Genomic DNA, 121,896 nt, shown 5'->3' with positions numbered 1-121,896 from the left:
TCAGCTCAGCTTGGCTCAGCTCGGCTCGGCTCGGCTCGGCTCAGCTCGGCTCAGCTCAGCTCGGCTCAGCTCAGTTCAGCTCGGCTCAGCTCAGCTCGGCTCAGTTCGGCTCAGCTCAGCTCGGCTCAGCTCGGCTCAGCTCAGCTCGGCTCAGCTCAGCTCAGCTCGGCTCAGCTCAGTTCAGCTCGGCTCAGCTCAGCTCGGCTCAGTTCGGCTCAGCTCAGCTCGGCTCCACTCAGCTCGGCTCAGCTCGGCTCAGCTCAGCTCAGCTCGGCTCAGCTTGGCTCGGCTCGGCTCGGCTCAGCGTGGCTGCAGGACCACAGCCCACCTGAACTGTTACGCTGCCTAAGAACACGAAAATCAGCAAAGCAATTTGTCAAACAGAGCAATGCTAAGGGATTGCAATAAGGTAAAACACCAGCGATAAATCCCAGACAGAAAGAGTTTCAAAGCGTGAGTCTAGAGGCATTATTTAGCTGAACTGCCCAGGGGCCTTGTACAGCTGTTAGAGCATGCAGGAGAAAAGAGGAGAGCTGAATACACACACCCTGTGCAAACTGGCAGGCTCAGATTATATCACCGTGGAATTACAAGGATTAGCTGATAAATTTACTGAACAACTGGCAATTATTTTTACGGTGAGAAGTTTAGAGAGGGGCAAAAAAAGCTGTGGAGCAGTCGTATTCGGAAGAGCTGAAGGGAAAGATCCCCCTTTGGCAATCACGAACCTGCCAGCCCTGGGAGGGAAGGTGAATTCATCTGTGCCAGGGAGGAATGCCTTCCCCTGGAGAAAAGAGAGACAGACCTATGCCGACGCCACCACTACAAAATCAAACCATTTGGGAAGCATCCAGGGGAAAAAAATGTAAGACTGTGCTATAATCCCCTCCTGCCTAAGTAACGAGGGAAACAAAGGCTTTCTGAGAAGGTGCTACGAACAGATGGGCTGCGGCAGAGAAGAAGAACAGACCTTGCTCCTGAAAGGGGAGCGGTAAGAGACGGAGCAATCGGGGATGGAGCAGGTAGCTCCGCTGCTTTTGGGGAGCAAAGGAATTCCCTGCTGGCCAGCAAGACCGGACAGCACTGACATCCCAGACGCTGCCGGCACAGCAGCAGCAGCCACACAACTGCGACGGACTCGCGCTGCAGCAGGGACAGGGCACCCCGCGGCCGACGACTGGTTTAATTGCGATTACAGTCGCAGGTGGCACGGGACCGTTCTCCTCACGGTCGGGACCCAAGCTGAGTGCCTCTGCCCACCGAGGCAAGCTGCGCTCGCCTCCGGAGTCAGCTTCTGCTGCCCAGTGGTCCTGCAGCTACCAAGGCGTTATCCTGGGCGTGCCCGAGCAGGACACGGAGCGGTGGGAATGCCACTGGCAGGCAGAGCTCCCGAGTGACGGTGCATCCCCGGGACTGACTGCGCACATGAAACTGAGGGAAGTGTCTCTGGAATTGGCTAAAGTCACAGGAGCAAACAGCAAGCCACGACCGCCCCATGCAGCTGATCCCCACGAAAGCTCGCAGGTCCCATACGGTCGTGGCTGAAGCCGGTCGGCACAGGGAGGGCTTTTGGCTGTGAAGAGCCTTGCAGAGTCCCGGGAAGGGCAGAGCTGGTAGAGCACGAGTGACAACACACTAAAAGTGGAGAAAAAAGGAGTCCTGGTCCTCTGTGGAGGGAGGCAGTAACAGCGTGGCCGTTCAGTCCCCACCTGTGGCTTACCCAGCCTGGAGTTAACTTCTAACGCAAGGGCACAATAACAGCTGGAAAGAAGAGAGGCCGGGGATGACATGCTCGGAGACAGGCCCTCGGCACTCCCGGGCAGTCCGAGAGCCGTGCGGCGGAGAGGGGGAGGCGATGGGCAAAGGCCAAATTTGAAGAAAGAATAGATAACCTGCTCTTTGGGAGGGGAGGGCGGTCCTGTGCAATTAGACTTTTGAATGACTGAATACGATTAGTCCAGGGTGCAGCACGGAGCAGTGCCTAGCAGTGGGACTTGGGGAAATAACCGCACTGAGACAGGTCGACAGAACGCGAGTGCAAGGTTTATTGGAGTCCGGTTGGAGCCATAAACTCCTCCTGTGGACCCCAGCATGTGAAAAGCCGTGAGAGCGCGCCGCAGAGGCGCTGCCAGGGAAGGTGGGACTGCACCTGCTTATCTTACAGTTTTGAAATACAGCTTGGGTTACAGGGTACGTGGAAAGGGGCAGAGAAGCAAAAAGAAGAGGTGCGGGCGGGTGAACGGAAAGACGTCAGAAGCCAGAGCGCAGGAGGATGTTCAGGACATTGCACATACCCATCACGGACACGTTGACCTGGGATACAGATTCATGCGAAGGCAATAAAAGCTGTCACATTAAGCAGAGCTGCTGAGCAACCACCCGTCCAGCCCGCCGAGTGATGCAACTCCCATGCCGTTGGCAAACCTTAAGACAAACGTTTATTCTGGGAGGTGTACGAGGGGAAAACGTGAAAAAACAAAATTCCAGCTGCTCCCACCCCAGCTGCGCCAGTGAAAGGTCTTGCGGCCGCAGCAGGCAGTGGCTGCAGCACGCGGCAGAGGACCCTCCGGCACGCGCGACACTGATTGCGCTGGCCAGGGGATGCCATGAAGTAGCACGGTAACCGTGCCGTGTCTCAGACTGCCGGTGGATAGCAGTGGGGAGGACTGACCAACGGGATTTTTTTTTTACTTATGTTTTTACTTCTGGTGGACGTGCGCTTTCCCTGAATGGCAGGGGAATTCCTGAGGCTGTCTGGAGAAGACCAGCACCAAAGAGTTGCTGGTGGTGATAGGTCTGGTGCGTATCGCCCAGGGAAAGGAAAGCTGCTACCGCTTCCCAGGACAGAAAATTTTCACACGGACAGGATGAACCTGATGAAGCAAGACAAGAGAGAGGTTTACCTTTACCAATGAATCTCAGTCAGGACCTTAGCCCCCAACCTCCCTTGACTTGCCCAAGATCTGGGTGAGGTTTAAGCCACAAGAGCAACTGCGATGTTTAATCAAATCTTTCTCCTGGGTGTTCTCACCACCCCCGGGCCACACACTTCACCTCACGCTGTGTTGCTGTGCTGCGTGGACAGCAAATGAAACCCAGCTTGTCTTCCCTGTCCGGGATAATTAGGGGACAGCGCAGGAAGGATTGACAGCAGCTACTCGTGAGGGTGGCTGCAGATCTCCCGGTGTCTGCACAGCCCAGCCGTGTGGTACCAAACCCCAAAAGTCAGCGTGGGGCTGAGTCCTGCGGCCCCACGCTTGGTGCTGGGCGCTAGGTCTTGATCGCGAATAAAACTGGCAGCTGGAGAGGCTTACACGCCAAAGGAGGTTGCAGATGAATGAGCACTGAGCTTGTTGTGAGTTTTTCTTTACTTTTATCATTTTTGAACATTTTGTGCCTTTTGCTTTGGATAAACATCCACTTTCAACGCAGGTCTGGGCAGGTTTGCTGGGGGATTCTTTACACGAGCTCTGCGGATCCTTTTCAAATGTCCGTTTCCCTGATGGGCAAAACCTTTAACGTCCCGAGAGGGCGAAATCCAACCGGTGCCTGTGGTGGAAACAGCGAGCAGGATCCGAACTGTGGCAAACAGTGGAAGTTGAAATAACACGGTAAAGGAAATCTGCGTCCCGTTTGGGAGCAGGCGGGACCGCGGCTGGGGCTGGTACGCAGCTATCGTGGGGTTTTCCAGCAGCAGAGATTTGAAAGATGGGCTCCGCTTGGGATTCTGCCTTTGGAGTCCGGGGTCGGGGAACTGCCGATCCCCAAAGCCTGGGACAGGCTCCCGGGGCAGGATCCCCAACCGCGGCTGCTCTTTTTCACGCGTTTTTTCCCTGGAGCGTGTGCTGGTGGCCACGGCTGGGCAGGCGGAGGGGGAACCTCGACCGGCTCCGGTCGGGGATCTGAATGAACCGAGAAGCAGCATCGTGCGGCCGGGGACACGGCCGAGACGGCACCTCAATGAGTCTGATCTCGCTCACACGTCTGTGAAATGGGGCGACACGTTCTGCACACGTCTTGATTTGGCAATTATGATATATGGAATAAATGTAACTAAAATACACAAAAGTCCTAACCAATTAACTGCCAGACACTGAAACAGGAGACTTCCCATTAAAAGTTATGTGTTCTGTGTAATTAAGGTATTTTCTCTTTTTATAATGAAGTTCTTCTCCCTGCATAAGCAGTTGGATAGCAGCATGTGTGAGGGGGAAGGAGTCTAAACCAGGATCATGGGGATAAATTAGCAGGTGCATGCGTAATATTGCTAACCCCATTTGCAATTTCAAGGCCTATGTAGGTGTTTTATTTTCTAACTGTGTTAGAAAGACTGTCAGAAAATAATTAGGCTCTGTCAACAGTTCCCCTATTCCCAGATTACTGCTTCCTGACTCATTAGAGCTGCTGAGGTTGGCAGGAAACTTGTTTTATAGTAATTTCTGTTAGCGGTGTCCCTGGAGAAGAGACAACACCGGGCATGTGACACCGGCGTTGACTTCATCCTCGTGACGGAGGCACGGGGCGGCTGGGAGCCGTCAGGATCGCCGCACGCCGTTACTGCTGGCATGAGGCATCAGCACCTCTATATCCCCGTGCTGGAGCCGGGAACGGGATGACTGGGGATCCCAGGCGGCGTGGCTGGCGGCCGGGCAAGGTTCGATTTTAAGGACCAGGAGCTGGTCTGCGCAATTGGCGGGTTTCCTGAACATCTGGCTGGTTCGTAAGGGTTTTAAAAAGATAAAAAAGGGCCGTTTAAAATCCATTAAAGAAATGGGTCTTCCCATTCCATCCCAGCCACAGCAGCATCCCCATCCTTGCCTCCGAGAGCGGCAGCTGTGGTGTATAAATGCAAGCTGGCTGCGTCAGGAGGCACCCAGTCTTCTGTGTGCCGTTGGCATCAGGGCAAGCCTCCGGCCCGGGCTCCACTCGGGCTTCGCTCCTGTCTGAGCACGTCCCAGGGCAGGAGTTTGTTCTGTATGGCTCGCTGTCCCTTATTTTCCCCATCCCATAAGTACTGAGATCATTAGGCAAAACCCAGTATTGACATCGTAATAATGCTAAGGCAGTTGTGTCGTCGATGCTATTAGAAACTATTTTTAAAGCTGCAGTGTTTACCCTTTTGTGTTTAATTGCAGAAAATACCTGTATTGATTTCCACAGGATAACTCAATAACTTTTTTCCTCTTTAAATATGTAACTATTTTATATTTAGGCCAGTCTAACACCGCTTAAGGGGTATTTTTACCATTAGAAGAACACTCAATATATTGGGCTTTTTCCTTGTGTTTCATGAAATATTTCTGAAAGGACTTTTCAGAGGCCGTGGTCAGTAGGACAACAGAAGAGGATGCCACAAAAGGTAGGCTAGTGCTAATGAACAGCAACACAAAACGTTGCCTGTACGGGACAGGATCGGAATGCCGTTCACAGGTAACTGTGTGATCCCAAGGACCGGTGCGTTGGAAGGGACATGCAACTCCATAGCAGAAGGTCACGAGATTAAAAACTGGTGAGATTTTCTATGATAAATTATTGCCCTATTAGTTGGAAACAGCAAAGGAGGAAACACAACTGTCACTCATGAGCCGGCTTTAGCTGCCAGCGCGGGGTCTTCGTTAGACAGCCTGGGTGGGATGTGGCGGGCAATGTAACTCCCACGCCGACGGAGAATTAGGTATTTCAGGGTCTAAGGCTCTGGGAAACCTTCATCTGGGGTGTTTTGTGCATGGTTATGGTCACAAGGGATTAATTCTTGCTGGAGCAGCTGCAGGAGGTGACTACAAGGGAAATCAGAGCCTAGTTCGTAAGTGGAAGACAAATACCTTTTTTTTCCTGTAATTTATTACAGTGAATGCTGAGGTTACTCTCCGCGAACACCTGGGAGGAAGAGAACGGGTATAAATGAAAGGATGATAATGGCACAGGACCTGTACGTATGAACTGGTCCCAGGTACGCTGGGGCTGGGGATTAGGAGAGTTTTGAATCATCGTAGGACAGACGGTGGGACCCCGTCTGGTGGGAGCACAGGAGGGCGAACCGAAAGGCACAGCGATGGATTTAATACCGGAGTTAACGATGGGTTAGTTGTTAGTTGACCCTAATGACCTCCAAGGTCTTCTGCGGCGCTGCGCTCCCACGCCCCGACTCTGCCCCTCTGCAGTCAGGGAAGGCAGAGCCCGGGCGCAGACCCGGGCCAGGGCTGGCACCGGCCGTGGGCTCGGAGCTCCTGTGCGGAGAGGGCAGCGAGCCCCGGGGCTGCCGGAACGGATGGGTCCTGCGGAGCACCAGACAGCACAGATTTGATGTGCCTTTTGAAAATCTTAGCACAATGCTTCAGGTCATCTTCATTAATCAAGCAAAAGAAAGTGTTGCTTGGTCTAAATATTAGCAGAACACGTCCTCTGCCTGTAACAGACAGCGCGTGTTGGTGGGTGCTAAGGAGGTGAGAGCGATTTCACTTGGTCCAGTAAAAACAAGTTTATTTTGTTTCAGTTGAAAGCTTTAATAATTGAATCCATCTATTAAGGATATTTCCCAATCTCCAAGGAGCTTTTGATCTTTATCATAAAGATTTGTTTCTACCTCCTCCTCTCCTGCAGGCTGTAAGGAATAAGCTCAGTTTGCACAGTGCTATCACCTGTAACACAGCGGCACAGAAACATCGCCTGGGTTATTGGGACTCCCCGTCCTCCCAGCTATAACTACACAGAGCTCATCGTGGAGGGAACAAAGCTGGGACAAACGTGCGTGACTTCTAGCCACCAATTTACTAATTAGTAACATCCCAACATAAGTTTCTAATGGTTTTCCACTTACCGCAGCATCATGCTCTGACGTTCGGCTTCCCTGGGCTGCGCTAGCGGGGACGCAGAGGTTAGCGAGTGACTTACCGCCTGCAACAACAGCAGATGCGTGGGTCCCGCTTGCAATAAAGGTAACTGTGCTCCGGGATGGGGAGGACTGTGACGTCGCTCCAAGGACCTTTCCGGCCCTCCGGAAGGGCCACCCCGTTCCCTCCGCACAGCCCAGTCGTGCCGCAGGGAGCCGGGTCCCCGCCTGCCCGCGCTACAGTTCACCCAGAGCACTTCACACAGAGACATTTCTCTGGGGTTTCGGAGACTCCCTGTTTGTCCCCTGGCAGAACGGCGGGTCCTTGCCACCACCCTCTTCTCCAATCTCGGCGGGTGTCTGTGATCCCACTGGGTCGCAGCCCCCGCGGAGGATGCGGGAGATTTCTGCTGCGCTCGGCTGCACGAACCGGATTGGCGACTCCTCAGCACAGCTTCTCCAGGTTAAACAATTTGGCCCTTCTGTCTGTTGTCCTCACCAAAAATTAACTCCCTACAGAATGGTATCATTGCCAAGAAAACCTTCGTGTCACCAGCCGGCGGCTGGAGAAGAGCCCAGTAGCGCTGCAAAAGCGGCAGCGCTGGAATCCCGCCGCTCCCGGGCGAGCGAGGCCGGGTACCGGGGGCCGGCTGTGCTCCAAGGTGAGCAACAGCACCGTCCTTCCCGGGGACAGGAGCTGCAGGTTTTCCTCCTTCCCCAAAGGCAGCAGCCCCGTTTCAGCCCTTGCTGTGGCCTCCCCCGTGGGGGGGACCATCAGGAATTGCACGGCTTTTCTCGGGCGTTGCTGGTTCTGCGGCGGCTGAGCATCCCCACAAAGCTGGACTTCAGCCCGGCCGCTGCGGGGCCCGGCCGGGGCACGTCCCGCCGGCTCCTGTGCTGCTGCACCCACGCGGGGAATTTGGCCCCGAGATAACAATCCTGTTCCTGCAAGAAGCCGTGCAGGTGCTGCGGACCCGGCGGCCAGGACCCGTCGGGAGGCGCGGAGACCAGCAGCCTCCTCCCCGTACCAGCATCTTCTGCACCCAGAGCTGTTTCCCCTCTGCAGCAGCGGTGCTTGGCTGGCGATGCTGTGCAGGGTGGCACATCCCAGCAGGAATGCTCCCAAGTCAGGCATGTTTTCCAAACTGCTTTACCGAGAGTACCACGGCTCAACAGATCAGCTAGCAGGAGGGCTGCTCGCATTCCCAAGCGCCTATCTCCCTGCAGCCGGCACGAAACGTTCCTGGAAAAGAAGCAGTCTTTTGGGCAGCAACAGTGGTTCTGTCCCCCTCCAAGAACACAAATTGCGCTCATGTTTTCTCTCCCCTTTCTCCCTTCCCCGATGCCCTGTTTCAGCTGGAAACAAAGCCAGCACCTGCGGACCGGTTTCCTCTCCAGAGCTCTGGGTATGGCTTGGAAACCAGCGCAGGATGGTATTTGTGCTAAGTATGCTTCAAATCAAGAGAGAAGGGAAGTCAGATACTGCCCATGAATATGAAGAGATACGGGTGAACAGCCCACGTCAAGCCGGCCCGGTGTAACGGCAGCGGTGGCTCTGGCCCGGACACATCCGCTGGGGACGGGGTCGGGAGGACAGAGATGGACCAAACACAGCCTTTGGGGGGTCTTAAAGCACTTGCTTCTCCAGCTGATGCTTCTTTCAAGAAAGTATCAAAAAATACTCTTTAATGCAAAAATAGTCTTTGAGGGGAAAAAGAAATGCATCGCTAATTGGAGATTTACTGATTGGGAGCAATTAAAGTGTAAACAATAGCTGGCTTCATTAGGAGGACGTCAAGACGGGACGGTGCAGACAGACCAACACACCGATCGTCGTGTCACCTCCTCCTTCGGCACAGGCACTGGGGTGACTTTTCTCCCTCTCCCTGAACTATCTCAGCGTTCCCTGCACCAGCGAAGGGCGGTGTCCAACCGCGTACAGAGCCGAGGCTGGGATGTGGGACTAACGAGAGGTGCCGGAGCATTTGGACTCCCCTCATTTCTATCATCTCTGTCTTCTTGCCCATCCTGCAAATTCTCCTCGATGCTTGGAGAAGCCAGACTGTGCTCACCATTGACCCCGCAGTACTTGGAAACAGATTTGCAAGTAGTTCAGAAGTCTTCTCTTTATTTCTGTGGATTTTGGATCCAATTCCTCTTGATTGAAGATAAATAAAGTTTACAGCTAAATAGTGCTTGCCAAGAAAATAATTCACAACCTTCCTTCGTATTGTGAATCAGTTTTTCCTTTCCTACAAGCACACCGAGGATGTCCTGTCCTGCGACCGCAGCATCTGCTTCCCAGACCACAGAACGGCTTTAATACCCAGGACCCTCGCGAGGGATGCTCAGTGGGTTTCGTGCATTACCCAGCACTGGTTACAAAGCGCTCCCCGCCTCTGAAACCTCCACTTCCAACTCGGTTAATGGCCTTTTTTCCCTACATGATTTCAGCTAAAATCCAGGACGAAAGCAGACAGTCCCCACTGACTTCTTGCCCTTTCATCAAGTCAGCAGTTGCTGGCTACCTGCCTTGCTGCTCTCCTGCTCCCTCCTGGGATGATCTGACCAGGTACCGCTTCCCTGTGGCTGCTGCAACTACCATGAGAGCCACAATTAGGCAAATTTTTAAGAGCCAGATTCTGCTGACAGGTGTGGGAGTCGGCTGTTATACTCTTTTATAAGTATACCTGTAAATAAGAGATGTATTTCGTGGTCTCCATTTCATCTTTCCATTGAAAACAACCCTCCTACACGCTTTTCTTGCGGTGAGGAGTCTGTGCTCCTGCGCGCTGCCGGCGCGTAGCTGAGCTGCTGGCAGCACAAGGCGAAGCTCTGCTGCCAACGCTCGCACAGACAGCAAGAGAGGGCACTGCTGCCACCGCCACACGCTTTACGGCTTCTTATCTGACTAAACTTGCTTCCATAGCTTCTTTGCCACTTGCTCACCACTCTTCCTAAGAGGTGAATGGAATTTATTGGGATTACGTTGGGAGTCCTCACAGCTCCCCTGCTGCAATTATTAAAAGTCCCGGTATAGTTACAGTGGGAAAGATTGTACAGAATCAGCAGCCGCTGAAGCGAGAGCAGACGTTCTCAAAACTGGAAAAGCAAGCCAGCACTTAGCAATGTAAATACTTCAGCTGGTCGCAGAGATCTTCGTTACAAATAAGCAGTCGTAGAACAGAAGGAGAATGGTTGCATAATGCTTAATAACGATCCACGTTTAGATCACTATGGACTGAATTCCGTAGAAAAGCTCATTCACCCCCCAAAACCGAGTTGCACAGCTTGCACAGTGCTTATCCACAAACTGCTGCTTCCCCGACACGTTGCACGAACAGTTGTACTGCTTGGTTACAACACTCCGCAGAGCCACTTTGGCGCGGGCTCAGCTTTAACTGATGCCATCTAAAAGATTTTTCCTCTACTGACAGGAAGACAAATCCTGCATCTGCCATAGCTCACCATTTTCTTAGCTTTAACTAACCATTAGTTTTAAACAGAACAATTGCCATGACCAAAATTTTCCTGCTCCGACTGCACTACATCTACACAGAGCAATTTTCAACAACTCAAGTTACCGCTTCAGTTACCTTACACCAACGCAGCACTGTTAATACCGGTTTTTTCTCCAGAGACGTTAGCGGAGTGGGAGGATTCTTCTGGGAAACAGCAAGCAGCTGCTGAATACTGCACCCACCCCAAATCCTTTTGTCTGATTATAATTCCCACTGAGGTGCAGTGGAGGTCCTGTGCCTCAAAGATGGGCGATGGGAGCTTGTCAGGTTCGTAAAACAGAACAGACGCTGGACAGTCAAGCCCCACAGAACAGGCGGCCACCCAGGCTGGCAGTGGAGCAGCGTCTTTACACACAGACAGGTTAACTAAACATTTTGCGCCCGTTGGAAGACGGAATCGTGCACTTGCTCGTTGTACACCTTTACCGAGCGCAGCAAATCCACAACCCAGCACGTCTCACTGGGCAGACGGTCTCCAGGTACAAGGAACAGCATTTCACGGGTACTGCTGTCTCAGAACAGAGCGCTGCCCAACCACCCCCAGCCCACGTCCTCCCCGCGGCAGCAGCCAAGGCTCCCGTGTCCGACCTTGGCGGCACAGAGAGCTCTGCATCTCGTTCTCTCGCTCTTCCTTCCCTTTATCAGCTAACTTCAGCAAAACCCGGAACATATTCAGACCTCCTACCCGTCCTCCACAAAACATCAACCCAATTAACAGTTACATCCCGCTTTGTCAAGGAATTTGGGTTCGTGGAGAGGCAGAAGAGACCAGCACAGTTCTGCTGGCGTTCCTGAGGCAGCCGTAAGACAGTTACATTAACCATGGAAGCTGCCTCCCTGCTCCTGTTTACAGTTCTTCACTCAACTCCTCTTCCAAAGCACCTGAAGGAAGCAAAGCACACACCCCCAGCTTTCATTTCACCGAGAGCTTTCTTGCAGGGTGAAAGCTGAGACGGCGCCTGCATTGTGTGGGGGACCTGGCAACAAACATTTGCTGTGCGAGAAGTTCAGCATAAGGACAAAGATTTTGAATTGTCTTTTATAATCCTCAAATAAAACGGGTAAACAAGCTTTGGTAATGCCTCCTTTGTTGACTGAGCAGTTTCGCACCTGTGGGACCCATCACTCAGCGAGCCAGAAGAAGAAAAGAAGGAAGGAATGAGAAGAGGGGGGCTGGCCCCCACACCTCACCGGGGGAAGCCCCAGGCAGGAGAGCTCAGCGCCAGGAGAGCACCGGGCTCACGCCAGACTGCCTCCATCACGGACATGTCGTCCTTCAAACCAGCCGCGGGTCGGGTGGACAGAGAGCTGCGGGAAGGATCTGCAGGACGACAGACCAGTAAAACTGATACCTGATACTGGCAGACGCTGTTCTAAGCTTGTAAGTAATAGAGAAGTGGGAAGACTTCGATGTGGCTTCTGTAAATGCATCTCAAGCACCTCGAGATCTTTGAGGGAGCCAGCACGTGCACAGAAGAGGAACAGCTGTTTGGCAGAGGCTGCTTGGGTGTCCACAAGGCATTGGACAAGGCTCTTAACAGCTCTCGGAAGCCCTGGAACAAGACTGAAGGTCTCCCCAGGGCAGTTAATCGGTTAAAAGGAAACAGCAGCAACAGAAAGGCTCCGTAACAAATGGGAATTGACAAGACAGTTTTCCAACGGGAAAGAGCAACCGGACAAGATCTGATGATGGCAAAAAGTTATCTAGAGTTACCAAAATGCAACTGAATGTAGAGAGTGTCAGGAAAACAGTATTTAAAAAAAAAAAAGTATGTATGCCAAAATCCAGGTAAAAGCGATGCCTACAGAGAAAACAGACACGTGCCCACCATCCCACCAGGCATCGACACGCCGGCCCCTTTCCTCGGGCTAACCCGAGGCTCCTGGAATCAAACCAGCTGACTTCTGCAGAGGGCCCTGAACTAATCCCTGTTTAGCAAACACGTGCCTTTCAGCTTTAAAACTTTCTGTTGATAGAGAATCCACTATAAGCCTCACTAAACTGTTTTCTTGATTCATGACTTAGTGATAAATGTGAAGTACCACCAATTTCCAGTTTGAACTGCTCTAGCGTTGACCAGCAGCCTTTTTTAGGGTGAATTTGAAACACAGTCACCAAATGACTATTGCCCTTCCACTGTTAAATCAAATCTTTCTGGTTTCAATTTGCCCTCGTGGATTTTTGTATTAGTCTTGTTGAAGCAGGCAATAGACCCTGCAGTATCAAGTCAAATACCTTCCAGAAGCCTAAGCAGCACATCAGTGTTTCAAGTAATCTGGAATATAAAAACATCATGTCAGACCGATAAGATCTATTTTCCATAAACTTATATTGACTGACCCACTGCTGACTTTAAGACCTACGTTAATGTATGACTATGTGGCCTGTCACCTTTATCCTTTAAGATGTAGCTAAATAGAATTTCCCAGGTCTCTCCCACCGGATTCTCCTTGGCTCAGATTTACACTCTTCTGCTAGACTCTTGTTCTGTTAGGACAGAATAAACAGAAACTAGACCACCAAAGCAGCCAGGGCAGAACGAGGGACAAACGTAGCTTGCAAAAGGATATCCAAGAGCCACTTCGGCAATGGTGAACCCCAGGTTTCCCTGGCCAGATAATTCACCGCAAGAGACAAAACAATCGATGGCAGTGAAAGAAATCCTGTAGGAAGACAGACCTCTATGGGGACTTCCGTTGCGCCTCTGCTAAAACAGCACGTGCCGAAATGCGAGATGCTGCTGCTGGCAGCAACGGGCCCGTGCCTGCTGGAGGAGTGGGGAGTAATGCAGCCCCAGCAGCGCTCTGCGTTCCCAGTGACCGTGCAGTTCCTTGGCCTTTGTTTTTAAAAAATAAGAGTGTAATTCCACATCCAAAAAAATTCTTCTACACAACCTTCTGAGCAACACAGTAGTTTCACAGAAGAGAGAAGAAAAACCCCAACTTACAAGAGGTTTTCACAAACAGGAGCCCAGTGTAACGCTTTCCTTTTTTGCTGCAATGCCAAAAGATGATCAGCTTTGCTGTAACATTTGAAGTTACCAGCGTCAGAGCAGCGTTGTACAGCACCGCTGAAGGATATCGGACACCAGAACACGAGTTCCCTTTATTTAGCAGATCCCAAAGCCACAGACCCAACATGCTGGAAGAGCTGGAAAGATGCATGCCTCAGAGCATGAAGCATACCTTACATTGTGTCTGCAGTGTTGGAGGCCAACTACACGATACACAAAAACCAGAAGAAGAGAGAAATATCCTCCTCTATTCCAAGACAAAAACAGCATTATGCACAGATCCCAAAGGGATTTGTCTTCCCTTTTCATTTAGGGAGAAGAGAGTGGATTTATTTGTTTTTTTCCCCCCATCTGGTGCACACTCACAGTAAGTGAGTTTTGTTTCCAATACACGTGTTGGATCAAGACCTCAGGGAGAAAGAAAAATCCACATTTTGAGAAGCCACATGTCAGTTCCCATTTCTGGCATTGCCGCACACAGCACAAAAGCACCCAAACCAACCAGGATTCATGGTATAAATTGTTTCACAGAATATACATTTTAAAGAGACAAGTACAAGTATTGCAGAATGAACAGAATCGCTTTTAAAATACTTATATTTGTTTAACCGTTAAAAACAGACACGTACAGAAAGAGGTAGCAAAGCTAACAATTTCCTGCTGCTCCAATTAGTGTTGCCTGCATGCACTGGGAAAGTTACCACGGAACCCAATCTCCAGCCATCTTTTCTGGAAAGGACTGTAGACAACTTGCAGTTTATTTCTGACAATGCTGTGTGAAGGACTGAGGCAAATCCACAGGCTCACTAGCAGCTGCTTCACGTTGTCTGGCTTAACAAAAAGGCATTGAAAGAAAAAGGTTGTCTCTGGTTTACTTCAGAGAGCAAGAGAGAGCGAGAGAGCGAGCGCACGACCACACACACATGAGGGAGACCACACAGAAACCTAAGAGAATACCAGGAAGTTGCACTTGCCCTGCCACCACAAGAGGAAAATACGACAGGTCCGTGGGTCCCAGAGTTAGGATAGAGAGAGTTTGGTATTAGCTTGGTCCCATGGATATCAACATCACTTGACAGAGTCAAAGCTAAAAGCAAGGCAGAAAAAAACTAAGGGAAGCAGAACTCCACGTGTTGCATGCATGCACTCTCTCTCACACCCTCTCTTTCAGGCTTTCCGAAGTCCCAGCAAGGTCAGTTCAAGAGGTTCTCCCATCCAACATGTAATAGCGATACATTAAACCTATGACCAGTGCTCCGAAGATGGGGATTAGCCATGTTGACCAGAAACTACAGGGAGAAAAAACAAAACAAAGCACGCACAACATAAACCAGACGAAAATATCCAGTTAATAATTCATTCAAGATGTTCATCACTCATTACATGTCTGCTTACATCTAGGGGACTCTCGGGACCTGTCTCCATCAGCTCACAGACCAGCCAGATGGGCCTTGGCTCACAGGGCTGGGCAGCTCTAGCTGTCCCCGTGCTCAGGGCTCTGCCCAGCCCCTGCGAGAGGCCCCTACGCCTGCAAGGGTAGCTTGGTGGCTTATAAAATAGCAGCTGAATTGCTGAAGTTTCCAGCCTGGCACATACAGAAACCAATTTGGGTTTTTTGTTGTTGGTTGTTGGGTGGTTTTTTTTTCCTTAAATAAGTCAGACTGTTATTTGCGCTATACAAACAGCTGAGTTGACTCAAGGATAGAAATTGCTACAGCTATCCCACAATAAATCTTCCTCACTCATAAACCAGAGGCCACAGGCTCACCTTCAGCAGCCTCCTTAGCAAAAAAGTTCTGCATCAGCTACAAAAGACTAGGGCCCTGTTCTGGTTGTAAGCACTCCTGGATTTTCAACTAAACGAGGCTGGTCATGGTAAAGATCCTCCAAAAAAAAAAAATGCACATCACCGTGTTACATCGCCACTTGGCCTGCAGCGATCACCCAAATAATCACTGCAGTGCAAAGGGACTGCAGCCATAGCTGTGTAACAGGAAGATGTGGGCCAGAGGATTCAAGCTGCAGAACACCGGGATGCCTGTTCTGCCCAGCGTGGAGCAGGGGACTTCACACCACTGGCTGTGTCTCCACATCCAACAAGGCAGGTGCCCGCCTCGGCAGCTACCTCGCTGCGCTGCAATTTGGCAGCTTATTTTGGACTATCTGCTTGCTGGAAGGTTTTTTTCCCTGCCCGTTGGAGTTAATATGCAGTTCTACAAACGGAGGGTCCTAACCCCTCAATTTCTTACTCTTATTTTAAGAGGTTACTATACCTTGCTTGGCCTGAGGATGTCATATTTGGATCCTGAAGGAGGAAAGAGAGAGTTAGCAGGGGAAAGAAACATTAAATGTGCTAATAAGGTTACAAGACTGAACATGTGATTACAAATACAGAGGGAAAATTACCCTCCCCTCCTCTCCCAAACACCCCCTGTCACAAGTGCGGATCTTTCTGGGGATGTTTGCCCTCGTCCTCACCTCCACATTCTTTCCATCAATCCAATCCCTCCCACCCAGTCCTCAACTTCACACCGGAACTTGCGCCCCTCTCAAAAAAGGCTCTTGCTCATTACCTCGCAAAGCAGTCTGTTCATCTCACACGCTATGGACGATAACTGCCACTCTGATAGGGATAGTCCTTTCACTACGATCTCCTCTCCAAAACCCTGCCCGCGTCCCTGTTTGCTGTCCAGCCGCCTGACCACCGAAGCATACAACCACAATGTTCTCTTCAACTCTTCCCTTGCACGCCACCCATTTCCAAACTTTTATACTTCTCCTTTCGTAAAACTCCAAGAATTTAAATATTTTTTCCAGTCAGCTGAAATTCTCATTTAGACTTTCATCAACTCTACAGCCTCCTCCTTGATGGCTGTTGCTGCTCTCCAGTTTAATCAATACCTACCAGGCCAAAGCCACCTTTTCTGCCCATGCTACACAGAATTCTCTCCATTTCTTGAGAGCCTTAGTGCTTGCTTTTCTGCCGTAATACATTCAGTGGATACTAAACATTGACGCTTATCTGTGGGGAGCTACCTCTGAGCTGCGTCACAAGAGTATAAATGTACCACTTTTTTTTTTTGTGGTTCCCCCCCATTTATTTTTACATTGCTGACTTCTATCTCTTGCTGCTATTTTTAACTTATACTTGGGCCTGCTTTTAAAACAGACGTTGTGCACTGGAGAAAGACCTTGGCTGTCCATAACTCACTGGACTTTCTCCTCAGAAGAGAAAAATATTTGAAAAAAACTCTTTAACTCACATCCAAGGGAGCTACTCAGATTCCTACTTATTTCTATGCACATTTTAGGCATGTGATTCTGTTTATGAAACAGAGTGGAACCAAACAATAAATTTTAAGGTGAATATATGCATAATCATGCAGTCCCGTGTCATAACTAGGCGTAGGCTTTACCCAGCCCGAGTTATTCTTTCTACGGCCGACTACCGCAAGCAAACACTCCCCAGGGCTTCAGTCACCACCCTCTCTGTTGACAGTTTCCTTCTTGATTCCTGCTGCTCTACAAGTGGCCCTGCTTTGAAGAACATCTAATGAAAGCGTTGTTGAAGGCAGAGCTGCGCCTGGTCCAAGCCTTCAAGCCAAGCGAGAAGAGACGCCAGCTGCAAGGCACATGTTTACTTCTCGGATGGGATTCTATTTATTACCATTTCCCTCTCCCCATCCATTTCAAAGGCATTTTTGCAAGACTGTGCCCTGTTCTAATCCAGGAGTACCCGAGTTTTAAGCAACACCAATGATTACTAGGGCAGTTAACAGAGAATTCTTGTTTTACAGCCAACCCCACGGTGGCTGTGCCTGTCTCCCGGCTTGAATGCAACAACACTAACAGTTCAGTGGTCAGGACATAGCGAGTAATGTAAAAAAATGGTCTGTGGCTCAAGGTGTGGAAATAACATTGCTGATGTCAGGGGAGAGAGGGCACAAAAAACCACCTCCAATTTCACACTGAGGTGACTGCTGAGCTTCAGAACAAAAACAAAGGTATAATTTGCTTGGAAGATTTATTCATTACTGTAGTTTGTGTAAACATAAAGCCACAAGCTCCACAGGGGGAAAAAAAAAGACAGAAAAAGTCATGTGACAATGTCTTTGTTCATTTTGTGAGCATAATATCGTTTCCACAGCATTAAATTAAAACAGAAAAGTAAAAAACTAATAGCTTACCTTAGAACCTTCTTTTTTACGATCATGCTGTCAAGGGGAAAAAAAAAAAAGAAGAAAAGATAAGCATTGACTTCAAGAGAAACCTGCAGTCTTTATGAGGGAATTGTTCTGTACACAGTCCTCATCACAGGAGTAATTGCCTGGACTCGGTTTTCAAAGGAGTCGTTCCTTCAGCACCCAAAGGTGCTGTAGCAGGCAGGTCTTTGTAGCAGGCAGGAAGCCAGTGCTTGTGCCGTGTCCCCTGTGATCTCTAACCCTCCTGAACTCTAAATTACAAGGCAAGGGGAAGTTATGGTAACACCAGCTATGGAGGGAACCGATTAGATTAGCGTCTTTAAGTGCCGCTGATGTAATCGTAGTAAGAAATCTGTTCTGAATGGTGGAAAGAGAATACTAAATTAGTTTTGTTTCCTCAACAGAGATCCTCTTTCCTCAACAGAAATCCTGAACAACAGAGAGACTGCTTAAAACGCTTAACTACTTACTTATTTCACAAGACAGACCTTGGTGTATGTGTTTAGTGGGTTACATAAAAGAGAGTGACACTTTTACACAGTCCCATCCTGTGTTTGAAAGAGGCTGTCACAGCCAGCTGGTCCTTACCGGGTGGATCTCCCCTATGTAGTATTGCTTGAGCATTTCCCTGGCATCTGTGGAATGCCCAACATCTTCGAAGCTCTCTGTGGCATCTCTGCCAGCTTGTTCAAGCAAAACCTCTTCTCCACCTGGATGCTGGAAGAGAAGACTTCAGGTGAGCAAAGGCTAGATGCAGAAAAGGTACCAAGAGTGTCAGCAGCCTTCCTTCCAACCTCTTCCATTCATCACAGATGCCTCAAACCAACATCATCAATAAAATCTTCCAAAGATTCAATTGTCCAACCTCACCTTCAGGAATTCAGAGAACGATGTGTGCTGCACAGCCTGGAAAATACCTTGCATAATAAAAATCCTTGCGAAGAGGTGAATCCCCAACATACACAGGGAAGCACAGCTTTGTCCCCCACAGCCAAGCTATCCCTTTTGTGATTCTGTAACGGATTTAGGCAAGAAAATAATACAAAAGAAAGGATATCCTCACATAGCTTTTCATGGGCTTCACTGCATAAATCAGACTCCTTGCTTGAAGAGGAGCCTCTCCTGCATGATTTTAAGAGCTTTCCTGAGGCAACTCAACTGCTAGTGAAGCACAAGACAACACTGTCTTTACAGACACCAGTGGAGAAAAGGATATTCTACTTCTTCAGATACTACAAAAAATAATAGTATTTGGCTGACAGCCTCTCTCTGCACATAGCTGTGCAATGGGGAGTGGAGAAATCCATCATGTTTTCTAGTGACATAAGAAGTTACGACTCTATTGTAGCCTCAACAACACTAAACTTGATCCAGGGTACAACCACTCAACGACCAGGGGAGAGAAAAAAAAAAAGTGTCATGAAAAATTGTACTGTTTGACATCATACACCGATTTCAGAGATTCAGAATTCACAACAAAAGTACCAAATCCATGGGGCGCTCCACAACAACACTGGTATTTCTGTCAGTGGCAGACAGTCACAGATAACTGTCAGACCAAGCGGTATGAACTGACAAAAAACCTCGTGCAATCCTGTTTTCCTTGATAGGTTGGGCTCTTCTCTAGCACTAATACCATAATTCCAGGAACAGATTGGCAGTAGAAAGCGCTAACCACAAAGCCAGCAAAGTACAATCTCTTTATAGTGTGAGTGTGAACAAATAGTTCAGTTTAAACTATCAGCTAATCCAGTTAAACCAATAAAGTGGTTGGGCTTCTGAGTGCACACGCAGGGACTAACCCAGTTTTCTAGAACATCAGGCAACAAGCACTAAATGTGCTAGTTGAAAAGATGAGACTTGTTCACTGCTGCCTGAAATGCCTCTAACAGCTACAAGCCTGGAACTGGAGAAGAGATGTTAGACTAAGTTTCAGATCAAAGGACTAACACACCTGTTTTTCTCCGTATTATCCTTTTCCTTCCCACAGACACAGAACAGTTGTCATTGCCCCTCTTCCTCCAGCTTGTCCGTTTTTGCTGCCAAAAGTCTAAATATTCCCACTTGGCTATCACACCTCATAGCGAACATACTCAGTGCGGACGCAAAAACAGTCCAGTTGTTTACTCCAGTGAGTTGCTGCAGCCAATTCTGCAATCCTCGTATCAGAGCTCTTTATTCTGAATAAATCCCTTTATTGTCCAGGTATGTAACAAAATCAACGTGGAGCTTTCTCAGCAGCCATGAAGGGCAAAGTCTGCAGTCCTAGGACACAGTTTGGTTAGCAGTCAGCTATTAGATTGCCTTAGCTGTAAAACCAAGTGAGGCTCCACTCTGCTTATTCCCTCCGTGCACGGCTACAGGTCTTGCTGCCATTTCTCCCACACCAACCCTCAGGTCCACTTGATCTCAGAGGGAGTCAGATCAGGGACTACCCTAACAGAAAACCCACCCTACAAAAAAAGAAGAGGAAGCAGTTATCTGCTGGGGTAGCTGTGAATAAGCTCACTACAGAGTTGGATGCATGTCTCTGTTTACGCAAGGGAGTTAGTGGGAAGACAGACTGCAGCAAGACCACCCTTTACATCATTTCTGCGCCCCGTAGATCACACTGTCGGACTTGGCTGCAGTGGTAGGATGCTGTATATTGTCTACGCACATTACTCAGAACAACTGTCCCATTTTCAGCTATTTTATAAGCATGCTTGCAAAGATCCACAGAAACTAAGGGATGAAAAGGTGGCCATTTACTTTAAGCCTTCTAGAAGAACTCTAGGGATGTCTCACCAGAAATCTCATTTCCGACGGAAAAAAATCAGAACTGAATTTTAAGAAGACAACCTTACTTTCCTAATCATCCACCCTAAAAGGGCAGACAAATGCCTGTAGTAACAGGGAACATGCAGTGGATATTGGCTTTCCGTGGCATCCAGTCTTTGCATATACAAAGGACAAGAAGAACGGTAAAGTTGACTCCTTTTTACATCTTTGGGTCTGAAGCCTTCCTATGCACTTGCTAAATCCACAAGTAAGAAAAAGAATTATTTATTCATGCACATCTGTCCTTCACTGTAATCACCAAGCCAAAAGAAAAAACTTCAAAATATTTTGGCATATAATATTTCTGAAAGGACTCCCTAGTCTAGACAACCACAACTGCAGCCAGACAATTCTTACCTTGTCATACCCGCGCAAACGTAAAACCAGACTATTTATACAGGAAGTCATTTACTCTGCCACAAAACTTCTCAAAGCTACAGCTCCTGCAGGAAAACATGAAAACTGAAAGTGTTGCAAACTGTGAAAAAGAAATGTACTTCCAGAGGAAACAATGGCTGAAAAATGTGTTTCTGACAAGAAACAGACAAAAGCAAACAAGAACAAGAGAGGTGGGCCCAAGTGCCAGTCCTCGGGAGTTTTCCTCAACAACAGTAACAGAACTGGAACCTCCTCGTCGCTGGAGCCTTCGGCATACACAATAAATAAAGTACACGATGACAGCAACGTTAACAGTCTTGAAACACCAGTTCTGGAAGGATATGAGCTACACCAATGAGCAAAGAAAACAGTTTTATAGGGAGAACTCTGTCATTTGGAAGTGAAAGCACAACAGTATAAGGCACCCTGCAGAGTCCCTGGCCCAGGCGGGGCAGAAGGGAGGCCAGCCGGCTCCTGCCACAATCAGGAGATCTGGCGGGGAGAAAACCCAAGACTTCCTCACACTCTGCAATACCCACAGCTACAGCAGGTGCTCTCAAAAGCATCACTACAGTGTGATCTTTGAATCAAGTTCTCCAAATCGCAAACTGGGTCCAGAGAACAGGAGAAGCAGGGAGCTGTACAACCCCATGTTCACTTCAAACTCGCTGTAAATACGCCACTGATGCTCTGAGGTGGCAAGCAAAGAAAGTTTGCCCTTAATGACTCTCTCCCTAATTAGCAGCTCATGTAGTCCATCTTCTGTGTTCAGCCAGCAAGGTTGTCTTTATTTATGAGGCCTCAGAAGATGCTCTATCTGTGTAGCCTTTAGAAGGGATGGGGAGCGAGCAAGAAGCAGCAGCAGGTCAGAACCGCAGGCACGCAGCCAAGGCCTTGAGAGTGCGACACAGGAACTCACTGCGGAAGGCGAGAGCCTGGAGTCGCCTTTTCACAAACTCCAAGTGCCTGACGGCATACGTCTGGCTGGCAACTGCTGTTACAGACCCACTGTAAACCACAAATGAGCTCAGAAGCAACACTAAGCTCTACAACTAATGAGATTGCTGGATCAGGCAAGACACAAGATCATCAGGTTGAGCAGGGATGCAAAAGCTTTCATTCCTAGCCCCCAGTATTACAGAAATAAGCCAGGAAAGGGAAAAGTATTACTGTGCAATAATAACGTGCCAGTACCACACAAGCCAGAAAACAAGGACAAGCAGCCACCTAGACAAATGGTGTTCGTCAGCCACAGATCCTTCAAAGCTTGTTTTAAGAGACACGGAACAGGTTTCCCTGAAAACAGCCCTGCAAAGCTGGAGCAAGTCAGCATGAGCAAAACCAGATCTCCGACACTCCTCCTTCTTCCTCATAGAGTTCCGGTTTCAGATACACCAGAGTACGTGGGAATTAAATGCAGAAAGACAAGGAAGGGTATTCATTATTGGTTTCTTACTGCTGACGCAGTAAGGAGGTAAGAATCTAAAAACTTGCTGCCTCTTTGGTGTAAGCAACCATCTGATAACTTCCCTCCTCTTTACTTCCATCTCAATAATAATGCTCTTAACTACCAGCTCTTCCGAGCACAGACCCTACCTTAACTATATACTTGCCTGGAAAGAGCGTAACTTCTGTTAGAACCATATAATTTTAAAGAGAATTTGTCAGTAGTAGAATATTTCCTTCTTTTTAAACATAGTTTGAAGAACATTATACTTGAAACCAACTGACCAGATTGGGTTAGAGTTGTCACAACTCAGGCTCATTCCACTTGGAAACCGGTTTAAGTAGATTTCTAGTCACACTTACTGCGGGTGTCAGAAGCAGCAGAGCATGCCAAGACACAAAGCTGTGGTGGCTGCTGTGTCTTGTGGATTCAGATAACAGACAAAGGGGTATAGTGAAGAAACATGTATCTCCAAACTCTTCCAGTCATGTGTAAAAAAGGAGATAAACCATGTCCCTCTATCATAAGAATGCTTGTGAAAACAAGTCTATCACAGACTGTGCCCAAGTTAAAAGCCACAGATTTTAATACCAGTGTGGTGAGGGCATAAGTGTGAGCAGTACCAGACCTCAGAGAGCCTGTCAGGGAGGTACATCTGCCTTCCTCCGCTTCCTCACTCATCGCTCACACCTACCTGAGCAGCCAGCCCTTTTTGCTCTAGCCATAGTCTACACTTGTTTTTCTAGACTACTGCAATCAGGAGTAATAACATGTATTCCGGTGGTCCAGTTATCTAGATTTGGGAGAAAATTATGCTATCGTCATAAGGCTATCTCAGATTTGAAATATTCACACTTCATTTCAGGCACTTACAGGCTTTCTGAAGCACAAGAGATTACAGTCTCTCAGAAACATCTATGAAATTTCAGTTGTCGTCTTTGCACATCTCCTGCGTTTTGTTCACGTTCTTATAATTCAGTAGAATTTTGCTATGTGATAAATGTCTTAATTGTTACTCCTATTACACAGTAAATAACAAAATAAATTGGAAGTTTCAACTGGTCTATGCTTCAAACAACATACAGATTTTGAGTTGGCTAGCTAATGGCTGACCTTCTATACCTAGTTTGCAGGAATCATGGAGCAAAATTCGACAATCTTTTAGCAGTGAGGCTTCTTCAAGATTGCACAATGAATCCAAGGTAACGGTCCAGTGGAATTCAGCAGTCCTGTTCAAATAATCTGTGACCAAAGGCCAGAAAAGGCAACAATTAGACACCGCTTCAGTGACTGCACAGGATCAAGGGGAAATATTACCCACTGAAACCCTGATAGCTGCAGTTACAGCAACTCAGAGCTCTAAAGCAGAACAGTTTATCAGACAACTGTAACTTTTAAACAAGACGAACACTCCTGGTTCCGATCAGCTACACATTGTTCCCCTGTCACTCGACTGATTACAGTGGGGTAACAGATATAAAGTGTATTTTTTGCCAATAAATTAGGTTTTGGTCTACGTTTACAAGTTTCACTATGTCAGCGAGGGGTGTACATAGCAGAGTGTTGTGTCAGCCATGCTGGCACAGTTAAAACAGTGGCCTTATTCGTCTTCCTTTCCTAGTGCAAGCAGATCTTTTTCACGTCAGAAAAACACAAACAGGATAAAGGGCTCGGAAAGGGCAATGTGAAACATCATCTCAAGGTAACGTTCAGGGCACTGCTAAACCTGGCTTGCCGGGGGAGGGCGAAGCGTTTTTCTCGTCTCATTTATAATACTGAAGGTGTCCCAGGGAGCACATCCCAGATGCTATCTCACACGGAGAATGCTGAGATGAAGACAGTGACTACCACGCAGTGTCCATGCTCTGAAACACTGCCTCATTCACACTGGGGTAAATATCTTGGAAACATTTTTCTAACTCTTAAGTCTGAAAAGCAATAAGCAGTAACCATAATTGGAACACAGAGGCAAGTATAAGATAAGTCATGCAGTTTCTGCAAGCACTGTCCCAACCTCCAGCTGTTTTTGGCTCTGCCTAAACCCACAGAGTTTTGTTATTTAGAAACCAGCAGTGCATTGCTTTTCCACATTTTTGCCTGGTCTTCACCTGAATCTACTTAACCTTCTTGCATCCACAACAACCTTTGACAAGGAGTTCCACCAGTCTGCTCCCTGTTGCGTGAAGAAACACCATTTGTTTTGAACCTGGCTCCAGCCAGCTTCTTTGATGTCCCCTGGTTCTTGTACTAGACTTTTAGATGCGGGCAAACATGAAAGATTTCAGAAACCAGTGGAGTAACAAACGTTCTTCAAAATACACCCGCCACCCTGCCAGTTTCATTTGATCAGCAGAGGTAGCTGGGCCCACAGCTTTGTATTCCACTGCACTCTCTCAGGAATTTGAGAGATGCCAGATGACAGGTTTGGCCTAGTGCCGGGGAACCCAAACCCTGGAGGGGGCGTGCATGTCGAAGGAGGCAGTCAGCTGCTCCAAAAATCCTCACGTACCAGCTGGAAAACTCCTGGTCTTGTGAACTGGCCCTGGAACAAGAATTTGAGCACCTTAATTCTGCTCGTAGCTCCACCATTTAACAGCTTCCTGAGTTAGAGTCACACTCAATAGGGTTGTCTATCCCTTCCCACCCCAACGATAAGCTCTTTACAGTACAGTTTGCAGCTTGTTGTAGATGCATGCGACTAAATGTGCAACCGGTCCCTCACCTGAGCCGGACCTGCAGGCTCTCCTGTAAAACAAACAGCTGAGCATCAGCTGATAAATCTTCATGCAGCTGCTGCTCTGCAGCACCAAACCGCTGTGCTTCCACCAGGCACTGTCCAACGTACTTTTCTTTCCAGTGTACTGGGTGCCTAGAGTCTCTCTCAAGTATCAAGGACCCAAGAACAGCAGCTGCTCAGCAGGCTGCCTTCCAGATCCTGCACCTGACACACAGGCACCTGTAAACAGTGCTGGAGTACCAACAGTAGACACTGGTGAGCAAAGGAGCGAGCAGCCAGGATCCATTTATGGTCCTACAAAAGCAAGATTTTTCATTATAAAAGCTATAAACAGTGCAGAACTGGCTATAGCAAAGGCCAGCTCAAACCACTGTAGTAAAAGACGCTCCCTAATTTGTTCACTGAAACACCTTAGAGGCTCTCTTAAACAGCGGGGGCAAGACTCAAAGTACAAGTCAGATTCTGAATGAAGTGTTAGGATGCTGGATCCAATGAACAAAATACATCATGTCCAACTTTATAAATAAATACCGAAAGCTACACAGAAAGCCACTACCACCAGCTGTCAGGCCACTGTAATAAAACCTGCCAGGTTATCATTCTCTCCTCCTATCTGATAAGCCTCTACACCTTACCGAGGTAGCTTTGTCATTATATGTTATGACTACATAGCAGATGTGCTTTAATTGTATATGCCTGGAGGAAAATCAGAGTTTAATTTAGACAAGCAAAACCAACAAGCAGCAACATGCGCATTTTCAATGAAGTGCTCTTCTTTTACAGCTGATTGAGACTAACTTTCGTACATTACCCTGTAGATGCTACAAAGGGTGTGGTGTTATTTTAAGCTGGGATAAAAGCCCTTTGAAATTTTGTTACCATTCCTTCCCACTCTGTTTTCAGCTCCGAACAGTAATGGTACCATGCTCAACCTTCTCAAAAACAGAAGTCAAAAGCATTGAGTCTAGAAGCAATTTTTGTCCCCACATCCAAGAGAATTGGACATTACACAGCAAACTGCACCCCTTCTGAATCATTCCTGCATGGCCACCTCTGGGAAGGCAGTAGTGTGGCAGATGCTCACCTACTGAATCACCATTACTTTCCCCTTTAAGTTCTGGGATGTCCCTGGAGACGTCACATTAAAACTACTGATCTAGCTCCATACTTTTTACCCTACAAGACACCAGAAGTGAAGTAACGTGGCTTAAGGAGAGCTGCACCTCCCGGGTAGGGCATGCCTGAACAGACTTCCTAAGAAAACAGAAGCTGACTCAAACGAGTAGAAGCACAACCGCTGCACTCGGACAGCCTTTGCCAACACGACCTGCCGTCACTCTCCCGCTTCTTGCGGCAGTCTTGGAGCAGGGGCAGGAACTGTCCTTAGCGTACAAACCACACCGGCGGCCAACAGACCAGCGGGTCTCCTGGGGCCCCTCCTCGGGCCTTGTGGACCCCTCCTTCGGGCAGTGCTGGACCGCTGAGGCCTCACAGCCTGGGGCCAGAGAGGTGCCCCAAGGACATCGGACCCCCCACCCCGGGGCCTACCCGCCCCCCCTCCCCTTGCAGCCCCGCCCCGGGATCTCTGCCCCCATGGCACCCCTCCACTCCTGCCCCCAGTCCCCCTCCCGCCCCCCCGGGCCCTCCCCTTCCCTCTCAGCCCCCGGGCCCTCTCCTCCCTCCCTCCCTCAGCCCCCCCAGGCCCTGTCCTTCCCCCGCCGGCCCCTGTGGGGACGGGCCGAGACCCCGCCCCGCCCGGCCTCACCTCCTCCAGGAAGCGGGTGACATCGTAGACGCGCCCGTGGATAACCAGCCAGGCCTCGCCGCTGGAGTTCCGCTTCCCCACCTCCTCCAGCGTGAAGACGGGCCCGGTCTCCGCCGCCGCCGCGCAGCCCCCGGCCTCCGTGCGCTCCCCGGGCTCCATGCTGGCCGCCGGCAGCTTCGCGGAACGTCGAGCTTGGCCCACAGCAGCCGCCGTAGCGATGGCGGACGCCCCCGCCCGCCCCCTATAGCTAACGGCCCGCAGCGGCTCCCGGCCGAGTCCGCTGGCCAATGAGGAGCAAGCGGCCCGGCGGTGGGGCGACTGCTGGCGCTGGCTGCAGCCAATGGGATGGGCGCGGTGCCGGGCGTTGGCCAATAGGGAGCGGCCATAGCGACAGGGCGGGAAGGCGCTGGGCCTCGCTTCTCCTCGCCTCGCCTCGCTTCAGACGGCGCGCTGCGGCCTGGCCCTGCCGGCCCCGGCCCCGGCCCCACCGGCCCCGGTTCCCCCTGGGGCGCGATTGGCGGGCAGCCAGGGCATCGGCCGCTCTGCTGCCCCACCCCGCCTCGGCCACCGGAGAGCGAGGTGCCTGTCAGCGGCCTGCCCTGGGCAGTGCCCGGTGTCCGTCCCTGGCCTCTGGTAACGCTCCCCGTCCGGCCTGTTGGGCGGGTGAAGGGGAATACTTCTGGGGCAACCGGGATCTCCTGGGAAGCGCCTGTTCCTGTCAGGGACCATCTGAGCTCGCCTGACTGCCTGCGCTCAGAGCTGTAGCACCCGTCCCAGAGCCGAACCGCAGACATCTGCGACAGGCCGCCTCGGGGTTGTCTCTGGTAGCAAACGCCGTCGGAAGGACGGTGCAGCACTGCCGAGTGAGCAGTGCCAGCCATCCGCAGTGGGTGCGCGGACAGGGAGTTGCAGGTAGCAGCTGTTTCATCAGGAAAGCGTATGGGATGTGCTGGCAAGAATCATTTGTCAGGGTCCCCAGGCTGAGCTGTAGCACTCCTTTGGCAGGCTTTCGAGTCCAGTGCCAGTAGGAACAGCTTTTTTGCTGCTGCTTTTGTTTTGATTCTTTCTGCGTGTATATAAAATAGATGGCCGTCTCACACATCTTTAAATTGAGCCACTGGAGGTGCAGCACACCTCCAAGTGCTGTGTTTTTATCAGTTTCTAAAGGAAAGTGTTCATGTGCAGATCTGATGTGAGTCACTTGGTAAGTTCTCTCTTCCCTGCCAGCCACATCGAACAGGTTTAGGGACTGAGAGAGACTGGAAGCTCAGAAACCTGAGTAATTTGTAAACCTCATGGTTTTCATTCATGACCTCGCATTCATGGCTGTGGAATTTATTTTCTTATACTTGCAGTGCAGGTATAACGCTGAACGGTGGACTTTGTGTTAACGTAACTGCTGAGGAGGCAGAAATGCCCTATGTCGTAAGAAGTGCTAACACTATTACCAACACTGGCTAAAGATTAAAGGTATATGCAAAGAGAATTTGAGCAGGCTAACGTCTGTGCAGTTTGCTACAGTTGGGATTTTAAAAGGAGCCCAAGTGAAGTAGGTACCTGTACCTGGCTGGCCACTAAGCTGGGATCTCTGTGGGAATGAGACATAGCTAATGGTACAGTCTGGGAGATTTATCAGCTCAAAGATGTTATGCTAACTAACCGTGCTGTCTGTCCACATCCACTTCAGTACAAAGACAGGTTAGCTCCTTGAAGATCGCAGGTTATATGTCAAACAGAAGGTTATCTTTTATTACTGGAGAGAAAGAAATTGCTCCAGTGGTGCCTGCCAACCATAGTCTCTAATCCAATTACTGTTGTAATGCACAGCCTTTGCAAATGGCTGAAATTCTGGGCTGAGACCTGGCATGGCAGCTGTTTTTCATACACTGCTTATTCTGGCCTTGTTCTGCTGGTTTTGTACAAGGAAATGGGGATCGGGGTGCAATCAAAGAAGTAGTAAGGAAATAAAGCTACTGTACTAGGTAAAGAATAAAGTGTGGGGAGAGAAGGCATTTGAGTCGGATCAGTCTAATTTGTGTAGGACTCAGATCCACCTCCTGCTGTCAGTGTGTTCTCTTAGAAAGTAAGCTATAAATCTGGTTATACCACAGCAATAGTTGAATTTTACTGAATGTTTCCTGTCCTTTGGTACCTGGTGAGGTGGTGACTTTTCCTCACGCAGGCTGTTGTTCCCTGGTACCTTAAGAGTGTCGGTTCTCATAGCTGTAGCAAAGAGTGTTTGTCTTTGTAAATGCATCGCTGCTTTTTCTTCATAAGAGCACTTACTGCCTTGTGCTTCCCAGCGAGCTTGTAGTCTTTCATCAGAATTCTTACTCATACTCTGCTGGCACAGCAAACTGGGGCTTCTGCTTCTCCAAAAGCCTGGTAGGTAGCGCAGCACATGGTTGCACACGCTGCCTTTACTATGTTGCTGTACTGGACCGTAGGCTTTTGTGTGGCCACCCTCTAAATTAAACTGTATGTTACTTTATTGAGACAGCCATAAAGCTAGAATATTTTTCTGTCTCTTGGTGCCTTTGTCTATGCTAGCTTTTTTCTTTTTTTACTGAGGCAATGCATGCACACTCAAAGTCCTCCTTTAAATCTACACTCATTCCCCACCGTTGCCCAATAAAGTCTGCAGTGACTTCTTCCAAGCTGAGCATCAGAGCCAGCGCTCAGTGTGTGCTTGGCCTAGGCAAAGCAGCTGCTGAAGTCACGCTGCTCTTGAAATCCTTGGCCTCCTTTCCCTCTCCAGCTTTGTTACAGGCTGTAGGGCACAGACCTCACAGCTTCCTCTCCAGCTATTTCAGAGCAATACAGATACTCCATCTGTAAATGCAAATGCAGGTATCTTCTCTATTTGGGCAAGTCCATACATTTACTTAACCAGATATTTGTACATTGTTAAAGTCTTTACCTGTTGTTCTGAAACTTCTTCACAGTTACCAATCAATAGCTCAGTCTCAACATAGCTGAAATTTTGAGTTTATTCATCTTCTTTTGATCCTTTCTGTATATCTTTTTCCAGTCATTAGGGGTGGTTCCCTGATTCTGTGTGTAACCCGAGTATCCTCTCTGACATGGAAGCATTTCTAGCTCCTTGCACTGATGTGACATACAACCTGGCAGTTCCATTACTGTGTAGCATTGCTAAGAGGGAAGCTCCCCCCAGCCAGGCTACGTACTGCAAACTAACGTGGGATTTCATCATTGTGCACCCCCGCTGCCACAATATCCTTCTGCCCGGCCTCAACAAGTCCAGTCATGTATCGTTTCACACAAAGAGCTGCTGTAAAGATCGCTCTACTTTCTGGCTTTGACCAGGCTACCCATCTCTTGGCACGTTTGTGCTGGCCCCGTCCCTTGGTTGTGTCAAAAGCTACATCTCTTTTTCCAGATCCTTCCCAGCACATTCCTGCCTGTCTCGATTTCAGTATGAAGTACTCACCTTTGCCTTGAATTGGTTCACAGCATCAGTTTCTATAACTGTCTTGATAATTCTTTTTAAAAATGCCTTTGTGCTTTCTTCTCTGCAGTTTCTCTGTATCTTTTGCAAAGCTATCTCATTATCCTCCTCAACATTTCCCTTTTCCACTGTTTTGTTGCTGCCTGCTTTTCTGTACCTGTCCACTGCCTTTCAAAGACTACCTGGCACAGTGTCTCTTTTGCACTTGCGTGTAACACGGTGGCATCCTGGTCCATGACTGGGCTTTCTAGGCACATTAGCAACACAAATAATAAGCATGGTTACAAACGAGCTCTGTATTTATTTATTGAGCAACTGAATTCAATCGCTGCTCTTCCTTACCATTATCAAGCCCAAACAGAAGTCAGAAATGTGTCGTGCGTCTGTCTGGAGAGCAAGCCCTTTAGGGCAGGTGCTGTTGCCTTCTGTTTGGTGCCGCACTGCGCACGCCGCCAGTGCTCTCCAATAGAGAAGAGAAAGGAGTGCATGGTGACCAGGTGCCCCTGGTCATTTTCCTGTTTTCTTTTCCACTGTAACTCATACAGAAAGACAGGCACGAGACTGCAGCAACGTGCAGATCTTGTTCCCTGGAATGTTTTCTTTCATCTGTAATCACTTCATCAAAATCCATAAATCAACTAGTTAAGACTAAAAAGCACAAACGCGATTGTAATTTGTGCCTTCCTGCCCAGTGTTTCTTTTGGCACGTGGAACACCAAACCTTTTCCTGAAAAAAACCGATCATGACACCAGGCAAGGATGCGGTGAAACTGAACAGCGAGGCCACTTGCATTCCAGGTCTGCTGCCTGCTTCCACAATCCCTGCTTCCTTTTCCTTCATCATGGAAGATTCAGAGAGTAAAACAACACTTTGTGTTTCTGTATTCACTCTGGAAATCACAATTTCAGGCTCGTTTCCCAGTGCTGGGGGCTGTTAACACATGATTGGCCCAGGCAGGCCATGAAACCGCGTGGGAAGGAAGCCTTGATTGAGATGCCACGGCTGCAGCCCCTGTCACATGCCCTCTCCTGGCTCCAGCAGCGTGTGGGGAGATTAGCACCTTCTCAGCTGCCCCGCGGCTCTGCTGTGGTGATTACCGCTCTCTTGACATCTGTCAGCGTCGCCGCACTACGGCTCCTTCAGCTGCAGCTGTCCAAACTGTCGGAGGAACTGCAAAAACCTCATCGGTCTTGTCTAACCTGGAGCAGTTCCATCTAACAGGGTGGGAAGTCATCCACTGAGCAGCCCTCCTGGGAGATCTGAAGGGATGACACCTTTCCTGGGGAGATGCTGGTGGGCACAAGGAGGAGGCGAAGGCAGCCCTGGAGGGGCAAGGACAGGAGGCAGGGGCAGGAGGTTGAGGGGGTAGAACTGCTGAGCAACAACTCTGCCGCTTTTCCTGAGGGAAGCCTGACTTGGAGAAGGCAGGTGATCCCTGAAAGGCTTTGTCTAGGCGTCTCGGAGAGAAAGCTTGCATTGTCCCCCTTGGGAGAGGACTCAAGGGTCGGTCGTTTCTGATCTTTGAGCAGAAATACATGAAATGGCTCAAAATCCTAAAACCTGTCCAGGCTGATGGGATCTGCCAAAGTGGCTGACGCATCTAGTTGGAGCGGTGTGTATCTTAGAAAGGTGCAGAAGGTACCGAGCTCTTCAGAAAACACGGAGTTTTCCAGTTTGGAGAGCAAAGGCAGTGTTTGGAAGGCCGTAAGGACCGATCTTACGCTATTGCTGTGGCTGATCGGCCTCTCCTGGAATCCAGGGGAGAATGGTGAAATTCAGGAATCCTGGCCCTGTCACCTGTACTTGCATCTCGTGACAGTAAAAGAGCGAAACCGTTTTGCTCATGAATATTTCATATGGAAAAGTACTTTAATCAAAGCACATCGCTCTGTCATCTCCTCTCGGCCCAGGAAACAGCCATCGGTATCTCTCTCTGCATCCTTCCTAACATTTCATGGTGGTGACTCGCTGGTCGTGTGACACGGTTGTACCGTCTCCCGCTCGCACAGCTCCCCTTCTGCGCTCGCGCTCCCCAGGGCAGCCACCCTGCTTTCTCACACAGATTATTTTTATCTCCCTTTGTTTGCCAATAAAAAAATCCCTCCCAGTTTTACTGTTTTCCATTTGACACACGGGTTTTTCTCATGTGTGTTTCCTCCTCCTCTGGCCAGGACTGGAGGGAAGGGAGTATCCCGGGTAACCTAATGCAAGAGGAATTTTCACGTGCTTTTCCACCTCAGGTGAGGTCGTCTCCAGCACGGTGTCAGTGATGTTCCCTGGGCCGAAGCGCCACCACTCCAAGTGAGAGAGATCCTGGAGCTGCGGCAAACCACACCATAATCCATAGGATCTGCCTGCCAGCATCCTGCTTGGCCTTGGCCGAAACCGGCCTCCCCGGGGCAGCGGTTCTCCTTGGCCCTCGCTCACCGGGATCGCTGGGAAGGCAGGGCTTCTCACTCGATACGCAAAGCCTGAGTGACGGGGGGAAAATCTCTGCCCTGAGACGCTCAAACAGGGACCTCGCTTTGTTACGGGTTAGGGGACTGGGATTTGCAGATGGCTGGAGTACGAGGAATGGGTGTGAACAGCGTATGAAAATGTCCTGGCTGTTCCAAAAACCAGAATAAAGAGCATAAAGTAAAAAAAGAAACCAAATAAAGTCCAAAACAGCAACCCCTATCTAACACTTGAAGTGTACAATCACGTCTGCAAATGCAGGTGGTGCTTAAGCCCTAACGTCCTGCCCCGAGTTGGTGTCGGTTCTCCCTCTCCCCTGCTCTCACGCGGCAGCCGGTGAGGCCGTGCAGGTGCACGTCGCGGCGTCCGTTGCCGTGTCTGTCGCACACCCACAGCAGCCCGGCTCCGCGGGGACGGCTCACGCCTCGGAACGCAGCCCGGCTGCTCCACCCGTCAGCTCTGAGCGTCTGTCCGTGCTGGCGGAGATGGCACCGGCTCTGTTTTAGGTACCAGAACAAGTTTAACAGCCGTCTGTGGACCTGGGTGCCCGAGGTAACGCACTCGGCTCAGGGCATCTCTCAGGATTTAGAGACGGTCGTTTCCCTCCTGCTTCCTCTTCCCAGCTGGAATAAGGTAACCGGTGCTCCGGAAATTACTGTTTCTGCTGGGAGAACGAAACCTGCAGTTGGAAGAGCGCGAGGAAGGCGTCCTGCTTCTGGCCCTTGCTCCGCGTTTACCTTTTGGCAGGCGGAGAACGACCTCAGAACTCGTATACATGAGCGTATACGCCGCTCGGCTCCGGTCGGAGCCGCTGTACCTTTCCTGAGCCGCAGCCTCGGAGCTGTAACGCCGTGGCGGGGAGGGCTGCCAGGGCAGCCGTGGGCCCGGAGGCCCGGGGGGGCTGGCGGCGGGCCCTGCCCCGCCGCTCCCCACGCCTGCTGGGCGACACCTGCGCCGGAGGGGCTCAGGCCGGCGGGGCCTCTCCCCTACGGGGGCCTCCATGCCCACGGGCCGCGGGTGGGTCCCCAGCCCCGAGGGACGCGGCCGGCTGTGCCCCCGCCGGCTTCCCCGCCTGCAGTGGGCCTGCCCGCCCGCCAGAGGGCACCAGCCCGGCCCGGCGGCGCCGCGGTGCACGCCGGGAGTTGTAGGCGCGGCGGGGCTGGCGCGGTGCATGCCGGTCGCCGCAGGCGCCTTGCTGCGTAATACGGCTATCGCGCCGGAGGGCGGGGCGACGGCTTGGCGCGATCGTCACTTCCGCCGGGGCCTCGCGTCAGTTCCTGGCGGGATGGCGGGGAAGCGGGCGCGGGGGGCCCGGCGGGAGGGGATGGCGGCGCGGGACGGCGTCCCCGAGGAGACGGTGAACGGCTGGGTCCTGCAGTTCTACTTCCACCAGGCCATGGCGGCCTACCGCTCCGGGCGGAACCGCGACTTCCGCCAGCTCCGCGACGTCATGCAGGGTGGGCCGCGCGGGCCGGGCCCGGGGGGTCGGGCGGAGAGGAGGAGCCGGGCTGGCCGCGGGGGGAAGCGGGGACAGTCCCTGGGGGATAGCCTGGGGGGCGGGAGGGCGAGCAGGGCGGCGGTCGGGAAGGGGCAGGGACAGGCCCGGGCTGGGGCCGAGGGGAGCCGGGGCTGGGGCCGGGCTGCGAGGGGGGGAGCGGCGCTGGGCCGTGCCGTACCGGTGTAACCTGCCCCTTGTCCCACAGCGCTGCTTGTGCGGCCCCTGGAGAAGGAGCCCATGGTGGCCCAGATGCTGCGCATAATGCAACTCCTGTCACGGATTGAGGAAGGCGAGAACCTCGGTGGGTCCCCAACCCTCCCAGCAAGGCCCTGGGGAAACCCCAGTGCTGGCTCGCAGCCCACTCCCCCAGCCAGGGCATGCTGTGTTCTGTGGTGGTGTCCCTGCAGCTCCCAGGAGCTGTGTTTCTGCACAGAGCAGAGTCCTGGGCCGAAGCTATTAAGCTGTAGGAGCTTTCCCCGAGGGTGAGCGGCCAGAGAGCGTGGCTGTTAGTATCTGTGTCGCACTGCCGTAGCAAGTGAAAGGCTGTCGCCCTTAGCCAAGAGCAGTGTACTTGGACACAGGCTCCAGGGCCATCCTGCTATCCAAAAGTACCAGCCTTGTGGCTTCTGCTCAGCCTCGCAGCTTCTGAAATGCTCCCCCTGGATCAGTTGCTTGTAGTCAGGTGGTGCTTCTGTAGCTTTCCCTGCCTGTGGGGGGATCTTGCAGCTTAGACACTTGCCAGTCAGCCTGCCCTTCCCTCTCATCTTTCTCCTCAGTAGCTCTAGAATTTGCAGTCAAACTGAGCAAATAAGTAACTAGCTCTCTGTAAAGCGTTTCTGTGAATGCCTCATAAACCAACGGCTGTGAATTCTTGTAGATTGCACCTTCGATAAAGAGTCGGAGCTCACCCCTCTTGAATCGGCGATCGGTGTCCTGGAGCTCATTCAGAGAGAATTCTCTGTGGCTGAGAAGACGATGGAAACTGTTCAGAAGATGGTGAAGGAAGCTGTAAGTCCTTTTTCTTTTTCAATAAATACTCTGCTCGTCTTTTGTCTTAGAAAGGTCTTGCGTAAATGACAGTGGGAATTGCCTCGCGTGTAGAATACCATCGTTAGTACTGACTTGGCCGCAGATGCCTGTCTTCAGTGTATGTGCCTCTTCATCAGTTAATGCGGGAGTTGTGTCTCTGTGTAAGTTGGTACTAAGCTGTTACCTGTGTGCCGTGCTTGCTTATGATACGTGCTTTTCCAAAGCTGATCTAGAGAGTATGGTCAATTCAGTGTCAGCAGAGAAACTGGTGTTTGTTTTCTTCTGCAGGCTGTTATCATCTGCATCAAAAACAGAGAGTTTGATAAAGCTTCAAAAATTGTCAAGAGGCATATGGGGAAGGAGCCCAAAAGCCAGGTGAGTCTGTGCAGGAATGAAAGATGGTGGCTTGAGGACTGTCCGGTATGTCTTATGGGGTATTGGGCAGAGGGGATATTTGGGGATGATACTCCTATGGGTATTGGCACGGGGGGCACTTGTGACCCTTGTCGCAGGCATAAAAGGTTTCCCTGGGAAGCGTGCCTCTTAGGGAAACCTGAACAAGAAGAAAGGGTAAGGGTGGTGAAATAGAAAGAGTCCTTCTTGAAAGGTGGACTCTTGGTGTTAACGTGTTTCTAAAGCATGTCGATCGTCACTCTGGAGCTCCCTCCGTTACTCACGTTCCCCTGTGTATCTTCATGGGTCTCCTAGGCGCCAACATTCACCCTTTGCCTCGAGGCAGACTTAAGCTCGCATGTGGAGTGCGAGTTCGTTAGAAGGGCTGTTCTGAAAGCAGGAAGAGTCCCCGTTCCTATTTCTGTATGGGGTGTAGCATCTTGGGCACTGGAAGCAAAAAGTCGGAGTTGCTGAAACAAGATGGCTCTCCCGTTCCTCCGGCCTTTTCCCAGCCTTATGTCAATGTAGATTAGTTGGGCCTGGAGAACGTCAAATGGGAAAGGCCCAGTCCTCACTCAGAGCCTAGCTCTTGTGGTTGTCATTTATGCCCGTGCACCTATTCAGAGCATTCTTGCCTCTCATCTAGAAAAAGAGGAATGAGTTGCTGACTGTCATCCGGGAGAAGAATTTCACTCATCCAATGGTCAAAAACTTCTCTTACAAGAACTTCCAGCAGAGCGTGTTTCAGTTCCTGAAGACCTATGTGGACGATTCGGAGCCGCTGCTGCTAACAGTACGTGTCTGCCCTGCTTACCTGGCTTCCCATCCTGCGCTTGCTTCTGCCCCAGCGAGGGGCAGCAGGAAAACGGCATGAGGTGCAGATTTGGGGAGAACTGACACTTACTTTGCCACGAGGCAACGAAATACAGTAATTTGGCTTCTATGTGCCTTCAGTGCCAGTAATGAGTTGGGGTTTAGGCACCTAACTTAACAGTGGGTTAAATCCAAAATACTTTAAATTCAGTCCATTCCTAAAAGGTTTATACAGTTGAACACATTTTTCAATCTGTGTGACAAGTTTTAATTGAGAGACATGAACTCTGTCTGTGGTGCCAACTGAACTGCAAGCAGCAGCTTAAAATGCCTTTGGGAGGGCATGAAATCGGATGTTAGTACGGGGAATCATCTTTATAATGGTTACATGCTTTTTTTCTGTCCAAGATCATGAAAAAGACTTTGAATTCAGAACAAGCCGAAGAACCAAAATACTCATCCATGACTTCTGAGTCTAAAAATGGGCCGAAGGAGCAGGCAGAGGCTCCGGAGCCCTCGGGAAGGGCAAAGGGCCCAGCAGGAGCTCCAGAGCCCACAGAAACAGCGAAAGACCTAGAGGGAGCTCCCAACCCTGCAGAAAGGGCAGACGACCCCACAGCAGCTTCCGAGCCTATGGAAGGAGCTAGTGACTCTGCGGCAGCTCCTGAGCCTATGGAAGGAGCTACTGACCCAGGAGCAACTCCTGAGCATATAATAGCAGCAGTTAATATCTTGGAAGATGCTTCAGAGCCTATGGAGATAGCTAAAGAACCAGCAGCAGCAACTCCAGAACTTCCAGGCGTGTCCTTCAGGGACTCGGAAAGGTGGGCAGAGGAATCTGGCCCTGCATAATGGATGAAGTGTGGCAGCAGTTCTCTTCTGAGGGGTAGTTTGCTCTGTCCAGGCAGCTCTTAACTTCCCCGAATGCTGGCCCAAACGAGCCTGCCCAAGCAAGCCCCAAAGGCTATCGGTGTAAGACTGTAAAGCAAAAATGTTAAGGTGGTTTGGGGTTTTTTTCTGAAGATACGTAGTACTTCAGTAAACTAGGGAGGGAGGGCAGTGGCTGCCAGAAGGTTTGCTCTCAGGGAGCAGCGTTTGGTATCCGCACGGTTCAGCCCTTAGTCAAGAACAGCAGGGCATCCAGCAGTGTGCGGAGCATGGGCCTGTTCTCTCCAGACCTGCTTCCCCAGTATACTGCCCCATTTAGGAGGAGGGCGGACCAAAGGGTTGGGAATGCCCTCTTCAGTAGATTTTATTTGCACCCTAGGGTCAATTGTTGAGGGTCACACTGTAGGGGAGAACCCTGATTTCAGTGAAGCGGAGCCAGCTTGGTGATATCTTTACAACCTGCTCAGTTCTGTTTGTTTTGTAGGCAGCCCTCTGGAACTGTAACCGCGTATGGGATTTCTGTTCTGAGAGAAGCTTTCAAGATCCTGTCGGACTCCCAGGATTCTGATGCGCTCTTCACCAAACTGGACGAAACAGACTTTTCTTTCCCCAAGCAACTGTCTCCTTCTGTATCCCACAGAACCAAGAGACGGAAAGAAGAGGAGAATCAAGATTCTGAGATCTCAGACCCTCCTGAAATATCCCATAAGGGCAAACGCTTGTTGACCATAAGCAAACTGGTCATGGAGCAAGACAGCCAGTACAGCGAGTCGAGTGAGAGCCCAGACTCTTCCCAGGAGCCAGTTGTATCTTCTGCTTCCAGACCTGTTCAGAAATTGCATGACCAGCCTGTATCTACTAAGAGTGCCAAGTATGAAGCCCATCTCTCGTGGTATATTCTAACCTGCATCCAATCTTTTGACTTGCAGCTGACTTCGGTAGCATGAACAACAAAAAACTTTATCTTTAATTCAAGATGAGTATAGTGACCGTCGTTGTCCGCTAGCATATGTGGAACCGGGCAAAGTAAACGCTCTGTTGTCCATACACTTTACGTTTTGGTTAATGGAGATGAGAAAATGATCCGGCTTCCACTGGTAGTGAGTCAGAGGTACTGCAGTTAGTAGTGGTAGGTGATTCCAGCGTGTGTATCACAGGTAACGCGTGTTTCTCTGCACTTTGGTTAGTGGTGCTGAAGCTGGAGAGAGTTTGTAGGTGCATCTTGTGGCACAGATTAAACTCTGCTTTCCACCTCTTGAAATACAACACTGACCTTGCTTCAGCTCTTTTTTTCCTGAAGCCTGTGTTGGTGAGGTAGCGGTATGGTAGGGTTTTTTCCTTTTTATAAGGATTTCCCCCAGAAAACAGCAAAGTAGGCTTACTGGCAGAAGTCCAAAATCAACACTGATATGAGACTCTTAAGCTAAGAGTCACTCGTGAGTATCTCCTGTAGGCCGTAACAAGGGTGTAACAAAGCTTCCTGCTTAAATGTCTGAGCTGCTTTTCTTTTGCGTAGTGAAGTTGCATAGCAGCCAGCAGTAATGATGTTTTGGATCCCCAGGAGTGAAACTGGGAGGAATGAGAAGAGTTTGATGCCTTTGAAAAGATAATTGGAACACAATTTCCCTTAGTTCTTGGCTTAAGAGTGTCAAGAACACAAAGGTCTGGTTTTGAAGGGTGGGCAGTAAAGATCCCGGTGCTCTGTGTATCTTGGCTGCTCTGGAGAAGGCTTTCTCTGAAGCACAGGAGAGTGGCTGCAGTGCAGCTGGCATCGATGCGAACGGTGGTGAAATCTCTCAGACCCCTTGCTGGTCTGTCTTGCTCAGGGTTAAACTAATTGTCAGAGATGACACCGAGAAGGGATTTCCACCCCCCTCATGTTATCTGCTTCCTAGAGTCATCTGGGAATTCTGCTTAATAAATTTCCTACTTTTTTAAGGACTTGTGAGTGGTGACACTTGATCCCTTTTGTTTTTATCTGGAAGTACGTTGCAGCTGACGTTGCTGTCCCTAGGATATGTCTGGAGTTTATTTTGAGGGTGCTGGGGACCGTTGTGGGGATAGGATGATGTTTTGTGAACTGCAGAGCAGAGCGCTGTGTCTGAGTGCCCTGGGAAGGGGCCGGAGGCAGTGACTCGGGTGCGATGCCTTCCTGTCCTGTGCCGGGTGCCTAAAGCGAGGCGTGGTGCTGGGTCAGGAAGGAGCCCAGAGTGGGGTGGCTGCCGCTGACTTGAGCAGTTCTTGAGTTTCAGCCCTGCTGCTGTGCAAGCTGGTTTCCATTTCACCTGGGAAGTGATTTATTGTCTGTGCTGCTCGTGTAGATGTCTTGTCTCGAAGCCTTTAAGTGTCAGGACTCATGGTAGCAGTGGTGCTAATGACATCTGTCTGGAAATCTAATCATGTGCATCTCTGCCGGTAGCTGTTTCTCGAATGTTTATGTGCAAGAAAGAGGTGCTCAACAGTGCAACTTCAAGTCAGAATACAGAACAGGTATTTTCCTGTAATCATAAATGGCTTCAGTTATATTGGATGTGACAGCCAGGGTGAACATTTTGAAGTTTATTTTTTTAACAGACTTAATTTCATCTCACAAATTTGTGTTTGAGGATTAGAAGCGGGTGACAACATTGAGGCACTTGATCTCACGGAGAGGCCTCTGTAGCTCTGTTGACCTCACTAGTGCCAGTAGTGAAACAGTAAGAATTAAATGCTTCTTGGGAAGGCTTAAGGCTTCTCCCCTGAGCTGTTGGCAAGTCTGTGCCGTACATGAAGGCCTGGAAAGTCCAGCTGCGTGTGTCTGTTTGCTCTAAGTGCTTAATTGTGTAGTTAATACCCAGTCACTTGTTTTTGCAAACACTGGCTACAAAACACAACACTCCATGTGTATTTCAGTATATATTGCGCACCATACCTTCAGACAGGGGCTCCTAAGGATTCATCCCCCCTCTCAGAGGGGAGTGGAGGGGGTGGCGTATTTATATATTGCTTTATGGGTGCGTTTCTCCGCACTGCGCGCTCACCACAGGCCTGCCTGCTGTGCTCCAGGTGGCCCTGTGCCTTCTCCCCCTAGAGCATTCGCCCTAGCCAGTAGCCAAAGTAAATGCTTGCCTGCTTTCAGGTCCTTCCAAGGAAGGTGGAACAGCTCATATGGAGAACAAGAAAAAGACAGTTGGAGTGAGGAGGATGAGCTCTTCTCAGATGCGGGTAAGAACAGAGCCCCTGTTGTAGGTGTTAATTGATGATAATCCTGGCTTTGGGGCTCATTCATGGGTGTCTTGCTACCTTCTGTGTGACTGAATTTTGCAACCAGAAATCCTAAAAGCCTAAGAAAATAGGTAGCTGTCCAATTCTGAGATACTTGTTCTTTGTCCCTCTGACCTGAAATGCATGCCAAAAACTCCTGTTTGAGTGTCAGACTAATCACGCTTAGCTTACAGGATGTAAATAGTGGAAATACAGCTCTTTCCCTGTTCCCACTTTAGTGCCATGAAATAAAGGTTAAGTTTACCGTTTCAGCCGGATCAATTTTCCAGTCCAGTTCCCTTTGCAGCTAGATACGCAGCTTAGCTGGTGAAAAGGAGCAGACAATGGATGTCTAATTCCAGCCTCAACATACCGCGTAGCCACATCCTGGATGGATGCCCCTGTTCTTGACGTATTGGCTAGTTTGAAACAAAACAGATCTTATTGGAAAGCTTTCACATAAAGCAATTGGGGCTTGAAACGGAAAGGCTGGGCATGCTATAGCTGCAGAAAAGGCAGGGATAAAGGAATCTGGTTTGTCACGGGATGCTCTCATTGTAGGCTGACTGCATAGTTCAGCAGTTAAGCCCAAGGCAGTCTCTCGAGGAGGTCTGTACCTCCAGAGTTAGGTGAAATGTAATCCTCTTGCCTTGTTTTTCAGCATCATTTGGGACAAACAGCCACAACGCTACAGTCTTCGGTTCCAAGAAACAGGTAATGTAGAGCCCTTGAGTCCCTTCAGTAAGGCCTAAAATCAGGACGTGTCCATATAGAAGAGCAAACTATTGGACAATTTGAGATATGTTGGTGAGGATACTCTGCTGCTCGGACCACTTCCTTAGCAGCCTGCAGTTCACTGCAGCAGGGTGAGCTGCCGCTGTGCTTTGAGTGAAGCACCGGAGCCCGGGTTGGAAAGCGATGCTTCCTGAGGCTGGTGCTTCTGATATCCAGGCTTGATCTGAGTTGTGCAGGTCTTCACATTCACAGAGCTGGCTGGAGTTCCCCTGTTAAAACAGCCCAGTTTGGTAGTTGGCTAAAGTTCTGCGCCTCCCACACGCCAGGCACTGGGTATCTGCGTGACGTCCCTTTTCCGCGACACGCGTGGTTCAGAGCTAGGTTTGCTGAGTTCCCTGTGCGCTGGAGAGGTTCAGCATCTTGTTTGGGTGAGGGACGTGCATATGGCAGCTGTTACCTGGGAGAAGGTCCCCAGTTTGGTGCCACTAGGAACTCTCTCACCCTTGTAGGAAGATCTGTACTGTACACCACGTAGCACTTTGTTCCCAGTAACTGCTTTCTTCAATTATTTCACATTTTGCCTCCAATACAAAAATTCAGGGAACCGGCAGACCTGAACGTGCAGATTATCTTTCACGCTCTACTTGTATGCTGTTAGGCAGGGCATAGGCAGCAAGTGCTTTGTATCTGTGATGCTTGCTGTTGCATCAAAAAGTAATTCCTCTTTTACATGATCAGTACTGGGAGTAGTTCCGCTTCCCAAAGCACGAGCTTATGCTGGAGCTGAGCACTTCTCTTGCTTGTAACAGTTACGAGAGCACATTACAGTGAAGGGATTACTGAGCATTGTGTGTCCTGTTGGCAGGATGTCTCTGCCTTTCCTCCATATTACTAGCACAGGTGATAAAGGGAAGCTAACATGCTAGGAAGGAGTTACAGTGTGGCTCTCTGCCAAATGCAACTCCTCCCTGAAACTGCACTCACAGACCACTGCTTACCCGCTCTTTTGTAGAAATGGACAATACAGGAGAGCGAGTGGATCAAAGAGGGTGTGAAGAAGTTTGGAGAAGGGAGGTGGAAGGCCATTTGCCAGAAATACCCCTTCCAGAACCGCACGGCAGTGATGATCAAGGATCGCTGGCGGACCATGAAGAAGCTGGGTATCCTCTAAAGTTGGGAGCCACGGGACCTTTGGTGCAAAAACCTTCTGATTTTTCTTTTGAAAGATGGACCGGAGCAGTGGTAGGGGAGGCTGCTGCATTCGTCCCTGATGTGTGTTGGGGCGGCGTGGTGAGCCTCTCCGGCTCGTGGTACTTGAGACTGCTGCAGCAGACAGAAACCACATCTGACAAGAACTGAGGAACCTTGCGTCTCGACTTGCAGCTGCAAGGTTGGGGTCTTTTGCAGTTGGCAGAAGCTGCGCAGCCCGATTGCAATCGCTCGGAAATGGCCTGGTTTGGGACTTCCTTTTCCACCTGACAACTGCAGCCTTTGTAGAATGAATCCCAACCTGCTGGCTGCTGAAATAACAGTTTTCTCTGCTCAGATGCTGTCAAATGGCAGGATAATCCCGTCAGTGGCTATTTTTTATGTGTTTTAATTGTCTAAACTGTGAATCGCTTGTTTCATCCATTTGCACTCAGTCCCTTGTGGGAGAGGCAGCACTTAGTCCCAGAGCTTCTGGGGAGAAGAAGAGATTTAGGCAAGGTGATCTGCTTTGATTTTATTTTTTTCCACATTGCTTTCTGCTTTGTACATGACTAGTCTGTGAGTGGGAATTTCTCCCTCCCAGCTTTGAGGCTTTCAAAACATCATTTTGTTGTTTCAGTACTTAAATGTCAGTTGTTCCCATGTTAAAAGTTCCAGTGCTTACTGATTTTGGTCATGCCTTACTGGCACTTCTCCTTCCTGGTAACGTCCTCCTCCTGCATACCATCCCCGCAAGCGTGTGAGCTCCGAGGGTACTGCGTGTTTCCTGCCTTCAGGTGCCAAAGCTGGACTCCACATCCAAGTGGTCTTCTGTAAAATAAAGTTCCTTTCTTGTTGGATATCAAGAGTTGTAATAAGTGTGAACTTGTACCTCGCGGGTGGAAATGCAGCAGTTTGGGGCGCTGCCTGCTTGCTGCCCTGCCCCTGGGGACGTGGAGGCTCCCCGTCCGCTCCCCAAGCCGACTGGGGCTTGGGGCGTTGTGTCAGCAGCTGTTTGGGGTGCAACAGTGCTGCCCCAAAGGTACGAGGTGCTGCTGCATGCATGTAGACATGAAGCTGAAGTTTCTGGACTGATTTCTGTTGACTTCAAAGGGCAGGGGAGCTGAGGTAGGGGGTCATTTTCTAAAAGCAGCCTCTCCTGGCTGCGTTCGCACAGAGCCAGGGCTGGGGAGAAGTCTGTTTGGAAACACCTGCTTCCCCTCTGTCCTTCAGCAGCAGCTGCTGGAAGGAGCTGCCCCTGTCACCTGGCTGTGGCTGCGCATTTCCCTCCCCTGACGCTTGGAAAACCCTTTCCCTGGGCTGGGAGCAGCCCTGGGTAGACAGGAGCGCCCTGCGCCCGCAGAGGCCCATTCCGGGGTAGAGAGGCTTGATGTGAGCCGCAAGCTAGACCAGTAATTGCCAGTGTGAGGTGGTGCCTGGTTGTCATGCCCAGTTGGAAGGAGAGGAGACGTGTTGGCGCTGCGTGGGGTCGAGCTTGTTCTTCCCTTTTCTGTGCCAGGCTCTTGCCCTTGGCTGCGCAGGGAGGGTGTTGGAGCCCAAGGCAAACTGTGTGCCAGAGAGCAGCCGTGGGGGAACAATGTGGGCCCTGCTCGGTCAGCCTGCTTAGGGCTGTGCATGTTTCTCGGAGTAAAACACTTTTCCTGCTTAATTTCCTTGTTCAGAAGATGCGGACTGGCAGAGTGTTGGCCAGCGAGGGCAGTGGGGCTGGCTGGGGACCAGCTCTGAGCGGCCGGGCGGTGCTGCTGGTGCCCGTGGTGCTTCTTCGCCACAGCCTCAGCCTCTGCAGGAGGGTTCAGCTGGGTGAGCTCCAACGTGGACGAGCCGGACCAGCTCCTGCTCTGCACTGAGATCACCTTGAGGACCGGAGCCCGTGCCACACTCCTCCTGACGCCGGCACTGCCGAGTGCCGCTGCCGAGCAGTTAATGATTACCCCTGCCACCTCGGGTCCCTGCTCCTACCTTGCCCCAGCAGGAGAGAGCGCTGGAGACTGGGAAGCAGGATGCTGCTCCTGGCGCTGCTGGCACTGCTGGGCTCTGCCGGCTGCCCCAAGACTGAGCCCCTGAGTGGGTCCGGCCAGGAGCCCCTCTTCCGCGGGGCGGATCGCTATGACTTTGCCGTTGTCATCCCCGCCGGCGCCGTGGAGTGCTTTTGGCAGTTCGCACACCAGAGCGGCAACTTCTTCTTCAGCTACGAGGTGAGTGTTGCGAGGCAAGTCCTGGGAAGCTGTCGGCGCGGTGCAGCTGCTGATGTGGTTGGGGAATGGCTGCGCTGGATCAGTCCCGCGCTGCGGCCGGTGCCGGCTGCCTCCTCCGAGGTGCGGCAGGTCCTGCAGTGGGCAGTCCTCCGTCACCTTGGTCCTGCAGCCAGGCTTGTGGGTGGAAGGAGACCCTGTGGGATGAAGACCACGTGCTGGCTGAAGTCCAGACCCGCTGCCCCTGGGGTGGAGGCAGTTTGCCTTGCGAGGGAAAGGCCCTTGTTTGAGACAGGGAATGGTTGCAGTCACTTGGATGCTTCATCTGAGGGACCGGGCTTTTTTAGGCAATTTCTGTCATCATCCCCATTTATTTTTTTAAATACCTGTTTTAAAAACATAAAGCAGTGCTGAGAGCTCCAGACGTGGTGCCCGAGCACCCGGAGCTTGCTCACAGAGAGCTGCAGAGTATCCCAGCACTGTGGGGAGCTCTGCCCTTCACTGGGCCGGCTGGAGGCTGTTGCAAAGCTCTTGGCTCTTTGAGCTGCAGCTGGAAGGCACCAAAGGTCTCAGGCCCAGCCCTATCCGCCTGTCCCTCTGCTCCGTCCCCTTCCCAGAGGGGAAACTGCAGCCCTTGTATCTCCCGTTTACACTAAGCTGGTTGAAGGAGAGCCCAGGCACGGCCATGCCTGGTGCTGGCGGCTTCCCCCTGGCTCTGCGCTCAGCAGAGCAGCCCTGCGGGAACATGGCACGGCCCTGGGCCTTGGCACAGCTCCATCTCCCAACACTCCAGTGGCTGGCAGCAATGGCTGCGGCAGTGCCGGCAGCGCCCGATCCAGGCGGCAGGGAGCTGGGGGGGCCTGTGGGGTCGGAGATGTGGGGCCTGTGAGCACCTGCAGCATGATAAGCGGGTGTTGGGAACTGCAGGTGTCATCACACGGGGCTGCGGGTTGGTGAGTTTTTTTCTTTTATGTGTAGTCAGCAGCTCGCTGGAGGCTCTTCTGGCCTCAGGGCACAGTAACGAAGGGGGCAGCTCCCCACAGACCCCAAACCTACCCCAGTAGAGGCAGGGCCCTGCTGGGTCCCTGCCCTGTGCACGAGGACTCGCATCCATCTCCTGGGTGCAGAGTCAGCCCCACGAACGCCCCTCAGGTGTTTCCTTCCTCCAGGTTCAGCGGGCAACAGGGATCGCCAACAACAGGAACATCCTGGCCACAGCGAGCGACCCCAATGGCTTCCAGCTCGGCGTTTCCCAGCACGTGCGAGGACAGATCAACTTCCTCACCAAGGAAACAGGTCCCTGCTGCCCTGGTCCCTGCCCGGCCCACCTGCAGGCAGGAGCAGCAGCTCTGAGCCTGCCCAGACGGCCAGCGCTTCCCAGAGCGTTGATCCATCTGATCACGCCTCCCTCCCTAACAGGGAGCATGAGGGTCTCGAGCGCTGGGGATGGGTCTGTCTGGCTGCAGCTCTTCTGCTCAGAGAACAATAATCCCCATTTCTCTCTGCAGGTTTCTACCAGCTGTGCCTGGACAACCAGCAAAATCACTTTGGCTTCATGCAGGTGTATCTTAACTTCGGTGTCTACTACGAAGGCTTCAACGTGGAAAACAAGCAGCCGGAAGAGAAGAAAGAGCTGAACGACACCCTGGAGGCAATCGGGGTGAGTGTCAAGGCGACCTCAGGGTGCTCTAACACAGCAGGGACAGGTGTGTCCTCCCAAGGGAACTGAGAAGGGCGTTTGCCATTGGCTGAGCCGCAGCTTAATTTAATGCCGAGCCCAGCGGGCAGCTCTTGGAGCCGCTCTGTCAGCCTCAGGCTCTGCCACCGCCCCGCTGCTGCCGAGTACCCGCCTCTCCTGCAGGTCAGCATCCGGAAGCTGCAGGTCCACATATTCCACATGTGGCGGTTCTACAACTTCGCCCGGATGCGGAAAGGGGCCGACTCCTTCCTCCTGGAGTCCAACTACAACTACGTCAACTGGTGGTCGATGGCTCAGAGCTGCGTCATTGTCATCTCCGGGGTCCTGCAGCTCTACTTTTTGAAGCGCCTCTTCAACGTGCAAACCTCCAGCAGGCAGAAGTGCTAGCAGCACGCAGAACCACGGGCAGGACTGCTGCCTGCAGCACTCGGTAACCGAGCTGCCGCTCTGCCCCTTCACAGAGCAGGAGGGAAGGCCGGATCCTGCCTGGTGGAGGAGGAAGGAGAGTCCCCCCCGCTCCTGCCTCCGGCTCTAGCCCTGCCTCAGCTGAAATCACCCCGACAGAAGAAAAGCGCCATGCGATCGCCTGAGCTTTGTGTGCTGGGTCGGTTTGTTACAGCTCTGCCTGTCTTTAGTGTCCCAATGTGCCTTTTCTACCAGAAACCCAATAAAGGAACCCCTGGCACACGCTCTGTGGAGCAATCGCAGCCTGCTGCCTGCCATCCATCCTCTACAAGCCTGGACGAAGCAAGTCCTGCCTTGCAGGCAGCTGCCTGCCCCCTCCCTCCCTCCCTGAAGCTCAGCCGCGAGCCTCTTCCCAGTCTCGTCTGCCAAACCCAACATGGTGCTTCTCCCCTCTGGAGTCGCACCCTGGTGCGTCGCGCTGCCCCAGGCAGACAGAGACCCGCAGCGGGGGCGAGGGCTGAACCCCCCCGAGGCTCCGCACTAGACAAACAGGCACTCTGGGAGAAGGAACAGGCTTTATGTGACAGCAGGGGCAGGTCTGGTGTGGGGGCAGCTCCTCCTCGGCTTGGCAGCAGCCCCTCCGGGGATGTGGGGCCACATGCAGGCAGCTATCAGCCCCTCCACCCCACTCGGGGTGGGCTCCCCGCGCCGCCGCTGCACCAACAGTGCAGGACAAGGTCCGTTCTGTCCAGGAACACTCTTGTCTTCGGAACACTGGAGTTGCCTTAGGTCAGTGTGTCCTCACTCCGCACGTACTCCCCGACGTCGGCCTGGTGGAACACCACGATGGCCATGGGATCCACCTTCCGGCACTCCTGGGTGGACTTGGCAGCCACCCCAAAGCCCTGGGGGGATGAAGGGGAGGTGTGAGAGTTTCCCCCCCACCTTGTACCCGCATCCCAGCCCTGGAAAGCACAGGGGCCGCACCAGCCACTCACCAGCGGGACGTCGGCCATGGAGTACACCACCACGCCCTGGTACTGGGCTGTGTTCTCCGTGATGCGGCCCAGGCCCGACTTCAGGACGTGGTTGCCGTAGAGGAAGGACTGCTCGGAGCCGGGCTTCACCCACACCTTGTACTGCAAGAGAGGCCCAGAGCAGTGAGGGGCTGGGGGGGCCCGGCACGGGGCAGGGGGGCTGGCTGGGGGGGCCCGGCACGGGGCAGGGGGGCTGGCTGGGGGGAGGGCTGCGTCCCACCTTGGCGTAGGGCGCGAGGAAGTCCAGGGCCGTGACGCTGAGCCGGAACTTTTGCGTCTTGGTGAACTTCCCGAAGCAGGTGCCTGGTGACACCAGGTTGTCCCGGGGGACGCTCGCAGCCACCTTCAGCAGCTTCTCGCTGGGGGGAGCGGGGGGGGCAGAGCTGGAGCGGCTCCCAGGCCAGCGGCCCCGCGCAGGCTGCCACCACAGCCCCCCGTACGCCCTGCCCGGGCCCCCCGCCGCTGGGCCCGCCCGGCCCCGCTCACCTCAGGTAGTAGACACGGTCGCGGTGCAGGCGGAAGCAGTAAGTGCCATCGGGCCGGTCCACCAGCAGCTGGATGTTCTCACCGATGCTGCGGGGGGAGACCCCGTGAGCCCGGCCCCGGCCCCGGCCCCGGCCCCATCTCCCGGCCCCGGCCCCTCCGGTCCCCGGCCCCAGCCCTCCCGGGCCCCATCCCCTCCCCAGCCCCGTGCCCGGTCCCCCGGTCCCCGGCCCCTCACTATCTCCCCAGCTTCTCGAAGACCGCCCGCGTCTCCGCCTCCGTCAGCGGCCGCATCGCATCGCCCCGCGCCGCACACGCGGGGCCGCGCCGGAACCGGAAGCTGCGGAACCGGAAGCTGCTGACCGGAAGTGGCGCGGCGGCCCGTAGAGACGGGACAGCCAGAGCGGCGCGATGGCGGCGGCGGCGGAGGAGGCCCGGCTGCTGGCCTGGCTGCGCGGCCCGGCGGCGGCGGGGCCCGGCGGCCCCGAGCTCTCCGCCTACGTGGCCGAGCTGGCGGCGCTGGGGCTGGCGGAGCTGGGCCGGGAGCCGGCGCGGCTGGCGGCGGAGCGGGCGCGGGTGGGGGCGGAGACGCGCCGCCTGGCCTTCGAGCACTACCGGGCCTTCATCCGCTCCGCCGAGTGCACCGGCCGCGCCGGCCGCGGCTTCGGCGGCATCGAGAGCCGCCTCGGTAGCCTGCTAGGCCGCCTGCCCGCCCTCCAGGACGCCTGCCGGTGCGAGGATGGGGAGCGGGGCGGCGGGGGTCGGGGCGGGGAAGGCACGGGTGGAAATGGGGGCGCTGAGGGGGAGCAGAAAGGACTGGGGATGGAGTGAGGCTGGGACAGGGTCTGAGAGTGCAGGAGCAGCCCTGCGAGCAGGGGACACCGGTGAGGGCTGGGCTGGGGAGGGCAAGGGGGGTCCTGGTGCTGGGCCCAGTAAGGATCGGGACTGGTTGGGACTGGGGGTAGAGGCAAAGCTGGGAAGGGGCCCTGAATGATGCTGGGGAGAAGCCAGTGTGGGTGGGAGGGTCCTGGGGTCCACCTGCTGCGTGCTGATCCCGTCCCGGTCCCGCAGGAACTTCATGCGCGATGCCGAGGAGATCGCCTGCAGCCGGCGCATGAACAGCCTGACGCTGAACCGGCATACGGAGATCCTGGAGATCCTGGAGATCCCGCAGCTCATGGACACCTGTGTCCGCAACGGCTACTACGAGGAGGCGCTGGAGCTCGCTGCCTACGTGCGCCGGCTGGAGAAGAAGCACAGCAGCATCCCCGTGATCCAGGTAGGCCCCGCTCTGCCCCTGCCCCGCAGCCGCCCCATGGCCCCGACCGCTAAGGCCTCTCTCCCACCCCAGGGCATCGTGGACGAGGTGCGCCAGTCCACCCAGCTGATGCTGAACCAGCTCATCCAGCAGCTCCGCACCAACATCCAGCTGCCAGCCTGCCTGCGGGTCATCGGCTACCTGCGGCGCATGGACGTCTTCACGGAGGCCGAGCTGCGCATCAAGTTCCTGCAGGCGCGGGATGCCTGGCTGCGCTCCATCCAGGCCTCCATCCCCGAGGACGACCCCTACTTCCACATCACCAAGACCATCGAGGCCTGCCGCGTCCACCTCTTCGACATCGTCACCCAGTATCGCGCCATCTTTTCCGACGAGGAGCCGCTCCTGCCCCCCGAGGGGCAGACCCTCAATGAGGGGGCCATCTTCCACAGCTGGGTGCTGCAGAAGGTCTCTGAGTTCCTGCGGACGCTGGAGCACGATCTCCGGCGCGGGGTGGGCGGCCGCCTGGACTCGCTGCTGGGACAGTGCATGTACTTTGGCCTCTCCTTCAGCAGGGTGGGGGCCGATTTTCGCGGGCAGCTGGCCCCCCTCTTCCAGCGCGTGGCCGCTGCCACTTTCAGGAAGGCAGTGGAGGAGGCGGTGGAGAAGTTTCGGGAGGAGATGAATTCCTACACACTCATCTCCGCCCCGGCCGTCCTGGGGAGCAGCGCAGGGGTGCCGGTGCCCGCAGCCCAGCCGGGGACGCTGCAGCCACCCATGGTGCTGCTGGACTTCCCGCCTCTCGCCTGCTTCCTCAACGGCCTCCTCGTCGCCTTCAATGACCTGCGGCTCTGCTGTCCTGTCGCCCTGGCCCAGGATGTCACCGCCTGCCTGGAGGACGCGCTCGGCGAGGTGAGGTGCCGGGGGACGGAGCTGTGCCTTGTCCCGGGAGAACACAGGGACGGGCTCGCCCTGCCCCAAGTATTCATAGGATAGAATCACAGAATCATGGAGGTTGGAGAAGACCTTTAAGATCAACGAGTCCAACTGTTAACATAGCACTGCCCAGTCCACCACTAAACCATGTCCCTGAGCACCACATCCACATGTCTTTTAAATACCTCCAGGGATGGTGACTCAACCACCTCCCTGGGCAGCCCATTCCAGTGTCTGACAACCCTTTCAGTGAAAAAGCTTTTCCTAATATCCAGCCTAAACACCCCTGGTGCAACTTGAGGCCATTTCCTCTTGTCCTGTCACTTGGGAGAAGAGACCAACACCCACCTCCCCACAACCCCCTTTCAGGCAGTTGTAGAGAGCGATGAGGTCTCCCTCAGCCTCCTCTTCTCCAGACGGAACAACCCCAGCTCCCTCAGCCGTTTCTCATCAGACTTGTGCTCCAGACCCCTCACCAGCTTCGTCGCCCTTCTCTGGACACGCTCCAGCACCTCAATGTCCTTCTTGGAGTGAGGGGCCCAAAACTGAACACAGCATTCGAGGTGCGGCCTTACCAGCGCCGAGTACAGGGGCACGATCACCTCCCTGCTCCTGCTGCCCACACTATTTCTGACACAGGCCAGGATGCTGTTGGCCTCCTTGGCCACCTGGGCACACTGCCGGCTTGTACTCAGCTGATCCTTTTCTGCCGGGCAGCCTTCCAGCCGCTCTTCTCCACGCCTGTAGCATTGCGTGGGGTTGTGACCCAAGCGCAGGACCCAACCCTTGGCCTTGCTCAATCTCGCAAACTGGCCTGGGCCCATCGATTCCTCTTGTCCCTGTGGTTGGGGGCTTGTCTGCGGGGAGACTTAACGACTCTCCGGGGAATTAACGACTCTGCTTTTTTGCTCCAGGTGACCAAAACCATCCTGGCCTTCCACCGTGCGGAGGAGGCGGCTTTCAGCGGGCGGGAGCAGGAGCTCTTTGCCCAGTTCTGCATGGCCTTCCTGGAGGACCTGCTGCCTTACCTCAACCGCTGCCTCCAGGTCCTCTTTCCCCCGGCACAGATCGCGCAGGCGCTGGGTGAGACCCCGGGGGGGGTTTGTCTGGGGGGGGGGAGCTGCCGGTGGGGGCTATCGCGGCTCTGCCCCCACCGGCAGCTCCCCCCCCCCCCAAGACATACTGGGCCCTGTCCCACTGTTGCCACCTCTCTGGGGGTTCCCCATGGGCCCCCCCCGAGTCCCCTCTCCCTGTCTGGCAGGTGTCCCCCCCACCCAGCTGCAGCGTTTCGGCCGCCTGGGCCGCATCGAGGTGGTCGCCCTCAGGGAGCCGCTGGCTTTCCTCCTGCCGGCGCCGGGCGAGGAGGAACCGGCCCAGGAGATCACCCCACGTCCGGAGGGGGAAGAGGAGGTCCTGCCCGGGGACCCCCTGCCTGCGCAGGGGCAGGAGAGCCCCCCCGGGGGGGCTCTGCTGCCGGACGTTCTGGCGGCCACGGGGTAGCGGGGCTGGGCCGGGCTGTGTCACCCCGAGACCCCCACCCCTTGGCAGTGAAGTGGCCCCCGGCCCCTGCCCGCCTTCCCGCTGCCTGCCCCCCCGCCCGTAGGACCCCCCCGCCTGCACCGGGCAGCCCCCCCCACCCCCGCCTGCCCCGGGCACCGCGCCCTCCCCCACGCCGCCAGGGGTCGCTCTCTCTCCCGCCCCGCGGCGCTCCGGGCGGGCGCCCCGCGGCCACCGTAGCTGCGCGCGCAGAGCCGGCCATCATGGCGGCGCTGGCGGCGGGGCGGCGACTGGCGGGGCGGGCCCGGCCGGGCCCCCCGGGCCGCGGGTGCGGGGACGCGGCGGGCTGGGGCGAGCGGGAGCGCTCGTACTGGCGGGCGCTGCGGCGGCGGGTGCTGGGCCCGCCCGCTCCGCCCTTCGCCGAGCCCTGCCAGGTGGGCGCCCCGGTGCTGCGCGCCGCCGCCGCCGCCGTGGCCCCGGAGCGGCTGGGCGGCCCCGAGCTGCGGGAGCTGGCGGCGGCGCTGGCGGCCGGGCTGCGGCGGAGGCCGTGCCTGGGGCTGAGCGCCCCGCAGCTGGGCGTACCGCTGCGCGTCTTCGCCGCCGAGCTGTCCCCTGCCCGCTGCAGCCGGTACCCGCCGGCGCTGCGCCGCGCCCACCGCATCGAGCCCTTCCCGCTCCGCCTGCTCGTCAACCCCGCGCTCCGCGTCCTCGACGCCCGCTTCGTCACCGCGCCCGAGGGCTGCGCCAGCCTCAAGGGCTTCTCCGCCTACGTCCCGCGCCACTGGGCCGTCCACGTCTCCGGTACGGACCCCACCGGCTCTACCGGCCCCCTCCCCCGGGGGCCCTGCCCTTCCCAGCCCCGGGGCGGGGGAGACACCGCACCTGCCCCCCACCTTCACGCGGGTCCCCCCCTTTCCCCCGCCGTTACCACCCAGGCCCCCTCCCCTGGTCCCAGCCCCGCCGACCGCCGCTCTCCCGGGCAGCAGGCGTGGACGAGCGCGGGGAGCCGGTGAGCTGGGAGGCGACGGGCTGGGCCGCCCGCGTCATCCAGCACGAGATGGACCACCTGGACGGGATCCTCTACATCGACCGGATGGACGCCCGCACCTTCACCAACGTCGCCTGGAGGGAGCTCCTGGACTGACGCCCACCGCCCCGGCAGGCCGGTGCCCAGCCACTGCCTGCCCCGGTGCCTCGTCTCGCCGGAGCAGAGCCGTGGCGGAGCCCCGGAGTGCGTACCCAGGCCTCCTCCAGCGCGGCGCTGGGCACCCGTCCTTACCCTGGCAAAGGAAGCAGCGCGGAGCCACGGCCCCGGGGGGCTCCCACTCAGCTTTATTGCAGCCAATACACACTGTGAGGACTCGGTGCGGCTCCTGGCCCTTCCTGCGCCCCAGGCAGGCAGCGGGGTGGGGTGGCCCCGAGGACCCTGGCCCCCGCTGCCCCTTGCACCTGGAATTATTTTATGGGTCTAGGAAAGAGCGCTGCTGCCAGGGGTGTGTTGGGGCCGGGTGAGGCGGGGGGATCCCCTCCTCTGGGGCTTGTTTGGGGCCCAGGGTCACGGTGTGGGCAGCAGCACAGGGCGGGTGGAGACGATGGAGGGTGGCAGCCGCGGCCCAGGACTGGGCACAGCTGGGGGGGCAGCAGGGCTGAGACTGGGACAGTGCAGGGGGAAACCGGGTGCTGGCTGTGGGGCAGGCACTGGGTGGCAGGAGCCCTGAGGCTCCAAGACCCGAGGGCTCGCATGAGGAGCTCCCCACGATGCTGTAGGGCGTGGGGCAAAGCCCTGAGCAGCCCCACGCCTCCCTGCTGCAGGCACAAAGCCTTGTCCGAAGATGGCTGGGGCGCGGGGAGGCCCTGCACCCTGCCTGGGGACAAGTGGCAGCAGCAGCACAAGCAGAGCCAGAGGCCTCAGCCCTGGGGCAGTGTGGTACTGGGGGCCGGAGCGGGGCGGGGGGGCGGGATGGGTCCCCCAGTGCGGTCAGAGCCTCAGGCAGGGGCCGGGCACTGGCCGAAGCATTTGGATTGTTTTTATTTTCATATAAACAAGACAGAACCCAAAGCAGCATTAATTTAAAAAATAAAAAAGAGCAGGAAGAAGAATGGGGTGCGGCCGGGGGGAGCACCTGGCCGCCCAGGCCATGCTCAGGCCCCCCCGGTAGTGTCACCCCCCTGGGCCGTGCTCCCCGGGCCCCACCGAGTGCTGCAGTGCGATGGGGTGAGTAGTGAGCGGAAGATGAACCTGTTTGGCACAGCCGGAGCAGCGGGGAGGGCACGGCAGGGCCCTGCCGGCGCGGCCACCCCAGCCCCACGCCTGCCCCCCAGCCCCTTAACCTTCCTGTCCAAAGTCCTCCGTGAATTTCTTCACCTTCAGGAGATCATCGGCGTTCACGGTGGGGCGGGTGGTGGCCAGCGACCGCAGCATGTCCGACTGCAACACGGAGCCAGTGGGCAGCCGGGACCAGGCATGGGGTGGGTTGCACGGGTGGGTGGGAGCTGCCTGCAGGAGCCCGGGCCCTTCCCCAACACCCAGCCCTGCCCTGGGGGCTCGGCACCCTCGGGGAGCCACCCCCAGGAGCCCCAGCCCTGCCCAGCTCCTGCCCTGGAAACGGGCGGCTGCGCTGGAGGAGGGCCAGGGAACCGGCAGGGCCGGGGCTGCAGCATCCCGGCAGGATGGGTGCCCGGCCCCACGCCAGCGCAGCGGCAGCCACACTCACCATGCAGACGATGGGCTCCATCAGCTTGTCGCTGGGCACCTCCATCCAGGTCATCTCGGTGGCGCCCGGGTCACCGGGCGAGCACGGCGTCAGGAGGTCGTCCACGAAGGCGCCAGGCGTGGAGCGGGAGGGACCGCGGACCTGCGGCGGAGCCAGGCGGCACGGTGCTCGCGGGCGGGACGGGGGCCGCGGCAGCGAAGGCAGCCATGGGCACCCCCCCAGCTCCCAGGGTCAGACACCCACCCCAGCCAGGAGCAGCCCCCCCTCACCTTCTTGAAGTGGGTGGCCGACTGCACCTTGCGTACAGGCTGCATCAGGGCGTCCCGCACGATGATGCTGATGTCGGCTCCCGAGTAGCCGTCCGTCTTCCGGGCCAGCTCCTGGATGTTGGCCTCCGTCAGGCAGTGCGGGGTGTTGCCCAGATGCAGCTTGAACATCTGGGCCCGGGCCGCCTCCTCGGGCAGTGGGATGTAGATCCGCTTCTCGAACCTGAGGGCAGCGCAGGCAGGCGGGGGGGTGAGCCCCACGCTGCCAGACCCTGCCAAGGCACGCCCCCACGAGTCCGGGAGCAGGGGGGGGCATTGTGTCCTGCTCACCTTCTCCTGATGGCCGAGTCCAGCACCCAGGGGATGTTGGTAGCACCCAGCACCAGGATCCCATCGCTGCTGTTCCCCACACCTGCCCAAGGAAACCAGGCAGACAGCTCAGCGCAGTCCGCAGGGAAACGCGGGACAAAGGCGTCCGGCAGCTCCCACACTTGCCCACCCATCCGGCTCCCCTGCCTTCCCGGGCCCCCACTCCCTCCCTGTGCCAGCTCGTCCCGCCGGGGAAGCCCCACACACCCTGCATCTGCACCAGGAACTCTGTCTTGATGCGTCGCGCCGCCTCGCTCTCATTCTCATTGCGGGAGCCACACAGTGAGTCCACCTCGTCGATGAAGATGATGGAGGGCTTGTGCTGCCTCGCCAGCTCAAAGAGATTCTTCACCAGCCTGCGAACAAAGCAGGGGATGGCGTCCCCGCTCAGAGACCCTCCACAGCACCGACACCACCCAGAGCCCACAACAGCCCCGGGGCGAGGAACGCCAGGCACCGCCGGCTCCTCCTGCCCCTGCCCACCCTGGCAACGCTGCAGTGGCACGGAGGAGGTGAGCACTGTGCCGGGAGAAGGACCGTCCCCAGGCTGTGGAGCCTCAGGAGGGCCCGTGCTCTCCCCTGGGACCTGTTATCTGCGTTAATGGGGTTCACCAACACTGGTGGCTCTTCTGCCCCAGTCAGCGCTCCGGCACTGCCACCCCAGCCAGCGGGGAGGCCGGGAACCAGCCTGCAGCAGCCGCGCACCTCTGCTGCCAGCTTACTTCTCGCTCTCTCCCAGCCACTTCGACATCAGGTCCGAGGAGGACACGGAGAAGAAGGTGGAGTTGTTGGCCTCTGTGGCCACGGCCTTGGCCAAGTAGGACTTGCCAGTGCCGGGGGGCCCAAAGAGCAGGATCCCTCGCCAGGGCGTGCGCTTCCCTGCAACAGAGGCCAGCGTCACAGATTCCCCTTCCCTGAGCAGGCCAGATCCATGTGGGCCCGCAGAGACACGTGTCCCTGCTGCTCGGGGTCACCTCCCTGCATGCCATCACCCCAGCTGCCGCCCCACGGCACCTTCTCTGCGGGCGAGCGGCAGCCGTGGTGCTGCCGTGACCCTCACCTGTGAACAAGTGCGGGAACTTGATGGGCAGGATCACGGCTTCCTTCAGGGCTTCCTTCGCTCCCTCCAGGCCGGCCACGTCACTCCACCGCACGTTGGGCTTCTCCATCATGATGGCACCTGCGAGGGGGCAACTCTGCTCATGTGGCCCCATGGAGACAGGCACTGCACTCCTGACGTCTGCTGGAGAGCTAGAGCCTGCGTCCTTCCCCACACCTCCGCCCCACCAACACCAACCCCACTGCCCCTCAGCACGGAGCACGGTTTGGGGGCTCCCCTGGGCCCCAGTCCCACAGCCTGTCCCCCTCCCTGCAGCCACCCCTCGCAACGGCCGTTTGGGAATCCCTCCGCTGACCCCGCAGCCAGCCAACGCAACCGTGCCCACTGCGGCCACCGCAGCCTCTCACCCATCAGCTGCTCCTGCAGCTTCTTCTTCTCTGGGTTCTCGCCCTCACTGTCACTGTCGCTCCTGGGGAAAGGGGACACAGGTCAGGAGCGGGACCAGCCCTGGTGTGGCAGCAGGGTCCTGCCAGCTCCGCCGTCGGGCCGGAGGGGCCCTCGCACCCCCCACGCACCCCTTGTTGTCATTCTGGGACTCTTTAACCGGCTTCTTGCCCTGCTTGTCCTTGCTGCGCAGGTACTCCTTCAGCTTCTCCGCCCGGTCCAGGTACTGCATGCACTTGGCTCGGATGCTCTTCTTCGCCTTGTCGCTGTGAGCCTCATCTGCAGAGACCCCCCGAGCATCACCCGTGGCCCCGTGCCACAGCCAACAACCCCGCGGCCCCCTCCAGAGCCCCCCCGAGCCCCCCGGGCTGGAGCCGTGGGGACACCGGCCCCATCTCACATTTGATGGCGTGCAGGAAGTACTCCACGGAGTGCTGGTACAGCCGCAGCGCCTCCTCGTAGTTCTTGGCCTTGTCCTCCTCGGTGGCTTTGGTGACCAGGTCGATGGCTTTCTGGCGGGGGAGGGCGCAGCGCCGTGAGCCGGGGAGCGGCACCGGGGCCAGAGCGGGACGAGGCCCTTCCCCACCCCCGAGGGGGCCGGGCCGGGCCTGCTCGCACCGGGGCGGCCGGCGGGGCCCCTTCCGCAGTGCCCGGCAGGACGCGGCCCTCCTTCCTCCCCACCGCCCCGGCAGGGCACGGGGCAGGATGAGGCCGCCCCAGCGGGGCCTGGAACCGCGGCAGAGCGAGGCCTCCCCCCGGCCGGCACCGGGTGAGGCCGTTCCCCGGCCGGCACCGCACCGGGGCAGGGTGAGGCCGTTCCCCGGCCGGCACCGCACCGGGACCGGGTGAGGCCTCCCCCGGCGCGGCCTCACAGCGGGACGGGAGGAGGCCCCGCCAGGGCCCGGGGAGGCGCAGGCCGAGGCCCGGCTCCGGCAGCCCCCCCGGCCCGCCCCGCCCCGCCCGCCGTACCTGCAGGGTGGACGTTGTCATCTCATCGCCCGGTGTCGCCGCTCCTGACGCGGCCCGGCCCGGCGGCGGCGGCGGCGGCGGCGGCGGGGCCCGCGGGACCGCCCGCGACTGCGGCTGTGCGCGCCGGCGCCCCCTGCCGGCACCCTCCGGCACTCGCATCGCGGGGCGGGGCCTCGCCGGGACACGCCCCCCCACGGGAGGGGCGCCCCGCCCCCGAGAGCGCACCCACATACAGACCCGGGCGGGAGACACAGGGGCACGTGTGGGCACCCACACCCCCCCACACCCCCCTGTACGTGTGGGCACCTACAGACACCCCCACACGTGTGGGCACCCACACCCCCCCACACCCCCCTGTACGTGTGGGCACCTACAGACACCCCCACACGTGTGGGCACCCACACCCCCCCACAAGCACCCGTATATGCATGTGCACACACCCCCCCCAACACCTGTACACACGTGTAGGGGTGCACACCCCCACAAACACCCACACGCGTGTGCGCACACACACATACCCCCATACGTGTGGGCGCACACACATACCACAGGCACCCGTACATGCGTGTGCACACACACCCCCTTTACACACATGTGCACAGACACCCTCTACATGTGTGGGTACACACACACTACAAGCACCCGTACATGTGTGTGCACACATACCCTCTACATGTGTGGGCATGCACGCACTACACGCATGCATACATGCGTGCGTGCACACACACCCTCTACACATGTGGGCACACACACACACCACAAGCACCCATGCACATGTGTGTGCACACACACACACCATCTACATGTGTGGGTGCACACACACACACTACAAGCACCCATGCACACGTGTACACACACACACACCATCTACATGTGTGGGCATGCACACATACACACTACAAGCACCCGTACATGCATGTGCACACATACACACCCTCTACATGTGTGTGCACACACGCACTACACGCATGCATACACACGTGCACGCGCACACACACACCCTCTACACATATGGGCGCACACACACACTACAAGCACACATGTGCGCACACACACACACCGTCTACATGTGTGGGTGCACACACACACACACTACAAGCACCCGTAGACGCGTGTGCATACACACACTACAAGCACCCATGCACACGTGTACACACACACACACAGACACCCTCTACATGTGTGGGCATGCACACACACACACTACAAGCACCCGTACATGCGTGTGCACACATACACACCCTCTACATGTGTGTGCACACATGCACTACACACATGCATACATGCGTGCGTGCACACACCCTCTACACATGTGGGCGCACACACACACTACAAGCACCCATGCACACGTGTGCGCACACACACACCCCCCGTCTACATGTGTGGGTGCACACACACACACACTACAAGCACCCGTACACGTGTGTGCATACACACACTACAAGCACCCATGCACACGTGTACACACACACACACAGACACCCTCTACATGTGTGGGCATGCACACATACACACTACAAGCACCCGTACACGTGTGTGCACACACACACTGCAAGCACCCATACATGCGTGTGCACACACACACACCCCCCTCTACACATGTGTGCACACTCACACACACACCCCCCAACACCTGTACACACGTGTAGGGGTGCACACCCGCACAAACACCCGCACGCGTGTGCGCACACCCCACACACCCGCCCGTGTGCGCACAGGCAGAGAGGCACCACACAGCCACACCCGCGTACCCCCACCCGTACCGCTGCACCCCCCGTGCGCGCACAGCCTACACGTGTGTACATGCACACACGTGTGCACACACGCAGGCCGCGCGCACGGAGTGCGTGTACACCCCCCCGGCCCCCTGCTCCAGCCGCTCCCACCACCAGAGCCACCCCAGTCCCCCCAGCACCCCCATGCCGGGCTCCGTCCAGTACATCCCAGTCTCTCTTGTACTGGGCAGCCCAGCACTGCCCAACCCCTCCACCTGCTGTACTGGGAATTAAATGCCCCCCCCGGCAGACCGACACACTGCGACACACAGACACCCCCCCGTGACGCCCGCAGCCCCCCCAGAGTGAGACTCAGAGCCCCCAGAAAAGGCAGTCTGATATAAATAGCGATTTACAAAGAATACAAAAATAGAAGGGGCGTGCGGCGGGGGGGGGGGGGGGGGGGGGGACCTGTAGTGCTTGTGTGCAAGCTGCAACCCCGGGCCGGGGGATGGCCCCCCCCGGCACCGCACGGGACCCCCCCGGACCCCCCGGCCAGCGCAGAAAAATGTGCAGAGGAGTTTGGCTGAGGGGGCACCGGGGCCTCAGCCCCGAGGGGAGGCCCCGGGGGGGTCCCCGCTCCCGCTGTCCCTGGGGGTCCCCCCCAGCACCCCGAGGTGCGGGCGCTGCCCCCCCCCACCCAGGGAGGGGGAAAGTACAAAAAGCAAAAGTGCATCAATCTACACGTCCTGCCCCAAACCCGCAGGGGCACAGCAGCTCCCGGGCGGGGGGCACAGGCTGCAGCATCTGGGGGGGCCGTGGGGCTGCGCAGCTCGGGGGGGTCCCCAGGCAGCCCCAGCCCCCCTGCCCGGGGCAGCAGAGACACAACATGTTTCCTGGCTTTGGGGGTTCGGGGGCTCGCTGCCGCACCCTGCCCCAGCCCTGCGGGCAGCAGCGGGGGGGGCCGAGCCCCTGCCTGCACCCCAGGGTGTGCCGCAGGGACGAGCACCCCGGGGCTGGGGGAGCCCCTTTTGCACCCATGGGCGACCCAAGTGAGACGAGCGCGGGGCCCCAACCCTGAGCGGGGCGAGGGGACCCTGTGCTGCAGCAATGGGGGCCCCATCCCGTGCAGGGACAGCGTGACCCCCTTTGGGGGGAGCCCCCAGGCAGGGAGGGCGCTGGCTCCCCCGGGCATGGGGGGGGCACTGGGGGTCCCCCAGGCGTTGGGGTGGGGCTCGCCCCGCTCCAAGGCACAGGCGGTGAGATCAGCGATGGCTTCAGGCCCAGGGGGGTTAAAGCTGGTGTCTGTGTCCCAGCCCCCCCCAGCTCCGGGGGGGCCAGGGCCGCTGGTGGGGAGCAGGAGAGGCTCACCCCCTCCCGGGGCAGCCGTCCCGCCATATCCCCGGCAGCTCTCGGGGCGGCGAGTCCCGGGCTCGGCAAGGCACTGGTGGGGCAGGAGGGGCGGGGGGGGTCCCTCCACTTTCCCCGGCTGGTTTGTGATGGGGGGAGGCGGGCGGGGGCCGGGGCCGCCTATGCCAGCAGCCCCATGCGGGTGACTTTGGCCGAGAGGAAGGTGTGCAGGACGAAGACGATGGGCTTGGGGCAGGAGTGCAGGTCCAGCGCCTGGGGGGGAGACGGAGAGCAGCGTCAGTCCCCCCCACCCGCACGCCAAACCCCGCGGGGGGCACCGGGGCTCTGGCAGCTGGGGCTGGGGGCTCCCAACCAGGGGGTCCAGGCAGCCGTGACGCTGCAGGGCTGGGGGGGAGCAGGAGCCACCCCTGGAGGGAGACCCCCCACAAATCAGGGGACGAGCCCGGCTGCCCCCTCCTCACCAGCTCCCCCTCGGGGCCCCCGAAATCCAGGTAGAGGGTCCTGATGCCGTCATCCGCCGACATCTTCAGCCTCTCGTAGGGGTAGCGGAAGAGGACGCTGCCGCCCGGCTCCTCGCGGCAGATGGTGAAGCCGCCCTCGTAGTGGATGGAGAGCTGCACCTCCTGCCCCCCCAGCGTGCAGCCTGCGGGCACGGGCAGGGCTCAGCCCCCCTGCCCGCTCCGCCGCCTGCGAGACCCCCCGGAGCGGAGGTCCCCCCCAGGCCACCCAGGTCCCGCTGCGCCCTCGCCCTGCCAGCACCCCCGAGCGCTGGGAGGGAAGGGGGGAGCCCCTGGGGTCCCCCCTGCAGCACTCACCCACAGACACCTCCTTGATCAGCTCGGCGGCGGCGTGGCAGCCCTGGACGAGGACGCGCGTCCAGGAGGAGAGGTCCCGGTGGGTCTCCACGCGGAAGACGTGCATCTCCACGCCCTGGCGAGAGCCCGTGCGGGTGGCGAAGGTGAGCTCCGAGCCCAGGGCGGGCGAGCGGTGGCCCGAGCCCGAGTGGACCAGCCTGGGGAGGGGAACGGACAGAGCAGGGGGTCAGGGGCGCGACGGCAGCACCAGCACCGCGCCGCCCCACGCACGTCGGCGTTTTGGGGTCTCCCCCCCTGCTCCGGTGAGAGGCAGAGGCAAGGCACAAGCAGAGGAGCTGGACGCGGGCGAGGGGAGCCGGTCCCCGGAGGAGGCAAGCGGACGGATCCAGCCCCCCCAGCCCACCTGGTAGCCACCAGCGGGTAGCTGTGGCAGGGGGAGGCCCAGGCGTCCCTGGTCCAGGGCATGCCGTCGTACAGCAGCAGGTCCTTCTCCGTCACCGCCATGAGGACCGGCCGCCACTGCTGCCGCCCTCCGTCCAGGCGCGTCTGGAAGAGACGGTGAGGGGCACCGGGGGTGGCAGGCACCCACCACAGCCCAGGCGGCCCGCTCCCTGCACCCATGGCTGGGCTGACCCCACGCCAGCGGCTCCGCGTTGCCAGGCTCTCGGCAGCGTCCATGTAAAGCTGCGCAAGGTGCTGCCATGGGCAGCCGTCCTGGAAAGCTGAGCTGGGAGCACCCCCCCGGGGATCCCACTGCTGGGGCCGAGCTCACCGCGGTGCCGGGGCAGGCTCGGCTCTCAAGCAGTGAATTTGCGGAAGAACGAGGGGGTGATGAGCATCTCCAGCTGGGAAATCCCAGTGGGAGAGGAGGCTGAGGGCACAGGAAGCGCTGCTTTCGCCGGGGCGCAGCCGGCTGGGGGACAGGAGAGCGGCCAAGCCCAGGCCGGTGGCACGGCTCTCCGGCAGCCGCGCGGCTGCAACCACAGCCCCGTCGGCACTGCCGTCCCCGGGGATGGTGCCGGGCAGTGCCTGTTCCCAGAGCAGCATCTTCGGCACAGCCCCGGCAGCACGTACCTGCTCGGCCAGCCAGGCGATGTGCTTCACCTCCCTGCCGCCGGCCGCGGCGCTGCCGGTGCCCAGCATGGCGTTGAGCTCGGCCAGGACCTGGGGGAGCAGGGCAGCGATGTTGGCGTGCAGGGCCGTGAACCAGGAGTGGGCCGTCGCCGTGTCCTTGCAGCGCAGGATCAGGGTGTTCCTGCTGTCCGGCGAGTGCAGCTCGATCAGCCTGCGAGGGGACGCGGTGCTGGGTGGGACGGGAGCAGCGGCACCCGGCTGAGCGTGCCCCTGTCCTCGCCCAGTCTGGCAAACTGGCAGCACTGGTCCAGGGCTCTGGCCGTGCCGGGGAGCTGCCAGCGCAGCCTGGCACCAGCCCTCCCGGCAGGCAAAGCTGGGGGGGGATTTGCCCCCCTTTCCGTGGGTGCGGGGAGGCTGCCAGCCGCCCTGGGGGGCCGGGCGGGGGCCACGGCACTGCGCTGGCCCTGGCCAAATCCCCCGGACTCCCCTTTCACAGCTCAGCGGGGGAAGCGGGAGGTGACGGCCACAGCGAGGGGCAGCCCCCAGCCCCGTCCCGGTGGGTCGGTGGGGAGCGGGGTCCCCCATGCCAGCAACCACCGGGCTTTGGGGGGGGGCGCGGGCAGCCCCCGCCCTCACCTGTTCTCCAGGTCGGGCATGCTGAGGTTCCTGGCGGCGAAGCACATCTTCAGGGGGATCACCTTGCGGTCGCGGGGGCCCTGGTGCTGCGGGGAGCCCGAGTCCTCGCTGCCGCTCAGGCTGGGTGACTGCGGGGCGGCCCCCTCCCAGGGCAGGTCTGACACCAGCGAGGGCTTCTTGATGTAGGGGGTCACCTCCCGCATGAACTTCACTGCGGGGGAGCAGGGGGGATGCGTTAGGGGGGGCCTGCAAGGGGTCCTGCACCCCTACACCCCGGGGGTGCTCTGGGGACCAGGGCATGGCCCGGAGGGTCCCACCCTGCCCCGAGACAGAGATGTCCCAAGTAAAGGACAGGCGCTGGCGGCTCATCCCCGTTACCGGCAGCCGGCGCGGGCGTAGGAAAGGGAAGGCGTCCGCAGCACAATGGGGCCAGGCAGGAGGTCAGGCTGCAGCCCATCCTGACCCGCCCCGGCCGCCGCGCTGCGAGGACAGCCCCGGCCAAGTTTCCAGCGCTGTGGGCGCTGACGGCGAGCTGACCCCGCACTGCCGCTCGTGCCTGCCAGCAGCCTGCCTCCGCTCCCGGCAGGACGAGGAGGAGGAGGAGGGTAGGCAGCCAGGACATCCCGGCTCCATGCTCCTCTCCAGGCCGGGCAGGAAGGAAGGAGGCACCGGTTTCTATTCCCCCTGGACCATCCCTCCACGAGCACCACCCAGCCCAGCCAAGGCAGAGCCCCGGCGAGGCGCCAGCACCCCGGAGCCCATCCCAACTCTGGATGGGGTGAGCAGGAGCCGGGGAGTCCGGTGAGCCCAGCCCGCGGTGCCGCCGTGGGCTCACCAGCGTCAGCGCCAGCCGCCGCGCTCAGGGAAAGCCAACGCCTTCAAGATGTCAGGGAGCGTCAGCGAAGCCGCCTGCCAGAGCGGGGATGAGGCCGCGCGGGACGCCGCGCTCGGCCAGGCAGGAAAGCTGCGAGCAAGCGCCGACGGCGGGCTGGGACACGGCGCCTGCAGCTGGCGCTGGACTCCTGCCCGCCGCGCCCCCCAGGACACGGCTCCCCGCCGGCATGCATGCCGTGAGAGAGCGGCCTGCCCGTGCCGAGCCCCGGCAGCCTGTCCCCAAAGGAGGAACGTGAACAGCACCGTCCAGGGCAGCAGGGAGTTAAACCCAAACAAAATAAAGCAAATAATCTGTAATCCGCCACGAAGCGAAGCTCCCCGCTGCTCGGGGAAAGCGAACACCCTACCACAGCCACACCACCCAGCCCACCAGCGCTTCGCCGGAGCGGGAACGACGATGGCGGCGGGGCCCAGGTCCCGCTCTCGGCTGGTCGTGCCGCTGCCGGACCCTGCGGTCCCATGGGCTGGCGCCTGCTGCAACCCAGGGCTCCCCCGCTGCAAACCCCCCCACCGCGGGGCAGCCGCCTGCCTGCAGCGTGGGCAGGGAGATGCCGGCAGGGATGGGGAGCAGGCAGGTCGGCCCCCCACCCTCCCGCCGGATTTGCTGAGCCGAGCAGTGCGGCGGGCTGGGGACGTGCTGCCACGAGGCGCTTGTCCTTGCTGTGGGCAGCAAGCGAGTTAATATTAGCCTCCCGCCGCGCTGATCCCGGGATTACTGCCGTCCCCGTGCACCCCTAATCCCGCTGCCGGGCCGGGCAGGGCGGCGCCGCGGGGCAGCGGCAGCAGCTCCCACTGCGGGGCCGCTCAGCAGCTGTTTGCCAGATGTGGGCAGCTGCCTCCAGCGCTGGCCAGGAGCCCGGCACCCTCCAACCAGCCCCCGGCCGGGCTCCAGCCCCCCGTGCCAGTGCCGACCTCTGCCAGGTCACGGCCACCCCCTCTCCAACGGCCGGGCTTGCCGAGAGCCCCCCGAGCCGGGAGAGCGAGAGGCCAGGCAGCCAGCGGTGTGGGAGCCCGCGCACCGTGCCGGGGCGCTGCTGGAGGAGTGTGGGCATGGCGGGGCCGCAGCCACGCTGATGGCTCTCGGTGGCGGCTGGGACAAGCAGGCTGCTGCTGCTGCCCGGCTGTGCCAGCTTGGCCACGGTGGGAAGCGTGGCCCCGGCACCGAGCAGATGCACGGGACCGTGTCTGCCGGCGGTGACGGCAGCAGAGCCTGCTCCCTGCTTTTGGGGGGAGGCAGCTATGGCACATGCAGGAGCATGAAGCCCCCCCATGCTGACAGGCACAAAACTGACGCCGGGGCGGTGGCACCTGCAACCACCGCTTCTGTTTCTGGCGAGCCGACGGCCGGCGCACAGCCACCCCGGCACAGCCGCTGCTGCCCCACCTACACGCTCACCGCAACGGAAACCCAGCTGCCACCTGCACCCCTCGCCTGACCTGCTGCAGGAAGGCTGCTGCTCTGGAGCACGGCAATGCTGGGTTAGCACCGGCCTCACCGGGGCCAATTCCCCCGTGTGCCGCCCGGACGGCTTTGGTCCATCCTCAGGGCCAGAGCCCCCTTCTGCCACCGGCACCCGGAGAGGAAACACCGAAGAGGTTTCCCCACCTTTGCTCGTGGGTCGGCTCTTGCAACCGGCCTTCCCCTTTGCCGGCCGCCAGCTCTGCCCACAGCTCCCCCGCAGAGGCGGAAGGGCTCCCTTCCCCCAGCGTGCCGGAGCGCGCCGTGTGCCTGCGGGCACCCCGGGAGGAAGGTGCCCGGCGCAGGTCCCTGTGGCCAAACCCAGTGCCCAGGGTGGGGCTGCCAGCCCGACTGGGGTGCCGGCACAGGGCTGGTGCTTCCACGCTCCACCACCGGCCCGGGGTCCAGGCGAAGCTCCGGCACCTGCCCGGGAGCCAGGGTGGTCTCTCCTCCAGGGGCTGGCGAGGAGGGACGGGGCGGGATGGCACGGCCGAGGTCTTCCCCAGCTCCTCTCCAGGGCCCGCAGATGCCAGCCGGCCGCTGGAGGGTCCAGCCGTGCTGTGGGGCACCCGCAGCCGTCGGATGAGCAGCACCGTGGCCCCGATGGGAAGGGAAGGGGTGGCTGCCGCGGCGCCTATGCCCGTGGCGGAAGTGAGGGACAAACATGCCACGGGGCCGGAGCTCCCGTGGGAGAGGATCAAACGGCCGAGACGGGAGCAGAGGGAAGGACATGGTGAGGAGATGGTGAATCCGGCACGGAGTCCTACGGGGACTCTCACTGCCTCTGATGGTGGCCCTGACCCGTCAAGTGTTTAAACACCACGCCCAACGCCGCGGCTCCACCTCGGCCCCCACAGCACCCCAGCTGTGGCTGAGCCGTGCAGAGCCACCCCGTGCCGGGTGCGGCCGTGCCAGGGAGCCCATCCGCCCGCCCTCGCACCAGTGCAGTGTGCCGGGAGCAGGCAGGTGAGCGGGAGCACCCATCACCCGGGTCAGCCCAGCCCAGGTGGGCACGGGTGACCAAGCCCAGCACCCACCCAGCACCACATCCACGGAGCAGCCCCACGCACCAGCGGACAGACAGCCTTGCCAGGACACCAGGATGGTGTGCGTGGCACCACAGACTTGCATGGGCCACCCTGACCCACGGCACAGGGAGCTCGTGTCCTCCCGGCTGCCCGGGGCGCGGCGCCCCACGGCACGAGCCCCGTGCCGCGTGCCGCCGGGCCAGGCGGGTCCTGCCCGAGCTTGTCGGGCTGCCGGGAACAGGTCGGGTGAGAGCCGGTGGCTCTGCCAGGCCAGCCCCGAGCTGGCTGCGCCGTGGGCACAGAGCCCACGGGACATGGGCACGGAGCCCACGAGACATGGGCAGACCCCAAACCCGCCCCCCGGGGCCACAGCCCTCCCTGGGGACTCGGGGGGCACAAGCACCCACCTCAGGGGCTCCATCCCCGGAGCTGCCACGGGGGACACCCTGTCCTGGGGGGGGGGACACCGCAGCCGGGGGACCCCAGCTCTGTCCTGGGGGGACCGTCAGCAGAAGTGGCCTGTCCTTGTCCCCAGCTGGGAGGGGTCCCCGACCCACCGCAAGCCCGGCCGGGGAGGGGACACCCCTGTCCCTGTCCCCATGCCGGGTGGGGACACGCCGGGACCCAGCACCGGGGTTGGGGGCTCGGGGGGGACACACGTACCGTGGCTGGGGTGGGGGGAAAGGGGTCCCGCAGCCAAAAAAGGGGCCCAAGGGGGAGTCCGGGAGCCTGGTGACAGCGGCAGGGGGGTGTCGTGGGACCCGGTAACGGGGCGGGGGGGGGGGCACCCGGGAGGGGAGGGAGCACCGGGGGTCCGGTAGGAGGGACGGGGGTTAGCCGGTACCTTCGAGGATGACCTCCCTCCCGGCTCGCTTCAGCGCCTGGACGGCTTGATCGTGGGTGGCATCCCGGAGATCGACGCCGTTAACGGCGAGGATGGCGTCGCCCAGACGGAGCGCCCCGCTCCGTTCCGCCGCCAGCCCCGGGAAGATACGTGAGATGAGCACCGGCATACGATTCTCCCGACCTCCCTTGATGCTGATACCGAGCCCTCCCGCCTCCGCCTTCACCACCCGCACCCTCCGCACGCAACCGGGCGCCGCCTCCGCGTTGCCGTTAACCACGCCGTTAAGCACCGCCGCTTCGCCGCCTCCCGGTTCCGCCGTCAGGCTCAGCGCTTCCCCGCTCAGCTCCGCCGCTACCCGCACCCAACGTTCCCGTAGCAGCAGCTCCAGCAGCCCCGCTTTGCAAGCGCGGGTCCACACGGCCATGCCGCTGCCGCCGCCGCGCACCGGGAGAAGGGGCGGGGTCTGGAGGAGGGGGGCGTGGCGCGCTGGTCACGCCCCCGCCCGCATGGCGCGCTGCGGTAGGCTCTGCGCTGCGGGGGAGGCGGGGCTGGGACGCCCCTCCCCTCCCTCCGGTGCGACCAATCGCAGCAGCGGCGGCGAACAGCCGCCGCTGCTGCGATTGGTCGCACCGGAGGGAGGGGCGGTAAAGCCCCGCCCCGCGCTCCATTTCCCGCCCCGCGCTTTATTTCCCGCCCCGCGCTCCATTTCCCGGGCTCTGCCTACAGTCCCGCTTAGCAAAGCTGCGCTCCCCACTTCCTCGCCTACCTTATTTCCAGGGGGGCCAGCCGGCAGCCCTTCCCAGAGCCCGAATTTCCCCCTCCTCGGGGATGGGGAGATGTCCTTTGGGGGTTCAAGGAGGGGGTACGGGGAAAGGAAAGCACGGGGAGCCCCCAAATCCCGCTCCCTCCGGCACTGCCTGCTCGGTCCTGCTGGGGATGGTACAAGCGCAAACTGGAAACGGGGTCCTGGTGTTACTGGAAAGGCTGGAGGAGAAGGGGTCCGGCTTTCCAGCTATCAGCCGCCGCAGAGCTGCATGTGCTGACAGCGGCGGTTTGGAAGATGACCCCACTACACCCCAATCCCACCAGCACGCAGCCGCGAGCTCCAGCTCGGTGAACCGGCACCGTTCCCAAGGCACGGAGCAGCAGCACAGGCTGGGGACGCTGTATATGGGTGCTGAGCACCGGCAGTCGCTGTCTGTCTTTCAGGAGCCCAGCTCACAAAGGGAGCGACCCAGAACTCACCAACCCACCTGGGTGCTGGCCGGCACGGCGAGAGAGAAGCCGGCACCGCGACCTGACGCTGCCCAGCAGAGCAGCCAGCGAGCAGGCAGGAGATCCGGGATGCCGCCTTGTCCCCGCAGCCCCAGGAGGAGGACCGGCACGGGCAGGGGAGCCCTACGAAGCAGCAGCGGCCCCGTGCTCAGGCCAGCACCAGCCTGACCCGCTGCTCCAACACCAGGGAGCCCCGCAGGGCAAGGATGAGGCCGGAGCCCGCAGCCGTAGAGAACAGCGGGGTTTATTCCTACAGCACTCTAGGAAAGCAACACGCACAGTTTCTGCGGCTGGAGCAGCTTGTTCTGCTCTCAGGTGCCAAATTTCTTCTTTTGGATGGGCAGGGGCAGCTGGGTCTTGATGTCCATGATGGGCCGCTCCACCATCACGAGGCAGTTCTCGTCCAGCAGATCCGCGAAGAGCAGAGGCTGCGGGACAGGAGACGAGAGTGTGGTGCCAGCCTCCCTCTGCCTCAGCTTGCCAGGCTCGGCTCCGGCTTAGCCGTAACCAGGGCCATCGCTTGGGGGATGTGCTGCAGGAGCTGCTGGGCAATCAGAGCCCACGAGATCGCAGCAAGCAGCTGCACCGTGATGGGGACAAAGACCGAGCATTCTGCTCTGCTGCTTGGGCACCCAGCACTGGTACGGCACCGGGAGCGACTGGGCACAAGAGCAGGTGGGGCCATGAGGACCACGGGTGTAGGGTACTCCCCCAGAACCCCCTCCTCGACACAGCACACGCCCAGCGACGCTGTCACCCACCTGGAATTTCTTGCAGATCTTGAAGGCGTGGAGCTGCCGCTGCCTGGCCGTTTCCGGGAGCTGCTTCAGGGTGCTCTGATTCATCAGGAGGGCACTGTTGTCCGGCAAGGGCTGCGAGGAGAGCGCACAGCATGCGTCAGCGCTGCCCAGACCACCACCGCCTCAGCGCCGCGCACCCCTCCTTCCACTCCCAGCAGGGATGGGACCAGCTGGGCCAGGCAGGGGAGATGCCCTGGGCCCAAACCCAGCCCTCCCGACCGGGCACGCGGACTCACCAGGGACTTGTCGAGGACGCAGAACATGTAGACGTCGTGGAGCAGGATGTGCGAGGGGTTCTTGGGGTTGAAGGTGATGTGGGTGATGGGCGAGTCCCTCTCCAGCCAGACCTTGTGCAGCCCGCAGTTCTGCACCATGCGGCTCCAGGCCGTGTACTGCTTCTCGGGAATGCTGAACTCGAACAGCTGGAGAGGCAGGAGCGGGGAGAAAGCGTGGCTGATGAGGTCCGGTCCTCCCCAGCACCACCCCTACGCCGGCACAGGGGCAGCTCCTGCCCCAGCCAGGCAGTGAGCTGCAGCTCTCCTGCCGAGCGGTGCAGCCAGAAAGCTCCGAGGCCAGGGAGATTGCTGCAGGGAAGGGGCCAGGGCCACGAGGGCTGCGACGGGGAGAGCTCCTACCTGCTGGTCCGAGTAGGCGATAACCAGGTTGTTGGAGACGGGGTGGATGGCGAGAGCCGTCACCGCACAGCTGTATGTGGGCACTGTGCAGTGATGCTGCAAGGCAGGAGGGCAGTACGCTGACGGGAGCAACCAGGGCCCCCGCTGATCTGCCCCCCTTCCCTCACACCCACCCCCAGCCCTGCTTTGGGACGCAGCAATCGCTTCTGGGGAGGAGTCCCACACACTGAGCCCACCCTCACCCAGCCCCCCAAGGCAGGAGAGCAGCAGGGTCATTCCTGCAGCACTCTCCAGCACCTGCCCCTACCTTGAAGCATTTCAGGTTGTAGATGTGGATTGCCCAGTCCCCGCCAACTGCAGCCAGCCAGTGCCCATCTGCGCTCACTGCCAGCAGGTAAACGGCCTCGGGGGACCCTGCGGAACCCCCCCCACCAGCTGTAATGGGTGCTGGGGCCTGCAAGGAGCCCCAGACCCACACCCAAGGGACATCCAGACCCACGTCCCCCCTGCTCATATGGGTGCCCGGGCTCCCCTGCCCATGTCAGGCTACAAAGGTAGCACAAACACAGGGCAGAGGCTGCCGCGGGGGGAAGGACCCACACACCCCAGGGAAGGAAAGGGGGAACATGCTTGGCCCTGCACACCCCTCTGTGCCCGCAGCGGGGACGGGACTCTGGGCCCAGGGACCCCCCAGCAACCCCACCAGCCCGAACCTGAGGGCGGCCGAAACGTGTGCAGGTGTTTGCAGCCCCCTGGCTCCAGCAGCTGGAGGACGTGGACGGAGCCTCGAGCGGAGGCAACGAAGAGGCTGCCGGAGTCAGAGGAGAACTGGAGCTGGTAGGCTGGGAGCAGCAGCTTGGGCACTTTGGGGACCTTGGAGAGAGAAGAAAGCAGCGCTGTAAGCCATCTACCGCTGCCGCCCTCGCTCCCCGTGAGCAACGCTGGCCGTGCCAGCCCCCTGGGACCCCGCAGCCACCCACCACCCCTCCCCGGCAGCGGGGCAGCCCATCACCCTCCTCACCTTCTTGACACTGACACTGTTGCCCTCGTATCGCACTCGGTAGAGGTGGAAGCGGGAGGCTGTGGAGTAGGCGAGCCAGCTGCCGCAGGGCGAGACGCAGCTGCAGTAGATGTGCTCCGGACCCTGGAAACGCAGAGGGGCTGAGCGGGGCCTGCCAGATCCCCCAGCAGCCAGGCACACGCAGCTCAGCCGTCGGAGGGAGAGCGGAGGCTGCCAAGCCCCCTCCTGCAGCGGGGCAGGCACCAGGGCGGACTGCAGCTCCGGCTCAGCCCTACCTTGCTCTTGAGCTGCACAAGGTGCTCAGGCATGCGACGTAAGGGAAGGACCTCGCCATCCTTTCCTGGGACGACAAGAAACCATGTGGCACATCAGTGACAGTGGGGAAACCGCACAGGTCCTGTCAAGCAGCTGGGGATCCTGGGGGAGCAGCGCCCGAGGGAGAGCCCAGACCCTTCCCCAACCTCCCCCAAGGCTGAACTCCCCAGGGCCTGGCCCAGCTTCGCTGGAAGCACGACTGCAGCCTCACACCGTCCGTGCAGCCCGTGCCCAGGCACACACCATGCTGGGAAACGCAGCCCTGCCCATGGCTGCCACGCCAGTGCAGGGCTGTGGGGAGGAAGGGGCCCGGGCTAAACCACCCCTCCGCTGCCCAAGCAGCAGGACAGTTCATGCCCGAAATCCTGCAGGCAGCACGGGCTCTGCCACAGGGCTTGCACCAGAGAGCTGGGCCTTGCGACTCACCGGTCCCGTCAGTGGAGCCAAGTCTCCAGAGCTCCAGGTGCTGGGAGAACTGGAAGAGGAGCAACCGGGCTTTCCTGGCACAGGAGACAAGGCGTCGCTGCATGCAGAAACGGGCAGACTGTCATGAACCTGCAGCCTGGCAGAAAGGGCTGGGCCAAAGCCGAAATGCCCTGGGGTGCTGGAGACTCTGGGGCGGGGGAGAGGAAGGTCTGGGTCCCGTGGGATGGGAGCCCGGAGATGGAGACCTAGCAGGACCAGCAAGACGAGCTTGCCAACTTCTACCCGCTCCATGGCAGGAGCCTCCAGACGCGCCAGGGCCAGGGAGGGGACGCAGCGGGGTAGGGAGGGGACGCAGCGGGGCAGGGAGTGCCAGCCTTCTCCCTCAGGAAGAGCCAGCCCTGCCAGCCTGCCTTGCCAGGCACATGACCCCGCTCAGAGCGGCACTCACGTGGGGGAAGATGAATTTGCGGAGTACTGCATCGTAGCCCTTCTTCTGCATCTTCTCCATCAGCGGGCGGATCACCAACTGGGCGTCCAGACCTGGAAGCCAAGCAGAGGTCAGCCAAAGTAGTTCTGGGGGGAGAGACCCAAGCCCTCCTCGTGACCGTAGCCAGTCCTACCCCCGGAGATGAGAGCCGTCGAGCTGTGCGCCACAGCTCGCACGTCATGCGTGTGATGCTGGAAGGGCTTTGTCCGCACCCAGCGCTTCTCCAGGCTGCCCATTTTCACCGGCAGCAGCTGAAACTGGTAGGTGGCCCCGGTCGAGGTGCCCACGATGATGCTGTCCTCTTTCTGGTGAGGGAAACGGGGCCGGGGAAGAATGAAAGGGCAGCACCGGGAGGCAGACAGGGACCAGCGACTTCTCTCCCAGCCCTGCTCCTGTGGGCCCAAAGGCAGCAAGCCAGGCAGCTCCTGCCTGAACACCTCTGGCCCAGCACACAGGAGGCCAGACAGGCCCCAGCTGCCTGGGGAGGACTCGGGGGAACTCGCCTACCTCTGACACGGCCAGTGAGAGGACAGCCGAGGTGCTGACAGTGTGCGACTCCAGCAGCGTGCCTCGCTCCCAGTCCCAGAACTGCACCCTCCCGAAAGAGTCCGAGGTGACGACGGTGCCGCTGGAGAGGAAGGCGATGCTCCACACGATGCACTCGCGCTTCGCGTTCTGCATGGTATAGTTCACCATGATCCTCTGGACGGTTTGGCCTGAGATGCAGGAAGGACGGTTGGGGGTGGCAAGGGGATCCCCCCAGAGCACGGAGTGTGCCGGCGCCGACGGTCCCTGGGGCAGGGGACAGGCCGGGCTCACCTCCCGGGGCAGGAGTTACCTGAACAGACGTCAAACACGCGGAGGACATCGATGGAGCCAGCCGCTATGTGAGTGCCTGACGGGTGCCAGGAGAGGCACAGGATGCGGCCTGCGGGGAAAGAAGCTCCAGACGTGACCCCGTGGACTCACAACCCCTCAGTCACTGGGGCAGCCGGGACGGACGGGGGGGACGATGCCGCCGCAGCACGGAGCCCTCCCCGGACTCACCTTTCCGCCTGTCCAGGTTCCGCTCGAACTGGATCCCGCCGGGCACGATTTGGAAGAGCTTAACTGAGCCATCCTCACAGCCGATCTGCAGAAGGGTCGGGGTCAGCGCCTCTCCCTCCGCCGCTGCCCCGGCCAGCCCGCCCCTGCTCCGGGGCTGGGAGAGCCCCCCCCGGTCCCGGTCCCGGTCCCGGTCGCACTCACCGCCAGCAGTGTGCCGCTGCCGTTGGCCGCCATGCTCCAGATGGGCCCCCCGCCGCCATCGACGGAGTGGGCCGCGCACAGCCGGGCCAGGTCGTACTCGGTGATGTCCCCGCCGAGGCCGGCCCCGAAGAGCCGGTCTCCCGCCGTCCAGCACAGCGCCTCCACCGACCGGGCCTCGTGCCCGGGGATCACCTGGGGAGGGACGCCCGTTACCCCGCTGCAGGGCCCGGCCCGGCCCGGCCCGGCCCGGCGCCCTCACCTTCTCCTGGAAGTAGTTGGCGGCGAAGTTGTAGACCTCGACGGCGCCGTCGGTGCGGGCCAGGGCCAGGCGGCCGCCGCGGGGCTGGCAGGCCAGGCAGCGCACGCCGGCCGGCACCAGGCCGAAGAACCGCACCCGGTGCACCTCGAACTCCCCCATCCCGCCCCGCCGCTGCCGCCGCGCCGGCCCCGGCCCCGCTCCGCCCCGCGCAGCCCCACGTGCGCGCGGCGCACCCGGAACCGGAAGTGACTCGGCGGGGCGGGGCCGGAAGCGGAAGCAGAGGCGCGGCGCGGCGGGAGATTCGGGCGCTGCCCGACGGCGGCTCCGGCCCGGTCCGGGCTGCGGGGTCGGGGCGGGGGGAGCGGGCTGGGGGCTCGGGGGAGCGGCCGGGGTTGGGCCGGGAGTGGGAGGCGGGAGGGGCCCAGCGCGCAGAGCGGCCCGGCCCGGCCCCGCACCACCGGGGCCGCTGGAGGGCACCAGCGCCCCGCGCAACCGCGGCGACGGCCCGGGGGGGGGCTGCAGGGCCCTGGGGGGTGTCTGGGGATAGGGGGTCTATGGGGCCCCGGGGCAGCTGCAGGGCCCGGGAGCGGGGGCTGGGCACGGCGGGTACCGGGTAAGGCCCGGGGAGCTGGGGGCTCCCGCCGCAGCAGGGCCTGCCCCGTGCCCCCCCCGCTGACCGTGTCTCTGCCGGTGCTTTGCAGGGCCCGGAATATGGTGCAGATCGTCATCTCCAGGTGAGGCCACCGCGGGCTGCATGGCCCCGGGGGGGCCGGATCCTGTCCCCCCGCCCCCGGCAGCGCCCAGCCCCGGGCAGGGTTGGAGCCGCTGGGTGAAGCTGCCTCTCTCACCCGCAGCGGGGGTGCTGGAGGCCTGGCGCAGTGGGTGCTGGTGGAGCTGCAGGGTGAGGTTGAGCCCCGGCAGAGCGGCGGGCTGGCAGGGAGCCTCCTGGGAGACCTGCATTACACCCGTGAGGTGAGGCAGCCCGTGCCACATCGCCCCGGCACGGCCCCGGCAGCCGGGGCCCTCCCTACCCTCACCCTCCACCTCTCGCTGCTCTCTCCAGGGCGTCCCCGTGCTCATCGTGGGCCACCACATCCTCTACGGGAAGGTAGTGCAGCTGGAGAAGCCCTTTGCCGTCCTGGTGAAGCGGAGAGCCGGCGAGCCCGGCCCTGAGCCCGGCCCCACGGGGCCACACGCCTCCTATGCCGTCACCGCCCTCATCAAAACCAAGCTCCTCTTCAAAACCCGCCCCAAGCCCATCATCACCAACGTGCCCAAGAAAGTGTGAAGACTCGGACTGGCGGACGTGAGCTCCGCGTTGCTGCCAGGCAGCCCTGGGCGCTGCGGCGGGGGCTTTGGGAGATCAAAGGCTGGCCCCGGCCTCATCACTGTCCTATACGGAGGACTCCCAGAGCCACCTCGGGGCACTGGGTCCCACCTCTGGGCACCCAGAGCCCTTCCCAGGTCACCTGTCCCCCCTGTCATGACTCTGTTTCTGAAGGCTGCCGAGCTGTGGGGCACAAACCCGGCTGCCATCCCAGGTGAGATGGGTCCTGGTGGGCAGGGACCTCCGCCGAGCCCGGGCAGGGCTGTCCTACCCCAGGGACTGCCCTCAGTGCCCAGACTTGGCCGTTCCCAGTGCGCTGCCAGCTCTGCCTGCCCTCCTGCCTGCAGCAGGGACCCACGGTGGTGCCAGTGTGCAGGTCGCTCTCCCTGACACCATGCGTCCCCCTCTAAAAGCACCCCTGCAGCTGCAGGTACAGCTCGTGCCGGCCAGGGGCTCAGCCCCCACTTCCCTCGAGTCGCCTCGTGGCATCAGAATAGGGGGAGCAGGGCTACCACCCTCTTCCCCACACACCGCCCTTTCTCTGTGCAAGTCTTTATTTTGACAAATCCATCAGGATATAAAAACAGACTTTTCCAAAATATGAAAAAAACCCCAGCAGGTTAAAAAATAAATAGATTTACAAACAATTAGCAATAAGTATGAATACCAAAGAGCTACAAAAGTCTTCTAAAAAATCTCATATTAAATTAAACAAAACCATCTAAATGCTCAGTTGTAGAAAGGTTTTTTTTAAGCCCTGAAAAAGAGGGCCCAGGGGAGACGACCGGGTGAATTCCCCGGGGAGAGGAAAGGTTGGGAACTGGCTCTTCCCCACCCTCCTCTGCATGCCCGAGCCCCAAACCCAGCATCTCTTCACTGTCTAGACAGACGCCAGGAAGGCAGCGGGGTTGGTACGATGGGGCCGGGGCTTGGCCGGAGCGTCACCGCGGCCCCTCTGGGGCCGCGGTGACGCTCCGGCCAAGCCCCAGCCCCGTTTTCGCCCACTTCTGCATGTCGGTGTCCCCCCCTTGGCTCTTTGGCAAAGCTGAAGGGACGTACTGCCCTCCCGGGGCAGCCGGACCCCCCTGAAAGGGGCTGGAGGGAGCTATGGGGCTCTCCCCGTGGGTACGTGCCCGCACATACAACAACCGTGGGGCAGAGGCAGGCAGCACCAGCCAGCGGTGCCGGAGAGAGGGAGACAGTGCCGCGTGGGGCCGTTTTGCCCTAGCACCGTGGACGGGGGGACCGTGAAGTCCCCATAGAAAGCACCGAAGGGTGGAGGACCCAGCCATGGCGGTGGGGTGGGGGGAGCCTGGCCAGCAGCGCTCCGCACAGCACACTGGGATGGTCGGTACGGCACGGGGGACACACACTGCCGTCACCCCTGCAGCACCAAGGCTGTGCCCGGCCCGGTGACGGGCAGCCCTGGCTCGGCCTCTCCCCAGCCAGCAGCCAGCTTTGCACAGAAAAATGAAAATAATAAGAAAAAAAACCCCAAAACAACAACAACAAAAAAAAGCAAGACTTGATCAGAAACGCCACGGCGGGCGCGCTCAGCGCTGCCCAGCACCCGAGGGCTCAGTGCCGGCTGCGCCGGGGCTGGTGGCGGGCGAGGAGGGGACCGGCAGTGGTCGCCCCGGCAGGCAGGGCCACCCCGGCGCTCCCTGCGGTCAGACCTCGGCGAAGGCCAGCCCGCACTGCTCCTGCCGCTTGCCGCAGCGCCGGGCGACGATGGCCAGGTAGAGGGTGAGCAGGGCCACCCAGTAGCAGGCGTAGAGGATGGCGCCCGAGACGAGGAAGGCCACCTCGGTCTCGCTGAAGAGGTCCTGGCTGTAGGCGGTGTAGGCCAGCCCGCCCAGCAGCACCGCCACCCACACCGACACCGGCAGCAGCCCCACGAAGTTAACCACGATGGTCCGGCGCCCCGACGTGCCCCAGCCCGACTTGTTGATGGTGGCGATGGCGAACATCTTGGCGGGCAGCAGGCTGGACATGTAGAGGAGGGCGTAGAGGGACATGAAGATCATCTCGGCGTTGCCGCGCAGGAAGCAGGCGTAGGTGGCCTTAATGATGCCCACCAGCTGCACCGTCAGCAGGAAGAGGAGGATGTTCCAGATGCGGCCGCGGTAGAAGAGCTGGATGACGGTGGCGATGAGGAAGAAGGGGAAGAAGCCGGTCACCACCGACTCGTAGGTCATCCAGAGGTGATGCTTGTGGAACCACAGGGCATTGTAGAGCCACTCGCGGAAGTAGGACTTGCTCCAGCGGGTCTGCTGGTTGAGCCAGCGCAGGTAGCGGGTGGGCGTCTCCGTCAGGCACTTGGAGCGAGCCGTGTACTTGGTCTGGTAGCCCAGGCTGAGCACGCGGTTGGTGAGGTGCCGGTCATCCCCGAAGCTGCACTTGCTGCCCAGGAAGGTCTGGTGGTACCAGTCCTCGAGGAACTGCTGCAGCAGGGCGTTGCGGTACATGCCCAGGGGCCCGCTGATGCACTGCACGCAGCCGAAGTAGGACTGGCAGGCGCGCTCCACGTTGAAGGCCATCCAGTACCGCACGCTGCTCAGGAAGGAGATCCACGAGTCGTACTTGTTCAGGATCTGGGGAGGGGATGGACGTGAGCCCCAGCACCGCTGCAACACACCCCCCCCCCAGCACCCTCGCCGCCCCGGGGTGCCCTCCCTCGTGGCCGGGGTACCTGGACATCGCCGCCGACGCCGCCGACGCGGGGGTCGGCCTCCAGGATGCGGAGCATCTCGGCGGTGCAGGCGGGGTCCAGCACCGTGTCTGAGTCACACACCTGGGGGCAGAGGGAACGTCGAGCCCCACTCCCGCCGCCCACACGGGCCCGGCAGACAGCCCAGCCCGCAGCCGGGCAAGCCCGAGCCGCGGCCGGCGAGACGAGGCAGAGCCCCGGAGACCGGCAGGCGGTGGCAGGGAGCGGAGCGCCCCGCGGTGCCCGGCCACCGCTGCCCCGGGCCACCCAGCCCCGCCACGCGCCCCGGCTGCTGGCACCGCGGTGGGACCTGCCCCAGCCACCACCCCTCACCCACGCGTGGGGGCCCGGCACCCTGCGCGGTGCCACACGGGGTGACACCAGCCTGGGGCACGTCCTGCCCGTGCTGCAGGGGATGCGCTGAGGAGGTGAAGCGAAACCCTCGTGGGCAGCGGTGCGGGCAGGGCTCGACCCCTCAGGCCACCCCGGTGGCAATTCACCCCCAACCCCGGCTGCCGGTGGCTTGCAGCCGGTGCAGAGGGCCAGATCCAGATCCAGCCGGGTGCTGCTGCGGGCTCGTGGGGCTGCTCCGGCTCCAGCCGCAGCCCCTCTGCCCGGCTGCACAGGCAGGGCGCTCGCTGTCCGCATCCCCCCACCCGCCTGGCCCATGCATCCACCTGGATGTAATCCACGGAGTCTCCGAGCGCCCGGAAGGCCGTGTACATCACCTCCCGCTTCCCGCCCCACTTCTGGAGGATGCAGGAGTAGGTGGTGCCGCGCACCAACGCCTGGACACGGGCCAGCCCTTCCCGCAGCCCGGCCTCCGTCTCCCCCTCGCCCCGCGCGTGGAAGTTGCTCCTCCAGACGTAGCTGCCCGAGCACTCGGAGCCCATCACGTCGTGGAAGATGTCCAGCATGTAGGTGTCGTCGGGGCCGTTCCCGTCCACCACCATCACCACTTTGAGGTCGGGGAAGGCGATGCGCTTGACGGAGCGCAGGCACTTCTTCAGGTAGTCGGGATCCTCCTGGTAGGCGGCGATGCAGAGGGCCACCGAGCGCCCCAGCCGCACTGGCCGCCCCTCGTCCCGCATGCGCCGGTGCTCCAGGAAGGCAAAGAGGCTCTGGATGAAGAGGTGCAGCCCCAGGATGGCCCCGTAGAGCCCGAAGGAGAGGTAGTGCTTCTCCGTATGGATGAACTGGTACCCCGTGACGTAGGCGGCGAGGATGCCCCCCAGCACCGCCAAGGCGAAGAGACTGGTCCCGACGACACGCAGGGCCGTGGAGAGGCTCACTGGCATCTGGGGGGGACCGGGCAGCGTCAGGGCAGGGCGGAGGGGACAGCCCATGGCAGGACCCACCGCCTGGCTGCCCAGAAAGGGAAAGCCGGGGGACCCCATTTGTCTGCCACCCCACAGCCACCCTGTCCCTCACCGGTCACTGGTTTGGAGGCGAGACCTTCCCAGTGCCTCCATGGGGCCGGGCAAGGCGTGGGGGTCCCAAGCATCCCACTGTGCGCAGTGCCTGCACCCACAGCCCAGCCCCGGCCAGCCGAGCGGGGACACGGCCGCTCCCGGGCGATGGCCGGGCTGGAGGACAAGGAAGGGCACGGGGACATCGGGGGCCCGGCCCCGGGGTGTCCCCAGGGGAGAGGCCCTGCCTGCGCACGGCCACCCCGAGCCCCTGCGCGGGGGGCAGCCCCCGGACCCCCCGGTGCAGGATGGGGACCCGTGGGGCGGCAGGGCGGGCAGGGCGCTGCAAGCAAGGGGGTGCAGGCAGGGGGGCACGGGCAGGTGGGGGGGCGCGGGCAGCCCCAGGGCCCCCCAGTCCCGGTGCAGCCGGTGCTGGCTCCGCGCTCCCGGTGGGGCCGCGGCCGGTCCCGCAGCGCCGCGGGGGCGGGGGCGCCCCGAGCCGGCACCGACACCGGCGGGGCCGGGAGGGAGAAGGAGGGACCGGGACCGGGACCGGGACCGGGACCGGGACCGGGACCGGGACCGGGACCGGGACCGGGACCGGGACCGGGACCGGGACCTACCGTGGTGGTGCCGGTGCCGCCGCTCGCTCCGGCCGCCGCCGCCGCCGCTGTGCGCCCGGCCCGGCCCGCACGGCCCCTTTATAGCGCGGCGGGGCCGGCACCGCCCGCAGCCCGCGGGGGCCCCGCCCGGCCCCGCCCGCGCCCCCCCGCCCCCGGCACCGGCACCCCCGGTACCGCTCGCAGCCCGCGGGGACCCGCCCGGCACCGGCAGCACCTGGCACCGGCCCCAGCCCCGCACTGCGGGAGCGATCACCGGCACCGGCATCCCCCGGCACCGGCATCCCCCGGCACCGGCATCCCCCGGCGCGGGCACCGGCCGGCGGCTCATCAGCCGGGGCAGCGCTGGGCCACCCGGGGCCACCTCAGGGTCCCCCCGTGCCACCGCCCGGGGCCACCTCGCCTCCCCCTGTCCCCCCCCGCCCCACTCCCGGGGCCCCTCTCATGGCACCCGCGTGTAACCTACGTGTCACCTCCCCGTGCCACCGTGTCCCCCCATGGCCGTGAGCCACCCGGGGACGCCCCGGGACTGCCCCGCCGTGTCACCCTGTCCCCATGGCTGGTGGGTGCCAGGGCAGGACACCCTGGGGACAGCAACCCCGTGCTGGTCACACACAATGTCCCTGCGCTGAGCTGGTGGCAGGGGACAACCAGCCCCGGGAGGGACCACGCTGAGCCCCGAGGAGCTGCAGCCTCGGCTTTGGGCTCAAATCCAGCGCTTTTGGGGGCCTCGCCCTGAGCCAGGCCATCATGTCCTGCGGGGCTGGGAGCTGGGTGCGAGGTGATGCCGGGATGAGGGCCGGACGCTCCCAGCCCCGGGAGCCGGGGAAGGGGATCCCTCCGGCGGCAGCACCCCGGCCAGGCGGGTCCCCCCCGGCTGAAACCCCCAGCGCCGCGGTGATGCCAGCTGGAAACCCCCCACCGTAGGTGCCGGAGCAGCACCTGGAGTGGGCGGCAAGGAACCAGTGAGCCTGCGGATGGCAGGGACGGGGCAGGGACATGCGGGGACCCTCGGCACTGCCATCAGGGCTCCCACGTGGCCCAGCTGAGCCCGGCAGCAGTGCGGCATGGAGGTGCGAAACCCGGTGCGGTGGGGGTCAGACCTGGCGTGGTCGTGCCTGTGCCACCGCTGCAGTGCTGCCGAACGCACGCAGGGTCCCTGTGGCTGCAGGTGCCCGTCTGCGAGAAGCAGGGAGGGGGACAGGGGACAGGGGCAGTGTGTCCTCACCCCGCAGACCTCCCTGTGCCCCTCAGCAGAGACCCAGCCTGGGGGCTGCCCCACGGCCCCTTACCTTTCGGTGTGCCGGCGGCTGCCGGGCGCCTCTCCCTGCTGCTGGCCGGCGGCTGGCCGCAGGAACACTGCCCAAGGTGGAAACCAAACTCCCTCCTCCTCCGGCACAGCCGCCTCCTTGTTCCCTGCGGCAGGACGGCCGGACGGCGCCCGGCCAGCGGCATCAAAAAAGACTTTTCATTCAAAAACCATCTTCTGCTGCTCGCGGCAGGCCCTGGGGAGGCACAGCCGGTACGGCAGCATCCCGGCGTGCACCCGTGGCACAGCACCAGCACCGGCACTGGTGTGGGCTGGCGGCAGCGAGAGCGAGGAGGAGTGCTCGGCCGCCGTCACTCTCCGGCGAGGACAATGCGCTCCCCGCTGCCCGTGCACACCCGCCTGAGCGGCACGGCACGGTGAGGTGTGGGCCCGGCGCAGGCGGCTTTGCTGGGGGTGGAGACACAGCCCAGCACCCCCAACCTTGCAGGGAAGGAGGGTGCTGGGCCCCTCACACCATACGGCACGGCACGGCACGGGGCAGCTGGGGAACGGGTACCCGGGGCTGTGCACAGCAGGTTTGGGGGCTGCTCGGTGCGAGGGGGCTGCCCAGCGAGGGAGGCTCTGGGCTGGGTCCCCAAGGACTCCGGTGTGACCCCACAGCACCCCTGTCCCCAGCACTGCTCCCCCTGCCCGATGGGTGCACAGCAGCTCCCGGCGCAGGAGCGGGGCCCGCGGTGCTGCAGCACCCATGGGGCTGCCCCAGCCGGAGGGAGAGGGGTGACCCTGACGCTGGGATGTCCCCGAGCACACGGCGGCAAGCGGTGGTCCCGGCCAGGCGCCCTGCAGGGTTCCGCAGCCCCTGGCCATGCTCCCGGCACACACGGCAGCCCCAGCACGGAGGGGGCTCCTGGTGCCATGGTGGAAGGGCCCCATCCTCAGACCCTGCGGTGAGGGAGACCCCGGGAACGGGTGCAGGGCAGGCAGTGCCGTGGCAGGGCCTTCCCCAGAGGCACCGTGGAGGGGGAGAGGTCCCCAGCGCAGTCCTGCTCCCAGCACCGCAGCCCCACCACGCCGGCAGGGCAGGGGCTCGGCAATGCCGGCTCCATTTCCTTCTGCCACCCTGGGAAAATCACTCGGATTTGGCTCAAATCACAACACTTAGAAGCTGGCTCAGCTGCTGCCTCCAGGGATCGTCCCCATCCCTCGCCCGGGGCGGGCGCCCAGAAAGGCTCCCTCCATGCCCGTGGGCACCCGGCGGCGAGTGTGCAAGAGCTGCCGGCCAGCTTGGCAGTCCCAGGCCCCTCCAGCACCCCCAGGGACCCCCAGCAGCCCCAGGACCCCCCCAGCAGCCCCATGGAGTGAGTGCTGTGCCGAGAGAGGGCCGTGTGGCACCAGCCGGCTGCCTGCCAGCCCCCGGGGTGCATGGCTGCCCACGCTGGGGGGTGCAGACAGCAGAGTCCCCCCTCCCTCCCGGCTCCCCTCGGGGGCAGCTGCGGCAGCGGGTCCTGGTTGGCCGCACGGGAACCCGAGGCACCGGCGCCGTCGGCTGCTCCCCCAGCCCAGGGCCAGCCCTGGGGCTGATGCCCACCCTTCCACGGGACCCAGGGGCGCGCCAGGGCCCGCGCCGCTGCCGCCACCCCAAGCGTGCGAGGGCGAGCACAGCCCAGACACAGGCCAGGACACGGCCGGGATGGCACCCAGGGGCTTCACGCGGCTCCCAGAGATGTCATGGGTGCAGGGCTGAGCATGTCTCCGTTTAATCCCCTGCCTCGTCCCAGCGAGCCTGACCCCCCCAGCCTGTGGGTTTCTCCCCAGCTGGCACCCGCCGGCGGCGTCCCAGGGGCACAGCGAACCCTTCCCCTTGGGGAGCCGCTTGGCCCCAGCGCCGGAGCAGGAAGAGTTCATTTCTGCAGCCCCGGCACCGCTACGGCAGCACCACGATCTTCTTCTCCAGCGTCTGCGGGGGGAAGAGGACCCTCCTCATCACCACATCCAGCTCCTCCAGTGCCAGCTGGGCGTGCAGCACCGTCGCGCCATCGGGCTCGGCCACCACCACGTGCTTCAGCAGGCGGTAGAGGTCCCGCAGGACGTCCCGCAGCACCTGGGCACAGCAGGCAAGAGAACCATCAGCACCCGCTGGCATCTCACCCGAAACACAACCCTCGGCATGCCCTGGCAGGCGCGGTGCTGCCCCTTCCACCAACGCTGCTGGTGCCAGGACACGGCGGCACCACCACCACCACATTGCCTCAGGCGTAAGCCCTGGCCCTCCTGTGACTCAGTTTCCCCACGCACCGGCAGCGCAGCCCAGCACAGCAGCGCATCACAACGTCCCTCCGGCACAGAGGCATGAGGGGAAGCCGAGATCGCCGCTGTGGGGATTCCCACGGGGAACTGGCCCTTTCCTCCACAGGAGCTGAGTTCTGACACGCTCATTGCTGGGAAGCAGAGAGGGAGGCCACAGCCCACGTAAAAACTGGGCATTTCCAAGTCAAATCAGTGATGAACAACTCCCATGGCTCCCGAGAGCTGGCTGTGCCCTGCGGCACAGCCAAGCAGCTCCGAGGGATGCCCCCGTGAAGTCCTCTCTGCCCCAGGAAGGATCCGGCACTGAGGGAACCCTTTGGTGGGGGAGGCACAAGCTGGAGGTCCCGGTCCCATGGGACTTTCCCTGGAAGCTGCCTGGGAATGAGCCCTGCAGCCCCCACGGGGCAGGGGCTGTCCCCGAGGAGCACGGTGCCGGTGCCCGGGGATGCCCAGGAGCCTGGCAGAGGCTGCCCCCGTCCCGGGGACAGGCAGGGAGGTGACCCACCTCGGTGGCCTTCTCGCTGAGTCCCCGCAGCAGCACCACCACCACGTGCACGGCGGCTCTTCGCACCTCCGCCTCGGGGTCTGTCTTGGCTACGGCCGTCAAGCAGGAGGTGACCTGCGGGGACAGGGCGGGAGGGGCGTCAGCAGGGGCAGGGGGGCGCGGGGGGACCCGGCAGAGCAGCCGGCCACGGTGGCGCGGATGTCCCTGGGTGACCCAGGGCTGGAGGATGAGGATGGGACCCCTGCACCCAGCCTGGGGCAGCTGCGCGTTCCCCTGCCAGCACCCAACCAGGGGGGATTGGCTTTTTGCGGGGCGCCGGGCACTGAGCAGCCCTCCCTCTCGCAGGGGTAGAGCAGCACACAGATGCCTTGGAAAGCTTTATGAAAAGCAGGCAGAGTCGCAGGAACCTAATTAAACCCCCGGCAGTGACAGCCAGGAGAATTAGCACAGCTAGCGTGTTCCCGAAATAGCTGCGTGTGGTGCATTGGCATCTCATCAAACTCTGCCGGTACCCCACCGATGCTGAGCGGCTGCGAGCGCGGACTGGGGAAAGAAGCCCGAGCGCCGCATCCGCGATGTCTCCTGACCTCCCTCCTGCTCTGGGAAGCTCCGGCTCCCGTGGGGGCACAGACCCACCAGCTCAGGGGCTGCCGGACCATGATGCCGGTGGCTCCCGGCAAACCTCCCCCCAACCCTTTGGGAAAAGACCCCCGAGAGCCCGGCTCACCCCACCGGGACCACAGCTCTGGCATCAGCCGTGTGTCAGCGGGAGCCCGCAGCCGGGGCGAGGGCCGGGCACCCCTGCCAGCCATCAGCTGCGACGGTGACAACAGGAAGGGTAACGAGGTCTCATTAAGCGGGCGGAGGTGCCTCTGGCAGGTACTAACTGTGCCCCCAGGTCTCCTCCTGCAGTGCGATTGCCATGGGCGGAGCAGGCACTGCCGCCTTTCCTTGGGCTACTGCTTCCCTGCGCAAGCGATGTCTTTAGCTGATTACAAAGCTTTTAGCCCTAAAAATGGGGGCTAGAATTCCCTGAGTGTTTGCTTCAGGTCCAATGAGTTTTATGCTCCCCGCTATCCGCAAATATCCCTCATGTGTTTTATGGAAACCCCAGGCTGTTGCGTGCCCCGCAGCGAGCGCTCAGCAGCCCTGCCATCCGCTAATGAACCGCCCTCGTTAACAAGCGATGGCCCGGCGCTCCCCAGGCAGGGACTCGGGGAAGGGGCTGGCAGTGCCGGGATGGAGCCGGTACCTCCTGGATGATGGAGCCCAGCTGAAAGCCGAGGCGCTGGCAGAGCTCGCCCAGGTTGGAGAGGCTGCTGGCCCGCAGCGCGCCGTCGGGGTCCCGTGCGCCCCGCAGGAAGGCCTGGACCAGCGGCTCCCGGTGCTTGAACACCATGTCCCCTGCAAGAGAGAGCGGAGCGGCACATCACGGGCAAGGAAAAACCCCCAGCCCCTTCCTGCCGGGAGCAGCCGGATTGGGCCCCCCCTTGCAGCACTGTGGAACAGCTGGATGCAACATCTGGAGCGCAGCTTGTGCCCAGCGCAGGGAGCCGGGCGCAGCTCTGAGCGAGGCACAGACAGAGCTTCAGCACGGACCCGCCGTGGTGCCAGGGACAAGGACGCCGCAGCGCAGTCCCCCGGGAGGCCGGCAAACCCCGACAGCACGCACCCCACAGCAAAGACCTTTGTCTGGGGCCGTTCGGTGCATCCCACATCCCTCTGGCTCCCGCGGGGCCACTCAGAGGTGACCTCAGATACCGCACACAGAAACGAAGTGCGAAGCCCAAATTCTCACGTAATTCAGCCGCACAACCACCCCCCAATTAGCACACGCAGGCGCCGCGGATGTGTGAGCCGCCTAATTAGAGGTCGGCGTGCAGAGCCTGTGACTGGCATGCACAATCACCCAGCACAAGAGGAGCCCGGGGCTGGCGGCCGCGCGCCCCACGGCACAGCTCCCACCACGCAGGGGCTGCTCCAGCCGAGGGGAGCGCGGTGCAGCACTCGTCTGAGAGTAACGGAGGAAAGGGAGAAGCTCTGGCAGGCTAGCCGGCCTGCCAGCTCGGTGGTCTCCCGGCTCTCCTGAGCCCCATCAGCCCCTTGGACGCTGGTGTCCTGCAGCCGATGGAGGCAGTGGGATGCCCCGGGATGTGGGGACAGGAATAAGTCCTGCAGGCAGCGGTGGGACCCCACCACCCTGCACACAGAAGGCGGCAGGCAGCCGGGTCCTTCTGTAGGACCGTCCCGTCGTAGCATCACTTTTCCTACATGGCCCTCCCTGTTACCAAAGGACAACGCGCTCGGAGAGCAGGGATGGTTGCTGCACGGCACAGGGTGGGAGAGCTCAGCGCAGCGCCGTGATGCCAAGGGCGGCCATGCTTGCTCAGGAACACAGCCTGCTCCGTGCTTGCACCCCGGGAGGTGGTATTATGGCACTCTGAGCAGTGCTAGATGATCCGAGCTTGATGCATCTCCTCCGAAGCCAACAGCACACCGGCCCTGTGCCAGACGGCTGCAGAAAGAGCTCGAAGTGTTTCCCTTCCTGCAGCGAGCAAGGCACGTGCTCCCTGACGGAGAAGGGAAAAGGTCTGCCATGGCGCACCCGGAGCAGATTTAATGGGTTTGCAGCAAAAGCGAACCGGGTCAGTGCAAGGCCTCCATGAACCCTCGCGCGGCGCTCGGCCCCGCGTTGCTGGAGGCAGAGGAACGGCGCCGCGCGCTCAGGACGGGGCTGCCACACACTTCCAGCCACGCTGCCCATGCCGGCTGTTTGCTGGGCGATAGGTGCCTGCTGCAAAATCCCCTCCCGGATGGGAAAAAAGCCGCTCTAGTGGGATGGCAGGCGGGGACGGGGACGGGGACGGGGCAGGAGGGAGGCACGGCAGTCCCCCAGCAGCAGCAGGAGAGCTCCAAACTGCAGCAGTGCTGCTGCACAGAGCAGAGCGTTTCTGGAAGCGCCGGATGAATCCTCACTCTTGAATCCTGAAGCTTTGCAACAAAAACAACTTCATGCAATTTGTTCTATAAATACACAGGCGAGCCAGGACGCGCCGGAGTCGCTGCCCGCGGCAGAGGCACCATGGGGAGGGGGAGAGCCGCAGCGGAGGCCGTGCCCACCGTCCCGCTGCCAGCCACGCCGTGGGGGGCTGCCGAGGGAAACCCAGCACGGTGCGGCTGCAGTGCTGGGCAAGGCGAGGGCTGGACGCACGGACATCACCCAGGGGCCCTCGGAGGGGCTCTGCCACCACTCACAGGAGCTCCATGGGGAGACGATGGCATCACCGGCCCGTAGGATGCCCTGTCCCCATCCCGGCAGTGGGGCAGGAGAGCGGCATGACCCGGCCCAGGGACCACTGGCCCCGGCAGGCTGCCTGCAGCCAGCAGAGCTCAGGGATGCCACTGCGGCCAGAGGACACCGCTGCGGCAGCTGTGCCCTGGGAGAGCTCCGGCAGGCCAGGCAGCCGGGGAGGTTGGCTCTGCCACGGCCGACCTGGGGAACAAAGCACCCGGCGGGTGACCGGGGACCCGCGCCTGGCTGCCCTGGCAGCGGGGACACCGGCTGCCACCTTCCCCAGCTGCGGAGAGCTCCGGCCGCCTGCTCTCGCTGGCCTGGCCTCTGCTGGGGAATAAGACGAGGCGTTGTAGGACGTGTCCCAACAGTGGCTGCCGGAAAGCCCTCATCCAGCTTTTACCCCTCAGCCCTGCGTGTCCGGGCACTTCCCAGCAGCTTCTGAGCCCAGCGCTGCCGGCCGAGGGGACGGAGGACTCCCGGCAGGATCCGCCGCCCCAATCCTGCCCACCAGCAAAGCCCGGCCAGCTGCCCTTCAGCTTCCACCCCCCCGGCGCAGGGCCACGGGAGCTGGTTCTCACCTCCGGACAGCAAAAAGCCCCCGTGGGCTTTATCCCCCCGACCTGGTGGCACGGCAGAGAGCAGCGAGGGGCCGAGCAGTGCTGCAGCTGCCGGCAGCGGCCAGCACCGCCGTGCCCGTGGACGCAGCTGTGGACTCACCCAGCGCCCGGGTGACACGCATCAGCACCTCGCCCAGCTTCATTCTGGTGACGGCAGCCCTGGTAACCTCCGTGCCCTGTGCCGGGCACCCGTACTGTGCCAGCAGGACGGGCAGGATCCGCTCCGGGTACTCGCTGGAGAGCAGGGCAACGCCTGGGGGGAGAGCAAGAGGAAAGCGCAGGTCAGGGCCAGGCTTGAGGACGGCATGTGCCACCACCCTCAGCAGAGGAAGCACCGACGGTTGTGCCACCCCGGTGCCCTCGGTGCAGCCGTCACCCATGGGACCCCCTGCACCACGCCGGCCCCGCAGCACATCCCGCAGCCCCTCCGTGTGAAGCTGCAGCGCCGGGGCAGCGCAGCACTGGGTCCGGTTGGGTGCCAAGCTGAAAAATAAGTAATTTAGCAGTTGGCTGCAGGTGCCCACTAACTGCTGCTGGTCAACATTCGCCGACCTAGCGTCAACTTGGCACGCCGGCTGTCAGACACCGCGGGGCTCGCCCCGGGCTGGCCCAGCATCATGGCAGCCGGGTACCGCAGGCGATGCTCGGGCGCAGTGCCTGGTTGCTGCTCCCAGCTCCCGGCTATCAGGCACACATTGCTGGCGTGTCCTTGTCCCCACTGGGGCTCTGCGAACCCCTGGCTCTGCCTGGCCCAGGCTGGGATCCGGAGCCCAAGCGTGCCCCGTGCCTGCCGCATCGCCCCAGGAATGAAGAGGGGTCAGACCCCGGACATGGGGTGCACGCTGGGCTATGCCGCAGGGATGCTCTGGCTATGCCATCCCTTTAGAGAGCTGCCCGGAGCCAGCAAGCCTCAGCGGAGCATCGCAGGCAGTGCTGGGTGAAAGCCAGGCTTGGGGCAGGCACCGGGCAGGGCTCCGGCAGCGCTGGGCTCCCCGGGCGGCAGGTGCCTCTCCGATGGGGAAAGGCAGCTGCTCTCCAGGGAAAGGGCGAGCGGCAGAGGCTGTCCCGGCAGTGCCAAGCGCTGAGTCAGGGTGAGACCCAACTCTCCTGCCCTCCAGGAGCAGCCGCCTTCACCTCCAACCCCGTTCCCTGGTTATCGGAGAGCGCCTGGCGTGGGTTACCCTCTGCAAGCCCAGGCACGTCCGGCCAGGCAGCAACCTCTCCTCTGGCATCACCTCGCCGGAGCTTGGCTCTGTAATACCCAGCAGTGCCGGGACAGCCGTCTCTGGTTCCAGCACCAGCACAGCCAGCTGGTGGGCAAGCCCTGCCGCTGCGGTGGGGAGCCTGACCGGGACAACGGGGAGCCCAACCGGGGCAGCCGGGAGCCTGCCTGGCACAGAGGGCAGCACCACATACGGCACGCCGCAGGTGCCGCTGCCAGCGCGGCGCGGGCTGGGTGAGTCACGGCCGCAAGGAACCGTGTCAGGGTTAATCACAGCCGCAGCGAAACACGGAGGCAGCTGCACGGGGTGTATTAATCACCCGGGGACGGTTGAAGCGTTTGTGTTTCACCTGCAGGGCAAAGACAAACCCGTCCCACTCAAGACCGTACAGGCAGAGGGAAGCACAGTGATAAGCTCCTTTTCCAGATGCTGCTGAGGGTTACCTTCCCAACGGCAGCCGGGGCTCGCGGCGGCGCCGGTATTGCTTCGGGTCATGGGAACAGCACCTCCCTTCCAAGTAACCCGGCGCACGGCGACCTGCCGGCACAGCCGTCGCACAGGACACCCACATCACCCCGGGTGCGGAGGCACCTGCCTGCAAATTCCGATGGGCAGCCCGGTGCCATGGGGCTGCACGGAGTGTGCCGCAGCAAGCGTGGACCCGCGGCTTTCCCGGGAAGTGGCATGAGGAGCAGCAGCAGCACTCGGTGCCCTCAGCAGCAGCCCGGCGCAGGGAGGAGGGCAGTGAGCAGAGCGACACACTGCTCTCCTGCCAACCCGTTGTCTGCTGCCTGCTGCTGCCCACCTCCTGCCTGCACCGCCAGGACCAGCACCGGGGCCGGGTGCGTGCCCGCTTCTGCTCTCTCCCCTGCCGGCTTTGGGATTGTGGCACAGAGCCCGCCTGTGGCTCCAGGCTTGACCGAACGGCATGCAGACGTGGTCCAGGAGGGCAGGAGATGCTGAGCCCCCAGCCTGGCTGCAGCTCCGCTGCTCTTCACTCTCGCTGCCCAAAGCTCCCCCCAGCACAAAAACATTCTCCTACGAAGCACCAGCACTCGCCCCGGCCGGGCATCGCTCACCTTGGATGGCTGAGAGGTAGACAAAGGCGTCCTCGTGCTGCATGTTCTCCAGGAACACCTGCAAGGAGCGGGGAGTGCCGTTGGCAGCAGCCCCGTGCCGGGCCAGCAGTGCACGGTGGCACCTTCAGCCAACAGCAAGGTCGGAGGGCTCTGATAATACAGACCGTCCCCAGCCCGCCAGCATGCTCAGCCCCACGTCTGTGCCACCGTGCAGGACAGGGACCATGAAGGAGCCCGGTACCTGGAGGAGTTTCTCCTGAAGCCGAAGCGCCTCCGGATCCCTCTGTGTGATCAGGCTGGAGAGGCGGCGCAGGGCGGCTGCCCGGCCAGGGGGCTGGGGGTCGTAGGCTGATACCAGGAGCTCCTGGAGCCCAGCCGGGGCCGGGCTGTCGGCACACGGTGCTGGAGCGGGACCCGCGGTGCCAGGCTCATGGCTCACACTCTGATCTTCACTCCTCTCCCTGGGAGCCGAGGGGCTGCTGTGGCTGTGCCGTCGCGGTGCCTGGCCACTCCCTGGGCTTGGGGCTCTGCCGGGGATGCCGGCAGGGCTCTGCGCTCCTGTCCCCGGCTTCTTCCCCAGCACGCCGTCGGCAGCAGCACCCACTGTCCCGGGGGAGAAGGCCCCGTGGGTGCAGATGGCAATGCGCAGGTCCGCGGCCAGCTCCTGAGTGAGGGGCTCGGGGTAGGTGTGGGAGAGCTCCTCCAGCAACGGCACCAGCCGTTTCAGCACGGCGAAGTCACTGGATTGAAGCTGTGGGGGGGAGAGAAGCTGCACTGGCACGGCCGTAACGGGAGGTTCGCTCCCCAGGATGCTCCTGGCAAGGCAGGCAGGCAGCCCAGAGGTGCACGAGCCCCAGAGGCCGTTTCGTAGCCCCACGGCAGCACCGAGCCGGCCACCCCCCGTCCCCACCCCAGGAGCCGGGCTCCAAGAGCCGTGAGCTGCTCTTGGGGATGGCGATGCCCCGTGCTCCCAGCGCTGATCCCAGCTGCGGCATCTCTGGCAGGGCAGAAGCCGGCAGCAGCTGCAACCTCGCTGGCCTGGCCTGGAGGCACTGCAGGAGAAGGTGGGAAGGGCGAGAGCCCAAAGGAGAGCGGTGTCCATGTGGGACCCTTGCGCTCAGCGTGGGGGCTGAGCTGGGACATCCCTCCCACCGTCCTGCCAGCGCTGTGCAGGGCTTGCCTTCGGTTCTGCCTTCGGTCCTGCCCGCAGTCCTGCCTGGAAGGAAGCTCCAGGCAAGGCAGCCGCGACCTGCCCCAAGGCTGCAGCACCCGAGGGGTTCCCCCCTCGGGTTCCTGCCCTAAACGGGATTTAACTGCCAATCCCAGAAGCAATATCTGGGCTGTAAGACCCGAAAAGTGATGCTTTAGCATCATCTGGGGAACTTTTGGGTGACTGTGTAAAGCCCTTGGCCATTGAAACCCAAACAGCTTTGCAGCTGCCTCCGAAACATTTTGCATTCAATTTGCCGAGTTAAGTTGCTCCCATTAACGCCGGAGCGGGAGCTCGCCTGGGAGGGGGCCCGTTAGAGCCGCGAGACTCTGGTTTTCAGTTTTCTCCAACTAAATAATGTTCTTTTCCCAACGTTGGGAATTTAGCAATAAGACACAATAAATCATCTTTTTCCATTAACAGTTGGATTTTCCTTTGGGCGAGTTGGGGGATGAAGCAACCCCGGCAGCTCAGTGATGTAAGTGCAAGCCAGAGCGATTGCAGCTCACTAACGAACGTGCCATCGCCGCCCAACGGCAGTTCAGCCGACACCGTGTAACGGCGTAACTGAGCAAGGCACCATTTTTATAAAGGATTTCCAAGCACAGCCCATGCTGGGAAGTTCGTTGCGTTCCTGAGACAGAGCCCGTGGATGTGTAGGGATGCAGAGGATGCAGTGTCAGTATTTAAAGACACTGTATGCGACGGCACTGCTCCGTCAGTGCCTTCTTGGAAGCAGATTTTGGATTATAAATGAAATATTTGGGCTCTCACGGGTGCCCTGCTGGGATCATGCCCCCACCCAGTGCCCTGGCACCGCTCCGAGAAAAATAATATATATATATACACACCCTGGGATTAAAGAGGGGCTCCAGCTCGGGCAGCACCCAGACCTCGGAGCACCGGCTGAGGCACCCCTTGGCCGGGCGCAGTGGGACGGTGCCAGGTCTCCCACCCGCCACAGCCACCGAGCACCCCGGCTTCGCCCCCTCACCTGGACGGCTCCGCCGAGCATGGCAGCCACGAGCCCCATGGCCATGGCGAGGGTCTGCGTCTCCGCCGCCGCGCCGGGGCCCCGCGCCGGGCTGACGCAGGCCCGCTGCAGCACGGCTGCCACAAACTCCTCCACCTGCCAGCGGAGAGCGTGGGGAAGAGCAGTTAGGAGGGGAGATCCCCGGGGTGCTCCAAGGACCCTGCCCCTGCCCGCACCTCGGGGTGCCCTCCCGGAGCCACACACTCTTTAGCTCTCGCCGCCTTCACGAACCCTTCATGTTTCCCTGTTGTTGCCACCACCCCAACCCTCCCTCTCAGACCCATCCCAGTTGCATTCCCAGCACCTTCCCAGCTCCCTTTGCCATCACCCTGCCGGGGTGAGCGGGCTCAGCAGCACTGGGGATCCCCGGTGAGCCCCGGTGAGCGGGGGGACGGCTGGGGCACTGGTGCAGCCAGCGAGAGGAACAAGAGGAAACGGCCTCAAGTTGCCCCAGGGGAGGTTCAGGCTGGATATGAGGAAAAATGTCTTTACTGGGAGAGCGGTGAAGCACTGGCAGAGGCTGCCCAGGGAGGTGGTGGAGTCACCATCCCTGGAGGTGTTCAAGGAACGTGTGGACGTGGCACTGCGGGACATGGTTTAGTGGGCATGGTGGGGTTGGGGTGATGGTTGGACTTCATGATCTTACAGGTCTTTTCCAACCTTAGCGATTCTGTGAACGGGGAAACACGAAGGGTTTGTATGAAATTGTGCTAGAGAAAGGCTCAGGCTCGGAAAATTCAAATAGATGCAGAGATGGCCAGAGCTAAAAGAGCACACGGCTCCGGGGAAGGCACCAGCACCGCAGACCGCTGGCACACGGCACGGCAGCAACGGCCAGAGTCGAGCAGGGATTTAGCATGGCTCAGATAAACTTCATTATAACAAAAATCACACCTGCCTGCACCCCCCATGAGCGCTGGGGCAGAGCACAGCCCCTTCCCTGCCCTGGGCCAGGGCCATTCCCAGCCACCTGCCCTTGCCCAGGAGGGCTCCGCAGGGCTCCCACTCCTGCCAGCTGCCCCACGGCTCCCCAGTACCAGACACCATTTACCCACACGCAGCCGACACTGGAGCCAGGCCATTTACCGTGTCACTTACTTTGTGATTTCCTCACAATACCCTTTTTTCCCCCAAGCTCGTAACGATCCCGCGTGGCTGGCATTGACCTTCTCGACACTCGGCACTGACATCTTTGATCTCACAGGCTTCCTGCCTTTCTAATGGAGCTTGAAATTAGGGAGTTTATTTTCTCCACATCTTTGCCAGCTGCGCTGACACCGCACGGCTCAGGGCGAGCTCGCTGGCTGCGGCGGCACTCGGACACCCGGCCGTGCTGGGAAGGGGCTGGATAGGGGTCGTCCCTATGTAAACAGGCGTGTTGCAAAATAAGAGGAACTATTTTGCTCCTATTTTGGAAAAGAAAGTACAAGGGCAACAAGGTACTATTGCACCAATCCCCATGCTTCCAGCCTCCAGGGCACAGGCACTGGGTGCAGGCAACACGTTTCCTCATCAGCAGGAGAGCTGATCGCTGCCAGCTTCGTTAAAAGCACATCCCTACTGCAGCGCAGCGAGGAGGGAGGCTGGCTGGGAGGGGCTGCGGAAAAGGCTTAGGTATCTTCTGGGCTGATTAGTCCAGAAATGAAATGCCATCAAACAGCAAGAATGGGGAGTAAAAACAAGTGTCAGAACGTCTGCTCTCACAAAACAGTGACACGCAAGCTGAAGGGGTTGAAATTATCTTTAATGCAAAAAATAGGAACATCAGGAATAAATAATCTTATCAGTAGACAGCTACTGAGAAAAACAAAAAGTAACCCCCCCCCCCAATCTAGAAGAAAAAACACCCCACCTTAATCTGGAAGTGGAAAAAAGCTTGAAAAATAAAACACTGGGGCACGTTTCTGCCTCATGCAGGAGGGGAGCATCCTTGGCGTATCAAGGAACTCGGTCAATGTCATGAAACTTGGTTGGGGGTATGTGTGTGAACGTAAATAAAATAAATTGTGCAATTGAGGGGGTCCACAGCTGCTGCCATTCCTGGGGTCTGGCTTTGGGAAGGCGGATCCTGCTTGCTCCAACCCCGTTAAGCACAAAGCCACGCACCAGAGTGCCCACAGCAAGAACGCACGCCCCGGAGGAACCCCGTGCTGCAGAACCTGCTTAAAAACAGCTTTGCAACCTCCTGTCCCAACCCGAGGGAGCCCTCCCTGAAATACAACTCCCAGGTGGAAGAATAATGCCTTTCTTGTCTGGGTTTCCTTTTTGGTGGGTGTTTCTTTTTATACTAGGCTCCCGGCTGGACCCAGAAACCTGGCAAAATCCTTCCCCGTTTCCCATCCCGACTTTCTGACCCAGGGAGCGGAGCCGGTGCCGCGCGGGTGGGTGCGATGGAGAGGCAGGTGAGGACAAAGCAGCGCTGGCTGCCGCACCGGCGGGAGCTGCAATGACACCGGCTGGGTCCCCTCTGTCACTGCAGAGCGCACACAAAGACTCCTTTGTCCCAAAGAGAAAAGTGAGGAAACCTGTGTTAGCAGTGACTGCCTCCGCCCAAGGCAGCCACAGTTAACTGCATAACCAGGTCACTGAGTTGGGAAAAAAAAAGCCAACCAACAAACAGGATGAAGAAGTTAAAATACACTGATTAGCTGGGAAATACCCTGCTGCCCTCAATGCCCAACAGCCGACTTGACTGGGTTCAGGGCAGACAGAAGTGCCATATCTTAACAATCCTTTTTTGGTACCAGGTTCAATGAGTTTCAGCTGGCCTTTGAAATAAAAATATTTAATAAATTTTGCAGCTGCCTGTTCATGAAGACATGGACAAACAGCGACCGTATCAGCACGGTTACACCGACCCTGATGACCAGACACGCCACGTAGTGCGGGTGTCCCAGCAGCAGAAACCAGAGAAACACCACAAATTCCCTATTTGGGGACAAGGGGCGAGTGTGACACGGCGGCGGCGCCGTGGCCATCCAGCTGGCAGCCCAGCTACCGCAGCTCCCGGAGGTGGCTGCCGAGATGTGCTGGAAAAACCAGGCACCAACACCATGGATAGGCAGCAAGCACTCACTTAAAAGGTTTGTGGGGTACAGATGTCTTTAAGCTTTGTTAAACTTGGGAATAAATTTTGCTCAAAATAAAGATGAGAAGCTGGCAAGTCAGAGTTCTGATTAACACACAGACTACTCTCTTGGCTTTTAATACGCAACCATGGGCACAAATAGGAAGACGTCTGCTGCGCTGCTCCCTCCTTTCTCTGCAGCTGACTCTGTCCTTCCTGCTGGCACCGCACAGGACGGTGTCTTGTTGAGACATGTGCAACTGAATCAATAAACTGCTTTTCCTGGGGATGCTCTAGCTGTCTCCAGCTGTTTCTTAGCCACGGTCTCCTTAGAGCCCAGCAGCCCCGAGCTCGGTCTGCCACGCGCTCCAGCTGCCGATCCCCCGGGATTTTGCCATGACCAACCTGAGTAATGTCTGTGAACACGGTGTCCGAGACGCTCTCACACAGTGTGGCCACGAGCTGCAGGACCAGCAGCTTCCTCCTCTGCCTGGCATGGTACTGCTCCAGCTCCAGGAGACTCCCTCCAGGCACCGGAGCAGAGTTCGAAGCTGCCTCGTCCTCCGCAGCCACGCAAGTCAGTGCCTGCCGGGAAGGAAGCACAGGGCATGGAGAGGCAATGATTAAATACAGGCAAATGGGTGCCAGGAACACCACGGTCACGCCGCCAGTGGTCCTGGGTGCAGCGGGTGCAGCAGGCGCGCGTTACCCACACCTCTACCCTGCTGCAAAGGGCTCCTGGTTAATTCCCTTCTTCCAGCCTCGTCCCCTTCCATACACATGCCTGTCAGCAGGCCAAGCCCTCGCAAACCTCCCTCCCTGTGGACACCACGCAGAGCACCTCCGAGCACTTGTCCTAGGTCCAACCATCCTCTGGGCTGTGAGGCTTCCTGGGTCTCTGCCTGCACCCTTGCTTTCGGCAGTGGCTGCTCACAAAGCCACCCAGATCCCCCGTCCCCTTTGAAGAGCTCGTGCTGACTCCTCACGCAACCAGGAGCTTCCACTCAGTACATCAAGGTCTCCGAGAGCTGCCCACAGCTCTTGAGTGTCCCACCTGTGTCACACCAGCATCCCTACACCCAGGGTGCTGCAAACCCCGCATGACTACGGAACAGGGCTCTACCTGCCAGCAAGGGCATGGACAGCGCAGCCTATCCCAGGCAAGGCCAGGGGGGAACCACACGGGCTCGGGGCAGGATCAAAGGGAGCAGGTGCCCCGCTAGAGCCAAGGAAGCAACAGGGATTATTCACAGCCTCAAACACACCATTAAACTTCAGACATGCTCCTGTTGTCAAAAGAGCCCAGGGGGAACAAGGGTTAACCCCTTCAGGGACCAGAGTACCTCCCTCTCCCAGGCTCTCCTGCCCAGCACACAGCAGGACTGCTCCACCGTGTGCCGTACCCTGGCTCAGTGCTCCCGAGGCACGTAAGGGGACGCTCAGTCTCCTTTGCCATCTGCCTCACAGACTGCTCGGCCCAGGGAAACCGTTCCTGCATATGTGCCCCAAACAGAGCCTTGCCTGCCCTTACCTTCAGGCAGCGGATGAAGAAGTCTCCGGCTAGACCACTCTTCTGGCAGTGAGACAAGAGCTCCACCAAGTTCTCCACATGACACTGCTCCGAGGAAACCTTCTGGTAGAGGGCCTCATCTTCATCGCTGAAACAGGTCACTATGTCACCAACACAAACGTACCCAGACCCCCTCCAGGGCTGGCCCTGAACTACTCCACGGCAAGGTAAAATCCTGCTTCTGCCTTCCCTTGGAAACCTTCCTTCACAGCACTACCAGAGAGTGGAAGCCTGGAGGCAACTGAGCCAAAGTATTGCTCTGTTCATTTGGTCTAGGTGATCATGCACTCAGTTTATTAATTAACCTGCATTCATTAAAGGAATAACATTAACAGAAACCATGTGTGCAAAAACATGTGTTTAATTCAGCCATCCTATAAAGAACGGGATCGGCGCTGGCTAATTCATGCAGGGGTCATAACCATAAAGTAGGACAGACACAGGCAGAGCTATGGCCGTTAAGGAGTAATTTTAAAGTATACCCAGTTTAACCAGTGCAGATCCCGGGCCAGACCTCCTTCTAATTCAGGTCAGGAATAGTTTGAAATGAAACCAAAACAAGCATATTTGTACAGGGTTTTGTTACGGGTGCGCACAGCTCCCGGCACACCCACCCCACGGACACTCCTGGGCAGGAGCTGTGCGCTCTGCCTGCTCGATAGCACTGCCCTGGGCTCGTACCTGCCAACTAACAGCTACCCCTCTTTAAACCAAATGTCACGCTGCTGAACCGTCCCAGTTTGCGTGGCTGGAGTCTAATGGCTGCAGTTTATTCCCCACATGGCCACGCTCTGCCTCTACTTGTACAGACCATCTGCAAGAGCAGGAGGGGAGCTCAGTTGCTGGCTCCACCACACTGGCAGCATCAGAGTCCTTGCTGTGACGGTGCCACCTGCACCCGAGGGATTCCACTCGCTCCACGCAGCCGCGATCTGCCATGAGACAGGCCCAGGCTGGAAGCTGAATTTGGGGAGCGGTGGGACTGAAGGAGCACGTCCCATTCCTAGACACCCCGCAGGCAGGACTCAGGACTCAAGAAAAGCAGAGAGCGCACACTCACGCTCAGACAGAGCGTGCTGCTTTTCAGGGCTGAAAAGTCAGAGCTCTGCGCCACATACCAAGAACCCGGAGGCTGTGTGGAAGCATCGCCTGCCCGAGCTCAGCGCTCTGCCATCTACCTGGGCGCCTGCAGGGATGAGACCGTGGTGGGACGGCACCAGGAGCCCCACGCTCGCCTGGGCTCTCTCTGCTAGGCATGCCGTGAAAAGCCCTACGTGCTGAATGATGCCTGGGGACTGCCCTCCGCACCTGGCACTGCCCCAACAGCGCTCACCTGATGGTCTCCTTCACCGCAATGGTGGCACCACCCTCGCTGCCCGCACAGAACCGGCACCGCGGGTGGAGGGCATGCACGCTGCTGTTCAGCCCCGCAAAGCCTTCCAGTACAGCCAGCGACACCTCTCGCTCTGACTTCTCCAGGAACCACAGCAGGATCTCCTGGCACAGGGAGCTGACAAGGAGAGAGAAAGCAGTGGTGACCTTGCTCTGCCCGCTGCACCCCTCCCTGCACACCAGCACTGCAACGGGACCACGTGTCTCGGGCTGAGGGAGAAGACAAGAGTGCTCTGGAGTGGCTACGGACACTCCTTGGGATGCTCTGCGCCAACAGCTCCGGCAGCTGAAGGCATTTGTGTCAGTTTATAAGGGGATCAGCAGCACATCCTGTCCTTCTGGCGTTCTCACACGGAAGGACCTGGGTCTTTCAAGATTTCAGCCCAGCGAGGAAGGGAGCACTGTCTGAACAGCGTGTCTATACAAGGACAGCCACTTCCACGCAGGCTCAGCACGCCGTGCCTGGTGCTTCACGCCAACATGACAAAGCACAGAGCTGTCAGCTGTGCCAAGGAAGAGGAGGAAGGAGACGAGGAGCAGTGTAAGGTGGCACGGAAACCCCTGCCAAGGAAAGATGCAGGTTAATGAGGTGGAGTAACGATGCTGTGCCAGGGGTCTGGAAACCCGAACACTTCCAGACAGCTGTGGTTTTAGTTACCCCTGCCAAATTCTTTTGCAAAGAGAGAAGCGAGCAGCGACTCTGTTCACCCAGCAGCAGTGTTAACTTGGCTTGTTCTACAAACTTGCCATAGCGCTCACTACTTTTTGAAGTGATTAATGATGTCTTTAATAATAGCAGAGGCTGTGTCTACACAGACCTTTTAGGGAAAGCCTCCAGCACCCACAAGCCAGTATCACCAAAGCAAAGTGTAAACCCACCAGGAGTGTATTTCCTAGGCTAGCCCAAACTCAGGGCAGCCCAGGGAAAGCCTGGGAGGAGAAAGGAGAGAGGACAGCCAGCACCTGGTCACCACTGTCCCTGCCACCATGACTGACACACGTGATGCTTACCATCATACATCAGTCACGGGGGAACTGGGCACAGCACGAGGGACAGCTGCCGAGAGGCAGGTCCTGCGAGTGATCCCAGATGGGAGAAGAACCATCTTGTATTTCCAAGAGCTAGCACTCAAGCTGTTTTATCCGGTTTTTATCGTGTTTCTAAATCCCTGGCACACAGATCCCTCCAACACCCAGCCAGGTCCCAGCGTCACCGTCTCTGTCTACAGGCAATCACGATCCCTGCTCCTAGGCGGGCACTAAGAGTTAACCTGTGCTCCCACGGTGCCCACAGGGCACGCTTGCCTCTACACTGAACGTTTTGGCTTCAGGGAAGACAAAAACTAATGCGAGAACTGCTCCCTCGTGCACAGGTCTGCCAGTAAGGTCGCCTACCATGCCTATGCCTGCAGTTACTGCCTACTTTGAATGAGAGCTCCTCAGGGTGAGAAAATTGGTCTCTGTACGTGCCCGTGTAGAGCACGTCCTTTGGAGGTGGGCAGAATGGAGAAGATGAAACCCCAGAAGAAGACGTGCACAATCCTTCCTTACCGTAAGTATGACACATTTTGCTTGGCGAAGGAATAGAGGGAAAAAACCACTCCCAGGACTGACTGTAAGGATCCCAGCAGTAGGCTCGAGCTGTCATTTCCAACCACATACACCTACGGAGAGAAGGGCACAGGGAGGAGAGTCAAACACCCACGTGGAGCAGAGGGAAGGCAAAGAGAAGGACAGAAAGCACGTCTCTGCGCAGAACGGCTGCCACCAGGGAGGATGGCAGAGGGTTTTCAGGCTCTGTTCCTTTCAGTCTGGAGCCTGTTTTCCCTGATTATGCCATATTCTGTATTTAAAGCAGCCTCCAGCACCATCTTTCTCCTAGCATTTGCTTAACCACAGCAGGGCTCCAAGCTACAGGAACACTGCAGCTAGCTATTCAGGAAGTCTGCTGCTTAGGTGTAAGGTCTTGCGTTACAGAGAGATGCAACAGGCACCTTTGAATTAGCAAATCTTTACAAAATACTGCACCTAGAGACAAATCTCAAATACGGAGATCAGTCCCTAGCAGGGCAGCTGAGCTGACATCTGCTGAACTGAGCAAGAGGGTTGCAAGGGCTTTGAGGAGGCTGTAGGGCCACAGTCCTCTCCTCCATCTCAAGCAGCACCCCCCCGAACCACTGTCAGTGCCCTCCTCCACGAAACCAGCACCCCCTGCCCAGGCAAGCCACTGTTACCAGCTCACCGCACACAGGTCCCACCTTGCTGCCCACAGAGGACAGGAAAAACACTCAGAATTCTTATGACATTGTGTTTCCTTTAGAATCCTTTGAAAGAAATTGTCCAAAACTAAAAGCCAGGTAAGACACTTTCAATCAAAGCCATAATGCTGCGAAAACTAAGTGTAGAAAATGGTTAAATACCAAGCCTTGCCCAGCTGGACTCAGGGTTTACTCAGGGTTGTTGTGTTCAGGTCATCGCTTTAGCGGGCTATATCCCCCTCCATAGCTTTTAGTTTTAAAGAAAGGGGGGAAATAAAGTCTTTTCGCAAGTTCTCCAAGGGACTTCCAGCTGTGTCAGCTGGTGAACTACCAGCTCAGAAGGTGCTCCGCAGCTGGAAAGCAATCACCTGCTCCAGGGCTGGAAGAGCCCTGGGGACAAACCAAAGAGCTTTTCCTTGCTGGAGGCAGTGTGACAACCAGGTAGGAGGGCTAGGAGGGAGATTCTCCTGATAATGTTCTGCCCTGCTGTATTGATGCAAACAGACCTTTTTTCCTGCGCTAATCCCCGTGGAGCCATTCTTCCTAACCAGAACCTTTTGTACACAAAGCCTCCCTGATGAAGCCCCAAGGATGGTTTCTCACTCAGCATCAAATGACACTTGCTAGGCAAGAAACCCCCGCAAATCTGCAGGCTGGAGTCTCCGTCGCTAATCTGGCTGCTGTCAGGCCTCCAGCACTATGCCATTAAGGAGGGATCCGCCCCAAACTCCCCCAGCACTCGCATTGTGAACGGCAGCCACAGAGCAGCCCTCCAGACTGGTCTCTGCCTGCCAGCTAGTTACAACAGATCATTACTACGCAAAATACTACAACAATCACAGTATTTAAGAGCTTAGCCTGCCTAGGGGCATGCCAGTAAGCAAGTCACCAGCTTCTTAAAATTGAATTCCTGGGCTGGAGATGTCCTCCTGGGTTGGAACTCGCAGCAGAAAGCTGGGCTGCTGTCAGGGCAAGCAGCAAAGCCTGCAGCACGGCACTGGTGATACTGGTGGGAACGGCGGAAAAAAGGAGCTATGAGGAAGGTTTCAGAAGAGCGGCTTCCACAGAACAGCCCTGTTCCTTCCCAGGAAGCACAAGAATGGACCCCACCTCTCTCCCAAATGCCAGAGCCAAGATCTGCGCTGCTGAACACCCTGCTTGTCGCTGCAAGGGACACCTTGCAGGAAGGAGCTCCACAGAAGGTGCTAAATCTGCACCATCCTGCCCACAAGACATTTCTTTTACCATGGAAGGTGGTCTGTTATTGGCAAAGCCAGAGCGTTTCTCCGATGAGACCCGAGTTTCCTTCCCTTTTCCTGAACCCTCCCTATCCCCCAGCACCTGATCGAGGCCTGAACGTCAGGCTGGGAGAGCTGCTGAGCTTCAGCAATCCCTCCTGCTTCGGCAGGCAGGCACACAGACCAGGTCCGAGGCCCCACCGCCGCCTCCACCAAGAGCGGCTCCGGAGGGCAGGGCAGCAGAGGAGGTGGCTGGACACCCAGCACCAGCTGCTGAAGGATTACCCACCCACCCTTCTAAACTTAACTTCATGCACACGGAAACCCAGGGGGTTCAGCTCAGAATGGTCCCTGCAAAACAGGCTGCTCATTTTTCCTTACCTATCAATTTACCCTACTCGCCCAATGGGTCTAGACAGACTGTACCGCCTTTAGCCCCCTGAGAGACATCAGCAGGGGAAGATGAACTACTGGGGACACCCCATGGGGACCAGCTGCAGTGTACCCCCTGTTTCTGGGACACCTGAGGTTGGGACACAGCCACTAACAGCATCTCCCCTGTGGCTGAGCTGCTGCCCACCCTCCTTTCCCCTGTACCCACACACTCTCTGCTTCCTAACAGCAGCCACCAGGATAACTGTACCAGCTCTCCCACCTCTCCCCACGGCTCTGCGATGCCTCCAAGCTCACCGTCACTCTCTTTTTCACCCCGGTGACAGCTCAGCAGCCTCAGAGCCACACTGAATCTGCTCGCTTCGTAGCACTCGCTGCGAATGCCTCGCTGCCAACCGACTGCACAACCACTGAGCAACGTGCTGGGGGCCCTGCCAAGCTGCCCTCGCTGCAGGGCTGAGCAGTCCAGCACAGCCGGCCGCTTGCCAGTACGGCGAGTGCCCTCTTCTCCAGGTCACTCATTCTGAAGCATTTTGGCCCAATGCAAGAGCTGGCTGCCGCCCATCCCTCTGAGAGGGGTTAATGCTGCAGGAGCTGTAGGAAGGCTTCCAGCTCCAGCAACTCTGGCTCAGGCTGCCCTCTGCAGACCTTGGAGGCAGGGAGAGCAACTCCCAGCAGGTTCTCCCTCCCACACAGGTAACCCTGGGCTCAGTACTAGCCGTATTATCCACGCTCTATAGGAAGGAAACTGAAGCACGGAAGCACTAAGAGGAGCGTGAGCCAGCAACAGCCTGGGAGGAGAGCTCAGGCATCCTCTGAAGATTCAGAGTGTACAGGATTCCCTGTGATCTGTCCTTCCCTGTGACCAGCTGCGCACCTCTGATGCTGGTATGTGAGCGGTAAGATCTCGGACAGGGATTGACAGCCGGAGGCAACATGTGCCAGGCCAGCGGTACTCCTGACTAGGACCTCCTGCCTGCTCTACTGTTACTTGCTCTAAGATCACAGCCCAAGTCCTGACGCTGCTCTGACAGTACAGCCAGACACAAGGGTCCTGTAGAAGCTGTGCAATTTAGCAATGCTCAGAAAGCCTTGCTGCAGCTCACGGAGAAAGAGGACGTGAGAGCACCATGGAGACTCCTGGCTATCAGCCCACTGCTCAGACTCTTCTTACTTTGACACACTGGAAAGACACTGGGAAAAAACAACCAGCAAGAGCTCAGTGCCATCCCGCAGAACGTTTTGGGGTGAGAATGCTTGAAAGGATTCAGGCAGTGCCTCTGGTATCCAGCATAAAGGTGCAGCCCCCCGTGGGTGGTGCTGCATAGGAGGTTATTCTGTGCAGCTCTTGGTCTCCCCACAGCATCACGACTGCAGGAGACGCTGGTTTTTGTCACGGTCTAACACACACACTGAACTGCTCAGAAAGTCTCAAACCAGCTCTTTCTCGGAGTAGCTTTCCTGCCTACCCTCAGGCCCAAATCAGACACGATACCTTGAGCACATCTTCCACACAGCTGCCGAGCTCTGCCTCTGTCACCAGCACGGTCCCTGCTGATAAATCTTCCACTGCTAGCTCTGAAACAAAGGGCAGAAATATCAGCATCCCTACATACTGAGGAGTCTCCAGCAGAACAGCAACCCCACCGTGCCCAGAACCAGAAAGCACTTTGATAGTTCTCCTGCCTTCCCTCCCCTCCATCAGGGCAGCATGGGAATCAATAAGCCCTCATTAGCACCACCAAATATCACTGCAGTGTTGTAAACTCCGCAAGGTTGCAAGCAAATCAAAGCAGACCACAACTTCTTGATGGATTATTCCCCGGAGAGCTGTTTGGTCAGCGTGGGGAACCGATGGCTTCCGGACAGAAGCCCAAAATAAGACTGGGAGAGTTCCCCAAAGAGCAAATGGCAGAAGCCCCACTACTTGGCTCTTACACTACAGAAATCTGAGTCAAATGCTAGTAAATACGGTGCACCTACGGCGCACCCAGCCACACAGACACGTTCGCAACTGACAGAGCTGGGCTTGCGCGCTCAGCAGCCCAGCCACCAGCCCCTGAGAAAATTCTGATGGGAAGACAAAGACCAGCAAGAAGAGAAAACAGACCCGTCTCCGATCTGGCAGAGAGCAGCCGGTACCTGCTGTCTCCGAGCACCGCAGGAGCGGTGCCAAGAGGGGCTGGAGCAGGTGCTTCTCTGCCAGCTGAGGGTGCTCTTTCACCATGGTGAGCAGCGTGGCGGTGGCCACTCGCTGGAACTGGCGCGCCGTCAGTTTGTCCTGGATGTGCAGCAAGTCCAGAATCTGGAAGGAAAATCCACGATAAAGGAACAAAGATCGGGAGCCCCTTAGGAGGAGGGCAGGCCGACTCCTTGCAGCCAACAGCAGAGATTGAGGAGCCTCCTGTGTGCTGCTTTGCTGGACATTTGGCAGGACATTCCACATATGGAAGAGCCGGTCTCCTTCCCATGCACATGTTAATGCAGGATGCATTTCTGGGCTCAAATCAAGAGCCTGCACTGCTCCCACAACCAAAGGCTGGAAGCAAGAGCTCCACAGCAGAGAGCTCCTTGTAGCGCAGTGCCAAACAGCTCATGCGATGGGGCAACGTTATTCAGCATTTCAGTCAAATATGGAAAATTCAAGAGTAGGGCGAAAACGTTTTCTGCTGCTCTGGCAGTGGGACAACATCTCCACATTGTCCCAGCTCGAGCCAGGCCACGCTCAAGCAGAAGTGACAGTACCGACACACTCCAAGCCAGGAGCCGGCTCTGCATTCCCAGCCAGAGCCGGCGTGCTGCAGGAAGAGGGGACGGAGGGACCTACCTGGGGGCATACCAGCCTGTAGTAGTCCTCGAGGGAAAGGCACTGCTGCGGGCAGGAAGCCAGGATCTTTGCAACCGTGTCGCATTTTCTCCAGTCCACAGCTGCTGCTTCAGCATCAGCGCCACCTGCTAGGCCAGCAGAAAGGCAAGATCAGCTCAGACTGACAGCAAACGGCAGGGCCATTTCTGGCTGAAGCCAGATGTTTCTGGCCAAAAATTGGATTTCTAGCTTTTATTACTCTCTTTAAATAAAGCATCTTTCAGGTGACACTTGAATTTAATGACAGAAGGGGGAAAATTACTGTCTGAGACCTTTGATACTGGAAAACAACTTCTGCAAGAAGGTCTATGAGACAAAAGGCGGAGGGAGGTCATGCTCGGGTGGTGTCATCAGGCTGGTATTGGCCAGAGGAAGCTTTGGCACGAGCAACTCTGGGGTTCAGCTTTTAGAAAGCAAGTTTCCCTCCCAGGAAACAGAAAGCAGGTAGCAAGGCTGCTGAGCCCCGGAGCGGGACGGGTCTCACTCCACCTGCAGCTGCTCACAGCCCAGCGCCGAGCACAGCTTCTACCGAACCGGCACCAGCGCAGCTCCTCGGAACGAACTGCGCTCCGTACACACACAAGCTGCAAGCCCATGGAGGCATAAACAGACTAAATGAGCTTGGATGCTTTCAGTCTGAACCTCAAACATGATGGTGTACCCTGAAGTAAAGGCATTTGCAGTTGGAAGGCATTCACGGTTTGGGAGATCAGCATAGTCAGAGGCAAAATCTGTGTGTTACAGAGTCAGCTTGGCCTGACAAAAGCTGTTTCCCATTTCAGTGCTCTGATGGCACTGTCTTTCCCGGGCCTCTCATGGGATGAAACATCTCAGACACATCATCGCAGACTCTTTTAATCTACGGTCCTGGAAGCCAAGAGCAGCGTCAGAGCACCCTACTCACCGCCTGTTCCCTCCATGATGCCCCGAACCACAGCCTGAACCCCGCTGGGTCTCATTAGCCTCTCGGAGAGCAGCTGACCACAAAGGCGCCGCAGCCACGCCGGAGCCCGCACAAGGGCCGGCTTTGTTTCTTCCCCAGGAGAGGGAGGACTCTGAAAGGAAACAAAGGAGCAGGCTAAGGAGCATATTTGCACACTCCTGTGCAAACCCCCTCTAACAGACAAACAGCCTGCGCCCTGACCTGCAGGACTTGAGACAGGAGCACAGGACAGGGAAACCTTTTAAATAAACCACTTCTTCAGCCAGTGGCACAAAGCGAATTAGGGCTTAATGAGAGAGGCCAGCCTCCCCAAGAGCATCCCCTTGTGCAGAGCTTCCCTCCTTTAATTAAAGCCTCTCAGCGTCAGGCAGCAGCCCCGCCTCATTACCAAAATGGCGCACAGGGAGCGCGGGGGACAAGTCGGGTTCGATGCAGGTAAGGGGTCCGCAGCGGTGACCCCCGCACAGAGCGCTGGGCTGTGGAGGTGGCACCGCGAGCCCACAGGCTCCCCGGTCGAGCAAAGCAATCCCCCCGGGACAGCACAAAGAGCAGAGCTGTCCGGAGGCTGCGAACCCACAAAGCGAGCGCTTCGAATGGAGGTGCATGCTTGGACACCCCGAGGAGGCAAGCTGGCACCGCTGCACTGGTGGGGGATAGAACAGAATAGAGTATTTTCAGTTGGAAGGGACCTATAACGATCATCTAGTCCAACTGCCTGACCACTTCAGGGCTGACCAAAAGTTAAAGCATGTCATTAAGGGCACCATCCAACTATCTGCTAGGGTTTTGTTTATGCAGGAGACCCCTGCTTTTATGTGGAAGAACCACAGCACACACTGAGAGTGCTGCCCCACGCAAGTGCCTCGTACGGACCCTCTGCAGCCCTTGCGCGTGAGACGGCCAGATTCTGCCTGCTCGGGAATCGCGTGCCATCCCAGACGGAGGGTCAGCGGGCGGCACAGAGCTGCGCCTGAGCCAGCGGCCCCGTGCTATCCCGCGTGTGCACCAGCAGCTCCTCGCGTCCTGACCCTGAGCTGTGGCGCGGCAGGTGGGGACGCACCCACCCACAGCACCTGCCGGGAGCTGGGACGCGGTCCCTTCCCAGGGACTCTCTAAACACAACGCGAAGGTCTCCCCAGAGAGCACCCATTCCCCATCTCCTCCTCCCCGCTGCCCCGAGGCAGCCTTTGAAACAGCCACGAACGGCAGCAGGTGCCGAGGCAGCACCGCTTCGCCCCCTCAAGTGGAAAGGGGCAGGTTCTGGAAGAGAAGGTGCTTTGCTTGGCCGGGCACAGCAGATGTAGCAGCCAAGCCACGGCGGCACGTGCCGCGATGAGAGTCCCCGAGCTCACACACACCCACACAGGCACACCCCTGTACAGCGGGGCCGGAGCTGCTGCCGCGCGAGCGGTGCGCATTCGGCAGCTTCGCCCCTGCGTTCACGCAGCGCTGCGGGACGGGGGTGCTGCACTCAACTGGTTTTTAAGGTGCAAGAACATTTCCAGGAGAGCAGCAAAGGCACCCTGGGAGCGTGGGAACACGCAGTCCCAGCACAGTGGGTGCTACGCACCCCGAGCGCCCCGTGCCAGGGACGGCCCCGCCGCCGTCAGGTACCTGCTTGGGCCGGCCCTGCAGGACGAGCAGCTCCCGCACCGCCAGCGGCTGGTAGACGCGGTCCAGGATATGCCGCAGGGCTTCCCGGCACTGTGCTCGCTCCGCTTCCGAAACGCCCTGGAAAAAAACACACCCCGGGGTGGCGAGGACAGCCGGGCCACCGGCACTAAACCCGCCGGTCCTGACCGCGTGCCGGTGCCCCTCCAGCTCCTCGCCAGGCTCCCGTCTCTTCTCCCGCGTCAGGATTAACGTGCGCGGCGCGGGAGCTGCCGCCGGGCTGGCAGTGCCAGGGCTCAGCGAGCGGGAGCCCAGCTGGGCCACGGGCTCAGCCACGGAGCACAGCGAGCGGTGCCGCCGGACAGGCTCTGGCGAGGCTGGCGGCCCTGACACGTTTTTGGCGGGGCCGCGTGCCCACGCCGGCACCAACCGGGGGAGCGGGAGGAGAGGGGGCCCACGGACCTCGCAGTGGGCGGCGGGGCCGTGGCCCAGCAGGCAGAGGCCGGCGAGGAGGAGGCCGAGGTGGCGGGCGAGGAGCGGGCCGCCCAGCGCGGGGTGCTGGGCCAGCTCGGCCAGGGCGGTGGTGGCGGCGTGGAGCCGGGCCCCGCGGGCGGCCGGCGGCGACGGGGGCGGCGCGGGGGGCCCCGGGCGCTGCCCCACGCCCGGCGGCAGGTACGGCAGCAGGCCCAGGCCCACGGCGGCCCGCAGCGCCCGCCCCACGGCCCGGCCCTGCGCCACGCTCAGCGTGTCGGCGCTGGGCGGCGGCGCGGCCCCGGGCCCGGCCCCGCGGGCGGCGGGGGCGGCGGCGAGCGCGGCCAGCCGCTCCTTCAGGCACAGCAGCAGCGCCAGCAGCCCGCAGGCGGCGGCCCAGCCCGGCTCGGCCTCGCCCGCCGCCCCGGCGGCCAGCGCGGGGGCCCGGGCCAGCACGGCATGGCGCAGGCCGCGCAGCGCCGCCCAGCCCGGCGCCCGCCGCAGCCGCTCCTCCAGCGCCGCCGCGTTGCTGCGCAGCGTCTCCGGTCGCAGGGCGCCCTCCGGGCTGGGCCCGGCCGCGTCGCCCCGCTCAGCGGCGCCGGCGGGCGGCCGCAGCAGCAGCTCCAGCGCCTCCACCACCCGCTCCGGCTCCGGGCCCGGCTCCGCGCCGCCCGCCATCTTGGGGCCGCCGTGAAGGGGAGGAGCGCGCCGCTCCGCCGCCATCTTGGGGGGGGGGGGGGGGTCGGGCGAGGGGGAGGAGCCACACCGCCCGCCGCCATCTTGGGCGGGGCGGGCGAGGAGCGACACCGCCCGCCGCCATCTTGGGCGGGGCGGGCGAGGAGCGACACCGCCCGCCGCCATCTTGGGCGGGGCGGGCGAGGAGCGACACCGCCCGCCGCCATCTTGGGCGGGGCGGGCGAGGAGCGACACCGCCCGCCGCCATCTTGGGCGGGGCGGGAGGCGGTGGCGGGGCGGCGCCATCTTGGGGCCTGGCCCGAGGGGGGCCCGGCCGCCGCCGCCCGCTCCGGTGGGCCGAGGGTAGCGGTGCGCTGCACCGGGTGCCGCCTCTCGCTCACGGCAGCCTGGGGCTCGTCTTCTTCCCAGCAGGTAGCGCAGGGGACGCAGCAGTCCCCTGCCCGGACTGTTCCAGCGCCGGGGTGGGGGGCTGGCGGGGTAGGCCTCGGGCCCCGCTGCCCACAGGTGCCAACAGCGCCAACCCCTCTGGCAGGTCAGGTATCTGGGGAGAGCTCCTGCACCCAGGCTCGCCCCTGTGCCCGGAATGGGCTCTGGCTGCATCCCGCAAAAGTTAGCAGCTTTCAGAAAGAAACTAGCAGTTCTGTCTACAAAGGGCGAGCCCAAACGCTTCTCCGTATTGTAGTCAGTGTGGGGGGAAGGCGGAGGTGTGCCACATGGGTGTTGCTGCCGGCTCTGGGGATCAGCGGCCGGACCTACCTTCGGACTGAACACCTTATGTAGGCGTTGCAAAGTAGATAAAGAGGCAGCTTCCTCATCCAGGACCTTAACGAGGCGGAATGGTTGCAAATCCTTTGCCTGCTATGTGTTTGAAAGCCCGCAGGCGCCGTGGGGCACGTTACTCTTTTGTATTTCCTTACTGGGCAGGGTCTCTGAAGGGAGGTCACGGCAATTACAGGCTTGGACAAACATCAGTGATCTCTGGCGGTGGCTAACAAACAGCCTCGCCTCTGCTGCGTGGCCTGAGCGGGGCACGGCCTCAGGCCAGGCACTGCGCACACAGGGCGCAGCCACCACAATAAGGTGCTTAAGCACAAGCTGGGTTTTCATGCCGTGTCCTGCTCCTCCTTTCCCTAGGGCCCATCCAGGCAGACTCAGCGCAAGACAAAGCCGTGACCTGCTGTTAGCTGCCAGCCCTGCCTCCTCACAGCCCCTGGTGCTCAGAAAACATGTGCTCTGTGGTACAGATCCGTCCCTGTCACACAGAGCCGGGCATTTGCCATCTGCCCTTCGGAGGCAGCAGCAGCCGTGGCCGCGCCAAGGAACGGCTCTCTGCAGGGCAGGCCGGCCCCTGAGCACGGACAAAGACAGTGAAAGCAGCAGAACCACACACAGAGAACAGGGCTTTTGGTTTTCTTAAAACAATTTATTATCTCAATTTTATATAAAAACCATACAATCAATTAATACTAGACCATTGCTGGCTTGACAGCCTGCACCAGACCCTTTTCCCATGATAAAAAATACAAACCACGACGACAGCTAAACACAGAGTTCAGAATTTCAGTAAAGCTGTTTGATTTCCAAAAGCGCCTTTCATTGACTGCACAATAATTACAGGTGGCACGACACCGAAGGAAATCATACCATAATCTGGGATTCAGAAAAATAGAAATCTGCCTGAGGGTACTCTATCAAATATAATTCCCTCACGTATAGTGCGTGATGGCACTTCTTTGGTCTGCATTTATCGATCACCTCACCCTGCTCTGGCAGAGGTGTGGTGCCGGGGCTGCCCCGCTTTTCCGGCGCTGGGTTTGCGAGCCGAGCACGGCAGCAGGTTGGCGGTTGCATCGGGGCTGGGAGCACGAGGTATTTCGGAGAGCGCCAGAGAAACCCTTTCCCGCCATGGCAAAGGAGGGAGGCGGCAGCGGCTTGTCCCTGCCGGAGGAGAGGTGCCGAGCCGCAGCTGGCAACCGCGGGGCGGGGACTGCAGGATTTGGGCACGGAGGGGCCAGGAGCTGATCCGGCCCCGCACAGCCAGGAGCGCCTCGGCTCCAGGATGGGGAACAGACCAAATGGCTCTATGCCCTGCCTGGAGCTGGGGGGGGGGTCCAGGAAACATACAGGCTCCCCAGAAAAGCCCCCCAGCCCCGGTGACCCAGAGCTTCCCCTGTGCTGAACGAGGGAGACGTGGACACCAGGTTGAGGGGGTGTTGGAGGGGCGGTTCGGCCACCCCCCCCCCAGGCAAAGACCGATGTGAGTCTGGTGGGGTGAAATGAGGTGAGCTGCCTGCACTGGGCGGCCGCCGACCAGGCCGGGGGGGTTCCTAGTCGTCCTCCTCCCCGCCGCCGTAGAGGTCCGCCAGCTTCTTGAAGCGGCTGCCCCAGTCGTTGAGGTAGTCGTAGTCCTGGTCGCAGTCGGAGGCGGAGGAGTTGAGGGAGCTGAGCGAGGTGGCCTCCGAGCCGCTGCCCTCGTAGTCAAACACCAGCAGGGAGTCGTACGGGGGGGCAGTGGGGTCCGTGTCGGCCGCCTTCAGGTTCTGGGGGGGGCAGAGGGGTCAGCACCCCGCACCCCTGGGCTGGGGACGCTGCTGACTGGGGGGTGCCCCAACAGTGCCTGCATGGATGGGGGCTTCACCCCCCCGGTCCCCCCCAGAGCACCACGCAGGGCCAGGGCTCACCTCATCGATGAAGTTTCCGATCTCGTCAGGATTGGCGGGCCGGGGCCGGTACTGGGGGGCGGCCATCAGCGGGGGGGCCACGTCGTTGCGGATCACCTCTGGGCGGGCGTCCAGGCCCCGGTGCAGCTGGCTCAGGTCATAGTCCTGGTGGGGGGGACATGACATGGGGAGAAAATGTTTGAGGGAGGGCCACAGGCACCGTTGCGCTGGGACGTGCCGCTGGCTACCCCAGGGCAGGATGAATTGGGGGCATCACGGGCACCGGCGACCACAGTGGGGGGACACGGGGATGAGCAGGTCCACGGCAGCCTTGTGCACCCCAAGCGTCCGTTGTGGCTCAGGGAGCAAGGCCACCACCCGCCGCAGGGAGGGTGCCACAGGGGCCCCGCGGGCAGGGTCCAGCCCAGCACGGGTGTCCCACCTGGTCCTCCTCACCGCCGCCCTCCTCGTCGTAGTGGTAGACGTTGTCCCGCATGTCGTCCTCGGGCGGGAGCAGTGGCTCCTTCACCACCTTCCTCCGCCTGGCAAAGAGCAGCAGCAGCAGCAGGAGGACTGGGAGCAGAAGGCACCGGTGTCAGGGTGGCAGGGCGAGGGTGGCCCTGTCCCCGTCCCCGTCCCCATCCCGCGGTACTCACTCAGCAGCGCCAGGATGCCCCCCAGGATGCCCAGGATGGCGGGGACGCCCAGGCCGCTGGCGATGAACGCTCGCCGCTCGCAGTTTTTGGCCGGCCCTTCGCAGTCGCACACCTGGGCTTTGACTGGTGTCACCTGCCCCTTGCCCTGCCCATCCGTCAGCCTCAGGAAGACGCTGTACTCCCCCGGATCCAGCTCCTTCACCAGGCTCAGCACCAGCGTGTCTTGCAGCAGAGAGAGGGGTTGGGCTCAGAGACGGGTCCCAGCTACCCGGTTTGGGGACACCCTCGGCACTGGCTGCACTCACGGGAGCACAGAGAGCCAAGGGGGCCTGGGATCCGGCCCTCGCTCGGTGTCCCCCACCTCCCTGCGCCAAAGGTGGGTAGCTGGACCAGACCAGGCAGCGCCTACCTTGTCCGGTCACCTTGACGGTCCAGTTGGCACTGGAGCCATGCTCCAGCGCTGCCTGGAAGGGGTAGGTGTTGGGGGGCAGGTCCTTGTCGACGATGCTCAGCATCTGCTCCTCAGGCTTCTGGTTGCAGATGTCGAAGATCCGGGGCTCTGGCATGGGCCCATTGTCGTTCACGTCCTGGAGGAGGAGGAGCAGCGTCCCCGTGCCAGTGGCATCCGGCAACCCTGCGGGGCTGGGGGTTAGCATGGCGCCTGGAGAGGGGGTCCCGGCCCCGGCCCCCGCCCCAGGAGCCCCGGTGGAACTCGGGCGGGTGGCAGCAGCCCCTTCTCAAAGGGCAGGGCAGGGCGCTCCTCACCACTGTCCACGGCCAGGACGATGGCCTTGTAGGTGCTGTTGATGGCGTGCACTGACTCCCGGTCCAGCGGCTGGGCTACCGTGACGATGCCGTTCTCGGGATCGATGGCCAGCCACCCCGCAGGGTCGCTGCCCATGCGGTACCTGGGGCAAGCGAGGTGTCAGCGGGATGGAGTGGGTGCTCCGCAGGGTGGGAAGGGGCACAGTGCAGCCCCTCGGGCACCCCAGCACAGACCCTGCCACCGACCCCCCCCACTCACGTGATTTTCTGCCTTTGATCCCTGTCCGGGTCCTGGGCTGTGTAGGAGGTGACCTCGTGCCCCAGCGGCAGATCCTCCATCACCTCCACCCTCTTGACCGGGGGCACGAAGACGGGGGCTTCGTTCATGTCTCCGACCACCACCAGGACGCTGGCCGTGGAGAGCGGCAGGGACACGGTGAAGGGGATGGCGTTCTCCACCGTCACCACGAGCTTGTACCGGCTCCTGGTCTCGTAATCCAGGCCCTGGGAGGGGTGGGAGAGAGGAGCCAGAGTAGCGCCGCTGGGGAGGCAGCCGGCGCCAGGGCAGCTGTACGGTAGCAGGACCCACCTTGGCGGTTTTCAGGATGCCATCATTGGTTTTGGGGTCGGTGGTGATGCTGAAGTCACCGTCCTGGTCCCCACTTTTGATGCGGTAGACGGCTTGCCAGGCAGGGGAGCCCTGCATGTCCTGGTCCGTCACATACAGCCGGGCCACCACCACACCCACCTCGTTCTCGTTCACTGTCCCCTCGTACTGCAAGAGAGGGGACAGGGACAGTCACCCATGCGGTCCCAGGCACCCCAGGGCAGGGGGGCTCGTGCCATGATGGCCCGGGGAGCCGGCTCGGGTACCATGGTGGGGTTGAAGACGGGAGGGTTGTCGTTGGCATCGGTGACTTCCACGATGGCGGTGGCAGTGTTGGTCAGGCCATTGCCCTCTTGGTCTGCAGCCTGGATGATCAGCGTGTAGTTGGGAGTGGTCTGCAAGCCAAAATCACCACGGTTAGGGCAGGGATGGGGTCTGGCGTGTCCGCCTCCTCCGGGGGCATTGCCTGCCTGCTCTTCCACCCTTCTCCAGCCACGACGTTTATCGCCAGCGCAGACCTTTGCCAACGTCCCTGCTGCCCACCCAAAGGGCTGGCAGTCCACCCACTCCCAGGGCTTGGCAGGGTTGGGACATCCCCAGCGCAGATCCCCGATGGGCTTGGGGTTGCAGACACCCCCAGAGCAGGGGACAGTGACCCAGGGATGGCAAGTCCCTGAACCTGCCGGACCCTGGGGCGCCAGCACCCCCGGCTTCCCATGGCAAGTCCCACCACGGAGCTGCCGCATGGTCCCGCGGGTGGCAGCGAGGGTGCCCACCTCCCGGTCCAGCCCCGTGCCGATGACGCTGATGATGCCCTTCTCTGGGTCGATGGTGAACATCTGTTGCGCGCTCTTGGGCTCCTCGCTGAGGATGGAGTAGCCGATGATGCCATTGTTCACATTGACCCCATCGTCTGCATCCGTGGCGTTCACCGTCATCACGGACGTGCCTGGGCACGGGGACAAGCAGGGGAGATGTTACTCACGGGACAAAACCCACTGGACACCCCAGCACAGCTCTGGCTCAGGGCTCTGTGTGGTTCCAGCCATGGGGCCCCCAGCTCGCCCGTCCCCCACGCACCCGGCTTCGCATTCTCCTCGATGTAGCCGATGAAGACTTGCTTGGTGAAGATGGGCCGATTGTCGTTCTGGTCCGTCACAGTGATGATGATCTCCATGGGGTCCTCCACGGGCTGCCCGTTGGCCGACACGGCGTGGGAGAAGAGCTGCGAGGGGCACCGTCAGCCCACGCACGGCCCCGGGGACCGTCCCCTCCCCGTCCTGGCCCCCTACTCACGACGTATTTATCCATCTCCTCTCGGTCCAGCGGCTTCGTCACCTCCAGCCACCCCGTCTCCCGCTCAATGGTGAAGACGCCCACGGGGGGGGTGTCCGCCCCCTGCCCCGTGATGCTGTAGAAAACCTTGGTCTCCTTGTCCTTGTTGGATTTGATCTGGCGGCAAGGTGGAGCGGGGGTTAGAGGGGTCCCGGCGCTCCGGAGACCCCGCTGCCCTGCACCCCGTCCCTGCGGAGCCGTGTACCTGCACCAGCTTCTTGGGGAAGGGCCCCCGCTCGTTCTCGGGGCAGTTGATGGGGGGGATGACCCAGTCCCTCTTCTGCCGATGGAGGCCACGGCCGGGCGCGGGGAAGGTCAGCACGTCGAGCGCCACGTCCTACAGGGAGAGAAGCTCGGCTCAGTGCCAGCACCTTGCTGAGCCCTGTGCATGCTCTGCCCCGGGGAGAAGGGTTGCGGTGACTTCAGGGAGAGGGGCCGCACTCTACCTGCTGCTGGTGGTGGTGGCGGCGGCGATGGTGATGTTGCCGCCGCCTGCGCAGGGACACCCTGGCCGAATGCTTCTTGCCCTCAGCATCCCAGGTGTGGACGGAGAACGTGATCTCCCGCCGCTGGAGCAGCAGGGGCCGGGTTGCAGAGACGACGCCATCCCCGCTCACCTTGAAACGCATGTCATCCGAGAGGTACACGGCACGCTGCTGCTCGCCACAGTCCACAAAGCTCACTGGGGACAGGGAGAGCAGGTGGGCAGGGGACTCCCTGTGCTGCCCCGGGGGGAGTCGGCAAGGGCAGGGCAGGCACCCAGGCACCGCGGGACGGGCAGCCGGCAGGGCAGGAGGGCACAAGACAGCGTGACCCGGACACATGCAGCACGGCCGTGGCTCAGAGACCCGGGGGACTGCAGGGTTGCAGGTGGAGTGGGGGCACACCATGGATGGTGCCACACACCCTGCCGGGATCCCGTCCTGGACATGGGCAGGGTGTGCGGCACAACGCACGGTGCATCCCTGCCATGGGTTTGGTGTGGGACCGGGCACGGCACAACCTGCCGTGCCATGGGATCCCTGTTGGCCCGTGGCAATGGGGCAAATAGCACTCAGCACAGTGCGTCCCTGCTGTGCGTGGCACATCGCTGTCTATAGCACCGCGTACGGCACATCCCTGTGCACGGCACATCCCTGCGCACGGCACTGCGCACATCACATCCCCACGCATGGCACATCCCTGCCATGTGGCACACCTTCATGCACGGTGCATCCCTGTGGCACAGCGTGTCCCCATGCATGGCACACCAACGCTGCCGCGCCCATGGCAGCGGGCAGAGGGTGCTGCCGCTCTGGCTGCTTTTCAAATAAAAACAAAGGCAGTGCCCGCTCACCTGCCCTGGCACACAGCCCCCCTGGCAGCCTGGCTGGGGGGGCCCTGGGGGCTGCCGGGGCTGATCCACAGGGCACTGCAGGCTGGGGGGTTACAGTGCCCCAGTGCCTGGGGTGCCATGGGGGTCCCCGAGCCCCTGCACGGCCGGGGACCATGGCCACGTGTGCAGCAGGGACGGCCCGGGCTGCAGGAGGGGGACACCAACCTGTGTAGCAGGAAGGTGCTGGCCCTGGTGCAGCCGTGGCACGGGGCAGCAGCCGGGGCACCCAGCCTGCCCAGGCACCTTTCGGCACCTCCGACGCCTCTGCTGCGGGGGGTCCCCGGGGACGGCAGGCACCCACCACAGACCGGGGCAGATGGTGCCCTGGCGTCACCGGCCTGGCACGCTGCTGGGGCGTGGTACGAGCCGGGACCGGCACACAGGGGCCACGGACAGCCGGGGGTGAGGCTCCGAGCAGCACCGCGGCGGTCAGCAGGCATCACATGAGCCGGGGCCGCGCTGCCGGGAGCTCCCGAACAAACACCCTTTGTCGGGGAGATGGTTTGTTTGAGCCAGCGGCACCCGGGCAGGAGCTCCTGCCAGTGCGGCCGCCATCAGCCCTGACGTGACCCGCACCGCACGGAGCGGGTGCCGGGGCTGCATTGCGGGAAGGCGACGTGCCCGAGGTGGGAGGCAGCACAGCACGCCCGAACGCCGGGCACGAGGCCACTGCCAGGGCTGGTGCCGCTGTTGCCGGGGCCAGTCCCGCCGCCCCGTGGGGTTACGTCAGCCCGCGTGCAGCCCAGGAATCTGGAGGCGGCGGCGAAACAGAGGCGGGTGGGGAGTGATAGCCGAGCCCTGGGCTGGGGGCTGCCCCCCTGCCTGCCATGGTGCCCCCCACCCAGCCCGGGCAGCCGGGGAGGACCCGCCGGCGCGATGCCAGCCCAGCCCGGCCCTGCGGTGGGACCCGGGGCGAAGGCTGCGGGTTCGGGGAGCCGGTGGGGCCGGCTGGGCAGGAGCGTGCCGGGGCAGGCCAGGCGCTGCCACAGCAGGGGCTGGCGGCGGGGAGAGGCACCCCGGCACCCGTGGGTGCAGGCACAGCGCTCGGAACCCGGGATGTGGCACCATGCTGGATAGGTGCAGCGAGTGGGCAGTGCTCAGCCCCCAGCCCCACGCTGGGTGCAGTGAGCGCTCAGTGCTCAGCGCCTGCTCCCCCCCGTTCCCGCCCCGGCCGTGCACAACCTGTTTTTCCAGCTCCTCGGTTGAAGGACAGCCGTCCCCAGCCCTCCCCTCCTGGGGCTCGGAGCCAGGGGGCCCCTCTCCTCTCCGGGAGCGGTGGGGCGGGAGGCGAGGAGAGTTGGGGGGGGTCCCTCGGGGGGATCCCCCCCTTCCCGACCCCCACCACCACCCACAGGGCGCTGGGACAGCCAGACCCCCTGCATTACCGGACTGCCGGCTGCGGCAGGGGGATGAGATCCCCCACCGGGACGGGGACCAGGTCAGCCCCCCAAGCCACCCCACGTCCCACGGCGTCTCGCCAGGGCTGGGCACGGGCTGACTCACGGGCAGAGCTGGGTGCCACCACCCCCGGCTGCCGGGTGCCACCACCCCGGCGGTGCCCGCTCGGCGTGGGTTGCGCAAGCATGGCCGTGCTGGGGCGGGAGCCGGCGGCGGGGTGGGGGGGCTCACGTCAGCCATGGGCAGCCAGGGCGAAGGTGCTGCGAGCAGCACGTCCCGCCGGCGCACCCGCTGACGTCACCCAGGTTTCGCCGTGACTTCAGACTCTCGAGGCTCCCCCACCCAGGATTGACGGGGGAGCATCCCACCCCCCCTCGTGTCCCGTGGGGCTGGGGGCCAGCCGTCCCCCAACCCAGCCCCAGGGACGCCGCGGCCCCCGTGCAGGTGTTTGCCTCTCCGGCCCAGGCGCCGCACAGGGCCTGTCCCGACCTGTTGGAAGGAAAACACCGCGCTCAACTCATCCGCCTAATTACAGGCCGGCTCGTCAGCCCACCCTCACCGCAGCCTGGCTGCGGGCTTTGGTGTGCTGCATGGTGTGGGGGGCGGCATCGCCAAGCACCCACCGTGCTCGTCCACCCGCATGGCCGGGCATCACCGTGGCACGGTCACGTATCACCAGGCTGGCTCATGGCCCGTACGGGCAGACGCCGATGGCCATCCCCTTCCCTCCTCCCACGCCCTGTCTCTGTCTGGGACACGAAACTGGAAGCGCTGGTGCTCGGACGGGGGATTTCCAGCAGGTCCTGGCTCTGGATACCAGCCCTGCGCAGCGGGGAGATGTCGAGGCTACGTGGCTGCCCGTCACCCTGGTATCGGGCACGGCCCTAACGGACACGGGCTGCTGCAGCCGGCGACCTCGTTAATGATCAACCGGAAAGCTAACAAACGGGCAATTCCTGAGGCGTGGGGCAGGGTCCAGCTCCCGTACTGATACCTGCAGCCCGGGCAAAGCCCTTCCAGAGCCGGGGAGGTTTGGGATCCTCTGGTGCGGCACTTGGTGCTCTGCACCCCTCGGCTCGCGCCAGCTCCAGCCGCTCCCGGCAGACCGTGGTGCCAGCACTGCTGCCGACCGTTAACCGGCGCAGATGGCAATGGCGATGGGCCGAGGGCTGCCCCGGGAGCCTGCACCCAGCCCCCGCGTAGGCCCCCGGCACCCATGGATAGGGGGGTGCAGGGCACCGCAAAGTGGCAGCGGGTCCCCAGCACCCACTTCCCCGGGCACACCGTTGCCCGGTGCCTCCCCGTGCCCCAAGGATTGGCAGCACCCCAGCACACGGCTGCCATGGCCGCCCCGGCCAGGGCTCGGCGCGCGGCAGAGGGAGGCTGCTGGCAGCCCCGGCTGGGACCTGGCCTGGTGCAGCCACCATGGCCACACAGGCAGGGCTCAGCGCCGGCACCTGCCGCACCGGAACAGGGCTTTCATACCGGCCTGGCGAGACACTGCCGTCCCCTCGCCAAGAGCCGCGCAGAGAGGCCGCACTGAGGGCTCGGCTCCTAACGCGGCCCCACGCCCCGGCCTGCCAGCCCCGACAGGTCTGTGCCGCCTGAGTCAGCGCCGCCCGCGCCGGCGCACCCCGGGGAGAGGCACCCGCTGCCCCCGCACCGCGACGCCATCCTGCCGCAGTGGGAGCACCGGCACCCACGCTGCCCCGGCCCTTCGGCATGGCCCCACCGCCATGCACAGACACGCAGCCATAGCTCTGACCCCAGTGCCACCTGCGGCGGTGTGCACCGAGCCTCTGCCCACCGCCATGGCACCGTCCCCACCACCACCTGCGGAGCCGGGCAGAGACCGTCCCCATTGCCACCCCAGCACCTCACAGGCACGGAGCCACGGCTTTGTCCCCCATCGCCAACTCCAGCACCACGCACCCAGCCCGTCCCCACGGCCATGGCTCCGTCCCCACGGCCACCCTGGTGCCACGCACCCAGCCTGTCCCCACGGCCACCCCGGTGCCATGCACCCAGTTCGTCCCCACGGCCACAGCTCCGTCCCCACGGCCACCCCGGTGCCACGCACCCATCCCGTCCCCACGGCTCCCCGCCTTACCTCGTCCCAGCGCCCATCCCGCCGCCACGCTGTCCTGCGGCACGGTGAGGGCGAAGGTCTCTGCGGTGAAGCCGGGCTGGCACGGTGCTGCCCGCTCGCACAGCCGGTGGCCGACCTGCCCGGAGAGAGGGGTGAGCCCGGGAGGGGTCCCGCCGCCCCGGGAAGGGGCCCACGGTCCCGTCCCGAGTCCCACGGTCCCGTCCCTCACCTGGAGCAGGAGGAAGAGGAGGCAGAGTGGGGCAGGGCAGCCCCCCCGCCGCCCCATAGCTGGCTGCCGGTGCGGTGCCGGTGCGGTGCCGGTGCGGTGCCGGAGGGATCGGGGCGCTGCCGCCGCGGAGCCGCAGGTGGGTCCGGTCCCGGTCCCGCCCCGCAGGTGCCGGCCCCCCCCGAGGGAACCGCCCCGCCCCGCCCCGACGGGAGGCGGTGCCGCACCGCCCGCCCCGGCCCCCCGTACCCCCGGCCCCCCGTACCCCCGGTGCCCCCGGTACCCCGTACCCCCGGTACCCCCGTACCCCCGGTGCCCCGTACCCCCGGTGCCCCGGGCCGGGGGAGCTCCGTGGGTGCCCGTCCAGGGCTGTGGGTCCTTGGGGCGGGGGGGTCGGTGGGCGGCAGGAGCCGGGGGCAGCCCCGGGCGCACCCACCCCACGGCCCCCGCGGGTCCCGGCGCTGCGGGGGGCAAACGTCGCGCCCGGGGGCCCCACGCGGGAAGGAAGGGCCCACGGTCCCCCCCGAGATGCTGCAGCCCCCGTCCCCTCCATCCCCCCTCCCCTCGCCCCCCTCCATCCCCACGCACGGCAAAGCTGGGGGTGACCCCACGGCACGGAGAACCCCCCAGGGACCCCCGCTGCCACCGGCCGCCCCCCGGGGCTCCGGCGAGGGACAGAGTCCGGCCGGGGCTGGGCAGGGAGCCGGTGGGAAGCACGCGGGACCATCCCGGGGCTGAGCCCCCGGGGTGCTGGGACAGGGGCTGAGCCCCCCGGGACAGGGGCTGAGCCCCCCGCCCGCCTACAGCAGCAAAGCCCCTGGCCCCACGGGTGGATGGATTTATTGCCCGTAGCCGTGGGGCCGGGGTCCCGCTGGGGCTGGGGGCTGCCGTGCCAGCACCGCCACGCGTGAGGCCACGGGCACCCCGCGGGGACGGGGGGGCAGCCTCGGGGGGCTGCAGGCGCACAGGGCCCTGGCACGGGGGGAGCTGCAAGGCCAGGAGGGATTTGGCACCGTGAATGCCCCGTGCCACTGGTGCCGCTCCCACGGGGAGCTCGGTGCCCTACCCACGCCCGCCTGCACTAGCACTGCACCCCACGGGGGTAAGGACACCCTGGGGGAGCCCCCGCTGCTGGGGGGCCACGGCATTGCCCCCCGCGGGGGCGATGCTGCAGCCGTACCCGCGGGTACCACGCCGGGGCAGGGAGCAGCTGGGCGCTGCGGCGGGCAAGGGGGACAGGGCTGGGGGGTCTGAGGGGGCCACAGCAGGGCTGGGGGGGGGGGCACAGTGGGGCTGGGGTCAGCACCAACCCCTGGGGTGGGCAGCAGCTCCCTGGGGACCTCTCCCAGGGCACAAAGCTACGCAGAGGCTGGAGCATCTGAAAAAAACCCACATTCTTTATTAAAACTTACACCAGCACCCGCTCACCTCGTCCGTAGCATCACACTACCTTTATTTCATACATTTAAAAAAAAAAATATATATAACCAAGAAAAATACAGGTGAGGAAGGTGTGGGGGCTGCCGCCGAGGCAGGGGGCACGGCAGGAGGGGGCAGCCCCAAGGCACGGGCAGCGGTAAGGCGTGGGGCAGG

At 60.2% G+C, this 121,896-nt stretch overlaps 12 protein-coding genes across 14 annotated transcripts; 4 read left to right on the top strand and 8 right to left on the bottom strand.

Annotated features, from left to right (window-relative positions):
* Positions 1-13,874: 13,874 nt before the first annotated feature.
* On the bottom strand, positions 13,875-26,872 carry LOC104264971 (cytochrome b5). Its single transcript, XM_059824853.1, has 5 exons — positions 26,714-26,872; positions 18,155-18,283; positions 17,552-17,578; positions 15,638-15,669; positions 13,875-14,653 (listed from the first exon to the last, which is right to left on the bottom strand). Exons 1-5 carry the CDS (start codon positions 26,870-26,872, stop codon positions 14,563-14,565), a joined length of 438 nt encoding a protein of 145 aa, XP_059680836.1. The 3' UTR covers positions 13,875-14,562.
* Positions 26,873-33,994: 7,122 nt separating this feature from the next.
* TERF2 (telomeric repeat binding factor 2) lies at positions 33,995-43,245 on the top strand. Its single transcript, XM_059824827.1, has 10 exons — positions 33,995-34,097; positions 34,344-34,439; positions 35,016-35,146; positions 35,456-35,542; positions 36,207-36,353; positions 36,782-37,197; positions 37,746-38,132; positions 40,380-40,465; positions 41,166-41,218; positions 42,252-43,245. Exons 1-10 carry the CDS (start codon positions 34,037-34,039, stop codon positions 42,408-42,410), a joined length of 1,623 nt encoding a protein of 540 aa, XP_059680810.1. The 5' UTR covers positions 33,995-34,036; the 3' UTR covers positions 42,411-43,245.
* A 1,197-nt stretch (positions 43,246-44,442) lies between these two features.
* On the top strand, positions 44,443-46,726 carry TMED6 (transmembrane p24 trafficking protein 6). The gene is made up of 4 exons (XM_059825058.1): positions 44,443-44,643; positions 45,810-45,936; positions 46,149-46,300; positions 46,502-46,726. Exons 1-4 carry the CDS (start codon positions 44,449-44,451, stop codon positions 46,724-46,726), a joined length of 699 nt encoding a protein of 232 aa, XP_059681041.1. The 5' UTR covers positions 44,443-44,448.
* A 576-nt stretch (positions 46,727-47,302) lies between these two features.
* On the bottom strand, positions 47,303-48,578 carry NIP7 (nucleolar pre-rRNA processing protein NIP7). Of its 2 annotated transcripts, XM_059825004.1 has the most exons (5): positions 48,503-48,578; positions 48,268-48,354; positions 48,002-48,140; positions 47,743-47,883; positions 47,303-47,649 (listed from the first exon to the last, which is right to left on the bottom strand). In XM_059825004.1, the coding sequence occupies exons 1-5, from the start codon at positions 48,556-48,558 to the stop codon at positions 47,530-47,532; spliced, it is 543 nt and encodes a 180-aa protein (XP_059680987.1). In that variant the 5' UTR covers positions 48,559-48,578; the 3' UTR covers positions 47,303-47,529. The 2 variants fall into 2 exon arrangements, with proteins under 2 accessions (XP_059680987.1, XP_059680988.1); XM_059825005.1 differs by lacking the exon at positions 47,743-47,883.
* A 97-nt stretch (positions 48,579-48,675) lies between these two features.
* COG8 (component of oligomeric golgi complex 8) lies at positions 48,676-53,101 on the top strand. The gene is made up of 7 exons (XM_059824673.1): positions 48,676-48,995; positions 49,336-49,543; positions 49,616-50,434; positions 51,373-51,541; positions 51,720-51,848; positions 52,621-52,650; positions 52,942-53,101. The coding sequence occupies exons 1-7, from the start codon at positions 48,676-48,678 to the stop codon at positions 53,097-53,099; spliced, it is 1,833 nt and encodes a 610-aa protein (XP_059680656.1). The 3' UTR covers positions 53,100-53,101.
* Positions 53,102-53,966: 865 nt separating this feature from the next.
* On the bottom strand, positions 53,967-57,845 carry VPS4A (vacuolar protein sorting 4 homolog A). The gene is made up of 11 exons (XM_059824672.1): positions 57,778-57,845; positions 57,209-57,320; positions 56,940-57,087; positions 56,772-56,833; positions 56,365-56,484; positions 56,027-56,183; positions 55,512-55,660; positions 55,266-55,347; positions 54,939-55,158; positions 54,670-54,810; positions 53,967-54,383 (listed from the first exon to the last, which is right to left on the bottom strand). The coding sequence occupies exons 1-11, from the start codon at positions 57,796-57,798 to the stop codon at positions 54,282-54,284; spliced, it is 1,314 nt and encodes a 437-aa protein (XP_059680655.1). The 5' UTR covers positions 57,799-57,845; the 3' UTR covers positions 53,967-54,281.
* Positions 57,846-61,022: 3,177 nt separating this feature from the next.
* Positions 61,023-68,058, bottom strand: SNTB2 (syntrophin beta 2). The gene is made up of 7 exons (XM_059824782.1): positions 67,614-68,058; positions 63,389-63,599; positions 62,753-62,963; positions 62,082-62,224; positions 61,679-61,875; positions 61,325-61,506; positions 61,023-61,115 (listed from the first exon to the last, which is right to left on the bottom strand). The coding sequence occupies exons 1-7, from the start codon at positions 68,038-68,040 to the stop codon at positions 61,023-61,025; spliced, it is 1,464 nt and encodes a 487-aa protein (XP_059680765.1). The 5' UTR covers positions 68,041-68,058.
* Positions 68,059-69,147: 1,089 nt separating this feature from the next.
* On the bottom strand, positions 69,148-74,241 carry UTP4 (UTP4 small subunit processome component). 2 transcript variants are annotated; one of them, XM_059824843.1, is made up of 16 exons: positions 74,083-74,241; positions 73,824-74,015; positions 73,623-73,707; positions 73,414-73,503; positions 73,083-73,291; positions 72,709-72,880; positions 72,537-72,628; positions 72,089-72,185; positions 71,623-71,687; positions 71,348-71,470; positions 71,040-71,199; positions 70,634-70,740; positions 70,327-70,422; positions 69,916-70,113; positions 69,653-69,763; positions 69,148-69,319 (listed from the first exon to the last, which is right to left on the bottom strand). In XM_059824843.1, exons 1-16 carry the CDS (start codon positions 74,239-74,241, stop codon positions 69,203-69,205), a joined length of 2,073 nt encoding a protein of 690 aa, XP_059680826.1. In that variant the 3' UTR covers positions 69,148-69,202. The 2 variants fall into 2 exon arrangements, with proteins under 2 accessions (XP_059680826.1, XP_059680825.1); XM_059824842.1 differs by having other exon boundaries at positions 69,928-70,113.
* Positions 74,242-74,387: 146 nt separating this feature from the next.
* On the top strand, positions 74,388-76,106 carry CHTF8 (chromosome transmission fidelity factor 8). The gene is made up of 4 exons (XM_059824783.1): positions 74,388-74,414; positions 74,784-74,816; positions 74,937-75,054; positions 75,146-76,106. Exons 2-4 carry the CDS (start codon positions 74,794-74,796, stop codon positions 75,368-75,370), a joined length of 366 nt encoding a protein of 121 aa, XP_059680766.1. The 5' UTR covers positions 74,388-74,414; positions 74,784-74,793; the 3' UTR covers positions 75,371-76,106.
* Positions 76,107-77,079: 973 nt separating this feature from the next.
* HAS3 (hyaluronan synthase 3) lies at positions 77,080-79,417 on the bottom strand. Its single transcript, XM_059824979.1, has 3 exons — positions 78,797-79,417; positions 78,102-78,203; positions 77,080-78,003 (listed from the first exon to the last, which is right to left on the bottom strand). The coding sequence occupies exons 1-3, from the start codon at positions 79,415-79,417 to the stop codon at positions 77,080-77,082; spliced, it is 1,647 nt and encodes a 548-aa protein (XP_059680962.1).
* A 3,855-nt stretch (positions 79,418-83,272) lies between these two features.
* On the bottom strand, positions 83,273-109,477 carry TANGO6 (transport and golgi organization 6 homolog). Its single transcript, XM_059825101.1, has 17 exons — positions 108,488-109,477; positions 108,029-108,145; positions 106,376-106,526; positions 105,433-105,557; positions 104,748-104,910; positions 104,101-104,183; positions 100,268-100,380; positions 98,658-98,834; positions 97,286-97,412; positions 96,160-96,339; positions 92,649-92,783; positions 90,686-91,195; positions 90,445-90,502; positions 88,243-88,395; positions 85,483-85,634; positions 84,231-84,344; positions 83,273-83,519 (listed from the first exon to the last, which is right to left on the bottom strand). Exons 1-17 carry the CDS (start codon positions 109,475-109,477, stop codon positions 83,343-83,345), a joined length of 3,525 nt encoding a protein of 1,174 aa, XP_059681084.1. The 3' UTR covers positions 83,273-83,342.
* A 2,042-nt stretch (positions 109,478-111,519) lies between these two features.
* On the bottom strand, positions 111,520-120,363 carry LOC132318207 (cadherin-1-like). Its single transcript, XM_059824652.1, has 16 exons — positions 120,307-120,363; positions 120,099-120,213; positions 115,662-115,897; positions 115,421-115,552; positions 115,177-115,332; positions 114,961-115,105; positions 114,657-114,829; positions 114,147-114,275; positions 113,863-114,048; positions 113,533-113,777; positions 113,274-113,416; positions 112,918-113,142; positions 112,509-112,730; positions 112,295-112,425; positions 111,874-112,017; positions 111,520-111,732 (listed from the first exon to the last, which is right to left on the bottom strand). The coding sequence occupies exons 1-16, from the start codon at positions 120,361-120,363 to the stop codon at positions 111,520-111,522; spliced, it is 2,652 nt and encodes an 883-aa protein (XP_059680635.1).
* Positions 120,364-121,896: the final 1,533 nt, after the last annotated feature.

Source organism: Gavia stellata, chromosome 15 (assembly GCF_030936135.1).
Source record: "Gavia stellata isolate bGavSte3 chromosome 15, bGavSte3.hap2, whole genome shotgun sequence".
NCBI lineage: Eukaryota > Metazoa > Chordata > Aves > Gaviiformes > Gaviidae > Gavia > Gavia stellata.
The sequence above is the reverse complement of the archived record's forward strand: the minus strand, read 5'-3'. Positions and strand labels throughout refer to the sequence as shown.

Coding starts and splice junctions, on each gene's coding strand:
- LOC104264971 (XM_059824853.1), bottom strand. CDS start 26,872: ATGGAGCCCGGGGAGCGCACGGAGGCCGGGGGCTGCGCGGCGGCGGCG. Junction 17,579..18,154: donor ACATAGGGGAGATCCACCCG/GTAAGGACCAGC, acceptor TCCCCTTGACAG/CATGATCGTAAAAAAGAAGG. Junction 14,654..15,637: donor ACATCCTCAGGCCAAGCAAG/GTATAGTAACCT, acceptor TTCTCCCTGTAG/TTTCTGGTCAACATGGCTAA.
- TERF2 (XM_059824827.1), top strand. CDS start 34,037: ATGGCGGCCTACCGCTCCGGGCGGAACCGCGACTTCCGCCAGCTCCGC. Junction 37,198..37,745: donor TCCTTCAGGGACTCGGAAAG/GTGGGCAGAGGA, acceptor TTTGTTTTGTAG/GCAGCCCTCTGGAACTGTAA. Junction 38,133..40,379: donor GTATCTACTAAGAGTGCCAA/GTATGAAGCCCA, acceptor GCCTGCTTTCAG/GTCCTTCCAAGGAAGGTGGA.
- TMED6 (XM_059825058.1), top strand. CDS start 44,449: ATGCTGCTCCTGGCGCTGCTGGCACTGCTGGGCTCTGCCGGCTGCCCC. Junction 45,937..46,148: donor CTTCCTCACCAAGGAAACAG/GTCCCTGCTGCC, acceptor TTCTCTCTGCAG/GTTTCTACCAGCTGTGCCTG. Junction 46,301..46,501: donor ACACCCTGGAGGCAATCGGG/GTGAGTGTCAAG, acceptor CCTCTCCTGCAG/GTCAGCATCCGGAAGCTGCA.
- NIP7 (XM_059825004.1), bottom strand. CDS start 48,558: ATGCGGCCGCTGACGGAGGCGGAGACGCGGGCGGTCTTCGAGAAGCTG. Junction 48,355..48,502: donor TTCGAGAAGCTGGGGAGATA/GTGAGGGGCCGG, acceptor CTCCCCCCGCAG/CATCGGTGAGAACATCCAGC. Junction 48,141..48,267: donor GACCGTGTCTACTACCTGAG/GTGAGCGGGGCC, acceptor CGCTCCCCCCAG/CGAGAAGCTGCTGAAGGTGG.
- COG8 (XM_059824673.1), top strand. CDS start 48,676: ATGGCGGCGGCGGCGGAGGAGGCCCGGCTGCTGGCCTGGCTGCGCGGC. Junction 50,435..51,372: donor TGGAGGACGCGCTCGGCGAG/GTGAGGTGCCGG, acceptor TTTTTGCTCCAG/GTGACCAAAACCATCCTGGC. Junction 51,542..51,719: donor ACAGATCGCGCAGGCGCTGG/GTGAGACCCCGG, acceptor CCTGTCTGGCAG/GTGTCCCCCCCACCCAGCTG.
- VPS4A (XM_059824672.1), bottom strand. CDS start 57,798: ATGACAACGTCCACCCTGCAG. Junction 56,485..56,771: donor GCTGCAGGAGCAGCTGATGG/GTGAGAGGCTGC, acceptor GCCCCCTCGCAG/GTGCCATCATGATGGAGAAG. Junction 55,661..56,026: donor TGGCTGGGAGAGAGCGAGAA/GTAAGCTGGCAG, acceptor CTTTGTTCGCAG/GCTGGTGAAGAATCTCTTTG.
- SNTB2 (XM_059824782.1), bottom strand. CDS start 68,040: ATGGCCGTGTGGACCCGCGCTTGCAAAGCGGGGCTGCTGGAGCTGCTG. Junction 63,600..67,613: donor GAGGGAGGTCATCCTCGAAG/GTACCGGCTAAC, acceptor GCTCCCCCGCAG/TGAAGTTCATGCGGGAGGTG. Junction 62,225..62,752: donor TCGCCTGGCTGGCCGAGCAG/GTACGTGCTGCC, acceptor CGTCTCTTCCAG/ACGCGCCTGGACGGAGGGCG.
- UTP4 (XM_059824843.1), bottom strand. CDS start 74,241: ATGGGGGAGTTCGAGGTGCACCGGGTGCGGTTCTTCGGCCTGGTGCCG. Junction 73,708..73,823: donor GCAGCGGCACACTGCTGGCG/GTGAGTGCGACC, acceptor ACCCTTCTGCAG/ATCGGCTGTGAGGATGGCTC. Junction 70,114..70,326: donor TCGCCTACTCGGACCAGCAG/GTAGGAGCTCTC, acceptor CTGCCTCTCCAG/CTGTTCGAGTTCAGCATTCC.
- CHTF8 (XM_059824783.1), top strand. CDS start 74,794: ATGGTGCAGATCGTCATCTCCAG. Junction 74,817..74,936: donor GTGCAGATCGTCATCTCCAG/GTGAGGCCACCG, acceptor TCTCACCCGCAG/CGGGGGTGCTGGAGGCCTGG. Junction 75,055..75,145: donor ACCTGCATTACACCCGTGAG/GTGAGGCAGCCC, acceptor TGCTCTCTCCAG/GGCGTCCCCGTGCTCATCGT.
- HAS3 (XM_059824979.1), bottom strand. CDS start 79,417: ATGCCAGTGAGCCTCTCCACGGCCCTGCGTGTCGTCGGGACCAGTCTC. Junction 78,204..78,796: donor ACTCCGTGGATTACATCCAG/GTGGATGCATGG, acceptor CTCTGCCCCCAG/GTGTGTGACTCAGACACGGT. Junction 78,004..78,101: donor GCGTCGGCGGCGATGTCCAG/GTACCCCGGCCA, acceptor TCCCCTCCCCAG/ATCCTGAACAAGTACGACTC.
- TANGO6 (XM_059825101.1), bottom strand. CDS start 109,477: ATGGCGCCGCCCCGCCACCGCCTCCCGCCCCGCCCAAGATGGCGGCGG. Junction 104,184..104,747: donor GCGGTGCTCGGAGACAGCAG/GTACCGGCTGCT, acceptor CCTTTGTTTCAG/AGCTAGCAGTGGAAGATTTA. Junction 96,340..97,285: donor TCTTCATCCGCTGCCTGAAG/GTAAGGGCAGGC, acceptor CCTTCCCGGCAG/GCACTGACTTGCGTGGCTGC.
- LOC132318207 (XM_059824652.1), bottom strand. CDS start 120,363: ATGGGGCGGCGGGGGGGCTGCCCTGCCCCACTCTGCCTCCTCTTCCTC. Junction 115,553..115,661: donor GCCACCACCACCAGCAGCAG/GTAGAGTGCGGC, acceptor CTCTCCCTGTAG/GACGTGGCGCTCGACGTGCT. Junction 113,143..113,273: donor CGTCCTGGCCGTGGACAGTG/GTGAGGAGCGCC, acceptor CCAGCCCCGCAG/GGTTGCCGGATGCCACTGGC.